The sequence below is a fragment of the Leucopleurus acutus genome, assembly GCF_964270905.1.
Source record: "Leucopleurus acutus genome assembly, chromosome: X".
Taxonomy (NCBI): domain Eukaryota; kingdom Metazoa; phylum Chordata; class Mammalia; order Artiodactyla; family Delphinidae; genus Leucopleurus; species Leucopleurus acutus.
Window position 1 is genome coordinate 127,380,114 of NC_139148.1, and position 142,136 is coordinate 127,522,249.

General features: G+C 52.0%; 2 protein-coding genes across 5 annotated transcripts; both read right to left on the bottom strand.

The window, feature by feature from the left end:
- Positions 1–23,832: 23,832 nt before the first annotated feature.
- TMEM185A (transmembrane protein 185A) lies at positions 23,833–53,560 on the bottom strand (the record flags this gene model as incomplete). 3 transcript variants are annotated; one of them, XM_082865223.1, is made up of 7 exons in its annotated part: positions 23,833–24,315; positions 25,237–25,360; positions 26,210–26,386; positions 29,537–29,620; positions 34,619–34,826; positions 36,993–37,169; positions 53,508–53,560. In XM_082865223.1, the coding sequence occupies 7 exons, from the start codon at positions 53,543–53,545 to the stop codon at positions 24,071–24,073; spliced, it is 1,053 nt and encodes a 350-aa protein (XP_082721349.1). In that variant the 3' UTR covers positions 23,833–24,070. The 3 variants fall into 3 exon arrangements, with proteins under 3 accessions (XP_082721349.1, XP_082721348.1, XP_082721347.1); XM_082865222.1 differs by lacking the exon at positions 36,993–37,169 and having other exon boundaries at positions 53,508–53,545; XM_082865221.1 differs by lacking the exon at positions 29,537–29,620 and having other exon boundaries at positions 53,508–53,545.
- A 31,659-nt stretch (positions 53,561–85,219) lies between these two features.
- Positions 85,220–89,898, bottom strand: LOC309978190 (protein EOLA1-like). 2 transcript variants are annotated; one of them, XM_082864550.1, is made up of 4 exons: positions 89,771–89,898; positions 88,989–89,060; positions 86,449–86,729; positions 85,220–85,690 (listed from the first exon to the last, which is right to left on the bottom strand). In XM_082864550.1, exons 3-4 carry the CDS (start codon positions 86,699–86,701, stop codon positions 85,467–85,469), a joined length of 477 nt encoding a protein of 158 aa, XP_082720676.1. In that variant the 5' UTR covers positions 86,702–86,729; positions 88,989–89,060; positions 89,771–89,898; the 3' UTR covers positions 85,220–85,466. The 2 variants fall into 2 exon arrangements, with proteins under 2 accessions (XP_082720676.1, XP_082720677.1); XM_082864551.1 differs by lacking the exon at positions 89,771–89,898 and having other exon boundaries at positions 88,989–89,236.
- Between the last annotated feature and the right edge of the window lie 52,238 nt (positions 89,899–142,136).

The following is a 142,136-nucleotide window of genomic DNA, read 5'->3' on the forward strand; positions in this document are numbered from 1 at the left end:
TGTGTCCCCTGGCCTTCCGGGCCGTGCACAGCACCCATGATTTCAAGCACGAGCAACGCCCGAGACGCGGCCCACGGTCAAGGGCGCTGAAACTTTACAATTCACCTATGAACTGGAAGAAAAACCCTCACGATGTCTGGGTCTGCAAAGTGCCTACCTTACCCTCTCCCCGGAGAGGTGTCCCATGGGTGCTGAGCAGGAATCGGACTCTGGACCCCCGCCCTCACCCGCAGCAGCCCTTTCCCTCCATTGCCCACAGCAGAGGCCAGACTCAGATGAAACGTTCAGGGAAATTTATTAAAGAGAAACATTGACTGAAACCATTGAACACAGGGCATAACAACACACAGAGGAACTTCTAACGGCCACCGGAGCTCACGGGTCCCGGCCCCACCCAGGGTCCTCGAAAAGGTGCCTCCGCTACACCCCACCCGGCGGCCCTCCATCTCCCCACAGTCTCCCTTCCTGAGGGCCCCGCGGGTGGCCTCTCGCCAGGAAGATGGGCGCCGGCCATGCCCGCTCCCCCCAGGGCAGACCCTCCATTTCTGGCCCACATGCCCGGGGCCTGGCCCTGCCCTATGGCGGGCACAGGACAGTCCCACAGCAGGGCGCACGCCACCGAGCCGGGGACGTGGAGTCCCGAGGAACAACGGGGTGGCCCAGCAGAACACAAGCCCTGGGGGGCCTCCCACAGACCTCCTGCAGCCCCGGTCAAGGTCTTCCTTCCGAAGGTCGCAGGTGGGCTCCCAGGTCCTGGGGTGGGCGCTGGCTGTGACCTCGTCCATCCCGTCCTTCCCGCCGGCTCCTGGGCCTGGGCTCGGGGTCTCCACGCCGCGCAGGGCTTGGGGGAACTGCTCAGAGGAGAACACATGCACATTTCCACAACAACAGGCAGCGCTGGGCCTGAATCTATGCCCAGAAAGCACACGTTGAGCTCACGACACTGGCCCACAGAGACCAGAGCCTTGGCTGGCACGTGGCGCACCTCAGGGCTCTGCGGGGGGACGATGGCTAGGGTGTGTGTGTTGGGGGGAGGGGAGCGGGGGCTGGGGGGTTCCTTGACACCTGGGTCCCTCTGGGGCCTACAGGGACACATTTGGGCTTGCCAGTACAGGGAGCAACCTGCCCCAGGGGATGATGAATAGGGGTCCCCTCTCAGGAGGGAGGCCCAGGCACCTGGAGTGGCCCCTAATATGGGGCCAGTAGGCTGCCAGGCCTGGCCTCCCCCTGCCTCCAAGCGTGGGGGCCCTGGGGCCTGCTGAGCCTACTGGCCCGAGGTGGACCCCGGGGGGCTCATCTCTGCAGCCCCGTCCTCATTTCCCGGCTCTTCTGGGATGGGCTTGAGCCCCTCCTCGGGGGTCTCCTCGGCCTCCTGGCCTCCTGCCTGGGCGAGGCCCTCTGGCTCCCAGCCAGGACCTCCTGGGGCCACCGGGGAAGCACTGCCCATCCGGCCAGGCATGGGGACCCCGGGGGCATCTGAGGGTCCTGCCTGACCTAGGCCCGCAGGGGCGGCAGCACTTCCATCTTCCTGAGTGGCCGTGGACGACTTGCTGGTCTCCCCAGGGCCAGGGGCTGCCCTGGCGGCACCATGGTCTTCAGGGGCCGCCTCGCCAGCCTTGGCAGTGCCGGCAACTGCCGCACTGGCCTCCTCACGTGCCGGGTGGTCCTCGGCGCTCCCTTCCTTGGAACGGGCGGCCTGGGCGGTGCTATCTTCACCGGCCGGGGAGGCCTTGGTGCCATGTGCAGTGGTGCCTGCGGTGATGGCCTCATGGGCCGGGGCAGCCTGGGCGGCTGCTGCCAGGACGGCAACGTCCACACGGGCCTCTTCCTGCCCTGGGAAGTGCTCCCTGCTAGCCGGGTCGGCGTCCCAGGCCTCGGTCTTCTGGATGAGCTGCAGCATCCCCGCAAAGCCGGGAGGCCTCCTCATCAGCCGCCGCCTCCTCAGCGTGTCCCGGAGCGTGTCGTTCAGCCGGGCCCGCGTCAGCACCTGCCGGGCGCGCGCCTGGTCCGCCATGGCCGGGTGGATGGCCCCCTTCTCCAGGGCCGACTGCAGCAGGCCTTCCAGGCGCATCACGTACGCAGAGAGAGTCTCCTGGGGCCGCTGGGCACAGGTCACGAACTTCAGCCGAGCACTCCCCCGGGGGTCCTTGTTCCCAAACACCTGCACCAGCGCGGCCAGGCAGTCCTGGGCAGCCAGCTCGGGATCTTCCGCCAGGAGGCCGCGCAGGAGGTCCAGCGCGGGGCCGCGCAAGCTCTCCACCAGCCTCCTCCTCCTCTCCCTCTCAGACACGTGGCGCCACAGGTGCAGCGTGTGGCTGGCCTGCTCCAGCCAGCTCTCAGAGGACTCTTCCCCGTGGCCCGGCTCTTCCATCCCAGAGAAGGTTCCCAGCTCCTGGTAGCCCATGCTGTCCAGCACGGGCTGCGAGGCCTGCCTCCACTGCTGGGTCCCGGGCCCTGCCTCACCCATGGCGCCTGCCGCTGTCACAACTGCTTCCTCAGGCGCAGCCATTGCCTCGCCCGTGGGTCCTGCCATACTCAGAAGTCCTGCCACGCCTGCAACATTTCTGTAACCTGCAGCTCCTTCCTCATCTGACTCAGCTCCTGCTTCACCTTCAGCTCCTGCTTGACCCTCAGCTCCTGCTTCACCCTCAGTTCCTTCCGCACTTGCAGCTCCTTCCTCATCTGACTCAGCTCCTGCTTCACCTTCAGCTCCTGCTTCACCTGCAGCTCCTTCCTCGCCTGCAGCTCCTGCCTCATCTGAGGCTCCCTCCTCACCTGCGGCTCCTGCCTCACCTGAGGCTCCCTCCTCACCTGCAGCTCCTTCCTCACCTGCAGCTCCTGCCTCACCTGCAACTCCTGCCTCACCTGAGGTTCCGTCGTCACCTGCAGCTCCTTCCTCATCTGACACTCCTGCTTCACCTTCAGCTCCTGCTTGACCCTCAGATCTTTCCCCACCTGCAGCTCCTGCCTCACCTGAGGCTCCCTCCTCACCTGCAGCTCCTTCCTCACCTGCATCTCCTGCCTCACCTGCAGCTCCCTCCTCACCTGCAGCTCCTTCCTCACCTGCATCTCCTGCCTCACCTTCAGCTCCCTCCTCACCTGCAGCTCCCTTCTCACCTGCAGCTCCCTCCTCCCCTTCAGCTCCCTCCTCACCTGCAGCTCCCTCCTCACCTTCAGCTCCCTCCTCACCTTCAGCTCCCTCCTCTCCTGCAGCTCCCTTCCCACCTGCACCTCCCTCCTCACCTTCAGCTCCCTCCTCCCCTTCAGCTCCCTTCTCACCTGCAGCTCCCTCCTCCCCTTCAGCTCCCTCCTCACCTAAGGCTTCCTCCTCACCTGTGTCTCCCTCCATACCTGCGACTCCCGCCTCCCCTGCAGCTTCCTCCTCCCCTGCAGTTCCTGCCTCACCCGCCCTGCCAACCACTGCTTGTCCCTGGGGCTGCGCAGGGCAATTGGGTCTATCCTGTGAATCAGCATCAGGGGCCTGGGGCAGGCAGACCACAGTCCAGGGCCCTCCCTTGCCTGGTATTTGGCGGGGGAGCAGGCTTCGATTTAAACACTCAGCAAACTCGACCAGGGCAACACTCGACCCCAGCTCCTTTCTGTAGACCTTGCCCAGCACTCGGTACCTGCCCAGGGAACGCAGGGCAGCCTGCACAGCCTCCTGGAATTCCTGGTCTTTGCAGTCATCTGGGATTCCCAGGATGAGCAGAGATCGCTGAGCGTTCACGCCCATCGACCTGCACCAGTCCCGCAATACCGCCAGAGCCATCGCCATCTTCGAGGACCTGAGGGTGGGGGGAAGCGATCAAACAGGTGTGCACAGGCTGTTGAAGTGTGGGAACCGGCCTGTGGGTGCAAAGAGGAGAGACTCATGTTTGTGCCACACAGCCCACCCTAGTGCCCCTCACAGCAGCAGCCTGGAGCACCTCCCTGCCCTGTTTGGTTTGTTTGACTTTAGGAAAGTTTTTTTATAAATTACATTTATTTACAAGATAGAAGGCTAGGGACTTCCCTGGTGGCGCAGTGGTTAAGAATCCACCTGCCAGTGCAGGGGACACAGGTTCGATCCCTGGTCCGGGAAGATCCCACAAGCCGCGGAGCAACTAACCCCACGCGCCGCAACCACTGACCCAGCGCTCTGGAGCCCACGAGCCACAACTACTGAGCCCACGTGACACAACCTCTGAAGCCCACATGCCTGGAGCCCGTGCTCCGCAACAAGAGAAGCCACCGTAATGAGAGGCCTGCGCACCGCAACGAAGAGTAGCCCCCGCTCGCTGCACCTAGAGAAAGCCCGCGCGCAGCAACAAAGACCCAACGCAGCCCAAAGTAAAAATAAAATTTAAAAATAATAACAAAAGAGCACTTGTTGCGTACGACTCAAGAAACAATAATAAAATAACTAAAATAATTTTTTTAAAAAGACAGATAGAAGGCTCGTCACCTTTTCTACATTTCTGGCCTCAGTTTTAGGAAGCTGCCTTTTTCCCAAGGAATTTTTCAAGTCTTCCAATTTGTTAGCATAAACATTTCCACAATGTCCCATAATATTCCCCTATACCCCTTTGTTAATGCACCTCTGATCCGTAACGTTGGCCCTCTTTCATTCCTCCTATTGGGGATCAGCGTTCTTTCTGTTTCCGTGATTCATCGTTCTAGGACTTGCTCGGTTTCCTTGCTCTTTTGAAAGAAGCGCATGGCTTCGTTCACCGTGTCCATAATTTGCTTTCTATCACTGATTTCCTCTCTTAGCTCTCTTTTTTTTGATATGCATTTTTTATCATTTTTTAACATCTTTATTGGAGTATAATTGCTTTACAATGGTATGTTAGTTTCAGCTTCACAACAAAATGAATCAGTTATATATATACATATATTCCCATATCTCTTCCCGCTTCATTTTATGTTTCCTTTGCTCTTCTTCTTCTAGCATCTCTCAATGGACTGTTAGCTCACTGATTTTATGTCCTGACTCTTTTCTAACAGAAGCATTTAGAGGAATACAGTTTCCTCCTGTCGCTTTTTGCTGCCTCCCACTAAGTTTGGTAAGTTGTGCTTTTTTAGTATTCACTTGGAAATATTTTCTAAGTCCCTCTGTGATTTTTCTCTTTGATCCATGGGTTTCCCAATATTTGAAGATATATTATCATTAGTACCATCAAATAAAATTCCCCCGTGCTGAGAAAACTTATCATGGAAACTTGCAATACTGCTAAATTTATGGAGACCTTTTTACAACTCTGGTATGGCGTGTCCGGCTGAATGTGCAAAGCACCCTCGTAAAGAATCTGTGTACTGTGTGTGGAGGCCAGGGCCTTGCCCTGCCCACCCACCTCTGCAATTCCTGTGCCACCCGGACAGAGGCGACCTGAAGCTCTCGATGCCTCATGCAGTGGGCCAGAGCCCCTCCCTGGACCCCCACAAATCCATCTGCCATGGCCAACAGCCTCCACCAGATCACAGCAGCCCCAGCGCCTCCCCCTCTCAGCTTCACCTACGCCCCCCCCCCGTGGCCAGGCGGCTCCTCCCCGACCCCTCGCACTACATCCCCTCCATACACCCTCCCCCACCCACCAGCTGGTGGCGCTCCGCTCTGGGCCCTGGAAGCCGGGCGCCCCGCCATGCGTAGAGGTCAGACGGCCTCTCTCACCTCCCCACACCGGGGAGTCCTCCCCCGAGCACACTCAGCGCCAGGGGCTCTCGCTTCTCGTGCCCCAGACGCAGAGCCCACCCGTCTTGCCCCCGCCCACCCGGGAGCCGGAGCCCCCTAACTGCCACGAGCGTCCTCCCCCCCACCCCACGCCCCGCCCCGCCGGGAGCTCCCCTAACGCCTACCGCACCCGCGCCCGGGAGTCCTCCCCATCGACCCCCGCCTCGGCCTTCCTCCCGCCACACGCAGCAGCCGCTAGCCCTCCCCGCCCGTCCCGTCCCGTCCCGTCCCGTCCTCCCCACCCCCGCAGCCGGCCGTCCTCTCCTCTGCCCCCAAGGCCGGCCCCACCCGACCAGCAGGAAGCCCTCCGCTCAGGCCCCCCCACGCTTAGCCATTAGCCCCACCCTCTGCACCCCGACTCCAGAACGCCCCCCACCAGCCACCCCGGAAGCCAGCGGTCCTCCCCTCTGACCCGCTCACTGGGGGACCCTTCCCTCAGCCCCCCTTCAGCCCGCTCCCCTCCGCCGCCGCTCCCCCACTCCCAACCGAGCAGCCCGTAGCCCTCCCCCGACCTCCACTCCTTGCCGGGGCCCCCGGTACCTGCGGAGTCCAGCCCCCGGCAAAGCCCCCGCCTGTCTCCTGACTCGCTCTGACTCTGTGGATGGCTGCGGAGTCCCGCTCACGAGGGGCTGAAGAGCTCGTCTCAGCAGAGCAGCCAGGAACCGTGCCGCCGACTGTCCCAGGCACTCTGTGCGAGCGCCACGTGGGCTTCCGGGTGCTCCCGGAAGCCCCAGGACGATGAGGGAGAAAGTTCTAGACGTCTCTTTACCGAGAAACTGGTTGGATCAGAAGAGCACGTGAGGAGGCGCTCTGCTACGGAAGCAGCAGTAGCCATGCGCACTGAGGGCCTGAGGTCCCAAGGCTTGGCACCTCCGGAAGCAAAAGACACGCCCATTGGCCTTCCACCAATAGGAAGGCCTCCCTGCAAGGCTGCGGAGTTGGGGGAGCGAACTTGGCGATGCAGAGCCCATGGGGGCACATTGGTCAATCTGTCTTTACAGGTGGGTGTCTACTGTGATTGATAATGTCATAAACCTATTCTTATTTCTTTGGTTTGTTTTAACTTGAATTTTATTTTATGTATTTTTTTACACAGCAGGTTCTTATGAGTTACCCATTTTATACATATTAGTGTACATTTGTCAATCCCAATCTCCCAAATCATCACACCCCCCGCCCGCCCCCACCATTTTCTCACCTTGGTGCCCATATGTTTGTGCTCTACATCTGTGTCTCTATTTCTGCCCTGCAAACCGGTTCATCTGTACCATTTATCTAGGTTCCACATATGTGCATTAATACACGATATTTGTTTCTCTCTTTCTGACTTCCTTCACTCTGTATGACAGTCTCTAGATCCATCCACATCTCTACAAATGACCCAATTTCGTTCCTTTGTACGGCTGAGTAATAAATAATAGTAATAAAGCTCTTCTTTATATGGACTGGTTTCTTGTCTAGTTGTATCACCTAGCCATCTTCTCACATGGCACAAGAGGATGAGGCAGCCGTCTGGGGCCTCTTTTATAAGGGAGGTAATTTCATTCATGAGGGCTCCCCCCTCATGGGCTAATCACTTCCCAGGGCCTGAGGGAGGACTGAGGGGAGCCTGGACCCCAGAACAGAGTTGGCCCTGGGAGGCCAAAGGGCGGGATGAGCACGTGTAGCACTTCCTGACATCCGGGTCTCAGAGACGCTGGGGAGGGGAGTACGGGGCGGGGTCTCAGAGAGGCTAGGGAGGGGGTATAAGGGTCGGGGTGTCTGGTGGGCACGGGAGAGAATCCCAGGTCCTGCGTTAAGGTGAGTGCCCTGAGGGAGGACTGAGGGGAGCCTGGACCCCAAACAGAGTTGGCCCTGGGAGGCCATAGGGCGGGATGAGCACGTGCAGCACTTCCTGACATCCGGGTCTCAGAGACGCTGGGGAGGGGAGTATGGGGCGGGGTCTCAGGTGGGCACGGGAGAGAATCCCAGGTCCTATGTGGAGTCAGGGTGAGAGCACGGAGGGAGGACTGAGGGAAAACTAGGCGCAGAACAGAGTTGGCCCTTGGAGGCCATAGGGCGGGATGAGCACGTGCAGCATTTCCTGACATCCGGGTCTCAGAGACGCTGGGGATGGGGAGTACGGGGCGGGGTCTCAGAGAGGCTGGGGAGGCAGTATAAGGGTCGGGGTGTCTGGTGGGCACGGGAGAGAATCCCAGGTCCTCCGTGGAGTCAAGGTGAGGGCCCTGAGGGAGGACTGAGGGGAGCCTGGACCCCAGAACAGAGTTGGCCCTTGGAGGCCATAGGGCGGGATGAGCACATGCAGCACTTCCTGACATCCGGGTCTCAGAGACGCTGGGGAGAGAGTACGGGGCGGGGTCTCAGAGAGGCTGGGAAGGGGGTATAAGGGGCGGGGTGTCTGGTGGGCACGGGAGAGAATCCCAGGTCCTGCTTTGAGTTAAGGTGAGCGCAGTGAGGGTGGACTGAGGGGAGCCTGGATCCCCGAACAGAGTTGGCCCTTGGAGACCATAGGGCGGGATGAACAAGTGCAGCACGTTCAGACATCCGGGTTTCAGAGACGCTGGGGAACGGGTATAAGGGGCGGGCTGTCTGGTGGGCACGGGAGAGAATCCTAGGTCCTGCGTGGAGTCAAGTAGACGGGCCTGAGGGAGGACTGAGGGGAGCCTGGACCCCAGAACAGAGTTGGCCCTGGGAGGCCAAAGGGCGGGATGAGCACGTGCAGCACTTCCTGACATCCGGGTCTCAGAGACGCTGGGGAGGGGAGTACGGGGCGGGGTCTCAGAGAGGCTAGGGAGGGGGTATAAGGGTCGGGGTGTCTGGTGGGCACGGGAGAGAATCCCAGGTCCTGCGTTGAGTTAAGGTGAGTGCCCTGAGGGAGGACTGAGGGGAGCCTGGACCCCAGAACAGAGTTGGCCCTGGGAGGCCATAGGGCGGGATGAGCACGTGCAGCACTTCCTGACATCCGGGTCTCAGAGACGCTGGGGAGGGGAGTATGGGGCGGGGTCTCAGAGAGGCTGGGAAGGGGGTATAAGGGGCGGGCTGTCTGGTGGGCACGGGAGAGAATCCTAGGTCCTGCGTGGAGTCAAGGAGACGGGCCTGAGGGAGGACTGAGGGGAGCCTGGACCCCAGAACAGAGTTGGCCCTGGGAGGCCAAAGGGCGGGATGAGCACGTGCAGCACTTCCTGACATCCGGGTCTCAGAGACGCTGCGTAGGGGGAGCACGGGGCGGGGTCTCAGAGAGGCTAGGGAGGGGGTATAAGGGTCGGGGTGTCTGGTGGGCACGGGAGAGAATCCTAGGTCCTGCGTGGAGTCAAGGAGACGGGCCTGAGGGAGGACTGAGGGGAGCCTGGACCCCAGAACAGAGTTGGCCCTGGGAGGCCAAAGGGCGGGATGAGCACGTGCAGCACTTCCTGACATCCGGGTCTCAGAGACGCTGGGGAGGGGAGTATGGGGCGGGGTCTCAGAGAGGCTAGGGAGGGGGTATAAGGGGCGGGATCCTAGGCGGGCACAGGAGAGAATCCCAGGTCTTATGTAGAGTCAGGGTGAGAGCACTGAGTGTGGACTGAGGGGAACCTGGATCCCAGGACCGAGTTGGCCCTTCAAGCCATAGGGCGGGATGAACAGGTGCAGCACTTCCTAACATCCGGGTCTCAGACACCCTGGAGAGGGGGAGCACGGAGCGGGGTATCAGAGAGGCTGCAGGGGGGTATAAGGGGCGGGGTGTCTGCTGGGCACTGCGGAGAATCCCAGGTCCTGTGTGGAGTCAAAGTGAGGGCCCTGAGGGAGCACTGAGGGCAGCCTGCATCCCAGAACTGAGTTGGCCCTGGGAGGCCGTCACGTGCAGCACTTCCTGACATCCGGTCTCAGAGAAGCTGGGGACCTGGGATAAGGGGCGGGGTCTCATGAGGGCAGAGGGTAAAATGTCAGGTCCCTGGTGGACTAAGGTTAGGGCCCTTAGGCAGGACTGAGGGGACCCTGAGGGAGGACAAAAGGGACCCACCAGATCACCGCCCTTGCAGGTGGCCGTGGGAGGCCCCGGGGCGGGATGAGCACGGTAGGCCTGTCCTGACGTCCTGACGTCAGGGTCTCGGAGAGACTGGAGACCTGGTATAAGGAGCAGGGACTCACACTGGCAGACGGGACAATCCCAGGTCCTGCCCAGAGTCCAGCCTGCACGCGAGGAAGGAAGGACTGAGGACGTTAGACCCCGACACAGGGAGGGATCCTTTGCCCTTCCGCGGGGGCCTTGGAGGCGCCAGAGCACGGTCAGCAGATGAGATGTTTCCTGACCTCTGGGTCGGGGTCCTCAGGAGGTCAGGTGTTTGGTGTGAGGGGTGAGCCTTCAGGTCCGCAGAGGGTGGACTCCCAGGACCCCGAGGGAGGACTGAGCAGACCCCCAGCCCTGGAACAGGGGCCTCAACAGAAACCTGCCCCTGTGGTCAGCGCTGGGAGGCCAGGCAGGATGTGAGGAGGAGGTGAGGACCCAGCATCTCCCCTTCCTAGGACCCTCGGGAGGCCCTGGGCAGGTGCGGCCACCTGTGGGGCCCCCTCACTGCTTTCTGTTCAGATTCGGGGTCCTGTTCTGAGTTTCCCCTCCGGCCTGCAAAGGGGAGGGTCCAGGCCCTTAAGGGGAACAGTGAGCACGACGAGCGACCCCGAGGGGACCACCCACCCCAGAACTCAGCACTGGGGGGACCTCACAGAGTCCGGCCCAATCCTCCTACCAGCACCGAGGCCCAGAGCTGTGCCACAGTGTACACAAGAGGTGCGCCCTCCATTCCTCTTACAGGGGCTCCAGGAACCGGGAGGCGAAGGCCCAGGTCTGAGGACCGTGTCCTCAGGGCACAGAGCAGAGGAGGCCCAGGCAGCGCCAGGAGCCAAGGGGAGGTGCGTGCCCTGAGTGTGTACCCAGGGGCTCCCCCTCCCAGAACAGAGGGGACCCCACAACACCCAAGTCACCCCACCGCCCTGTCAGCCCCAGAACCTGGGGCCGTGCTGGCTGCACCCTGAGGAGCCCCCTCACTTCCTTCTTCAGGTTGGCAGGGGACAGGCCGCCCAGGAGGAGCGCCCCTGTGAGGCCCGAGGGCAGCCCTTAAGACGAGACCTGTAAGTGGCCTTTGTCAGGGCTGCCCAGGGTGCCTTTCTCCGCCGAGGCCGCTCACACCCGCTCTCTTCCCCAGGTACGAGGTCCCCTGCCCACACTCCCGTGGGCGGCCCGACCCCAGTGATCAGGCCCCCGGTCGAGATGAGTGAGCTCCGCCAGCCTGAGGCCGACCTTGAGGCCCCAGTCCCGGCCCAGGGTCCGGTGGAGGCGCCGCTGCTGGGGGCTGCGGGGGAGGAGGCCGCATCCCCCTCGTCCTCCGCCTCCCCTGGTGCCCCTTCCCTCTCCGCCTATGCCGAGCCCTTGTCCCGCGAGGCACTTGTTGTGCTGATGGCTGACCTGGTGGGGTTCCTGCTCCTCAAGTTTCGTACCGGGGAGCCGACCTCCGAGGCGGAGATGCTGAGTACGGTCGTCCGGGAGCATCGGGACCACTTCCCCGTGGTCCTCCGCCTCGTTTGCGAGTGCCTGCAGCTGCTGTTCGGCGTGGACGTGAAGGTGGTGGACCCCCGCCAGCGCACCTACGTCCTGGTCCCCACCCTGGGCCTCACCTGGGGTGCAGTGCTGAGCGACGGGCAGTGCACGCCCGAGGCCAGCCTCCCTCTGCTGGTCCTGACCATGGTCACCCTGTTCGGTGACCGCGTCCCTGAGGAGGAGGTGTGGGGAAAGCTAGGCACCCTGGGGTTTTGTGGCGGGAGGGAGCTGCTCACCGAAGTGTGGGTGCAGACGGGCTACCTGAAGTACCGGAGGGTGCCCCACAGCGACCCTGCCCGCTACGAGTTCCTGTGGGGTCCCCGGGCCTACGCGGAGGCCAGCAAGTGGCAGGTCCTGCAGCATCTGCTCAGGATCAATAGCATGGATCCCAGGTTCTTCCCATCCGTGTCTGCAGGGAGTGTGAGCGATGAGGAAGAGGGAGCCTGAGCCAGTGCAGCAGCCAGTCCCACGTCCAGCAGCTTCTCCCGTGGGGCAGGAAGGGGGGCTGCTCCTTCACTCTGAGTTTGAAGAGGGAGCGGTCAGCCTTCTAAGCAGTGAGAGCCGGGCGAGTTGGGGGAAGCCGGTGTGCAGCATTTTGGGTTCCTGTTGTGTATGTTGACATGGACTTCCATGTCGTTTTCTTTAGGAATTTTTCAAATGTTGGTTCTTTGAATAGAAGACTAAACAAGCTTCAGTGTCTAACTTTGTGTATGACGTTAATCCCACAGGTATTTGCACTAATTCAGTTCAAGAACAAGAGTTTTGCTGTTTTGTAAGAGAGGTTGGGAAATCTCCCAGTTCGTTTTGTGACCGTGTACAAGATAACAGGGAATTGGAATCAGAACTGCTCCTGAAATGTGGAAGTACTTAGCAGTGATATAGATGGGGGAAGAAATAGAAAAATAAAAGCCATTGTTGTTCCAATTCTTGCTTCCCTGTCTTGTCTGTCATTCTGTAAATAAAACGAACTATCTCTGTTGAGTTGGATTTGCACGGGTATTTTAAGAAAGTAGAAGGTTCATCTGCGTCAATAAGCCCCCTGCCCACTGGCTTGTTTATTCCGCAGACCTCCACGGAGCCTCTGCTCTCCGGAAGGGCCTGTGTTAGTAGCGGGAACGCTAGGAAAAGCAGGACACACCCACACCTAGAGTGATGGTCTAGGAGCCACTGTCGCATGAGGAAGGTGGTGAGACGTCCCCTAAGTCCCACAGAATAAGACAACATGGGACGAGGCGGTGGGGCTCCAGGAGCGAGCCCTGGAGTGTTAAGTGCCCCGAGCCAGGGCACTTTGGGCCTTTGGGAAGTGGGGGTTCCTTCTGTGGGAGGTGATGGTGATGAAGCTGGGTGGTGGCAGCAGCCAGACATGCAGAGGGTGTGTCTTGGGTTGCAGGGGAAAGTCTGAAATGGGACATTGCTGTGAGATGTCCTTCTGGGTCGTGGATAAAGCCGAGAGAAATCTCGCCCTGGGGCGGGAGGGAAGGCGTGCTGGCTCTTGTTGCATTGCAGTGGGCCACAGTGAAGAGGCAGGTGTTTCATACCCGCCATCTGCAAGGATTTCCAGAGAAATGAGGGTCTTGCTCTTTGAAGCCCTGCTCGGTATTCCCGGGGCTGGCCCTCCTCTCCCTGCCCTGGGAGAGCCAATTACCAACTGTATGGAAACGACCATTTTAGTCACCTGGAGTTTACTTTGGCCACTTGTGAGCAGGGTCTAGATTTCAGTGGGATGAAATGAATGAAAATAGGGGGTTTGAAAGAAGAGAGGCTGCCGAAGTGGAAAGGAGTCGCCGTGTGACTGGAATCCTGGGAGCTTTGCGTGAGCTGCACCCAGCTGGGGAAATCACCACCCTTCCCTCCATGCCGGCAGACACACACACACACACACATCCAAATTGAATAATATATCCTCCAGGAGTAAAACACACAGAACAGCAATTTTGACTGGTTTTCTATTCCGTTTCCTATGGACCTGCAAATTCTCTGAGATGTCATGAAAAGAAAGCAATTTCCAGAGGGGAGAAGGACAGAGTCTGGGATCAGAATAATACTAGAAATAAGTCCTAGCCACTAAGAAGCAACGTCCACCAGTGTCCCCGCGTTCAGGCAGGTGCAGAAGTATGGCGGCATCAGAGACCCACAGGTTTGGGCTGTGACCTGGCATCGAAAGGAAGGGGCAACTTCTGGGCCTAATGGGATTGGGAGGTCACTGCAGTGGGAGGTGCAGACGGCGCCGGGGGCTAAAGAGGCAGCCCTCCCTGCTGAGCGCCGTACGACAACGTGAACATTACGTGGGATCCTGGGTTTGAAGCACCTGCCATATAGCAGGTGGGCACTTGGAAAAGGTGGAGAATTTCAGGGCCAATGTAACCTGCTCAGACACTCCTGCCGGAAAAGAAGGGGATTTTGTCATCACAAATGGTAAGCGCTGCTTTTGTTGAGCCTCTACTAGGCAGTGTGGCATTGGAGAGCCGTCAGGTGCTCGTCCCCATCTTGTCTTCCTCTCCTCCCCGCACAAGAGGGGACACAGCACTGCCAGAGTCCTCTTCACTTGGGAGGGGTCATGTGATGACCCTTTGCCACTGAATCCTGAGCAGAAGCATTTTTGTCACGGCCATCCTTATCGAAGGCACACCGGGGTCGGGGGTTAGTCCTCAAGCCATGACAACACAGACACAGACCACTGTGTTTCCTCCCCCAGGGTCTTAAGTCCTGCACCTTTGACCCTTAGATGTGAGATGCCAGACTCTGTGCCTTTAAGGCCCTGGGCAGGGTTGGAGGTGTTCCAGAGAGAGGCTGCCCCACAGGGAGCTGGCGGAGGGCATTTCCCTCAAGCAACCCGCGCCCTTAGGTCCCTGAGCTGCACCCATCCGTCCCCGCGGGGCTGTGCTGAGTCTCTGTCAGGAGGGCAGCCGCCAGCTGCCGAGCGGCCCCGTTGGGGGCGGGGGCGTCCTCGTGGGGCCCAGCCCCGAGTCCCCCTCAGGGGTGACCCTGCTGCCCACAGCGCCCACTCTCTCCGGAACCTGGCCTCGGTCTGCACAGCCTGGCTTTTGCCCTGCCTGTCCCCCGACTAGGAGCCGCTTAGGCCCCGGTCCTGATGACCTCGTGCATGTACGTTTATCTGAAAGTCCCAGAGAAGCATCCCCCCACCCCCCGACCAATATCATGGTTCGGGTGGAGCTGGCAGGACGTGATGTAGCCACTCGGCGAGTCTCCTCGTGGTTGGTAAGTGATAATCGTTGCCGCGTGGATGTGGGGCGAATCTCTGTGCTTCCGACTTACTTTGAAATCATTCCCTACGTAATGCCCAAATGTTTGAGTACGCTGATGGCCTTCTGAATGTGACCGTGAGGTTTTGGTTTTTGAGCCTGAGTGTGAGAGGCACAGGCGTGTCCTGTCAGCCACCCGCAGAGCCGGCTAGGACTCTGGTGTCCCCGATCAGGGTGTTTGAGCAGAGGGACAGGCTGTAGCAGATGGCAGGGGTGGTCCCCAGGACGCTCCCCGAGGCCCCAGCCACCCGCAGACCCGCATGAGGGTTTGGAAAGGAGCCAGGCAGGAGAGGGCTTTGGGGTCCCGGTGATGCAGGCTGTGAAGAGGGTCAGCCGCCCCAGAGAGGTGGAAGGAACAGCACCCACTAGATCCCATCTGACCTGCCCTGGGCTGGCCGGGGGAGGCAGGTGGGAGCAGATGCCGCTGCCGGTGAGCTGCAGCCCTGGACCCCAGCAGGAAATGGGTGCTCTTGGGACAACGGGTGCTCCAGGACCCTTCTCCATCCTCACGCCCTCAGTCCTAGACCCTCACCCTCCTCCCTGGCCCTCGTGTCCATTTCACGAGAGATGGTGACCTGATGGGGCTGGGGAGGCCACGTGGGCAGAATCCAGTGTCAGGCTCTCATGGGCACTAATGCCCGGCTTCCCTGTGTTTTCTCCATTATGTGGCCTGAGGCGTCAGGTAGTAGGACCCCGTGGAGGACAGCTGAATCCCCCTTGACTGTTGGGGAGACAGGTCAGGCCAGTGCGGGGATGGGTCTTTGCACGCATATGATGCTTAGCTTGAATAAGAGTCCTTGTAGTGACAAGCTGATCAAATCATGGAGACTCCCTACGCCTCGATTTCTCCATCTGTAAAATGGGCCTCCTAACAGTACCAGGCAAAAGCATTGGTGTGGGTTTCCCCATGATGTGACCTGCTTGTAAAAAGCCTGGGCCAAATGAAGTGGTCGGTGGCTGCAGCTCTTGTTACTGAGTGTGTAAGAAAGATGCGCCCTCCCCCATGTTGTGAGGATTCCCGACCAGTGCACGTCTTGGGATCCCCGCGTGCGTGGATTAGCGCAGTTTTTCTTTTCTCGTGAACATTTGTTGTCAGAATGCTTGGGCTCGCCTTCCTCGTCTTCTCGCTTGTCCCTGTTCGAGATGAGGCGGTTGATCTGAGGTGTCGCCTCCATTGGAACACGGGTGTTTGCAGCTTTAGGTCCCAAGTGCCTCTTTGGCCGCGTGCCATAAGTCCTGGGGGCTTTGGTATGTGTTTTCTTCATTTCAAAGTATTTTCTAGTTTCCCTTGTGATGTCTTGTACGTTCCCTGGGCTATTGTTATGGACTGAACTGCGTCCCCCCAAAATTTGCATGTTGAAGCCCCAATCCCCTAGAACCTCAGAATGTCACTGTGGCTGGAGTTAGTGGTTCTTAGGTTGAAATGAGGCCATCAGGATGAGGTCTAATCCAAGATGGCTGGTGCCCTTGAGGGAAGAGCGGATCAGCACACGCAAGGAGAGAAGGCAGGGGCTGGGGGTGCGTGCACAGAGGGTGACCACGTGAGGGGCGCTAAGAGCACGGCCACCTGCAACCAAGGAGACCGGCCGCAGTACAAGCCACCCCTGCTGGACCCTCCCTCTCGGCCTCCTGGTCGGAACCACCGTGAGAATCTGTGTCTGCTGTTTCAGCCCCTCATCCTGTGCTGTGGGATTTGGCATCGTCCCAGACTAATGCGGTTATTTGGGGACGCACGGCTCAATTTCCCTCTCTTTGCAGATTTCCCACATTTCCTTCTGTTATTGAGGTCTAATTTCACTCTATTTTGGCCAGAGGACATACTTTGTATGATTTCAGCCCTTTTGTTTGTATCCCCTTAAGTTTACTGAGGGATGCTGGGTGGCCTGACGCGTGGAGTACCCTGGAGAACGTTCTAGGTACGCTTGACGAGCACGTGTCTACTCTGTTCTTGGGGCTAATAGTCTACACATGTCATGAGACCTAGTCTTTGTACAGTGCTGTTCAAATCTGTGATTCCCTTACTGCGGTGCTGTCTGGTCGCTGTACCCATAATGAAAGCAGGCTGTGTTAGTCTGCTTAGAGCTGCCATAGCAAAGTCCCACAGAGGGGGTGGCTAAAACTACAGAAATGTACTGGGTGCCAGTCCTGGTGGCTAGAAGTCCAACCTCAACTGGCTGGAAAGTGCAGTCTCAGGTGAGGGAAGGCGTCTCTTCCTGGCTCGCAGACAGCTGGTTTTCTCTTGGTCCCTCACTTGGCTGCTTCTCTGAACAGGTTGGGGGGCGGGTAGGGAGGGAGGGAGGGAGAGCGAGAGAGAAAGAGGGAGGGAGGGAGGGAAAGGGGGAGAGACAAAGGGAGGGAAGGAGGGAGGGAGGGAGGGAGAGAGGTGGAGGGAGGGAGAGAGTGAAAGAGAGAGAGAGGCGATGGAGGGAGAGAAAGGGGCAGAGACAAAGGGAGGAAAGGAGGGAGGGAGGGAGGGAAAGGGGGAGAGACAAAGGGAGGGAAGGAGGGAGGGAGGGAGGGAGAGACGTGGAGGGAGGGAGAGAGTGAAAGGGAGAGAGAGGGAGGGAGAGAGAAAGAGGGAGGGAGGGAGAGAAAGGGGCAGAGACAAAGGGAGGAAAGGAGGGAGGGAGGGAGAGAGAGGGATGGACAGGGCCATAGAAGGGGAGGAGGGAGAAAGAGAGAGAGAAAGAGGGAGGGAGGGAGAGAGGGGGAGGGAGGGAGAGAGTGAAAGGGAGAGAGGAAGGGAGGGAGAGAGAGAAAGGGAGGGGGACGAGGGAGGGAAAGAGAGAGGGGGAGAAAGGTAGGGGGAGAGAGAGAGAGAGAGGGAAGATGGGAGGGAGGAAGAGAGGGCGAGGGAGGGAGAGAGGGAGGGAGATCTTCGGTGTCTCTTCCTCTTTTCCAAAGGACACCGCTCTTGTCGGACGGGGGTTCCACCCTTGTGACCTCATTTAACCTTACTGACTTCCCCAAGGGTGCTATCTCCAAATACATGCACCTTGGGATGAGCACTGCAACAGGTGGACTTAATGGTTGGGGTGGGAGCTGGGGGATCCATTTGAATCCATCACAGGGGGACCGAAGTCTCCCACTTCTACTGTAGACCGGTTTCTTCCGTCCCTTCTGTCCATTCTGGCATCGTTCACTTGGGGCGCTGCTGTTGGGCTGCTCAAGAGACCCCCCTGACGTGCACTAGCTGTTGCATTGTGACAGACGGGAGCGGCAGATGGGACCACCCCTCACCCGGGCAGACCCGGGGCTCCTCTGGCTGCTGGTGCTTGGATCATTCCTGGTACCTTGGGTCTACTTCCCCTCCTCCCCCAACCCACCTTTTTTTTTCTTTTCTGTGTTTCTGGGCACCCCACAAGGCTTGGGGGATCTTAGATCCCCGACCAGGGATTGAACCCGGGCCACCGCAGTGAAAGCATAGAGTCCTAACCCCTGGAACTCCAGGCAATTCCTGCTCTCCGCCCCCTCCTTAGCAGTGTTTGGGAGGGGATGTCGCCCTATCGCTGTGACAGCCACAGAGTCCTGGCCAGGTCCCCCGGCCCATCCCCCACACGTGGAGGCAGCAACTGTGAGCTGGGGGTGCACCCTGGCCTTCAGTGCTCTGTATACATCACTGGGCGCTGACCACAAGGACTCGCGGTATAAGTGCAACACCCCAGTGTCCAGAGGGTGGTGGAGCATGGCGCCCTTGAAGTGTTTAGCTCGAAAGGCAAGGAAAAGAGAACCAGGAAAATGTCTCCAGACGCAGGACCCACAGGGAAAAGCAAACCTCAATCCTGCTGTCCAGACACCAGAGAGCACCCCCAAACTGAACACCCGCAGGCCCCTGCCAGGGACCGTCACCTCCACACCTGTGCGTCTCAGGACAGTAAGGGCTCTTTTCAGGCCTCTGACCAGGGGAGGCCTGAGCTCTTCTCATCTGTCAAATCGAGACCCTGCTGGACACGGTGTCCCCAAGCGTGAACCCGTGGATGCCAGGCCCTTCCTTGTGCTTGTCCAGCCCTTCAAGGGTCTTTCTACTGAGTGGAGGCACGTCGTCTGAGGGGCTTCACTGGCTACCTGCTAGGTGCCCGCACTGTGCCGGGGGTGGGCTGTCACCTGTCATCGTTTCCTGCTGAGGGGACTCAACTGCTCAGCCACGCCCAGGACGGAGGCGCCAAACACGTGTTGGGTGGAACATCGCTCTCATGTCCCCGTGCTCTTTACTGCCCTGCAAGGTTCTGGCCGCGTTACCACCTCCGTGTGTCTGCAGGGTCTGCCTGGTCAGGGTCCTCTGTGGGCCTGCCGGGAGGGGTCGGGTATTCCAGGAAACAGCGGGAGCCCATGCAGCAGCAGCAAAGGGGCTCAGGGGCCGACGGATCAAGGTCAGGGAGGCGGCAGGCCTGGCGGCCACCTCGGGCATCCAGGATGCGCAAGAGGCAGCAGCGCGGCCCCCGGGAGCTGCGCGGGGTGGGGAAGGCTGAGGACTCTGGGGGGTGCGGCGGCCAGGCCCGGCACGGGCCAGGGAGGACTCATCTGGGCGAGAGGCCAGGCGCAGCAGAGCCAGGGGACCTCGGCTGGCTGGGCCACCTCTGCCAGGACAGGGACTAGAGGGACCAGAATCTGCACGTTGGGATCCGGCGCGGGGGGCTCCGCTGCTGTCCAAGGAGGGGCCGGAGCGACAGAGTCAGTCCTGGCCAGGGCGGAGGCATGGTCGAGTTGCGGGTAGCTCGGGGTCCCCTGGATGTGCTCAGGATACGGTGGGAGGCCGTCCTGCGGCTCCGCGGCGCTGGGCGCCGGGAGGTGCCCCGGGGCCACCGGCTCGCCGTCCACCTGCCCGGATGCTGGTTTAGTGTGCACTCTCGGCTTCATCCTCACCAGGAGGTGCGGGCAGTCTCTCTGAAACAGGGGACTGTGGTAGAAGTGTAGCTGAGGTCGCGGTTGAGAGAGAAAAGGAAACCCCGAGTCACAAAAGAGTTGCTCGCAAGCAGCAGCCGCCTGGCTGGGCCCCTGGGCGCCCTCCCCCAGCCGACCCAGGGCCTCTTTGGAGAAAGCGGGACCCGGTCCCAGCAGGACGCTGTGCCCCAGCTTTGACATCCCCGAGACTCGCTCACTCACCATCACCTTTCGCCCTTGGAAAATGACTGAAAATGGCCCCTTAGTACGAGTACAAGGCCCACGAAAGGGGACTTGGCGTTTGCAGGTACGAGACTGCAACAAGGTTCGGTAGCTTTCTAAGGCAGTGTCCGAATAGCCCCCTGGCCAGCACCTCCAGGGGCCAGACCGGGGACGCTGACTGCTTCCCAGGAAAGGACCTGCGCCCCCACTCAAGTGATGCTCTGGAGCTATGGGAGTCAAGGGGGCACACAGACCTCCCCCCTCCCCCCGGCGGGCCACTGTCCCCGAGCAGGAGGACGGGAAGGGCCAGCGTTGCAGCAGTGTCCTCTTGTCCCCCGCTGTGACTGCGTGTCAGGCACGAGCGGCACTGCCCACGTGTCAGGAGTACAGGATGACGCCTTGCCCGCGTGTGCTGTGAAATGATCACCACAGGGGGTCCAGTTCACACGCATCACCTCACACAGACACACCAAAGGGAAAAGGAGGAGGGAGAGAAGTGACGTCCTTGTGCTGAGAACGCTTCGGGTCCCCCCATAGCAACGTCCCAACACAGCGTGTGGCACTGCCAGCTCCGGCCGTCACGCTGGTCCCCAAGTACCATCTTTAAAGGAAGCTCTCCCGACACGCCTGCAGCCGTCCCAGGCGGCCCCTGGGTTGGCACCCACCCCCCACCCCACCCACACCCCCGGGCCCAGCAGCTCAGCCCCTGGAGAGGGCTCCTCCCCCGCCGTCCCCCGCCCTCCTTACCTCGCTCAGGACGTGGGCGGGCCGCTCCTTCGTGGACAGGTTGGTCACGCAGAGGGACGTGTGCATGTCCTGGTACACTTTGCTGAATCCATAGCGGTTAAGCTGGCGGATGAAGCTCTTCATACATTCTGTCTTGAACACCTTGTCTAGGCCGTCCCTGTCCAAAACCTCCTTTTGAAACAGCGGCCTGTTGACGCCTATGCAAGTCCCGTCTTCATTCCACCCAATGGATGCAAAGCGACTGCTGTGGACGATCGTCCACAGCTTCCTGGGAAAGGGGTGGAAGAGCAGGCTGCCTTCCCACACGGCCTCGCAGGCGGTGCGAGGCCTTTTCAACAAAGGCTCTTCCGTCAAATCCTGGAAAGCGGCTTCTCCAGGCAGCAGCCTGAGATCGGGGTGCCCCGCGGGCACGGGCTGGTCCAGGGCGAGGGACTGCGGGGTGCAGCTCCCTGAGCCGAGGGCCGGAGCCGCTGTGTCGGGAGGAAGAGGCGCCTCGCCGAAGCCGGGCGCCCTGCCCGCGGCGGGGCCCTTCTCGTCCGCAGCCATGCGGAGCGCGGCGTGCCCCTCCGCCACGTAAACGGGACAGTGCAGCGCGGCCGGCAGCACCCTGGGCTCACACTCCCGCTCAGCCCCTCACAGAAGTGCTCCGGTTGCTCGGGGGTGACAGCACAGCCCAGCCAGGAAGTGACATCATAAAGGGCAGGCCCGTCAGCATGTCAGCCTCCTGCTTCACGCCCGAAATCGCAGGGGGCACGAAGACACTCGTGCACGGGTGCAGAGCCACAGGCCGAGCGCTCGTGCAAACCGGCCACGGCCTTCTGGTCCCGGAGCCCCCGGGCCAGGCAGACGTGCACGGACCCACGTGTGACCCACGAGGTCAGAAGTCCTCCTGTGTGTCCCCTGGCCTTCCGGGCCGTGCACAGCACCCATGATTTCAAGCACGAGCAACGTCCGGGACAGGGCCCACGATCAAGGGTGCAGGCACCCTGCCGTTTCGGCACCGTCACAGGCCGTGCAGCTGGTCCTCCACAGAGACCCTCTCCAGGCCCTGCCGTCGGTCCACAGGAGGTGCAGGGAGGGGCTGCAGCGGTGATGGGTGAGCTCCTGGGCACAGAGGAGGTCAGGCCGCTGTCCCCTGCGGCTCCTCAGCCTGCACGTGTCCACCCCAGGCTGGTCCCACTCTGCACACCTAGTTTCCCATCACCTGGGACGGGGCGGTCGCCCTGAGCCTTCACCCACGGTGCGGCTCACTTTCTGCCCACCGCTGTCCACGGGACCCCCGTCTGGGTTTGCCCAGGCCGTGAGTGCTGCCATCCTGCTCTGGGACCTGCTGCTCGGACATCAGACAGGTGGCCATGCACAACCGCCCGTCTGGCACGTTCTCCCCACGTGCGCGGCCACCTCCACTGATGCCCCCCACCCTACTCTGGTCACGGGCTCGAGGATCTTCCTGAGATTTCCACGACCCAGAAACGCCTCCAAACCCAATACGTCACCTTCCCACGGCCCAGGCGCCCAGCCCAGTGGGTGAGAGCGAGGGCTCGGCCAGAAGATGCCAAGGCCGGCACCACAGACCTGCTGATCCCCACCTGCCTGGCTCACGCCCTCAGAGCCTCTGCTTCCCCACGAGGATACTCGTAGGAGCACGTGCTTCGTGGGGTCCTGAGGACTCAGGGGGACATACAGCAGGAGGCAAGGTACCTGCCACTTAACTCACAGCTACCGTGGTTACGGAGAAGCGTGCTGTCTCACAGCAGGTTTGAATCTAAGGAGCTTAAGCAATGGTCCATCGGTGGCCCTTGGCTACCTGCAGGAAGCCTTCCATCACCAGCAAAAGGTGGCCTTCCTTGTCGATTCTTGCAAACCGTGGGCTGAAACGCCACCTGAGTTAACTGTCTCTAGAGACAGCTAGGGTGAGCTACCCAGAAATCACAGTGCATTTTGCATAGATGTAAGTGGTACTCGGTGCCCACGTGACCGGGCAATGCCTCAGGACCACTGAAAAGCCGAGTTCCACTTTAGAATGTCTGGGAACTCGCAAACACTCTCGGGCACCTCCTCAGCTGTCAGCATTGTGGCCGTGTGCTCCCCCGCCAACAGCCGAATCCCCGGGCCTCCTGCTTTCCTCTCTGTAGTGCATATTCTGGCTGTCCCTGGAGACTCCTGAGAGATGCTCACCCACCCCTGCTCCCCTCGGCTGCTGGTGGCAGCTCAAGGTTCCCTTTTGTGCTCGCTGACAGGACTTCCAGCATCCTGGACTATATCCAAATTAAGACCCGCACAGTGCACGTGGAAAATGATGAACCAGTTTATTGAACAGCTAAAGGGGAAAAACAGAGTGGATTGGGCTACATTTGCTATACACCAAGCAGGAAAGTTGGCACCATTCCAAGTGTCCCCTTCAGACAGCACAGGCTTCCTACAGGCTGGCACCAGGGTGGAGCGGTGGGCGCGGTAGATGTCAGCGGAGCCCGGTTTAGACAAGGTAGCAGCTGCCCCCTCTCCCCCTCTCCCCTGCTCCCAGGTGACAATGCCAGGGCTCCTTTTACCTTCTTTTACTCACGGCCTGCTTGTTCCCATCGCATCTGCTTTCTTCCCTCTGACTTGTGGCTGTACCCCCAGCTCCTGGAGTCGTGGTCCTCCTAGCTAAAAGCATGGGCCCAGCTTGGGGGCAGACACAAAGCCCCAGACCTCAACGCGCACACTCTGATGGCCACGCTTAGTCTCGGCACCCTTCTCCAGTGCTCCAGCTTCCAGTCGTGCTGTATGGCTTTCTGCAAGTCAGTGTTCCCAGCATGTTAGCAAAAAGCACAGTTTCTTGCTTATTGCGGCCGTTCTGGCAGTAGCAGCTACTGTGTTTGTGGAGAAATTGAAGGGGAAATGGCAATGTCCCATGAAGGGGTGGCACCCCGATGGGCAGGACAGGGGTGCCACTGGCCTCTACTTCTGCAACAGAACACGTATGTCTTCAGTACAAGCTTGTAAAAAAATACTTTAACAGAATATACTGTACAGAACTAGGATTTAACACGGTATATTACAACGCTAAAATATTTGTATAAATACTATACAGGCACGGAGTCACTCCATTAGAAAGGGCTCACCAATGGGGCCAGTAAAAACCCAGAGAGAAACGACGTCCACGGCAGGAGCAAGGCCAGCTGAGGCAGCATGGGTGCACACGGGGCCCGAGGCGTATTCACAGTCCCCTAACTACGCCACAACAGGGGCATCTGAGCTACGCGGCCAGGCCGGCCTGGTTCAAAAATACATTTTTCAATAACGCTTTTGATGGGAATTTTCACACTTTGAAAACCAGCTGTGTAGCCATTCCTGCTCAGGCCTAATCAGCCACCCAGGATGGCTCCAAGCCAGCTCCACAGGCACCTTCCCGGGGGAAATCACTTCTTCCCTCTCCACAGGCTCCCTCCATCAGATCCACAGCCGCTGACACGCACCCCACACCATGCTGCGTGTTCCAGGCCCCTGTCACCTGCGTGTCCTGTTGCGGTGAGTCATTGGTAGGCATTGAGTGCAAACAAGGCATGAGATGAAGTCCCCGGAGACCCAGCTCCAGCTCCAGTTCTGGGGGTGGGGGAGGTGAACGGAGAGGCAGAGGAAGGCGGAAGAGAGTGCGGGCCAGGTCCTCTCACGATCTGCCCTGGAAGGGGCTGTCTAATCTGGCATTTCGATATTTAATTTGGGAGGTGGGAGGACATACTTCCCAGGGCTCTGGGTGATAACCACCCTGGTCTTCTTTCGAAACATAGGAGCAATCTTAGGAGGCTCTGGAACTGGCGTTTCTTCAGTTTCCTCATTACCTTCACGGTGGAGGTCGTAGGAAATGTTTCCGTATTCTCTCAAAAATGGGCAGATTTCAAGCAGAAACTGACAGAAATCCTTGCGAATCCCAAACCACCCTGAAAAGGAAGAAATGTACTTTCTCAAACACTAGTCTCCATTGAATTTCAGGTTACTTTTCTTTCATGAATGAGAACTTTTCCTTGTACGCTGTAGTGCTTTATCCTGATGTCTTGGGAATGAAGCCTGAGCAAGGCCTCAATACCAACTAAGGGTAAGAAGGAAGCCCTGCAGCTCTGCAGCTCTGCAGGTGGCATTCCTGGACTGGCAGCTACCAGATGTCTCCCTGGGGCCTGTTAGGGATGTGATCTTGGGCCCCAGCCCACACCTCCTAAACCAGAAACTGTGGCGGGGTGGCGGGGGACAGTCCTGGGATTCTGATGGGTCCTCCAGTATGCGAACTACTGCTCTCACGAGCCTCAAATATCTGCGGTGTCTGGACTATGTCAACATCCTCCAGAAGAAACACATGTGTGACAAAGAATGCCACCCAAGAAAAGGATCTCCATCACCCTCTGGAGTCCGGGAAGATGGCAGGCAGAAGCCGGGCACCACTGACAAGACTTGGAGACCTCAGGAATGACGCTGGCAAGAGCGAGGACAAAACAGACACTGGGAGGACGCTCAGGGTTTGGTAGATGATGTGGATTTTCATCTCATCCTCAGGAGCCCCTGGGAAAAAGGAATCTTGGTCCCGGTGTTGCAGCAGAGGGGATGGGCCCAGAGAGGCTGCCTGCCGCGCTCAGGCCCCCCTCCGGTCGTAGGGCCACGAAAGCAAGGCTGACGGCACGCCCTTCCCCTGGAAGATTCCAGGCCTTCTTCAGTCCTACCTTTCCCAGGGAAACTCCCTGATTGGGGTCCTTAGGTTCGTCTTTTCATAAAGCGGGGCCACATACACACACACACACAGCCACGCATCAGGCACACAGACACACACGCACACACACAGTTCAAGCGCTTCGGAAATGCTGCGTACATACAGTGGTTTCCGCCTTTCTGCCCGAATGTGGTTGCCATGAGAGTGATCAAGGAAAGCCAGAGCGGGACAAATATCGGGACACAAGAGAACGCGTTGTGGCCGTCTAGCTTGTGAACCAGCAGGATCTAAAGAAAGAGAAACAGTTGAGGTTCTGTCGATGGAGCATCGGAAAACAGACCCTCTCTGAAGCCAGACTGCACTGCCCCTCCCTCGTCAGGTCTCATAAGGGGGACGTTCGTTCCACAGGAGGCAACGGTAACCCTCCATTCTGGGGGAAAGGACAGGAAGAGCTTTCATATGGCTCTTCAGGACTAAGCAAAATCCATCCACCTACAACATTTCCAACATCAGGACTGTTCTGGGAAACTCTTGCAGCTGTTTGGTTGGAGGAGTCAACAGTGCCCACTCGATAATTCTCCACAGGGCTCAAATACAAAAATATCACATCCAACTTTCTCTTTCTAGAAGACGACAAATCGGGGCTTCCCTGGTGGCGCAGTGGTTGAGAGTCTGCCTGCTGACGCAGGGGACACGGGTTCGTGCCCTGGTCTGGGAGGATCCCACATGCCGCGGAGCAACTAGGCCCGTGGGCCACAACTGCTGAGCCTGCGCGTCTGGAGCCTGTGCTCCGCAACAAGAGAGGCCGCGATAGTGAGAGGCCCGTGCACCGCAATGAAGAGTGGTCCCCGCTTGCCACAACTAGAGAAAGCCCTCGCACAGAAATGAAGACCCAACACAGCCCAAAATAAATAAATAAATAAATAAATAAATTCAAAAAAAAAAAGAAGACGACAAATCAATACATTCAGATGCGTGGTGGCTAGAAAGGTACACTTCTCACTGCCAGCCCCCAGGCCCCCAAAGAAAGGCCGCTCTGACTGTCCTGTGGTCCTCTGTTGGCAGGCTCGCCCGGGGAGCTGCTGTGCTGGGGAAGCGCAGGCTGCTGGGCCTCAAGAGTTCTGCCGAAAGCTTACCTCAAAAGTAAGGAGTGGCACGACAATGGTCATCCAGCTCAGCGCCATGGTGATGTGTGTCCTCCGCTGCTCCGCGATCACATCCATGGAGCGCAGGAACAGCACGGACCACACGATGTAGTAGAGGACCACCAGGCACAGAAAAGACATGAGAATCCACAGGGGGACACACACGACCTGAAGGGAGGAGGAGAGAAGAAAGGTCTTTAGGGTAGGCAGAGCCAACTCCTTCCTGGATCTCTGCACTTAAGACGGTGCCAGGCCTGGATGGGGCCAGCGTGGGAAGAGGACCCGCTGCTCACTGTTGGGGTTGCTGTTGCCCCGGCAGCCCTCAGGGTGACGGGACTCGCAGCCACTGCCCTGAGGCGTGAGCTCGCTCAGCGGGCCCCGGGCTCTGCCCGCCTCCCCTCCACCTGCGCCCTGGCTCACCCGGACATCCCCTCTTCCCAGTCATTTCCCATCCTGCCAGAGGCACTGTGGCCAAAGGCTCCTTGGCAACCCGGGCTGCGCAGGGGGCCCAGGCCCTCCATGAACTTGCAAGTCAAGGCTGGGAGGCTTCCGCCACTCGGTCTCCGCTGCCTCGCCCAGGTGTGTTCTGTGTCAGTTGCTGTCATACCAGAAAGAGCTTGTTTCACCCTCACACACAAGCCCACACGATGAGTCCTGGGGGCCTCAGCAGGCTCCTCCCGTGTGACCTTTTCTCCCTTCTGCATGGCCCCCTTGGGTACATCTGTTGTCCCTTTGTCTTCTCTTACAAAACAGTAAAATTGACTGTTATCCTTTGGTGTCCAGTTCTATGACTTTTCACGCACACACGTATAGATCTGTGGAGCCTCGGGCAGGACACAGGACAGCTCCTTCACCCTGCCAGACTCCCTCGTGCTCTCCCATCACTGTGTCACCCCCTCGCCCCACCCATAACCCCCGGCAGCTGCTGCTCTGTCCTCTATCACGACACTTTTGTCTCTTCAAGAACGTGATGGAGATGGACTCATACAGCATGTAACCTGAGGCTCCCTTCTCCCAATCAGCACATCTCTGAGATGCCTGCAGGTCGTTGCGTGTATCTACACGTCACTGCTTTTCACTGCTGAGCGCTGCTCCACTGGGTGGACGCACCCCAGCCTGCTCTCCAGTCACCCTGGGAACGAGACGCTGGTGCTTTCCCGCTTTGGGCAATTGCAAATAAGGCTGCTATAAACATGTGTGCCCAGGTTTCTGTGTGGCTGTACGTTTACATTTCTCCAGGGGAAACACCCAGGATTGGCACTCCTAGGTCACATGGTAACTCCATGTTTAATTTATAAGAAATTGCCGAGCCGTTTTCCAGAGCATCCACCCAGTTTGGCATTTTTACCAGCGACGGGCGAGGGTCCGGGTCCCTCGGGTCTGCCCCAGCACTTGGTATTGTGGTTCTTATCTTTGCCATTTTGATGAGTGTGCTGTGGTACCTCATCCTGGTTTTTATTTGCTTTTCCCGAATGGGTAATGATGTCCTTTTCATGGGCTTATTCACCATATGTCTATCTTCTTTGTGAATAGTCGGTTCAAGTCTTTTGTCAATCTTAAAATTAGGTTGTTGAGCTTTTAGAGTTTTGAGAGTTCTTTAGATGTTTTGGATACATGTCCTTGGTTAGACATCTGCTTTGCAAATATTTTCTCCTGGTCTGTGACCTGTCTTTTCATTAATTGCATTTTAATTTTGAGCTTCTTTTATAGACCATGTTGTTGGTGCCATTTCCGGGAACTCTTCACCTAACTCCAGATCCCTAAGATTTTTCTCCTATGTTTTCTTCTAACACTTCTTTAGTTTTTACCTTTCATTTTTAGACCCAGGACTTGAGTTGGTATATGAGTTTTAATCCTTCTGAGGAGCTCAGAGCTCCTGACTGGATGTTTGCTGTGCACAGCTTCCCCTTATGTCCCTCCTCCTAAAGCACGTCTGGGAACAGACTCACTTAGAGGCCTGGTCCTCGTGGGTGGAATGTTAGCGACCAGCCTCACTTGGTTTCTCTTGAACACTGTGGGAAACCTGCAATCTGGCTGCTTCATCTGCTGGGACTTGCACAGGATTGGGGCTGGAAAAATTCCTCTGTTCATCTTTAGAAAACATGCACAATTCCTAATCTTTTTTTTTTTTCTGATTTCACCTTACACTAAAATTTTGGTCTTACCCAGATTTGTTTCCTCCATGGCACAACAGAAAGCTCTGAACCCAATTACTGTTCTCTAGACACAGCACCCTGAAGATGGAAGATGGGCGCCTGAACAGTATGTTTTATTATGAATGTTTTATCAGAGATTTTAGGCAGAAGGGATGGATCTTGTCTTTATTCACTAGAGAGGTAACTTATGTTCCCATATTTTCTTCCTTGTCGCCAAATGAATATTTTCTTTTTTTTAACTATATTTTTTACCTTTGTTCTTTTTTCTTTTAAAGGTAAACCACGTTAATCACAGACAATGTCTTATGTACAAAAGTACACATCAAGCAGGGTGGGGCCGGGGAGAAAACCCCAAACCCTGGCAAGACCTCGCCTCCCAGAGGCAAGATAATTCTTCTACCTTTTGTCTCATCTTCTTTCTATGCGTTACTAGTTGAAACTGTACTGTTTTCTCTAATTTGCAGCTTGCCATATATATATCTCTCTCCATCCATTCTTCTATCTATGCACAATCAGTTTTAACCGAACACCCATTAACGGAAGCAAGAGGTCACTCGCATGACTCAGACTTCACCCCTGGCAGGAGTGTAAACTGGCATAGCTTTTTGGAAAAGGGAGTTGGCAGTGCAGTTTGTATTTCAAAATCTCAAAAAGTTCCCACCCTCTGGCCCAGTAATACTGTTTCTGTAGTCCTTCCTAGGAAAACAATGAAAAAAAAAAAAACAGGCAAAGATTTTTATGCACAAAATTATATGCTGCAGCATGATTTATAATTATAAAACACCGGTAACAACTTCAATATTCGGAAATGAGGGGACAGTCTCATAAATGTATTTGAAGAATATTTTGCATCAATTAAACTTGAAAAGTCATGCTTATAAGAACCTTTTATTGACATGTAAAAATGCTTATAATACAACATTAGAACAACAAAGCAGGATACCAAATTATACATGCAGTATGATCTCAATTATCTTTATGAAACAATAAACCCCCAAACAAGGAAACAAAAAACACTAACCATGTTATCTCCCAGTGGATTATGGGTGATTATTATCCTATTACCTTCGCTTGCCTGTCTTTTCCGACATTTCTACAATAAACACGAATGACTTTTATAATAAAAAGAAAAGTTTATTTAAGGATTTAAAAAGTTACATACAAGCCACGGCCAGTGGATGATCTTGTCCAGTCTTAACGCAATGAATATGAACTGGAGAATGTTGACAGAGCACAGGATTTCTAACTAAAAATGAAGAGAAGAATCAGTTAAACAAAATAACGGTTGCATTCAATACCACAATTGTTTGGTTAACACACTAAAAGGCAATGCAAATTATAATGCAGCAAAAGTTTTATTATGTCAAGTTGCAACCTCCTGATTCTCAGCACCGGAGGAGCAAAGCAGCGCTGTGTCAAGGAGCAACCTGGCCCTGGCCTTGGGCCTCGTCCTCTGCTCAGTGGCTGCTCGGCCCTTTATGCTCATCCAGGCAATGGCCTGTCTCCAGGCTCACGATCTGCAGAGACGCAATCTCTGGTGGTCTCCCCCAGCGTCCTTTCTGCGCCTACCCACAAACATCTCTGTTCTTAATCATCCCTGTACTGCTTTCTTCTTGTACCTGGAACTCAGCCTGCATCCCACCCCTTCCTTTCTGGCTCCTCGAGGACCCTGTCACATCAAGACATCAATTATGGATTCTTTATTGCATCTTTAACCCCCCCACTCCACGATCCTTCCCAGAAGCACAGAAACATGTTCAACTCATTCCCATTCAACACAAAATAACCCCAAACCATCAAGCTCTGTGAGACACCATGGACACTCGAGTCCCTACGGCCACCCCTGCCACTCCAAGCTCCACCCACTGTGGCCCGGCCTCCACCCTCAGGACCACCGGGAAACTGCTTTCATCAAGGTCACCTGATCAGCTCTGCAGCATCGGACCACTTCAGCTGGCATCCTATTGGGCGTCTCTGCAGCGTGGGAGATTGCCCACCACTCCTCCCTCCTCCGAGGATCCCAGCGTGCAGTCTCGCCATCCTCCTGGTCTCTGACACTTCCCTTTCATGTGCCTTTTCCTCTCCTTACATGGTGATGCCCCCCAAAGCCTTAAACTCAGCCTCTCTCCCCACTGTAGAGACTCAGACACAAACACACGTGCTTTCACTCCCTCACCCTGCCCTGGGGTGGGGAGCAGAGCCAGCCTCCACATCCCTGGCCTGCGCGACCTCCTACTGCTCGCTTCTCCAACCTGTCTCCACCTTGGCCTTCCTGCTGTGGCCCAGAGCCGCCTCTCCCTGAGGCACTTCAGCGGAAGCCCTTCTCCCCCGAGCTCATTACCCCACCTCCCGCGCCTTGCCGCCTTCACCCTGTCTCACCGGGAGCTACCGCTGCGGCCTGATTCCCCAAATCAGGACACAGGAGGGCAGCCCGCATTCTGTTTCCCACACCCTCGGGCTCAGGCACTTGGCCCTGTCCTCCACCGTGCAGACTTCTCTAGCATCCCTAGCCCGGCCCCCATCCCGACTACTCCTGCTTCCTCGGGCCCTCGTGCTCCCGAATGCCCCGCAGGCGGCCCTCCTTCTGGCTGCAGTGCTCACTGCTCTTCAAGGGCTCATCACTGCCCACAGGATGAAAGTCACAGGACGCCACGTGACCTGGCCCAGAGCTGCCCCAAAGTTCCCAGTTCCCAGGGCATTTAGCGACTCAGCAATTCTTTCTGAGGCCTCTGGGCCAAAAGAAACACCTAACAGTTCCACTGATTTAAGTCATTAGATCTAAACTGAGTGCTTATCCTAAGTAGCCATCTAAAAAAAAAATTACCTCACGTTAATTGAAAGAAAAATATTATGTGTGTCCCATTCTTAACTAACGACAAGTAATTCCTGGTGGGACGTGTGTGCCTGTTGGCACTGCACCATTCCTCAAGACACTGCCACCCTCATCACCTGCTCTCCGTATGCATTTTTGCACAGCATTGCCTTCTCATCCCAGCGACTGCCAACAACTTAGACTCTGCCATGACACTATCGAAATGAATGTAGTGTGACCTCATAGTGAAGCCCTAAACTACATGGAGCTAGTAGTCCGTAGGGTGTCCCTACAGATGCCAGGGATCACTGCTTTTCCCTCAGAAATGCCTGGTATCCCATGGTGCCCCTGTGAGCTCATTATGGTGTCCTGGGAAGCTCAGCAACGCCTTGAGGACTGAGGACTGGCCCTTACTCAGCCCAATCCCTCTATGCAGACCCCCTCCTCCCCGGCTCCCTCCTTTGTACTTCATGCTCCAGGCATTTTTTTTCTTTTTACTGTGGAAAAATACACGTAATGTAAAACTTACCCTCTTTGTCTTGACCGTCTTTCAGGGTACAGTTTAATGGTGTTAAGTACGTTCATTCATATTACACCATATGACTGTGGCTGTGACACCATCACCATGTTCCACCTCTAGGACTCTCTGCATCTTACAAAACTGTGCTCCAGTCATATCTGAGTCACTGGTCCACTCAACATGACAGACTTTCTTCTGCATCTACGGCTTCTTATGTGTTATTTCCTCTGCCTGAAAAATACCATCCCCTTCCTACCTGCACAGGGCACCCTGGCTCACCCGGACTCCTCCTTCAGGGCTCTGGGGGAACCTAGCCCCAGTCACCCCCTAGCCAACGTAGGTACTCCTCCTGGGACACAAGAACCAGGAGGGAGCTCAACTCTTGGCATGTGCTTTCTTCTCGTAGGTAGATTGCCAAGAGTGTGACCACACTGCATTAGGAAAATACGGTTTCGTGCCCAGTATAGTCCCAGCCCTTGTATATGCTTTTACTTTCTAAGAAACAAAGTTCCAAATTTTCAGTTTTCTTAAACCTCCTCCTCAGCCCCCATCCAACAGTATTTATAGAACTTTCTGAGTGCTTTCCAACCTGGGTAATGCCGCTCACCTGCGGAAGAGCTAGGAAATGTGCAGGGGCCCTAATGGCTGTCACAATGACTTGAGGGAGCACCTCCGCTATGTTTAGTGGGCAGAGGTCAGGGACAAGTGTCCTGAAATGCAGGGCACAGTCCTGTTCAACAAAACATTTCCTATCCAAAACGCCAAGAGCATACCCAGCCCCACTGAGAAACACGGCCCCAAATAGGTGAAATCGAGCAGCTTTGGCCTCAGTGATTTTGTTTAATGTGAGCTTTTATAGTTTTACTTCATTTTGCTCAGACAATAGAGAAAAATGCAAAGCAACAGAGGCACGAAGTAGACAGGTAAGTGTGACTGGGTGGAAATGGTGCCTCGAACTAATACAGGGAATACAGATTCAGGGGAAGCTGGATGAGTCTGGAGCTCGTGTAGAAATCGGAGTTTACAAATGCGAATTTAGGAAGTGAGAGCACGTACGTGGCAGCGGAGGCAGGAAGTGTGAACAAGATCATTCAGAGGAAGTGCACGCAGTGAGGACAGAAAACACCCAGGACTAGAATCCTATGCAACAGCAACGTGCAAGGAGCGGACGGAGGAAGAATACTTCAGAGAAGGAGCTGAACGCAGGCAGAGGTGGCCAGACTGGTCGAGGGACCAGGGGTGTCAGGAGCTACAGCGCGGCCAGCGGCCAGACAAGATGGGGGCTCAAGAGGCCCCCGGATGAGGCCACAGGCCACAGGGAGCACGTGCCGGAGCAGGCAATGCGGGGTCCCTGCCGCACTGCTTCCCAGAGCCTTTCTGTGAGGAAGGAAGACGCACGAGAGGCAAACGGAGGCCTGAGGGGGTATTGCTGCTGTTTTCTGTTTTCCCTTTCAGATGAGAGAGCGAGGTCGCTGGAGAGTGGACCAGTTCAAGAGCAAATTCTTGGAGGACCTGGCGGGGCAGAGGCTCTGAAGCGGGAGGGCAAGCGCAGGGAGGCTGAGAGCAGGCCCCCAGGGCTCCCTTCCCTCCATGGCCGCCCGGACCAGGGCTGAGGGGTCGCTCTCCCCGTGCCAGGCACAGCCGCTCCTGTCACTCGGGGCCCTGTTCCCAGTGGTGCCCCGGGGCCTGGCTCCATCACTCTCCCACTGTGGGTACCTCCCTCGCCAGGTTCAAGTACCCTGAGCTGCCACCCACCAGCTCCCACTCTCCCTTCTGACCAACTGCGGTCTTCTTCCTCCGCTCTCGACCCGCGCAGCTCAACACGGCATCCACAGTGTCCAGTTTCCCCCCTCGAGCCATTCTGGACCCGGCTGTGGGCCCTCAGCTTCTGGGCAGTTCGGCGCACGGGCTTTGGAGTCGGGCTGCCTGCAATGGAATCCTGGCCCTGCCCCTGGATAAGCGGCCAGGAACAAATTCCCTACCCTTTCTGGAAACCAGGGGTGGCAAGTGCAGCCACGTCACGGGGTTGCTGCAGATCTTCAACGAGATCCTACTGCATGGAAGCGTCCAGCCCCAGGCCTGGTACACAGCAAGTGGTCAATAAATATTATCTGCTATTATTTTCATTACTACTATTAGCATTGCTAGTATTGCTTTTTCATTCGTGTGTGTATCCCTTACATTTAGGCCAAGAGGGCTTGGCGTATAGTAAATACTTGATAAATGCTTACTAAATGAACATATAGGCCCATCAGGATAAGCTAGCCAGGGAGCAGACAAAGTGCTGGTCATGGGGTCTGAGGTGCTGTGCTGGTTAGTTTTACACGTCAGCTTGGCTGGGCTGTAGTACCCGGTCGTTTAACCGAACTATAATCTAGGTATTGCTGTAAGGGTACTGACTTTAAGAAAAGGAGATTTCCCTCCATGATGTGGGTAGGTCTCATCCAATCAGTTAAAAGGCCTGAAGAGCAAAAACTGAGGTTTCCTGGAGAGGGAGATATCCTGCTGAGTCTCCAGCCTGCCAGCCTGCGCCATCAACTTCAGACTTGCCGGCTCCTTCAAATAAACCTCCCCATGTGTATATCTAGCTGCACATCTACATCTGTATCTACATCTACATCTATCCACATCTACATCTATCCTACTGGTTCTGTTTCTCTGGAGAAGCTGGCTGATCCAGGTGGGCAGGGAAAGACGTGAAGCTGGAAGAAGCCTGATGGCCTCAGTGAAAAACCAGCGTTCTAAGTCAAGAAAGAGAAACATGATTATTTCCATCATCTTTCGTTTCCTTACGTACCATGATCTAGCGTTAGTGATCAACCTCTTCCTAACCAAGGACAAGAAGTCTCCATCACAATAACTGACCAAACGATTTTGCATTTTAAAACCTGCTTAAATATACGAAAGCTCACCTCCAGTGACCTGTCATGTCGAAAGCCCCAAACACAGGCTGCCACAGACACTGGGGAAACGAAGAAGAGCGGCATGAAGACCAGGAGCCAGAAGTGGCTGCCTCGCTCGATCCTGTCGCAGACCAGCACTTCAAACATCAGCAGCAGCAAGTGGATGCCCACCGCGATCAGCATCGCCTTGAACTCCACACACGTTTCCCCTTCTGCTCTGGAAAGGGACAGAAGGCGAAGAAAAACACCCTCAGCTCGGAGTCTCCATGACAAGCAGGCAGCTCAGGGCAAATGCCAGCTTACGTGGGTACTAAGGACCGTATTTGTAAATTTAACAAAAGGCTCAGGAAAATCAGGTAGAAAGCTAAATCAACATTCCTCCTTAACAGGCAATCTTTCAAACATCAAAGAACTACTACAGGACGAGAAATGAACATTTACAACCAAACCAGACTTAGACTTTGAACGGAATAAAGATATTCTCAGAAGCAAGAGCCACAGTTATTACTTCCTGACAGTGCACATAAACACTCTGGTTCATAACTTTAAGTTCAACTACTTCCAAGATTATTTAAGCTGATTGCTTCTACTGCTAAAATCTGAAATATCCCTTAAATCTCACGATCCCTGTCTCTCAATGAATTAAAAACCATGTAAATCACATTTCATGCAATACTATCAAAATAGCTCTAGTTTTATGAATAAGTGTGTGCTATTTCAAGAAAATACAGCAACTGTTGTTAGGTGCTATTTTAAAATGCAGATAAAATTGTGAATGCCTTTTTATTTTCCTTTCTATTCCATTAGGATGAATTGACACCTGCAGATGATAAAGAAGAGCCATTAAAACTGTTCTTTAAATCAGTTAAAGCTGCTTAAGGATCATGCTTGGACTTAATAGGTTAACAATTAAAAAAATAATAAGGCCACTAATCAGGAAAATGCTTAACAATGCATTTGCAAGGCTGACTGTGCTTCATTCAAAATATAGATGAACATTTGTGATGTGTCATGTTGGTGATAAATGCTTGTAAATTTAGGACACAGAGAAAATGAGGTCAGTGGTTATTTCTATAGGACCCAACAATGTTCCATTGGACAGTACTGACACTAGAATGACCATGTCTGTACATTCAGGACATTCAACTACGCACATACAATTCCTTTTCTTAAGGGAATCTTGAAAGGAATCTTAAATGTAACCAACAGAGAAAAGTTCAGATAGCTTCTAAATAACTAGTGGAACTTAAAATGTTTAGCTATGTAACTTTTCATTCTTTGAGTAGCAAACATTAGATATCTGAAAATACCTCATAAAAAATAAAAGATTTATGGCCACACAGGTAATCTTAAAAAAGAAAAACCTAAGAACTTAAAAAATCTAAGCTACACATGAATGTCCCCCATCTGCCAGGGCTCTTTGTGTAGCTATTTTCAAGTTCTTAGATACGTATGCGGTAACATATTTTACTTGATCTAAATCTCATTTTTAAAATTCATAACAAAGATTTAAACAAGTTGAGATGGTCCCCACTTCTACACTTTTCTCACATGAGCAGCTGCACTGTCCCCCTCTTCTCTCCCCAGCTGCCTACCCGGCATTTCTTCACTCCTCATCTTCCTGGTGATGGTTTAGAACAGCCCCTCACTCTCAAGTCCCCCTTTTTCCTTTCCAAAGTTCCAAACTTTGTGAGGGAGAGCAGAGAGACTCTTGTGGGCCCCAGCAGCACCAGGCTGCACACTGGAGTGAGCTCACGACAGGAACTTGGACCAGAAGAACACCGTCCAAGAAGAAAGGCGTGAGGGGAGGTGGGGGTGAAGGTAAAGGGTACGCCTCTGCCCGGCCCCCAAGGCTCTGCTCTCCTTCACGGCATCTGGGTCTCACCTTTTCCTGTCTCAGGACCTAACTGCTTCCTGGCCAAGCTGCCTCCTCCACACTAACAGTCCTAAAACCCCAGGACTAGGAGATTGGGACAAGGGGAGACCCAGTTCCAGGACTGAGTGGAGAAGGATATATCCCTGATGGCCAAAGCTAGACCTGTGGTTTGTAGAACTGCTCCTACAAACATGATGGTTTTATACATCCTTGTCTAGCATGGTATAACAGTTCTATACTTTGGATGCATGTTAGATTACTTAAGCTTTTGTAGGCTGGCTAGGAACTTAAGCACCTAAAATAACAGTGCATTTGTTAAAAAGTGGATAGCAAACACTTAATTTTTAAAAACTTAAAACAGAACTCAGCTTGCCTATATTATAGTTCTTAGAAAACCTCAGAGAGGTAGAAAAGAAAATAGTCCTGACTTTTGATAAAGTGAAAAACAAGATACTGCCCCCCCTCGGCTCAGAGTAGAGACCAAAAGGTTTTATAAAGCAGTATTACCGATATTGGGGATTTCGTGCCCAGACTCCAGTTCCAACCGAGGCTCCAACAATGACCATTAACTTCCACAGCCATATTGGAGCAAAGACAGCCCAGTAACTCCACTGAATGATGCCATCCAGACGAAGGGCCAGCAACACAGAGAACAGCAGCAGACAGGCATAGATGAGGAATTTACTGGGAGAAAAGCAAAATGATTAAAGAGGATTCACACTTACAAATATGTGATATTAAAATGAGGAGTAATGACAACATTGCTTTCTAGCACACGAAAAGAGTCACTAATTCAATAATCATATATCAAAAATTCTATGTAGAAGACATACTGTTGTTAGAGGATAAGACAAATATAAAGAAGACTAAAATAAGTTTCCTGCTTCCCAGGGCTTCCTGGTAGGAGGGAGTCCACACAGAAACATATACTTACAGCACAGCATGGCCTGTGCCATAATGGTTCTATGGGTGGAGTGTGACGGCAGCCCAGAAGAAGAAATACGGATTCTGTCTGGGGGGACTGGGAAGCAGAGAGGTGATGACCCTGGAGCTGGTTCTGGAGGATACATGGAAAGCTGCCAGGCAGGAAAGGATAGGAGCTGAGGAAGCACTCCAAGCAGAAGGAACTAGCCATCAAGACATGGAGACTGAAAACAGTGGACAGGTTCAGGATATGGTCAAGTTCTGTCACTGACTAATTATTTGATTCTATTTTTAAACAGGTAGCCATCTGCCATATTCATATATAGTAATATTTTAGTATATGTATTATCCTTTTTGTGACTGGATTATACATATAAACATACACTCATATTTCACATAAAAGGGACTTCATGAAGAGGATTTTTTAAAATATTAATTAGAAATTACATAGTTGAGGACTTCTACTTCCAGCTTTGATACCGTAAGAGGGATGGAGTTTTCCTTCCCACCTTAAACAAGAAACTGGACAAAATATATGAAACAACAGTTTTCAGACAGTGAACAACAGGCAGTGAAGGACCGTGATGGCAGAAAGAAAGAAAACAAAGGAGATAAACTCTATCAATGCCCCAGCTTACTGCCTGGAGGCAATTTCCAGACTGCAGTAAGAAGGCAGTTAAAACCCAACCCCATTGACAATTACATGAAATATAAATGGTCTAAATACCAATTAAAAGACAAAGATTGTCAGGCTGGATTTAAAACAGCAAGAGAACTATATGCTATCTATAAGAAACCTACTTTATCTATCTACAAAGTGACAGATAGATAATAAGGACAGAAAAAGTTATACCAGGCAAACACTAACCAGAAGAAAGAGTGACTTTACTAATATCTGTTTTAGTCTTCTATTGCTGCTATAACAAATTACCACAAACTTAGCAGCTTAAAAGAACGCAAATTTATTATCTCACAGCTGTGTGTGTCAGAAGTCCAGACAGGCTTAGTTGGTTTCTCTGCTCAGAGTCTCATAAATTAAATCAAGATGTCAGTTGACTGGGCTCTTCTCGGGTGACTCTGGGAAGAATCTGTTTCCAAGTTCATTCAGGTTGTTGGCAATCCTGTTTCTTGTGGTTGTAGGGCTAAGATCTTAGTTTCTTTGCTGGCTGTCAGCTGGAGGCTGCCCTTAGGTCCTAGGGTTCTCTCTCTGACAAGAACATAGGCCTCTACATTCAAAGCCAGCAGCAGCATATCGAATCTTTCTCATGCTTCTGACTTCTTTTGCCATATGGCTCCTGCTTCCAGAGAAAGTGCTATGCTTTTAAGACCTCATGTGATTAGATTGGGTCCACCTGGATAATCCAGGATACTCTTCCTATCTTAAAGTCCACAACTGTGGTAGGCAGAATTCTAAACATGTTCCCCAAGATTCCTGTCCTCAGTTATTCAGTCAAGCACTAATCTACGTACTACCATGAAAGGACTCTGCAGATGGAATTAAGGGTACTAATCAGCCAACTTTAAAATATGGAGATTATCCCAGATTATCCAGTTGTGTCCAATGTAATCACATGAGCCCTTAAAAGCAGAAGAGGAAGGCATACAAGTAAGTCAGAGAGATGTGGCAGAAGAGGAGAGATAAGGCAGAAGGGGAAGTCAGTGAGATTCCAAAAGTGAGAAGGACTCCACCTGCCTTTGCTGGCTTTGAAGATGGAGGACGGGAGTCATGAGCCAAGGAATGCAAGCCGACTCTAGAAGGTGAGAATAACTCCTAGCTGACAGCCAGCAAGGAAATGGGGTCGTTAGCCCTACAACCATGAGGAACTAAATTCTGACAACAACCCAAATGAGTTTGGAAGCAGATTAATCTCCAGAGCCTCAAGAAAGGTACAGAGCCCTGCTGACACCTTGATTCCAGCCTTGTGAGACTCTAAGCAGAAGATCCAACTGAGCCATGCTGTACCTGTACTTCTGACCTACAGAACTATGAGATAATAAGTTTGTGTAGTTTTAAGACACTAAATCTGTGGTAATTTGTCACAGATGCAATAAAAACTAATACTGTAACCTTAAAGACATCTGCAAAATCCCCTTTACCGTGTAACATAACATATTCATAGGTTCCAGGGCTTAATGGCCTGGATGTCTCTGGGGGAACCATTCTGCCTACCACAATATAAGGTTTATATATATATATATATATATATATTTTTTTTTTTTTTTTTCCGGTATGCGGGCCTCTCACTGTTGTGGCCTCTCCCGTTGCGGAGCACAGGCTCCGGACGCGCAGGCCCAGCGGCCATGGCCCACGGGCCCAGCCGCTCCGTGACACACAGGATCCTCCCGGACCAGGGCACGAACCCGCGCCCCCTGCATCAGCAGGCGGACTCCCAACCACTGTGCCACCAGGGAAGCCCTAAGATATATTTTTGAACAAGGAATATTACCAGGGACAAACAGGAGCATACATAATGATAAAGAGGTGATTTGTGTTGGAGGAGGATCTAGCAACTGTAAATATTTATGTACCTAATAGCAAAGCTTCAAAATACACGTAGAAAACATTAATAATTAAAACATTAAGGAGAAACAGAAAAATCCACAACTATTACTGGAAATTAACACTTCTCTCTCAGTAACTGATAGAACACATAGAGAATTACTAAGGATATACAAGTTTGTAATAACACTATCAACCAACGTGACCTAATTGATATTGATAAAGCACTCCTCCCAACAACAGCAGAATACAAATTCAAGTGCAAATTCGGGTGCACATGGAACATTCACAAAGACAGATTGAATTCTGGGCCATAAAACAATCCTCAACAAATGTAAAAGGACTGAAATCATACAAAGTAAATCTCTAAGCACAATGAGATTAAACTAAAAGTCAATAACTTAAAGATATTTGAAAAATTCTCAAAATACTTACAAATTAAACAATACTCTTCTAAATAATCCATAGGTAAAAGAAAAAAAAACACAAGGAACATTTTTAAAATTCTGGACTAAATGAAAGTGAAAACACAACATACCAAAATATGTGAGATATAGCTAAAGCAATACTTAAGGGGAATTTACAGCATCAAACGCTAAGTAGAAAAGTTCTCAAGTCAACGATCTATGATTCACCTTAAAAAACTAGGAAGAGAAGGAAATTTTTAAAAAAATGAATGGAAGTAAATAATAAATATACACACAAATATCAATGAACTAAGTAAGAAACATGTTAGAGAAAAATCAATGAAACTAGGGACTTCCCTGGCAGTCCAGTGATTAAAACGTCGCCTTCCATTGCAGGGGGTGCAGGTTCGATCCCTGGTCGGGGAGCTAAGATCCCATATGCCTTGCAGCCAAAAAGCCAAAACATAAAACAGAAACAATATTGTAACAAATTCAATAAAGACTGTAAAAATGGTCCACATAAGAAAAAAGAAATCAATGAAACTAAAAGCTGGTTCTCTGAAAAGATCAAGAAAATTGGTAAACCTATACCTAGAGTTATCAGAAAAGAAACAGTAGACACAAATTACCAATACAAAGAATGAAAGCGGGGACATCACTACAAATCCTACAAACATTACAGGGATTAGAAGTGGATATTATGAACAATTTTATGCACATACATTTCTTGAAATAAAGATATTATTAAAGTTCACACAAAAAGAAGTATTTATATTCCTATATCTATTTAAAAAACTGAAATTGCAGTTGGACTCCTTCTCACAAAGAAAATGTCAGGGCCAGACAAAATCTACCAAACACATAAGGAAGAAATAGTACCAATTTTTCACAAACTCTTGCAGAAAAAGATGAGAGGGGAACATTTCCCAGTATTTTATGAAGCCAGCATTACCCTGATACCCAAACCTGACCAAGAAAGAAAACTACATACCAGTATCCTTCATGAAGACAGATGTAAAACCCCTAAAAAACAGGATATTGAATCCAGCAATATATAAAAAGGATATTACATTATGATTAAGTGTGCTTTAGCCAGGACTGCAAGTTTCACTTAACATTGGAAATCAGTTAATGTAACTCACTGTATTAATAGAATGAAAAAGAGAAGCCATATGATTATTCAATAGTTCCAGAAAAAACATTTGACATAATTCACTACTCACTCAAGATAAAAGCTCTAAACTAATTAGGGCTAGAAGGGTATCTAGAAAAAAACCTAGTTAAAAATGCTTAATGGTTAAAGACTAAATACCTTCCCCCTAAGACTGGAAACCAGGCAAGTATGTCCACTTCAATACATCTATTCAACACTGTACTGGAGGTTCTAGCCACAAATATAATACAAGAAAAAGAAATAAAGGGGATAAAGATTCAAAAGGAAGGAGTAAATCTGATATTTGCAGACAACATGATGTCTCTGTAGAAAATCTTAAGTACTCTACCAAAGAAGCTACTAAATCCAACAAGTGAATTTAGCAAAAGTTGCAGGATACAAGGTAAATATACAAAAAAATGTACTGCATTTCTATATGCTAGCAATGAGAAAATGGACACTTTTTAAAAAAGAAACTATCATTTACTGCAACTTTCCTATAAACCTAATAATATTTAAAATTAAAAGTTTATGAAAAACTACCATTGACAACAGTATCAAAATATGAAATACTTAGAGATAAATTTAACAAAATATGTGCAAGACATACTCTGAAACCTAACACTACCAAAAAATTAAAGATCTAAATAAATGGAGAGATACACCATTTTTATAGATTAAAAAAATCAATATTGTTAAAATTTACATCCTCTATTAGTTTCCTATGGTTGCTATAACAAATTACTATGAACTTGATGGTTTAAAACAATACACATTTATTCTCTTATAGTTCTGGAGGCTAAAGGCCCACAATGGGGTTCACTACATTAAAACTAAGGTGTCAGCAGAGCCATGTCTCCAGAGACTAGGAGAGAATCCATTCCTTGCCTTTTCAAGTTTCTAGAGCTGCATTCCTTGCACTACCTTGGGCCCCTTCCTCCATCATCAAAATCAGAAGGGCAGCATCTTCAAATCTCTTTCTCTGCCTCAATCGCATTGCCTTCTCCTCCTAATAGTATCTCCTTCTGCCTCCCTCTTATATGGAAACCCATGAATGCATTTAGGGCCTGCCTGGATAATCCAGAATACTCTCCCCAGCTCAAGATCTTTAACTTAATTACATCTTTTGCCATATAAGATAATATTCACCTTTTTGCCACAGAAGGTAATATACACAGGTTCCATGGATTAGGAAGTAGGTATCTTTGAGGGACATTATTTAGCCTACCATACTCATCAGATTATTCAAAAGATTCAATGCATGTAGTCCCATTTTTGCTTTTGTTTCTCCTGCCTGAGGAGACATATCCAAAAAAATATTGCTAAGACTGATGTCAAAGAGCATACTGCCTATGTCTTCTTCTAGGATTTTTATGGTTTCAGGTCTTACATTTAAGTCTTTAATCCATTTAAGTCTTTAATCATTTCTGTATATGGTATGAGAAAGTAGTCTAGTTTGATAACATCTTACACTGTCAGAATGGCTATTATTAAAAAAAAGACAACAGATAACAAGTGTTGGTGAGGATGTGAAGAAAAGGGAACCCCTGTGCACTGTTGGCAGGAACATAAATTGGTGCAACCACTATGGAAAATGGTATAGAGGTTTCTCAAAAAATGAAAAATAGAACTACCATGTGATCCAGCAATTCCACTCCTGGAGATTTATCTGAAGAAAACAAAAACACTAATTCAAAAAGATATATGTACCCCTATGTTCACTGCAGCCTTATTTACAGTAGCCAAGATATAGAGGCACCCTAAGTGCCCATTGATAGATGAATGTTTAAAAAAGATGTGGAGTGTGTGTGTGTGTGCGTGTGTGTGTGTGTGTGTAATGAAATATTACTCAGCCACAAAAAAGAATGAAATCTTGTCATTTGTGACAACATGGATGAACCTACATGGTATTATGCTAAGTGAAATAAGTCAGACAGAGAAGGACAAATACTGTATAAGTGCATTTATATGTGGACTCTAAAAAAGCAAATTAACAAACATAACAAAACAGAGTCATAGATACAGAAAATAAACAGGTGGTTGCCATAGGGGAGGAGAGGAAAGGAGGAGAGAAATAAGTGAGGGAGATTAAGAAGTACAACTTCCAGCTACAAAATAAATGAGTCATGGGAATGAAATGTACAGTGTGGGGAATATAGTCAAAAATAATATAATATCTTTGAATAGTGACAGATGGTAACTAGACTTATTGTGGTGATCATTTAAGAATGTATAGAAATATAGAATCACTATGTTGTACACCAGGAACTAACATAATCTTGTAGGTCAATTATACCTCAAAAACAAACAAACCGATAGAAAAAGAGATTAGATTTGTGGTTACCAGAGGTCGGGGTTAGGGGAGGGGGAATTGGATGAAGTCAGTCAAAAGGTAGAAACTTCCTGTTATAAGATAAATAAGTATTAGACAGGTATTTTACAACATGATAAATGTAATTAACACTGCCATATGTTACACATGAAAGTTGTTAAGAGAGTACATCCTAAGAGTCCTCACCGCAATGAAAAATATATTTTTTCTTTTTCTTTTCTTTTGTATCTATATGAGATGATTAATGGTCACTAAACTTACTGTGGTAATAATTTCATGATGTATGTAAGTCAAATCGATATGCTGTATCTAAGCTTACACAGTGCTGTATGTCACCTATATTCCAATGAAACTGGAAGAAAAAAAACACAATAAAGCAAGGTGCCATAAAGTAAAGCGCAATAAGACGAGGTGTGCCTGTATGCATTTAAGGTTCCACCACGTCTTTTTATGGCTTGATAGCTCATTTCCTTTTAGTGTTAAACAAGATTCCACTGGAATAAATAATAAACCACAGTTTATTTATCCATTCACCCTTTGAGGGACATCTTGGTTACTTCCAAGTTTTGGCAACTATGAATAAAGCTGCTATAAATATATATACATAAAAAGATTCAGTGCAATGCCAATGAAAATCCAAGCAGCCTCTTCTGCAGAAATTGACATACTCGCTCTAAAAATTATATGAAAATGCAAAAGACCTCAAATGGGCAGAACAATTGTGAGAAAGAACAAAGTTGGAGAAACTATACTTATACTGCATGTTTTCATGGCTTACTATAGAGCTACAGTAATCAAGACAATGTAGGATTAGCATCAGGAGAGACACAGAGAACAGAATAGAGTCCAAAAACATGCCTGTACATACATGGTAAAAGGTGCCAAGGCAATTCAATAGAGAAACAATTGGGCTTCTATAAATGGTGCTGAAACAACTGGATAGATGGGAAAAATGAACCTAGACTCTTAACCTCACAGCATATGACAATCATTGCTAAGGAGGTAGAGCAAATGGAACCCTCATATATTGCTGGTAGGAATGCAGTGTAGCCACTTTAGAAAGCACTTTGGTAGTTTCTCATAAAGTTAAGTATACCCTTACTCTACAGCCCAGCAATCCCATACCTAGGTATTTACTTAAGAAAAAGGAAAACATATGTCCACACAAAGACTTGTGTTCAAATGTTCAAAGCAGCTTTATTTATAATAGCCACTGGAAACAACCCAAGTGTCCAAAAACTGCTGAATGGTTAAACCAACTGAGGTATGTCTATTCAAATGGAATACTAATCAGCAGGAAAAAGGAACAAACTAGGGATGCATGCAACAACATGGATAACCTCAAATGCACTATACTAAGTAAAATAACTCAGACTGAAAACACAACACACTGTATGAGTCCACTTATTTGACATTGTGGAAAAGGCAAAAGTATAGATACAGAAAACAGATCACCCGTGATTACCCGTGGCTGTGTTGGGGGAAAGGATGACTACAAAAGCACACGAGGGAAGATTTTGCAGTGACAGAACTTTTCTATATCTCTGTCTTTGGGTGGTGCTTACACAAGTGAATGGGTTTATCAAAACTCATAGGACTGTGCACTAAAAAACGGTAAAAGTTACTGCATGTTAAACATACTCCAATAAACCTGGCCTATCTATTAATCTATCTAATGTAAATTGACAGAGCCACTTTGTGGAACAGTATGGAAGCTCTTTAAAAAACTAGAAATAGGGCTTCCCTGGTGGTGCAGTGGTTGAGAGGCCACCTGCTGATGCTGGGGACACGGGTTCTTGCCCCGGTCCGGGAAGATCCCACATGCCACGGAGCGGCTGGGCCCGTGAGCCATGGCCGCTGAGCCTGCGCGTCCGGAGCCTGTGCTCCGCAACGGGAGAGGCCACAACAGTGAGAGGCCCGCGTACCGCAAAAAAAAAAAAAAAAAGTCAAACCAATTAGAAGAAAGGAGATGACACAGGTTTATTGTGACTGAGTAAGGACAAGAGAAGCAGTTTACTAGGACAGTAATTTGATCAATTAGACTTCAAAACAAAAAGCATTAAAATGACTAATAAAGAAGATCTAAATAATGAAAATCTAACAACATGACCATAGAATATGGAAATAATCTGACAATATTTCTTGTACAAATATACCAATATACATTGTGGGCTTCTACATGCTACTGTTAAATCATGACAGATAAAACAGACAAAGTTCCTAAGGAAATTACGGAAATGAACGCTAGAGTAGATAAAAATAGCATGGTTCTATCAAAGCAAACAAAAGATGCTTTCTTTACATGTGTACAGAATTTTTCCAGAGGGAAAAAAAGGATCATGGGCCACCAATACAAAATACACACAAATCTAACTTAAAACTTTAAAAACTGTTTGAGCGTGTGGGAAAGAAACAGTCTCTGCCCCGAAGATGCTCAAAGACTAAGAGGAGGAGAGGGGGATCAAGCAACTATATATCATGGCAAACTGGGACATGGAAGGTTCATTTCCCTGGGAGAGCTGGGAAAGGAGGTGGGGTCTGGGGATAGGGAATTCCAGAAAAAGGGAAGACGATTCTTTAAAGCATGAGACAGTATTTTGTACCCCAGGAGACTAGAACACGTGGAGTATGTTCTGTAAATCTTGGGGTGGGGAGTGCTGGGGAGACAGGAGAAAAGGCACCAGAGGAAACAAGGGAAAGGTAGAATGGGGGATTTGAATATCAAGGTAAAGTCCTTAGAATTTATTACTAGGCAATAGGGGGCCACTGAAGATTTTCTGAGCAAAAGAGTGACAGAAGGTAGAGAAGAGTGTGTAAGGTAGATTGTAGTTGGTAGAGACTGGAGGCAGAAATTCTACACAAGTCATAATAAACTGACAAAATAGACTGAAAATTGCCTAACCTGGGACTTCCCTGGTGGTGCAGTGGTTAAGAACCCACCTGCCAATGCAGGGGACACGGGTTCGAGCCCTGGTCCGGGAAGATCCCACGTGCCATGGAGCAAATAAGCCTGTGCGCCGCAACTACTGAGCCTGCACTCTAGAGCCCGCGAGCCACAACTACTGAAGCCTGCGAGCCACAACTACTGAAGCCCGCGTGCTGCAACTAGTGAAGCCCACGCACCTAGAGCCCATGCTCCGCAACGAGAAGCCACCACAATGAGAAGCCCTCGCACCGCAAAGGAGAGTAGCCCCCGCTCGCCACAACTAGAGAAAGCCCGCACACAGCAATGAAGACCCAGTGCAACCCAAAAACATAAATAAAATAAAATAAACCATGATAACCGTAGAGAAAAAAAAAGAGTGATAAAAAGCTCCAAATATAAAAAAAAAATTTAAAATAAAAAAAGCCTAAACTACTATGAGTTACTTTTCAAGAAACATTCAGACCAGAATCCAAGTATAGAAACAGACTGCTCAATTCTCCACAAATCAGCAAATGGAGGTTCCAATGGATATTCTGGCGTCAAACCACTACTTCCTTAATTTCACTTTTCCAATTACACCTTAAAAGGGAATGTACCCCACTTTCATCTGAGTCTGTAATGCCAGTACAAGATCACTGAGTAGTGTCACGTGGGTCAAACTACAAAGCTAGTATCCTCTCTGAAATGTACACAGAGCTTTCTGCTGGAGCCTCAAATTCCCTCTCTCCACCTTGGGGGGAAGGGAAAAAGGATTTAGGGAGGGAGGGAATATACCTAGTAAAGAGATGACACTGTGCGTATAAACGTTCTATTATCTTGTTTTCCGCAAGTCAAAAGAATGCAGCTGGACTCTTTTTAGACCCATCAGTTTTCTCCAGTGAAAGCCGCTGGCTTTAACTGGAGCAGGCACACATGCACACACACATGGTCTGGGTGACCATCCCTGTGAGCGCCTCTCTGTCTACAACTTTAGAGAATAGCTCCAACTGACAAACTGCTAATTGACACTCTCCCAACGTTTCAAAGGAACTGCACCTCTTACACTGAGCAGAACCTTATGAACAAAATTTAAACTCATTTACTGACAAGAAAGTACAAAAGCCAAATAAAAACAAATCACTCTTGAGGAGGACTAGACAGAGCCCAGGCCTGTGGGAACCGTTTCCCAGCTGTGTGGTTGTGCGTGGGTCACTCTCTCCTCATCGGGTTGCTCCTATATCCACTCATGGAGATAAGGGGATATGAGAGCCCTGTGTAAATGATGGATTTTACCCATTTTAGCTGCTACTGGTATTACAAAAGAGAAAAGTTATGACAATCTCATTTAGCCATCATTTTTCTCACTATTAGGTCATAGGTGACAAACTACGAATTGTCAGTTATAAAGAGCCTGTCTCCAGAGTTGAAGGCTTTCATCTTCAATTCTAGTCTCCTCGCACAGGCATGGCCTATGATGAGGCAAGGCAATTAGAAACCCCAGGCTCAATACTGGGAAGCTTCACTCCCGAAGTCCTAGGAAACTACCTAAAATCCCTCAGCCCACTGTCTCTCCCCTACAACAGAGTTCCCCAATGGCTCACGTCTATCTGTACTCAACATCCACTCACTCAGCACATTTCTCGAACACCTCACCATTCTGGCCTCCAAAGAACTCACAGCCAAGAAAAACATGCGTGTAATTAGCCAGTAATGGGAATGACATTTTTGAAACCAGAAACTCTGCATTCAAATGAGACGTGTAAGTAAGTAATGGGAATGATAGTTTTGAAACCAGAAATTCTGCATTCAAATGAGACATGTCTCCTTTAAACAGTCCCCCTGGGAGGCAATGCACTAATTCCACTTCCTTGCTCAAACCATCTTTGGAGCTTTCCTCCTGGAATCGCCTTGAGAGCCTGCGGTCCGTTCTTTTGAATACCCCCAGTGGTGCCAAATCTTCACTGAGAGTGGATTTTTGGAAACGGCCAAAAGTCAGTCAGAGCCAAGTTTAGTGGATACGATGTGTGATCAAACTAGGCAGCACTATTTTGGTTAAAAAATGATATATGATTATAAAGCAATGAGACGGATTTTCTGACAGGATTTGCTTCCAAGGAAATTTCAAATGAGTAACAAGGGGTATGAGCAATGGAGTAGGTATATATTTACCTTTTCCCTAAGTAACTTCTTTGAAAGATAATACTCATTTAGATGCGTAAGCTCGAACACAAGGTTTGCTTTGCTTGATCACAACTCATAAACAGAAGGCTCCTTAGTATGTCGGACCTCCTATGCCACGGCTGGGGTGGGCAGATGCTACTAAATCAGAAGGGGGGCACATGAATACCGGAAAGAGCACAGGTTTCAGAAGGAAACCAACTTGTTCGACTCCTGACTTGGCCCCTCACCGCCTGTGTGACTTCAGGGAATTCACAAGCTAAGACTCTGCAAAACAAGGCTGATATCGAACTCAGAGGGCTGTTGTGAAGGTTCAAGATAATGGGTGCAGAGCAGTGATACTGTGCCTGGCACGTGGTAGGTGTCCCAGAAGTCATAGCTATTATTAATAACCTCAGTATAATCAACAAGCTTTTCTTACTATAGGTAGTTTGAGGTGACAGAATGACAGATAAACAGACAGTTGGGTGGTGAAGAGTTCATTAACAGTACCAACATACACTCACTATTGATGGGTCTGGAGCCTGCTTTAAAAAAAAAACCAGTAATGTGTCAAAAACATTTACAGTAATTGTTAACACTACGCGTAGTATTTTTAAGTCACGTGACAAGCGTTGCCCGCAATGCCCCTACCACACTGACCTTGCAGCACTGTCTTAACACACCAGGCCCTCCCATGACCCCGCGCCTCTGCATACTTTGTCCCTTCTAAGATGCCTTTCCTGCCCTCTTGTCTGACAAAAGCCTGTAACTATATGCTTCAGAATCGAGCTGTGGAACCTTCCCTGTCCACGCTAGACAGAATTAGTGGCTCTGCCCCTTGTGTTCCCGCAGCATTTGGTTCTTTGGTTCTTGTGCCTGGAACGCCTTGTCCCGTGTTGAATTTTAATGTTTCCATTTCTGCTTCGTCCGCCGGGCTCGAGCGGGCAGGGACCACGTCCCATTCACTCTTGTACTTTGGGCACCCGGCACATCTCTGGCACACAGTAGGAACCAGGGAGATGTGTGATGAAGTAATGCTTTACATATACTTTACAAACGCCTCTTAAAGGTCAGGTAGCTGCCTGTTGTTAATTACCCGCAATCACATTCATGTTTCCAGACTTCAAATGAGAGACAAGATCACTCACACAGACTCCAGAATGGCTTTAGATGTTGCAGCATATGGAAGCTTCTAAATGCTACTGACCTCAGGACTCCATCCCCACACGACGGAATGCTCAGAGCAGCGCTCCTCAGCCTTTGTCCCTGTCCAGGACACCTGCGGGATGCACCACACTCCATCTGGAGCTCACTGCGGCTGACTCAGAAGTTCTAGCAGAGTTCTCACAGCCTTCGAGCACTGCCTGGCTATCAGGGCTGAAGGGCCTCTGAGCCAGCAACTGCACAAGGCAGCAGAGACTCCCAAGGCTCCGTGGTGCGGACAGGGTGCCGGCTTAATGCCACCTACTCCCAGATCTCTAGCTCCCAGGAACATCTCACGATCCAAGTTTGTCAATTCCGTATACTTCTAGGAGTTTGCCTATTCAATAGGTAGGGCTCCCTAGCTGTTAGGAAGCCTTGGGCATTCAGGGAAGGACTTGGTGGGTCCGGGGTGTCTGTTTCAGCAAGCCTTAACCTATGTAACTAAAAAGCAGCTCATGATCAACCAGTTCTGAGCCAGATGGAAATAGGCATCTGAGCGTTGACAGCTGTGAATCATTCTCTGTCAGTGTAGTTTTCCAGAGCCTTGGCAATACAGCAGCGGATTCAGACTCCCAAGATCAAAAGGTTGGAAAGGAGATCTGGAGCCATGGCCCATGCCTTGGGGCCCACCAAACCGTGACAGTGACTATTCCTGTGACATACACAAGCCACAGAGTCAAGGCAGCCATGGTCTGCTTAGTGTCGTGGTGTTCCCAGCTCGTCAATGGAATGGCTGCATCCTGAAGGAGGGAAGAAGGTGAGAGGAAAGAGAACCAGGCCGCAGACCACGAGGAAGGCAGTGACTCTGGAGAGTGAGTCGTTCGTTCATTCATTCATTCATCCATCCATCCCACAAATACTTTTTGAGCCAGGTACTACTCCAGATATGCAGGGTACCATAACACGCAGAGTCATGGCCCTGCCCCCATGGAGCTTAGAGTTTCATAGGGGAGACAGGCATTAGTCAAACAAGGGTACAGATGAGTGTAAGATGGAGGAACACAGCACACTACGCAGACTGTACAAACAGGGCGCAGTGCGCTGGGCGGGGAAGTCAGAAAAGCTGCCCTCGGCAAGCAACAAGTGAGCTGAGATCTCAAGGAGAAACAGAAGCTAACAAGGTAAGGAGGAGAGGAGAGAGAGGGAAACACTCCCGGCAAAGAGAACAGTATGTGCTAAGGTGCTGGGCTAGGAGGGAGGTGTTGAACTGGCTCTGAATTCCAGGCGGGGAGCGAGGAAGCAGCACCAGGGTTTGAGGCCCTGGCACAAGGTTTCCTCCTGTCTCCAGCCCTCGGTTTGCTCTTCGAGCTGTCTGGAAGGTCCTCCTCAGCATGGAGCAAAAACTAAAGAACAATGTCGAAAACGAGGTGTGCCCACAAGACATGACACACCACCAGCTGAGAACTGGCACCTGCCGACATCAGCTGGCCACCGTCTCAGGAGTCCCCACTGTGAGGAAACACGGCTCTCTCCCACTGACTCAACACGGCATCAGGAAAATGAAAGTGAAAATGGCATCCTATAAAAGACCTTCAAACTTTTCAGGGAGATGTGCATCTCAATCCCAACAGAATTAAAGGGTTGATAAGTACGTTGATGTTGACTATAAACCTGTTTAGATACCTGGTATTTAATTGTCATTTTCCTGTGCCAATTTCCGGGGGCGGGGCGGCGGGGGGGGGGCAGAAAGAAGCTACTACAGGAAAAAACGGTTAAGGATGCTATCCGGGCAGCACTATTTTGTTTCAGCAAGTGCTCTTTGTGGCTTCCGAATGATCTGTCACCTTGCAAAGTTGTCCTGGAACTTTCTACTTGTAAAGCGCTTTGCAATCAATCATTAATTTGGCCTCTCTATCCTGCTGAGAGATTATACTCATTCTGCCTATAAAACAGACAGATAAGTGAGTGGCCCAAGGACACAAAACAATTCAGCTTTTACTTATCTTTCTTATCACCATCGTCAAACAATGTAGATACACAAGGCCGATCCAACTCCGGCACCAGCCCTGCTACCCTGGAGACCAATCCTAACCCCTAGGAACAGCAGAGGAAGGCGCTGCAGTCAGTTCTCAGTTACCTGCTCTCAACAAGCTCCTCTATGCAGAGCGCCTTCAAGGCCAACAGTGATAACGACTGCACTGTGATGGGGACACTGGCCCTCCAGACTAAACAGAACATGAACTCGGTAGTGCACCCAGTAAGTCACAACGGCTCGAACCTTAAAATGTCAGCGTCCCTAAGGAGGCTGCACTCCCAACACACACACACACACACACACACACACACACACTCATCCTCTCTCTCTCCCAAGACACGCCCCACAAGCAGCCTGGAAGGTGGTCTCCACTGGGCTCCCACAGCACAACACTGCACTGTGCTGTCAATCATCTATTGGCCTGCCCTTCTCCACCCTCACGCTGGGCCCTCTCAGCAGCTGAAGCAGACGGCATGGGACCTGGCATAGGAAAGGTTTATTGAGTGCGTGCCTTCCACCACCAAATAAGGGAGGTAGGCACTCCCTTCACAGAGCAGTGGACTTCGGAGATCAGCTAGGCCAACTCCTTATTTTTCAGATGAGCAGAGGATCCCCCAGTTACATACGGCCTGCTCTCCAATCCAGGTCTTTAGGTTCAGTTTAGTTCCACAAACATTTGATAAGTGCCTACTATGTGGCAGATACAGTGGGAGCTGCGGGGAATAGAGATTTGAGCAGGAGACGGTCTCTGCTTTAGGGAGTTCACAGCCTGGGGAGGTAAGAGAGTTACAGAACACTTGGTCAAGTCCAAGGACAGACGCTCGATTCCTTAGCCAGTGTTCCTTCCCTCCAGTCCACTGGCTAGTCCCCATCTGGGAAACAGGACAGCAATATCTGCTTCCTGCAAATAAACTTACAGTCAAGACTGATGAGAAAACGTGTACGGAAAATTGTCAGGTTTACCCCCCAAAAGCGTTATGTAAGGTCCTGCCATACCCTGACACGGACTCCAAGGATTCAACAGTGTTTCAGACATCAGTTCCACAAAGAAGCAAACAAGCGAGGGATGGGCATACGTCCAAGGGAAACCTCAAGGGCTTGGAGGAACTGTAGGAAACAGCTGGGGTGGTGGGTAGGGGTGTCGAGTCAAGTGAACCGGCCCTGGCGCGCGGAACGCATGGCAGGCAGCGGGTGCCAGAAGATGGAGCGGAGAGAGGGAAGTTGGGACAGCGACGAGGGAGGGAGGGCAAGCGGAGAGGCGCGGGGTTCCCGCGGGGCGGGGACCGCGGCCGGGAGGTTCTAGATGGGGCGGCGGGCCGGGGGCTGAAGGCAGCGGGCGCGGGAGGAGGCAGCGGGCCGGCGCCGAGGCCGATCGGTTTTCCGGGGAGGCTCGGGCAGGCCCCGCCGCCCGCCACAGCATCCCGGACGCCGTGCCTCCCCGAGCCGTGCGGGCGACGCCTCACCTCGGGTTGAAGTCCTGGAAGAGGCCCCTCAGGTTCATGGCGGAGAACTTCACCGCGCCGTCCTCCTCCTCCTCCTCCCCCCGCCCCCCGCGCCGCGCAGCCTGCACGTTACAGCGGGTTCATGGTGCCAGCGCGAGCCGCGTCCCAGTTGCCGACGCCGCCGCCGCCGCCGCCGCCCTGAGAAACCTGAGCCGCACCTCCCCCCCTCCTTCCGGGCTTCCGTAGGCCGCCGCGCATGCGCCCCGAGCCCCGCCCGGCAGGCCCGAGCAGTGCCGCGAGCGGCGCGCGACGCCGCTTTCCCGGCTCACAGTGCGCGGAGGCCCCGGCCCTCGGCTCCGCGCCCGGAGGAGGAGACGGCGGGGGCGACGGAGGCTGGAGGGACCGGGAAGCCGGGGTAGGGCGCGGAGAGCCGAGCGGGATCGCTGACTCGGCGCAGGCCTGCGGGGAGCGAGCGCGTCGCCGGCGAGTCCCGCTAGGAGGTCTTCACGGACACCTGTCACCTTGGCCCGCGCTGCCTTCTGGAGGTTCTCCAGCGAGAACTGAGCCTTGGGGCTAGTGGCCCCGGGTGACACGTTGCATTTTGGCCATCTCCTCCCAGGCCTTCACCTGTCAAATCTGTCAGTGACTGCGTCTCAACTTCCCTCCCAAGGCCCAGGCCAGCGCGTGGAGATATGCTGGCAGTCCCAAGCTCAGGCTACCCTGCACCAGTCATCTGCCCTCCCTACCGCCTTCCCCTCCTCGGTTGCCTCTCTCCGTTGGCAGCGGACCTGTTCACTGGGTTGGCGGGGGTGAGGATAGGGGTGCCCAAACTGGAAATGTGGAAGCCATCCTCGCTTTGCTAACCTAGTTCAGAGACTCCTTGCCTCCTGCCCAGACTCTCTGGTCACCTCCCACCCGGCCCAGCTCTTTCTCCACTCTAAGCCATGCTATTTATAACTGCCAGGTTCATTTTCTGTGGGCAAGTCAACACCTTTGAGCCTCATTTTTTCTCCTCTGCAAAATGGAGATGATAAAGTCTACTTCCTAAACTTGTTGGGAAGATTCAATGAGCTAGCGTGCATAACACACTGCCTGGTGCACGCTAGGTGCTCAGAGAATGCTGTTGCTATCTGGTGCTTCTTCAGGGGCCTACCTCCTCAAGGATTCTGTTTACTTTTGGAATTAGAGAGCAGGACAAGCTCACGGCAGGTGGCCTGGTCTACCTTCTTCACTTCGCCTGATTTAAGAGTTTTCCATGAGCACAGCAATACCTTAGACATTAGTCTGTATCATTATGGATAATAGCTGCACTTTGTAACAATAGCAGAATTTCACAAACGGCAATTTTATAGGACTTAACCCTGGGGGCAGCTTGAGAAGATCAGGATTATGGTAGTCATACTTTGCCATGATGGTATCACCTTTCTTCTGTGAACTTGCAAACATTTCACAAGTAGTAATTAGGTTTCCCAAACCCACCGGGGAGTGGGTATTATTATATGAGCTGTTTCTAAGGATGAGTAACCTGAATCAAGTTTGTTAGCTGCTGAAGCACCAGAACCCTGTCCCAGAGTTTTGGTCTAGCTCCCCTGCCCATCCTCCAAGTGGAGTCTGGTGTGTACCCCTGAGGAGGTTCCCAATGAACATATAAATACAGAAGAGAAAGCTGAGGCATAGAGAAGCTTGTATAATGTGCCCTGAGCTGCCCAGCTACTAAGGATGTAGGACTTGGCGTCCTGCCGAACCTGCAGCCCATACTCTGCAAAATAGAGGTACTTGCCAGTGACCAGATTGGCCAGCACCACCTTAATTACTGGTGGCCTCACCCCAAATAGGCATTAAGAGTGAGATTGTTTGTCGGTTCAGACACTTGAATAACAGACACTGTTGCCCTTTCAAGAGCTTCACAGACAGAGACCAGGCGGGCTGCTCAGGGTCCGGAGCCTCAAGGGCAGGCACTACTTTGGTGAGGTCCCAGGGGGTCCCAGAGCTGACCCACTGCTCTGCAAGCCCGCAGTACCCCCTCAACCTGAGATGACCAGGCCAACTGTCAATGTATTGTTTTGCTCTGACAAGCCAAATTGCCAAGGGAGCATAGAGGCCTGTCCACGAGGACATATGGGAAGAATTGGACGACCCAAGTCTTCCCATCCTCAACCTTCGAGAAGTGGATGAACCTAGACTGCCTCAGCTTTACTGGCGGCCCAGCCATGTCCTCTCCTGGTGCTCCCATGGAAATAAGAATCAGAACATCCAGGCTTCCCTCTTGTCCTCTCTCCAACAAGTACAAAAGACCCCGCTGCCCATCTGCTGCCCACCTCAGACCACTTGCTCAATGTACCACCCTGGGCAGTGGCCCAAAGCTTCCCTGGCCTGTGTGGACAGACCCATGAGGGACCTGAACATTGAGGAAAGACCCTGAGCCATGCATAGGATGACACCCTCATCATCTCTAGCTAACCCGGACTGGCCACCAAATTTCAGGGCCACCTTACTTAGAGATTCCCAACAATCTTCATACAAAGGCATGAAATGGCTCTGGATTGAAAAGGCATGAGCCCCAGATAAGCCAGAAAGCAGTTGGTGGCTCGTCCAATTCAACACTCATATTGACTCCAATGTGATGGGGTGGAGGGTGGGCTTCTGAAGAGCAGGGCCCTGAAAGGAGAGAATTCTGCTGCCTTCAGACAGTCTGGTCATGGAGGAACTGGGTCAGGGGAGGAAGTGGCTGGGGCCCAGGGCTCCGCGCTGCCAGGGCTCCGCCCCCGGGCCACTGCAGCAGCAGAGTGGAGGGGGCATGGAATTAGAGGACTTAGACCAGCTTCACCGCCGCTCCACTGGAGGGAGGGACAGCTGGGAGCCAATCCCTGGCCATGCCGGGGGGCCTACCCCAGGGTTCCTGGGGGACCAGCTTGACAGCTTCTTCAGCCGGGAGCCTGTGGCTACAGGCTGACCCTCTCTGGACCTGAAAGTCTCCACTCTGAGCTCCTGAAAGGCTACACCTTTAATGCCACCAATGAGAAAATCCCTGGAGTCCCTGGAGTTCCCAAGACTCCACTTACAAGGTGCCTCCCCCCAGAGCTTCCTCAGAGGGCCCTTGTTTCTGGCTACTTTAGCTTCACTTGCTAAGTGTGCCGTCTTTCTGGTACTGAAAGCTCCCTGGCAGGTGGTTGGAGCCTGGCAGGGGGTGTGGCAGAACACAGGGGCTGTGTCTGGGGGCCCAAGGAGCTGGGGGAGGGGCTGGGGTGCAGTGGAAGGGACTGAGGCAGTAGGATCTTTGGTTCTGCTTGGATTGCAGCTGCCCCCGTCTTCCTCCAGAGCCCAGAAGGGGCCACCCCTCACTGGGGAGGCTTCCCTCGGGACTTGCAAACTGCAGCTGCCGAGACAAGAGGGAGACAGGGGCGTCTCAAGGCCCCACTGGCCGTCTTGTCACTGGGGCCTGGGAGCGGGTGGATGAGCGCCTCTCCTGGAGCAAGCTTCCCAGGAGGAAGGGAACACGGGCCACTTCCTGTTGGCAGGCCGATGGGCAGGCGGTGTCTGTCTGGGAGTCTAGAGCCACCAGGATGTCCCTGTGCTTCCACCCTGGACCTCTCTTGCCGCCATGGGCTCCAGGAAGGCTTCCCAGGTGGAGAGGGAGGCTCTGGGCCTCTGCGAAGCGACATCTCAGTGAGGCAGCTCCGTACATTCCTCAGACAGCTACATTGCTTTGTCACAGTCTCCGGTCTACACTGGGATCCTTCCACCTCCTCAAATGTTTGCTCCAGCCCCATGGACTGCACCCCATCCTGCCCTGGCCTCCCTGCAGTCAGCAGGAGGGGGCTTTCCCGGGCCTCTGTGTCCTGCAGGCTCAGCTCAGGAGGCCCTTGGGCTTCCTGCTACTGCCTGCACCCCTGCAGCGCGGTATGCCATAGGTGCTCAGCAAGTGTCCAGGAAATGAATTCGGGAGCCCGACACACCCAAGAGCCCCGCTACCAAGCAGTTGCCCCTCCTCCCAGGCCTCACTCTGGGTCCACCACCTCTGCCGGAATCATGATCTCCGCTTCCTAAGATTCCAGAAGCTGCAGGCAAGATCTGTGGGCAGCCGCACCATATTCTCGCAGGGCATGGACACGCTGAGGCTTCTTGAACAAGTTATACCATGTTTGCACAGATGTGAGATAGATCATACATTTCATAACATTTTAAACGGAAAAAGAAAAAAATCCGTCAAGCAACGTACAAGTAGATAATAAGACATACACAGATTCCGGAATATTAAAATGTGGGGGAAGGTAGATCTTGGATACACAGTAATAATAACCCCTTGGCATTGAGCACCTACACTGGGTCAGGCATTTCATATGCAGGTGACACCTCGTGTCATATTTCCTAGGGGCTAAATTATGCCCCCCAAAAGATATGCTGAAACCCTCATCCCCAGTACCTGCGAGGGGAACTTATTGGGAAATAGGGCCTTTGCAGATGTAGTCGAGTTAAGATGAGGTCATTACAACAATCCCACTACTGGGCATATACCCTGAGAAAACCATAATTCAGAAAGAGACATGTACCACAATGTTCATTGCAGCTCTACTTACAATAGCCAGGAGATGGAAACAACCTAAGTGTCCATCAACAGATGAATGGATAAAGAAGATGTGGCACATATATACAATGGAATATTACTCAGCCATAAAAAGAAACGAAACTGTGTCATTTGTTGAGACGTGGATGGATCTAGAGACTGTCAAACAGAGTGAAGTAAGTCAGAAAGAGAAAAACAAATACCGTACGCTAACACATATATATGGAATAAAAAAAAATGGTTCTGAAGAACCTAGAGGGCAGGACAGGAAGAAAGATGCAGACGTAGAGAATGGACGTGAGGACACAGGGAGAGGGAAGGGTAAGCTGGAATGAAGTGAGAGAGTGGCATGGACATATATACACTACCAAATGTAAAACAGATAGCTAGTGGAAAGCAGCTGCATAGCACAGGGAGATCAGCTCGGTGCTTTGTGAGAACCTAGAGGGGTGGCTCGGGAGGGTGGGAGGGAGAAGCAAGAGGGCGGGGATATGGGGATATATGTATACGTATAGCTGATTCACTTTGTCATACAGCAGAAACTAACACACCACTGTAAAGCAATTATACTCCAATAAAGATGTTAAAAACAAAACAAAACAAAAAAGGAGGTCATTAGACTGGGCCTAATCCCATATGACAGGTATCCTTAAAAGAAGAGGGCAAATTGGCCGTAGGCATGACCAGAGGGGAGACAGCCATGTGAAAATGAAGACAGAGACTGGAGTAATCCAGCCATAAACCACGGAACACTTGGGAACATCACAAGATGGAAGAAAGAAGAAAAACCCTCCTCCAGAGCCATCAGAGGAAGCATGGCCCTGCCAGCACCGTGATGTTTTTCACTTGAGCCTTCAGAAAAGGGAGAGAAGTTGCAACCCCACTGGTGACTTCAATTTGTGGTACCTTGTTGGGCGGCCCCAGGAACCGAACACAATCTCATATCAAGGCTCAGAAGTTGTACTGTTACACTCTCCATCCTACAGATGAGGACACCGAGAGCCTGACGCCGGACCCTGCCCAAGGGGACTCTCCTAAACCCTGTCAAGACCCCACCTCCCCTGAAATGAAGAGGAGACCCTGGAGGAGAGGTGGGGTCTAGCACAGAGGGCGTGAGGATGGAGAAGGGTCCCGGACGAGGGGGTCCGAGGCACGGCCCTCTGAAGGCGGCTCCTATGCTCAGGCTCGGGCCCTGCTCTCTCCTTCCACTGCCCACTCTGCTCCCTTCTGTCCCAGCGGCGTGGTGGCCCCACGTTCCCCTGCAGGCTCACTTCCCCGGGCACACTGGCTGTCAGGCAGGCGGCAGGCCTGCATTCAAAGCACGGGGACCGCCGGGCTGGAGGACTCTCCGCATCCCCACGGGGCGTGAGTGTCTGTGCCCTTCAGGGCCCCGCGGAGGCCCCTCCTCCTGGCTTGCTCACACGTGGCTTCACACCCTGCATCCCGCCACCACCCCAGCCTATGCTGTGCCCAGCCCCAGCCCAGGGACCACGGACAGGCACAGGCCCGGGCCCCGCACTTGCTCACAAAGGGCCCTAAAGCAGCAGCCGGCGATATTGGCCACAGACGAGGAGAGGCGAGAGCCAGGCAGGAGGCCAGCCCTTCGCCAAGGAGGCTGGAGCTCAGAGCGGACTTTAGCTGGGGCTGGGGAAGGGGGCTTCTCGGGAAACAGGGCCACGGCTGAGACAGCTCACACCAGCCCCTCAGGGGGCAGGCTCAGCGCACGTAGAGAACGTCAGAGCTTCCCGCTGATGGGCAGCAGCTCCCGTGTGCCCTGCCCCGCCCTGGTCAGGACTGGCTGTGTGCCGGGGTGGTGCGTGCTCGTCCAGAGTCTACTGGGGAGGGCGCTGCTGCCCCCCTGAAAAGTGTCTCCCTGAATGTCCCTGGGGCGCTCTTGGCGTGTCCCGGCCGCTGCTGCGCTGCCTGCCACGGCCGTCCCTGGGCTAGCACTGTCCCCCATCAGTCAGTTCACTGCACGAACGGGCACTAGGAATCCCTGCTTTCCCCCGGGAGTGCTTACCATTTGTGATGACAAAATCCCCTTCTTTTCCGGCAGGAGTGTCTGAGCAGGTTACATTGGCCCTGAAATTCTCCACCTTTTCCAAGTGCCCACCTGCTATATGGCAGGTGCTTCAAACCCAGGATCCCACGTAATGTTCACGTTGTCGTACGGCGCTCAGCAGGGAGGGCTGCCTCTTTAGCCCCCGGCGCCGTCTGCACCTCCCACTGCAGTGACCTCCCAATCCCATTAGGCCCAGAAGTTGCCCCTTCCTTTCGATGCCAGGTCACAGCCCAAACCTGTGGGTCTCTGATGCCGCCATACTTCTGCACCTGCCTGAACGCGGGGACACTGGTGGACGTTGCTTCTTAGTGGCTAGGACTTATTTCTAGTATTATTCTGATCCCAGACTCTGTCCTTCTCCCCTCTGGAAATTGCTTTCTTTTCATGACATCTCAGAGAATTTGCAGCTCCATAGGAAACGGAATAGAAAACCAGTCAAAATTGCTGTTCTGTGTGTTTTACTCCTGGAGGATATATTATTCAATTTGGATGTGTGTGTCTGCCGGCATGGAGGGAAGGGTGGTGATTTCCCCAGCTGGGTGCAGCTCACGCAAAGCTCCCAGGATTCCAGTCACACGGCGACTCCTTTCCACTTCGGCAGCCTCTCTTCTTTCAAACCCCCTATTTTCATTCATTTCATCCCACTGAAATCTAGACCCTGCTCACAAGTGGCCAAAGTAAACTCCAGGTGACTAAAATGGTCGTTTCCATACAGTTGGTAATTGGCTCTCCCAGGGCAGGGAGAGGAGGGCCAGCCCCGGGAATACCGAGCAGGGCTTCAAAGAGCAAGACCCTCATTTCTCTGGAAATCCTTGCAGATGGCGGGTATGAAACACCTGCCTCTTCACTGTGGCCCACTGCAATGCAACAAGAGCCAGCACGCCTTCCCTCCCGCCCCAGGGCGAGATTTCTCTCGGCTTTATCCACGACCCAGAAGGACATCTCACAGCAATGTCCCATTTCAGACTTTCCCCTCCAACCCAAGACACACCCTCTGCGTGTCTGGCTGCTGCCACCACCCAGCTTCATCACCATCACCTCCCACAGAAGGAACCCCCACTTCCCAAAGGCCCAAAGTGCCCTGGCTCGGGGCACTTAACACTCCAGGGCTCGCTCCTGGAGCCCCACCGCCTCGTCCCATGTTGTCTTATTCTGTGGGACTTAGGGGACGTCTCACCACCTTCCTCATGCGACAGTGGCTCCTAGACCATCACTCTAGGTGTGGGTGTGTCCTGCTTTTCCTAGCGTTCCCGCTACTAACACAGGCCCTTCCGGAGAGCAGAGGCTCCGTGGAGGTCTGCGGAATAAACAAGCCAGTGGGCAGGGGGCTTATTGACGCAGATGAACCTTCTACTTTCTTAAAATACCCGTGCAAATCCAACTCAACAGAGATAGTTCGTTTTATTTACAGAATGACAGACAAGACAGGGAAGCAAGAATTGGAACAACAATGGCTTTTATTTTTCTATTTCTTCCCCCATCTATATCACTGCTAAGTACTTCCACATTTCAGGAGCAGTTCTGATTCCAATTCCCTGTTATCTTGTACACGGTCACAAAACGAACTGGGAGATTTCCCAACCTCTCTTACAAAACAGCAAAACTCTTGTTCTTGAACTGAATTAGTGCAAATACCTGTGGGATTAACGTCATACACAAAGTTAGACACTGAAGCTTGTTTAGTCTTCTATTCAAAGAACCAACATTTGAAAAATTCCTAAAGAAAACGACATGGAAGTCCATGTCAACATACACAACAGGAACCCAAAATGCTGCACACCGGCTTCCCCCAACTCGCCCGGCTCTCACTGCTTAGAAGGCTGACCGCTCCCTCTTCAAACTCAGAGTGAAGGAGCAGCCCCCCTTCCTGCCCCACGGGAGAAGCTGCTGGACGTGGGACTGGCTGCTGCACTGGCTCAGGCTCCCTCTTCCTCATCGCTCACACTCCCTGCAGACACGGATGGGAAGAACCTGGGATCCATGCTATTGATCCTGAGCAGATGCTGCAGGACCTGCCACTTGCTGGCCTCCGCGTAGGCCCGGGGACCCCACAGGAACTCGTAGCGGGCAGGGTCGCTGTGGGGCACCCTCCGGTACTTCAGGTAGCCCGTCTGCACCCACACTTCGGTGAGCAGCTCCCTCCCGCCACAAAACCCCAGGGTGCCTAGCTTTCCCCACACCTCCTCCTCAGGGACGCGGTCACCGAACAGGGTGACCATGGTCAGGACCAGCAGAGGGAGGCTGGCCTCGGGCGTGCACTGCCCGTCGCTCAGCACTGCACCCCAGGTGAGGCCCAGGGTGGGGACCAGGACGTAGGTGCGCTGGCGGGGGTCCACCACCTTCACGTCCACGCCGAACAGCAGCTGCAGGCACTCGCAAACGAGGCGGAGGACCACGGGGAAGTGGTCCCGATGCTCCCGGACGACCGTACTCAGCATCTCCGCCTCGGAGGTCGGCTCCCCGGTACGAAACTTGAGGAGCAGGAACCCCACCAGGTCAGCCATCAGCACAACAAGTGCCTCGCGGGACAAGGGCTCGGCATAGGCGGAGAGGGAAGGGGCACCAGGGGAGGCGGAGGACGAGGGGGATGCGGCCTCCTCCCCCGCAGCCCCCAGCAGCGGCGCCTCCACCGGACCCTGGGCCGGGACTGGGGCCTCAAGGTCGGCCTCAGGCTGGCGGAGCTCACTCATCTCGACCGGGGGCCTGATCACTGGGGTCGGGCCGCCCACGGGAGTGTGGGCAGGGGACCTCGTACCTGGGGAAGAGAGCGGGTGTGAGCGGCCTCGGCGGAGAAAGGCACCCTGGGCAGCCCTGACAAAGGCCACTTACAGGTCTCGTCTTAAGGGCTGCCCTCGGGCCTCACAGGGGCGCTCCTCCTGGGCGGCCTGTCCCCTGCCAACCTGAAGAAGGAAGTGAGGGGGCTCCTCAGGGTGCAGCCAGCACGGCCCCAGGTTCTGGGGCTGACAGGGCGGTGGGGTGACTTGGGTGTTGTGGGGTCCCCTCTGTTCTGGGAGGGGGAGCCCCTGGGTACACACTCAGGGCACGCACCTCCCCTTGGCTCCTGGCGCTGCCTGGGCCTCCTCTGCTCTGTGCCCTGAGGACACGGTCCTCAGACCTGGGCCTTCGCCTCCCGGTTCCTGGAGCCCCTGTAAGAGGAATGGAGGGCGCACCTCTTGTGTACACTGTGGCACAGCTCTGGGCCTCGGTGCTGGTAGGAGGATTGGGCCGGACTCTGTGAGGTCCCCCCAGTGCTGAGTTCTGGGGTGGGTGGTCCCCTCGGGGTCGCTCGTCGTGCTCACTGTTCCCCTTAAGGGCCTGGACCCTCCCCTTTGCAGGCCGGAGGGGAAACTCAGAACAGGACCCCGAATCTGAACAGAAAGCAGTGAGGGGGCCCCACAGGTGGCCGCACCTGCCCAGGGCCTCCCGAGGGTCCTAGGAAGGGGAGATGCTGGGTCCTCACCTCCTCCTCACATCCTGCCTGGCCTCCCAGCGCTGACCACAGGGGCAGGTTTCTGTTGAGGCCCCTGTTCCAGGGCTGGGGGTCTGCTCAGTCCTCCCTCGGGGTCCTGGGAGTCCACCCTCTGCGGACCTGAAGGCTCACCCCTCACACCAAACACCTGACCTCCTGAGGACCCCGACCCAGAGGTCAGGAAACATCTCATCTGCTGACCGTGCTCTGGCGCCTCCAAGGCCCCCGCGGAAGGGCAAAGGATCCCTCCCTGTGTCGGGGTCTAACGTCCTCAGTCCTTCCTTCCTCGCGTGCAGGCTGGACTCTGGGCAGGACCTGGGATTGTCCCGTCTGCCAGTGTGAGTCCCTGCTCCTTATACCAGGTCTCCAGTCTCTCCGAGACCCTGACGTCAGGACGTCAGGACAGGCCTACCGTGCTCATCCCGCCCCGGGGCCTCCCACGGCCACCTGCAAGGGCGGTGATCTGGTGGGTCCCTTTTGTCCTCCCTCAGGGTCCCCTCAGTCCTGCCTAAGGGCCCTAACCTTAGTCCACCAGGGACCTGACATTTTACCCTCTGCCCTCATGAGACCCCGCCCCTTATCCCAGGTCCCCAGCTTCTCTGAGACCGGATGTCAGGAAGTGCTGCACGTGACGGCCTCCCAGGGCCAACTCAGTTCTGGGATGCAGGCTGCCCTCAGTGCTCCCTCAGGGCCCTCACTTTGACTCCACACAGGACCTGGGATTCTCCGCAGTGCCCAGCAGACACCCCGCCCCTTATACCCCCCTGCAGCCTCTCTGATACCCCGCTCCGTGCTCCCCCTCTCCAGGGTGTCTGAGACCCGGATGTTAGGAAGTGCTGCACCTGTTCATCCCGCCCTATGGCTTGAAGGGCCAACTCGGTCCTGGGATCCAGGTTCCCCTCAGTCCACACTCAGTGCTCTCACCCTGACTCTACATAAGACCTGGGATTCTCTCCTGTGCCCGCCTAGGATCCCGCCCCTTATACCCCCTCCCTAGCCTCTCTGAGACCCCGCCCCATACTCCCCTCCCCAGCGTCTCTGAGACCCGGATGTCAGGAAGTGCTGCACGTGCTCATCCCGCCCTTTGGCCTCCCAGGGCCAACTCTGTTCTGGGGTCCAGGCTCCCCTCAGTCCTCCCTCAGGCCCGTCTCCTTGACTCCACGCAGGACCTAGGATTCTCTCCCGTGCCCACCAGACACCCCGACCCTTATACCCCCTCCCTAGCCTCTCTGAGACCCCGCCCCGTGCTCCCCCTACGCAGCGTCTCTGAGACCCGGATGTCAGGAAGTGCTGCACGTGCTCATCCCGCCCTTTGGCCTCCCAGGGCCAACTCTGTTCTGGGGTCCAGGCTCCCCTCAGTCCTCCCTCAGGGCACTCACCTTAACTCAACGCAGGACCTGGGATTCTCTCCCGTGCCCACCAGACACCCCGACCCTTATACCCCCTCCCTAGCCTCTCTGAGACCCCGCCCCGTACTCCCCTCCCCAGCGTCTCTGAGACCCGGATGTCAGGAAGTGCTGCACGTGCTCATCCCGCCCTTTGGCCTCCCAGGGCCAACTCTGTTCTGGGGTCCAGGCTCCCCTCAGTCCTCCCTCAGGCCCGTCTACTTGACTCCACGCAGGACCTAGGATTCTCTCCCGTGCCCACCAGACAGCCCGCCCCTTATACCCGTTCCCCAGCGTCTCTGAAACCCGGATGTCTGAACGTGCTGCACTTGTTCATCCCGCCCTATGGTCTCCAAGGGCCAACTCTGTTCGGGGATCCAGGCTCCCCTCAGTCCACCCTCACTGCGCTCACCTTAACTCAAAGCAGGACCTGGGATTCTCTCCCGTGCCCACCAGACACCCCGCCCCTTATACCCCCTTCCCAGCCTCTCTGAGACCCCGCCCCGTACTCTCTCCCCAGCGTCTCTGAGACCCGGATGTCAGGAAGTGCTGCATGTGCTCATCCCGCCCTATGGCCTCCAAGGGCCAACTCTGTTCTGGGGTCCAGGCTCCCCTCAGTCCTCCCTCAGGGCCCTCACCTTGACTCCACGGAGGACCTGGGATTCTCTCCCGTGCCCACCAGACACCCCGACCCTTATACTGCCTCCCCAGCCTCTCTGAGACCCCGCCCCGTACTCCCCATCCCCAGCGTCTCTGAGACCCGGATGTCAGGAAATGCTGCACGTGCTCATCCCGCCCTATGGCCTCCAAGGGCCAACTCTGTTCTGCGCCTAGTTTTCCCTCAGTCCTCCCTCCGTGCTCTCACCCTGACTCCACATAGGACCTGGGATTCTCTCCCGTGCCCACCTGAGACCCCGCCCCATACTCCCCTCCCCAGCGTCTCTGAGACCCGGATGTCAGGAAGTGCTGCACGTGCTCATCCCGCCCTATGGCCTCCCAGGGCCAACTCTGTTTGGGGTCCAGGCTCCCCTCAGTCCTCCCTCAGGGCACTCACCTTAACGCAGGACCTGGGATTCTCTCCCGTGCCCACCAGACACCCCGACCCTTATACCCCCTCCCTAGCCTCTCTGAGACCCCGCCCCGTACTCCCCTCCCCAGCGTCTCTGAGACCCGTATGTCAGGAAGTGCTACACGTGCTCATCCCGCCCTTTGGCCTCCCAGGGCCAACTCTGTTCTGGGGTCCAGGCTCCCCTCAGTCCTCCCTCAGGCCCTGGGAAGTGATTAGCCCATGAGGGGGGAGCCCTCATGAATGAAATTACCTCCCTTATAAAAGAGGCCCCAGACGGCTGCCTCATCCTCTTGTGCCATGTGAGAAGATGGCTAGGTGATACAACTAGACAAGAAACCAGTCCATATAAAGAAGAGCTTTATTACTATTATTTATTACTCAGCCGTACAAAGGAACGAAATTGGGTCATTTGTAGAGATGTGGATGGATCTAGAGACTGTCATACAGAGTGAAGGAAGTCAGAAAGAGAGAAACAAATATCGTGTATTAATGCACATATGTGGAACCTAGATAAATGGTACAGATGAACCGGTTTGCAGGGCAGAAATAGAGACACAGATGTAGAGCACAAACATATGGGCACCAAGGTGAGAAAATGGTGGGGGCGGGCGGGGGGTGTGATGATTTGGGAGATTGGGATTGACAAATGTACACTAATATGTATAAAATGGGTAACTCATAGGAACCTGCTGTATAAAAAAATACATAAAATAAAATTCAAAAATTAAAACAAACCAAAGAAATAAGAATAGGTTTATGACATTATCAATCACAGTAGACACCCACCTGTAAAGACAGATTGACCAATGTGCCCCCATGGGCTCTGCATCGCCAAGTTCGCTCCCCCAACTCCGCAGCCTTGCAGGGAGGCCTTCCTATTGGTGGAGGGCCAATGGGCGTGTCTTTTGCTTCCGGAGGCGCCAAGCCTTGGGACCTCAGGCCCTCAGTGCGCATGGCTACTGCTGCTTCCGTAGCAGAGCGCCTCCTCACGTGCTCTTCTGATCCAACCAGTTTCTCGGTAAAGAGACGTCTAGAACTTTCTCCCTCATCGTCCTGGGGCTTCCGGGAGCACCCGGAAGCCCACGTGGCGCTCGCACAGAGTGCCTGGGACAGTCGGCGGCACGGTTCCTGGCTGCTCTGCTGAGACGAGCTCTTCAGCCCCTCGTGAGCGGGACTCCGCAGCCATCCACAGAGTCAGAGCGAGTCAGGAGACAGGCGGGGGCTTTGCCGGGGGCTGGACTCCGCAGGTACCGGGGGCCCCGGCAAGGAGTGGAGGTCGGGGGAGGGCTACGGGCTGCTCGGTTGGGAGTGGGGGAGCGGCGGCGGAGGGGAGCGGGCTGAAGGGGGGCTGAGGGAAGGGTCCCCCAGTGAGCGGGTCAGAGGGGAGGACCGCTGGCTTCCGGGGTGGCTGGTGGGGGGCGTTCTGGAGTCGGGGTGCAGAGGGTGGGGCTAATGGCTAAGCGTGGGGGGGGCCTGAGCGGAGGGCTTCCTGCTGGTCGGGTGGGGCCGGCCTTGGGGGCAGAGGAGAGGACGGCCGGCTGCGGGGGTGGGGAGGACGGGACGGGACGGGACGGGACGGGCGGGGAGGGCTAGCGGCTGCTGCGTGTGGCGGGAGGAAGGCCGAGGCGGGGGTCGATGGGGAGGACTCCCGGGCGCGGGTGCGGTAGGCGTTAGGGGAGCTCCCGGCGGGGCGGGGCGTGGGGTGGGGGGGAGGACGCTCGTGGCAGTTAGGGGGCTCCGGCTCCCGGGTGGGCGGGGGCAAGACGGGTGGGCTCTGCGTCTGGGGCACGAGAAGCGAGAGCCCCTGGCGCTGAGTGTGCTCGGGGGAGGACTCCCCGGTGTGGGGAGGTGAGAGAGGCCGTCTGACCTCTACGCATGGCGGGGCGCCCGGCTTCCAGGGCCCAGAGCGGAGCGCCACCAGCTGGTGGGTGGGGGAGGGTGTATGGAGGGGATGTAGTGCGAGGGGTCGGGGAGGAGCCGCCTGGCCACGGGGGGGGGCGTAGGTGAAGCTGAGAGGGGGAGGCGCTGGGGCTGCTGTGATCTGGTGGAGGCTGTTGGCCATGGCAGATGGATTTGTGGGGGTCCAGGGAGGGGCTCTGGCCCACTGCATGAGGCATCGAGAGCTTCAGGTCGCCTCTGTCCGGGTGGCACAGGAATTGCAGAGGTGGGTGGGCAGGGCAAGGCCCTGGCCTCCACACACAGTACACAGATTCTTTACGAGGGTGCTTTGCACATTCAGCCGGACACGCCATACCAGAGTTGTAAAAAGGTCTCCATAAATTTAGCAGTATTGCAAGTTTCCATGATAAGTTTTCTCAGCACGGGGGAATTTTATTTGATGGTACTAATGATAATATATCTTCAAATATTGGGAAACCCATGGATCAAAGAGAAAAATCACAGAGGGACTTAGAAAATATTTCCAAGTGAATACTAAAAAAGCACAACTTACCAAACTTAGTGGGAGGCAGCAAAAAGCGACAGGAGGAAACTGTATTCCTCTAAATGCTTCTGTTAGAAAAGAGTCAGGACATAAAATCAGTGAGCTAACAGTCCATTGAGAGATGCTAGAAGAAGAAGAGCAAAGGAAACATAAAATGAAGCGGGAAGAGATATGGGAATATATGTATATATATAACTGATTCATTTTGTTGTGAAGCTGAAACTAACATACCATTGTAAAGCAATTATACTCCAATAAAGATGTTAAAAAAATGATAAAAAAATGCATATCAAAAAAAAAAAGAGAGCTAAGAGAGGAAATCAGTGATAGAAAGCAAATTATGGACACGGTGAACGAAGCCATGCGCTTCTTTCAAAAGAGCAAGGAAACCGAGCAAGTCCTAGAACGATGAATCACGGAAACAGAAAGAACGCTGATCCCCAATAGGAGGAATGAAAGAGGGCCAACGTTACGGATCAGAGGTGCATTAACAAAGGGGTATAGGGGAATATTATGGGACATTGTGGAAATGTTTATGCTAACAAATTGGAAGACTTGAAAAATTCCTTGGGAAAAAGGCAGCTTCCTAAAACTGAGGCCAGAAATGTAGAAAAGGTGACGAGCCTTCTATCTGTCTTTTTAAAAAAATTATTTTAGTTATTTTATTATTGTTTCTTGAGTCGTACGCAACAAGTGCTCTTTTGTTATTATTTTTAAATTTTATTTTTACTTTGGGCTGCGTTGGGTCTTTGTTGCTGCGCGCGGGCTTTCTCTAGGTGCAGCGAGCGGGGGCTACTCTTCGTTGCGGTGCGCAGGCCTCTCATTACGGTGGCTTCTCTTGTTGCAGAGCACGGGCTCCAGGCATGTGGGCTTCAGAGGTTGTGTCACGTGGGCTCAGTAGTTGTGGCTCGTGGGCTCCAGAGCGCTGGGTCAGTGGTTGTGGCGCGTGGGGTTAGTTGCTCCGCGGCTTGTGGGATCTTCCCGGACCAGGGATCGAACCTGTGTCCCCTGCACTGGCAGGTGGATTCTTAACCACTGCGCCACCAGGGAAGTCCCTAGCCTTCTATCTTGTAAATAAATGTAATTTATAAAAAAACTTTCCTAAAGTCAAACAAACCAAACAGGGCAGGGAGGTGCTCCAGGCTGCTGCTGTGAGGGGCACTAGGGTGGGCTGTGTGGCACAAACATGAGTCTCTCCTCTTTGCACCCACAGGCCGATTCCCACACTTCAACAGCCTGTGCACACCTGTTTGATCGCTTCCCCCCACCCTCAGGTCCTCGAAGATGGCGATGGCTCTGGCGGTATTGCGGGACTGGTGCAGGTCGATGGGCGTGAACGCTCAGCGATCTCTGCTCATCCTGGGAATCCCAGATGACTGCAAAGACCAGGAATTCCAGGAGTCTGTGCAGGCTGCCCTGCGTTCCCTGGGCAGGTACCGAGTGCTGGGCAAGGTCTACAGAAAGGAGCTGGGGTCGAGTGTTGCCCTGGTCGAGTTTGCTGAGTGTTTAAATCGAAGCCTGCTCCCCCGCCAAATACCAGGCAAGGGAGGGCCCTGGACTGTGGTCTGCCTGCCCCAGGCCCCTGATGCTGATTCACAGGATAGACCCAATTGCCCTGCGCAGCCCCAGGGACAAGCAGTGGTTGGCAGGGCGGGTGAGGCAGGAACTGCAGGGGAGGCGGGAGTCGCAGGTATGGAGGGAGACACAGGTGAGGAGGAAGCCTTAGGTGAGGAGGGAGCTGAAGGGGAGGAGGGAGCTGCAGGTGAGGCAGGAGATGCAGGTGAGGAAGGAGCTGAAGGTGAGGCGGGAGCTGAAGGTGAGGAGGGAGCTGAAGGGGAGGAGGGAGCTGCAGGTGAGGAGGGAGCTGAAGGTGAGGAGGGAGCTGCAGGTGAGGAGGGAGCCTCAGGTGAGGCAGGAGCTGCAGGTGGGGAAAGATCTGAGGGTCAAGCAGGAGCTGAAGGTGAAGCAGGAGTGTCAGATGAGGAAGGAGCTGCAGGTGACGACGGAACCTCAGGTGAGGCAGGAGTTGCAGGTGAGGCAGGAGCTGCAGGTGAGGAGGGAGCCTCAGGTGAGGCAGGAGCCGCAGGTGAGGAGGGAGCCTCAGATGAGGCAGGAGCTGCAGGCGAGGAAGGAGCTGCAGGTGAAGCAGGAGCTGAAGGTGAAGCAGGAGCTGAGTCAGATGAGGAAGGAGCTGCAAGTGCGGAAGGAACTGAGGGTGAAGCAGGAGCTGAGGGTCAAGCAGGAGCTGAAGGTGAAGCAGGAGCTGAGTCAGATGAGGAAGGAGCTGCAGGTTACAGAAATGTTGCAGGCGTGGCAGGACTTCTGAGTATGGCAGGACCCACGGGCGAGGCAATGGCTGCGCCTGAGGAAGCAGTTGTGACAGCGGCAGGCGCCATGGGTGAGGCAGGGCCCGGGACCCAGCAGTGGAGGCAGGCCTCGCAGCCCGTGCTGGACAGCATGGGCTACCAGGAGCTGGGAACCTTCTCTGGGATGGAAGAGCCGGGCCACGGGGAGGAGTCCTCTGAGAGCTGGCTGGAGCAGGCCAGCCACACGCTGCACCTGTGGCGCCACGTGTCTGAGAGGGAGAGGAGGAGGAGGCTGGTGGAGAGCTTGCGCGGCCCCGCGCTGGACCTCCTGCGCGGCCTCCTGGCGGAAGATCCCGAGCTGGCTGCCCAGGACTGCCTGGCCGCGCTGGTGCAGGTGTTTGGGAACAAGGACCCCCGGGGGAGTGCTCGGCTGAAGTTCGTGACCTGTGCCCAGCGGCCCCAGGAGACTCTCTCTGCGTACGTGATGCGCCTGGAAGGCCTGCTGCAGTCGGCCCTGGAGAAGGGGGCCATCCACCCGGCCATGGCGGACCAGGCGCGCGCCCGGCAGGTGCTGACGCGGGCCCGGCTGAACGACACGCTCCGGGACACGCTGAGGAGGCGGCGGCTGATGAGGAGGCCTCCCGGCTTTGCAGGGATGCTGCAGCTCATCCAGAAGACCGAGGCCTGGGACGCCGACCCGGCTAGCAGGGAGCACTTCCCAGGGCAGGAAGAGGCCCGTGTGGACGTTGCCGTCCTGGCAGCAGCCGCCCAGGCTGCCCCGGCCCATGAGGCCATCACCGCAGGCACCACTGCACATGGCACCAAGGCCTCCCCGGCCGGTGAAGATAGCACCGCCCAGGCCGCCCGTTCCAAGGAAGGGAGCGCCGAGGACCACCCGGCACGTGAGGAGGCCAGTGCGGCAGTTGCCGGCACTGCCAAGGCTGGCGAGGCGGCCCCTGAAGACCATGGTGCCGCCAGGGCAGCCCCTGGCCCTGGGGAGACCAGCAAGTCGTCCACGGCCACTCAGGAAGATGGAAGTGCTGCCGCCCCTGCGGGCCTAGGTCAGGCAGGACCCTCAGATGCCCCCGGGGTCCCCATGCCTGGCCGGATGGGCAGTGCTTCCCCGGTGGCCCCAGGAGGTCCTGGCTGGGAGCCAGAGGGCCTCGCCCAGGCAGGAGGCCAGGAGGCCGAGGAGACCCCCGAGGAGGGGCTCAAGCCCATCCCAGAAGAGCCGGGAAATGAGGACGGGGCTGCAGAGATGAGCCCCCCGGGGTCCACCTCGGGCCAGTAGGCTCAGCAGGCCCCAGGGCCCCCACGCTTGGAGGCAGGGGGAGGCCAGGCCTGGCAGCCTACTGGCCCCATATTAGGGGCCACTCCAGGTGCCTGGGCCTCCCTCCTGAGAGGGGACCCCTATTCATCATCCCCTGGGGCAGGTTGCTCCCTGTACTGGCAAGCCCAAATGTGTCCCTGTAGGCCCCAGAGGGACCCAGGTGTCAAGGAACCCCCCAGCCCCCGCTCCCCTCCCCCCAACACACACACCCTAGCCATCGTCCCCCCGCAGAGCCCTGAGGTGCGCCACGTGCCAGCCAAGGCTCTGGTCTCTGTGGGCCAGTGTCGTGAGCTCAACGTGTGCTTTCTGGGCATAGATTCAGGCCCAGCGCTGCCTGTTGTTGTGGAAATGTGCATGTGTTCTCCTCTGAGCAGTTCCCCCAAGCCCTGCGCGGCGTGGAGACCCCGAGCCCAGGCCCAGGAGCCGGCGGGAAGGACGGGATGGACGAGGTCACAGCCAGCGCCCACCCCAGGACCTGGGAGCCCACCTGCGACCTTCGGAAGGAAGACCTTGACCGGGGCTGCAGGAGGTCTGTGGGAGGCCCCCCAGGGCTTGTGTTCTGCTGGGCCACCCCGTTGTTCCTCGGGACTCCACGTCCCCGGCTCGGTGGCGTGCGCCCTGCTGTGGGACTGTCCTGTGCCCGCCATAGGGCAGGGCCAGGCCCCGGGCATGTGGGCCAGAAATGGAGGGTCTGCCCTGGGGGGAGCGGGCATGGCCGGCGCCCATCTTCCTGGCGAGAGGCCACCCGCGGGGCCCTCAGGAAGGGAGACTGTGGGGAGATGGAGGGCCGCCGGGTGGGGTGTAGCGGAGGCACCTTTTCGAGGACCCTGGGTGGGGCCGGGACCCGTGAGCTCCGGTGGCCGTTAGAAGTTCCTCTGTGTGTTGTTATGCCCTGTGTTCAATGGTTTCAGTCAATGTTTCTCTTTAATAAATTTCCCTGAACGTTTCATCTGAGTCTGGCCTCTGCTGTGGGCAATGGAGGGAAAGGGCTGCTGCGGGTGAGGGCGGGGGTCCAGAGTCCGATTCCTGCTCAGCACCCATGGGACACCTCTCCGGGGAGAGGGTAAGGTAGGCACTTTGCAGACCCAGACATCGTGAGGGTTTTTCTTCCAGTTCATAGGTGAATTGTAAAGTTTCAGCGCCCTTGACCGTGGGCCGCGTCTCGGGCGTTGCTCGTGCTTGAAATCATGGGTGCTGTGCACGGCCCGGAAGGCCAGGGGACACACAGGAGGACTTCTGACCTCGTGGGTCACACGTGGGTCCGTGCACGTCTGCCTGGCCCGGGGGCTCCGGGACCAGAAGGCCGTGGCCGGTTTGCACGAGCGCTCGGCCTGTGGCTCTGCACCCGTGCACGAGTGTCTTCGTGCCCCCTGCGATTTCGGGCGTGAAGCAGGAGGCTGACATGCTGACGGGCCTGCCCTTTAGGATGTCACTTCCTGGCTGGGCTGTGCTGTCACCCCCGAGCAACCGGAGCACTTCTGTGAGGGGCTGAGCGGGAGTGTGAGCCCAGGGTGCTGCCGGCCGCGCTGCACTGTCCCGTTTACGTGGCGGAGGGGCACGCCGCGCTCCGCATGGCTGCGGACGAGAAGGGCCCCGCCGCGGGCAGGGCGCCCGGCTTCGGCGAGGCGCCTCTTCCTCCCGACACAGCGGCTCCGGCCCTCGGCTCAGGGAGCTGCACCCCCCAGTCCCTCGCCCTGGACCAGCCCGTGCCCGCGGGGCACCCCGACCTCAGGCTGCTGCCTGGAGAAGCCGCTTTCCAGGATTTGACGGAAGAGCCTTTGTTGAAAAGGCCTCGCACCGCCTGCGAGGCCGTGTGGGAAGGCAGCCTGCTCTTCCACCCCTTTCCCAGGAAGCTGTGGACGATCGTCCACAGCAGTCGCTTTGCATCCATTGGGTGGAATGAAGACGGGACTTGCATAGGCGTCAACAGGCCGCTGTTTCAAAAGGAGGTTTTGGACAGGGACGGCCTAGACAAGGTGTTCAAGACAGAACGTGTGGAGAGCTTCATCCGCCAGCTTAACCGCTATGGATTCAGCAAAGTGTACCAGGACATGCACACGTCCCTCTGCGTGACCAACCTGTCCACGAAGGAGCGGCCCGCCCACGTCCTGAGCGAGGTAAGGAGGGCGGGGGACGGCGGGGGAGGAGCCCTCTCCAGGGGCTGAGCCGCTGGGCCCCGGGGTGGGGGTGGGGTGGGGGGTGGGTGCCAACCCCGGGGCCGCCTGGGACGGCTGCAGGCGTGTCGGGAGAGCTTCCTTTAAAGGTGGTACTTGGGCACCGGCGTGACGGCCGGAGCTGGCAGTGCCGCGCGCTGTGTTGGGACGTTGTTATGGGGGGACCCGAAGCGTTCTCAGCACAAGGACGTCACTTCTCTCCCTCCTCCTTTTCCCTTTGCTGTGTCTGTGTGAGGTGATGCGTGTGAACTGGACCCCCTGTGGTGATCATTTCACAGCACACGCGGGCAAGGCGTCATCCTGTACTCCTGACACGTGGGCAGTGCCGCTCGTGCCTGACATGCAGTCACAGCGGGGGACAAGAGGACACTGCTGCAACGCTGGCCCTTCCCGTCCTCCTGCTCGGGGACAGTGGCCCGCCGGGGGGAGGGGGGAGGTCTGTGTGCCCCCTTGACTCCCATAGCTCCAGAGCATCACTTGAGTGGGGGCGCAGGTCCTTTCCTGGGAAGCAGTCAGCGTCCCCGGTCTGGCCCCCGGAGGTGCTGGCCAGGGGGCGATTCGGACACTGCCTTAGAAAGCTACCGAACCTTGTTGCAGTCTCGTACCTGCAAACGCCAAGTCCCCTTTCGTGGGCCTTGTACTCGTACTAAGGGGCCATTTTCAGTCATTTTCCAAGGGCGAAAGGTGATGGTGAGTGAGCGAGTCTCGGGGATGTCAAAGCTGGGGCACAGCGTCCTGCTGGGACCGGGTCCCGCTTTCTCCAAAGAGGCCCTGGGTCGGCTGGGGGAGGGCGCCCAGGGGCCCAGCCAGGCGGCTGCTGCTTGCGAGCAACTCTTTTGTGACTCGGGGTTTCCTTTTCTCTCTCAACCGCGACCTCAGCTACACTTCTACCACAGTCCCCTGTTTCAGAGAGACTGCCCGCACCTCCTGGTGAGGATGAAGCCGAGAGTATACACTAAACCAGCATCCGGGCAGGTGGACGGCGAGCCGGCGGCCCCGGGGCACCTCCCGGCGCCCAGCGCCGCGGAGCCGCAGGACGGCCTCCCACCGTATCCTGAGCACATCCAGGGGACCCCGAGCTACCCGCAACTCGACCATGCCTCCGCCCTGGCCAGGACTGACTCTGTCGCTCCGGCCCCTCCTTGGACAGCAGCGGAGCCCCCCGCGCCGGATCCCAACGTGCAGATTCTGGTCCCTCTAGTTCCTGTCCTGGCAGAGGTGGCCCAGCCAGCCGAGGTCCCCTGGCTCTGCTGCGCCTGGCCTCCCGCCCAGATGAGTCCTCCCCGGCCCGTGCCGGGCCTGGCGGCCACGCCCTCCCAACTCCTCAGCCTGCCCCCCGCGCAGCTCCCGGGGGCCGCGCTGCTGCCTCTTGCGCATCCTGGATGCCCAAGGTGGCCGCCAGGCCTGCTGCCTCCCTGACCTTGATCCGTCGGCCCCTGAGCCCCTTTGCTGCTGCTGCATGGGCTCCCGCTGTTTCCTGGAATACCCGACCCCTCCCGGCAGGCCCACAGAGGACCCTGACCAGGCAGACCCTGCAGACACACGGAGGTGGTAACGCGGCCAGAACCTTGCAGGGCAGTAAAGAGCACGGGGACATGAGAGCGATGTTCCACCCAACACGTGTTTGGCGCCTCCGTCCTGGGCGTGGCTGAGCAGTTGAGTCCCCTCAGCAGGAAACGATGACAGGTGACAGCCCACCCCCGGCACAGTGCGGGCACCTAGCAGGTAGCCAGTGAAGCCCCTCAGACGACGTGCCTCCACTCAGTAGAAAGACCCTTGAAGGGCTGGACAAGCACAAGGAAGGGCCTGGCACCCGCGGCTTCACGGTTGCGGGGACACCGTGTCCAGCAGGGTCTCGATTTGACAGATGAGAAGAGCTCAGGCCTCCCCTGGTCAGAGGCCTGAAAAGAGCCCTTACTGTCCTGAGACGCACACGTGTGGAGGTGACGGTCCCTGGCAGGGGCCTGCGGGTGTTCAGTTTGGGGGTGCTCTCTGGTGTCTGGACAGCAGGATTGAGGTTTGCTTTTCCCTGTGGGTCCTGCGTCTGGAGACATTTTCCTGGTTCTCTTTTCCTTGCCTTTCGAGCTAAACACTTCAAGGGCGCCATGCTCCACCACCCTCTGGGCGCTGGGGTGTCGCGCTTATACCGCGAGTCCTTGTGGTCAGCGCCCAGTGATGTGTACAGAGCACTGAAGGCCAGGGCGCACCCCCAGCTCACAGTTGCTGCCTCCACGTGTGGGGGATGGGCCGGGGGACCTGGCCAGGACTCTGTGGCTGTCACAGCGATAGGGCGACATCCCCTCCCAAACACTGCTAAGGAGGGGGTGGGGAGCGGGAATTGCCTGGAGTTCCAGGGGTTAGGACTCTATGCTTTCACTGCGGTGGCCCGGGTTCAATCTCTGGTCGGGGATCTAAGATCCCCCAAGCCTTGTGGGGTGGCCAGAAACACAGAAAAGAAAAAAAAAAGGTGGGTTGGGGGAGGAGGGGAAGTAGACCCAAGGTACCAGGAATGATCCAAGCACCAGCAGCCAGAGGAGCCCCGGGTCTGCCCGGGTGAGGGGTGGTCCCATCTGCCGCTCCCGTCTGTCACAATGCAACAGCTAGTGCACGTCAGGGGGGTCTCTTGAGCAGCCCAACAGCAGCGCCCCAAGTGAACGATGCCAAAATGGACAGAAGGGACGGAAGAAACCGGTCTACAGTAGAAGTGGGAGACTTCGGTCCCCCCTGTGATGGATTCAAATGGATCCCCCAGCTCCCACCCCAACCATTAAGTCCACCTGTTGCAGTGCTCATCCCAAGGTGCATGTATTTGGAGATAGCACCCTTGGGGAAGTCAGTAAGGTTAAATGAGGTCACAAGGGTGGAACCCCCGTCCGACAAGAGCGGTGTCCTTTGGAAAAGAGGAAGAGACACTGAAGATCTCCCTCCCTCTCTCCCTCCCTCGCCCTCTCTTCCTCCCTCCCATCCTCCCTCTCTCTCTCTCCCCCCCTACCTTTCTCCCCCTCTCTCTTTCCCTCCCTCGCCCCCCTCCCTTTCTCTCTCTCCCTCCCTCCCTCTCTCCCTTTCACTCTCTCCCTCCCTCCCCCTCTCTCCCTCCCTCCCTCTTTCTCTCTCTCTTTCTCCCTCCTCCCCTTCTATGGCCCTGTCCATCCCTCTCTCTCCCTCCCTCCCTCCTTTCCTCCCTTTGTCTCTGCCCCTTTCTCTCCCTCCCTCCCTCTTTCTCTCTCTCCCTCCCTCCCTCTCTCTCCCTTTCACTCTCTCCCTCCCTCCACCTCTCTCCTACCCTCCCTCCTTCCCTCCCTTTGTCTCTCCCCCTTTCCCTCCCTCCCTCCCTTTTTCTCTCTCGCTCTCCCTCCCTCCCTACCCCCCCCCCAACCTGTGCTGATGGCTGACCTGGTGGGGTTCCTGCTCGTCAAGTTTCGTACCGGGGAGCCAACCTCCGAGGCGGAGATACTGAGTACGGTCCTCCGGGAGCATCGGGACCACTTCCCCGTGGTCTTCAGCCACGCTTGCGAGTGCATGCAGCTGGTGTTTGGCTTGGACGTGAAGGACGTGGAACCCCGCGAGCGCACCTACGTCCTGGTCCCCACCCTGGGCCTCACCTGGGATGCAGTGCTGAGGGCCAGGCAGCGCACGCCCAAGGCCGGCCTCCTGGTGCCGGTCCTGGGCGTGATCACCCTGTTCGGTGACCGCGCCCCTGAGGAGGAGGTGTGGGGAATGCTCGGCAACATGGGGGTGTGTGCCGGGAGGGAGTCCTGCATCTATGGGGAGCCCAGGGAGCTGCTCACCAAAGTGTGGGTGCAGGAGGGCTACCTGGAGTAACGGCAGGTGCCCCACAGCGACCCTGCCCGCTACGAGTTCCTGTGGGGTGCCCGGGCCTACGTGGAGACCAGCAAGTGGCAGGTCCTGGAGCATCTGCTCAGGGTCAGTAGCTTGGATCCCAGGTCCTTCCCATCCCTGTGTGCAGGGGGTGTGAGCGACGAGGAAGAGGGAGCCTGAGCCAGAGCAGCAGCCAGGCTCCTTCCAGGCCCAAGTTCACTGGTAGCAAGTGACGCTGGTCCTTCACTCTGAGTTTGAAGAGAGAGCGGTCGAGTTTCCAAGTAGCGAGGGCCCCTGCGAGTGGGGGGAACATGGTGTGTAGCATCTTTGGGTTCCTCTTGTGTAAGATGACATGGAATATCATCTGTGTTTTCTTTAGGAGTTTTTTAAATGTTATTCCGTTTAATGGAAGACTAAACAAGCTTCAGTGTCTAACTTTGTGAATGACATTGATTAGAATGTGTTTATAATTACCCAGTTTAAGAACAAGAGTTTTGCTCTTTTGTAAAAGAGACTGGGAAATCTCCCATTTCATTTTGTGACCCTGAAGCAGATAACACGGAATTGGAATCAGAACTGCTCTGGACATGTGAAAGTACTTAGCAGTAATGTAGATGGGGGAAGAATTAGAAAAATAAAAGTAATCGTAGTGAGTTTTTGCTTCTTATCCTGCTTGTCTGTCATTCTGTAAAACTAAGCTATCTCTGTTTAGCTGGATTTGCACGGTGATTTACGAAAGTATGAAAAAACTGATTTGAGTAAGTAAGGCCCCTGCTCTCCGGCTTATTTATTCGGCAGACTTCCACGGAGCCTCTGCTCTCCGGAAGGCCCTGTGTTAGTAGCGGGGACGCTAGGAAAAGCAGGACACACTCACACGTAGAGTGATGGTCTAGGAGCCGCTGTCACATGAGGAAGGTGGTGAGACGTCCCCTAAGTCCCACAGAACAAGTCCACATGGGACGAGGCGGTGGGGCTCCAGGAGCGAGCCCTGGAGTGTTAAGTGCCCCGAGCCAGGGCAGTTTGCGGCTTTGGGAAGCGGGGCTTCCTTCTGTGGGGAGGTGATGGTGATGAAGCTGGGTGGTGGCAGCAGCCAGACCTGCAGGCGGTGTGACTGGGGTTTGGGGGGAAAGTCTGAAATGCGACATTACTGTGAGGTGTCCTTCTGGATCACGGATGAACCCGAGAGAAATCTCATACTCGGGCAGGAAGGGAGGGGTCCCGGCTCTTGTTGCATTGCAGTTGACCATAGTGAAGAAGTAGGTGTTATATATGCAACAGCTGGAGAAACGCGGTCATACTCCCTTGACGTGATGCCCAGAAGTCCGTGGACAGGCCCTCTTTTCCCTGTTCTTGGGGGAACCAGAACCCAAGGTGCTAATTAGCTTTAATCATTATCGTGACTGTACTTTGGCAATTGTAATCAAGGACTCGATGTCTGGTGGGGCTGAAATGAAGCAAAGGAACGGGTTGGATGGAAGAGCATCTGGGAGGGATGCAAAGCCTTGTTCCTTGATTCTATTTCCTGGAGCTTCGTGTCGTATCTCGCTGGGAACACCCCTCCGCACCCGAATTTAACACACCCTCTAACTGGGAAAATTTCCTTGGTTTTATTGATGAAACATCTTGTTTGGCTAATTAGCTTTTCCACATCCTATTGAGCTGCATATTCTCTGACACGACCGGGACAAGAAACCGCCCAACCAAATGCCAGAGGAGAGAGGGGAAGGGTCTGAGGCCGAACAATATGAGAAATACCTGCCAATCATCGAAGTTCCAACAGACGCCAGGCCCTGTGAGCTGCTCTACGTAGCTCACACACATCCCTGCAGCCCGAGACAGGGCTCATCACACCCATGCGCTTCACGGGTGAGGAACCTGAGGCCACGGGGCTTGAGAATCTTCCCAGGATCACGTGCCGGTAAGTGACGGCGTGGGGACCAGAGCCCTGGTCTGAATTCCTCTCGAGCCCACGCTGTTCCCACCCACCCCAGCCCGTGGCTGACCTTCTGACTGGCGATTCACTGCTCTTCTCAGTGTCACACGGTGTCTTTCAGTTGACAAAAAGCAGGCCCAAGAAAGGACGGTGCCAAGGAGAAGCAGAGACAGTGTGGGGCTCGACTGTGGCTTGTTGAGAGCTGACACCGCCAGGGGCCGGCATTTCTGGCCAGTCCCGGCACCTTCCCGTGTGACGGCGCCCTGTCCCTGCTCCTGCCCTGGGGCCCTCCTGTCCAACGGGAACCTGGCCTGCTGAGCTGCTCATGGCTGAGCCACGGGGAGGGAGGGACTGAGACTGCCTGGGACTGACTGTACGGCCCCAGTGCCTACTGGGATAAGGCCCCTGCAGGAGCCTCCTCAGATACTGGAGGGAAGTTAACGCTGGCAGACACCCCGAGACCCTGGCGGCAGCGAGGGAGGGGAGCGGCTGGGGGGCCTCTGGGCTGGGGGCATCAGGGCGCGGAAGCCAAGGGCAGGGGCTGGAGGGCGAGGCTGGCAAAGGCAGGCCTTGGACGTCGCCAGGGCTTGTGCCTGCCCAGCTGAAGGGTCCCGAGACCCGGCTGAGGAAGACCCCACGGTGCCACACAAACCCACTGCCGGGGCCCGGCTGGCACCTGGCAGGGAGGGGGACCAGGAAGGAGGCAGTTCCTACGGGACCCAGGCGGCGAGGGAGGGCCCGAGGAGGGGGGCAGCAGGCAAGGCCACACAGGCAGGCTCGGCCCAAGGAGGCCCCAGCCTTTGGGCCCCTTCTGAGGAGCCACCGACGGCCTCCACCACAATTCGCAGCCTCCGAGGTCATGTCCCTACAGGAGGAACTGACCTGAAGAATGCTTTGTAAACCAGTTTAGAAGCATAAAGACCAGGGAGCAGGCCCGAATCTAGGCCCGGGAGCTCCATCCAGGATGCCAGTCCTTAGGCTGAAAGGCACCTCGGGCGATCCTCCTGCACACCCTCTTAGCTCTCCCCTTTCAGAAATAGGGCAGTGGCGCTCACAGAGGGCAGATGACCCTGCTTAGTGGCAGAGCTGGGACAGGGACCTAGGATCCTCGCAGACGGGCCTTTCCAAGGTGCCACTCTGTCCGCTACACAGTGACTATGAAGGACAAAGTCGCCCACAACGGCCAGAGAACGCGCATCGCCAAACCCACCGTCCTATCCTCCCACCTGCGGTGAAGACGGACGACTCTCACTCGGGTTTCGGCGCGTCCGACACCCAGACCCTCATCTACTTCCAAATGCACGTGGACGGGGGCTTCCCCCGGTCACGTCTAGGTCGGCAAGTAGGAAATTTCCTTGGGACTGAGTCCGTGTCACGCAGGCCCGTTCAAAAGCGTCGAAGCTGAAAGCAAACAAAATCATTCCATGTATCCTCAAGGTAACAGCAGGGACAGGGCCCCGGGGGTGGGGGGGAGGGGGAGGCAGGGGCGGGCGTGGGGAAGGAGAGCAGGGCTGGCCTGGGAGCGCACCAGTGAAATGCCTGCTTTCAATGGGACAGGCTACACGCCGAAGCCCCAGATCAAGTCCTTCAAAGGGCAAGTACCCACGGAGACCCAAGGTGGACGTGGGAGGCCAGGATCGGGGGGAGCAGAAGCCAAACCACCCCACTGCGGAAAGGAAACAGGGCTTTCGAGGCAGCCTCCAGGGAGGCTGAATCCGACGGTCTGGGAAGGCGATGGGAAAAGGACGCACGCAGGTGTTCCAAAAGTGAGCGCTCTTGGGCCATGAGAAGGGCTTCTACGGGAAGAAATGGACGCTGAAGACAAGCCCTCTGTGATCCGCACAGGGATGGGGTCTGGGGGCAGGCAGAGCCCAAAAGGAGGCTCGATGCCCAGCGGAGGGCACGTGGCTATGCCCTCCCACGCGGCATCGTGGGCAGGGCTGTGTCTGAGGTGCTTGGGGAACACTCGAGTTGAATGTGAGGTCGCGCACAGCCCTACTCTGGGGACAGCTTGACCTGGGAGGCAGGAAATCAGGACCCTTTGTTTGGGCCCATCTGAGCGGGACCGGCCAGCTGGCAGGAACAGCTGCAAGCGACCAGAGCCGGAAGGGGGATGGGGGTGGGGGGGTGGGCACCGACTCAGGCTAGGCCAACCAGCCCGCTAGGGAGCCCCATCTTCTGGGAGGGACAGTCGCCAGGGGCCCACGTGATCCCTGTGGTCTCAGTGGCAGCCAAGCTACGCCTCGCCAGGGCCTGGCCCTTGAGCACATCGGAAGCCAGCATGAAGGGATGGGAGTGGAGACAGGATCACGTTTCTCAACCCATCCGGGGCCTGGCCCCTTGAAACAAGGTGCCTGGCGGCAGACGGAAGTCTTTCCCGGGAACTTGAACCACACTTTTCGAGGCTTTTAGAAAAAAAGACAGGCGCCTGGGACCCCGTCCCCATCCCCTCCCCCACACTTGGCCAGGGCTCCCTCTCCAGACCGCCTCGGTGACATCACGTGACAATAAAGAAGACTGCGACTTGAGCGGCTGGCTGCCCCACTACCGAGATTCCAGAATCTTGCGGACAGTATTTACCGGGCATCCCCGCTCTGGTCCAAGGCATTTCTGCCCTGAGAGTTCAGTGATACGGTCTCGGGTGGAGAATGCTCCCAATCCAGACTGGCTCCATGGCTAGTCAGAGCAGCGATGAGCTGTGTACAGCCATGCTGGGCCCATCGGCTGACGCAGAGCCAGCAACGTGGGTCCCCTCTCGTGCGTCCCCGCATCCCAATGTGGATTCACGGGAGAGTTCAGAGAAGCAGGGCGACCAAGCCGAGAGCCCAGATCCCGGCTCCCAAGACAACCCGCCACCACAGGGTGCAGACTACGGTGTGGCCAACCAGAGTATTCTTCAGCTCTCCCTCCCAAGAAAGCTCTGGACGATGGCGGAGGAGCCCGCCTTCACCTCTGTGCGCTGGAATGACAAGGGAGATATGGTGATCGTCGAGGAAGACCTCTTCCAGAGGGAGGTTCTTCACCGCAGAGGCGCAGACAGGATTTTCAACACAGACAGCTTGACGACTTTCATCCGCCAAATGAACCGGCACGGATTCAGCAAAATATGCCTGACCAGCCACTCTCCAGGGAAGAAGAGGCTGATGGTAAAGTAGAAAGCCCTTCTGCTGCCCACGTTCTCTTGTTATTCGAACACCTCCCGGGGAGGCCAGATGGGCCACGTGCTGAACGGGTTTCATTTCCGAGAATAACTTTCCTCACGTGAGAAGGTAGTTAAGGAAAGATGAGAAAGTAGAGCCTGTGGTATTCGGCCACAGCCCCTTAGAGGGGACCTGCAGGTGCGCCTACAGACCCCCTCGAGAGGCCACGAGATGTCAGGTAGCGACAGTAACACCTCGACCGAGGCTCGCCTCGGGGAGCTCTAGGGAGCGCACACTCCAGGGCGGAATAACCTGCCAGGAACTTAAAGAGACCTTTTCTCCACAGTCAGATAAGACCATTATGAGGGACGGGGGTGGGTGGGGAGGAGTGGGTATTTTCTCCCAGAATGGCTAAAGTGATTCGTTTCATTTCAGATCTTCTGCAACTCCAACTTTCAGAGAGACAAGCCTCTGCTCATCGAGAACATTCAGAGAAAATGCAACCTGGGAGCAACTGATCAGCCCGGGACCAGCACAACAGCCCCGAAGGGAAAGAAGCCGGTGGCTGCCACTAGACGCTCCCCACAAATCCCTTACAACGATTCCACCACCCAGAAGAAAGCCCCAGGTGCTCAGGGGCCCAGCGCTACCCAGCCTCTCCTGTCCTCTAGCACGTGCTCTATGAGCGGTGGAGCGGGATGGGCCAGGGAACACCATGCCCCCAGTGAGCAGGGCGGCCTGAGCAGGCAGGGCACTCCCTGGAACGTCACTTCTGTGCCCCCGCTATGGCGCCAGGGAACTGCCCGCCAGCCCCACGGTTTACCCGGCTTATGGCTCGGAGATGTCTCTGTACAACAGCTGTCTCTCCCTCCTGCCGGGGGCCCTTTTAGCTACGTCCCCAAACAAGGTCCCTGAGGTGGACGAGGAGTAGGGGGGCTCCTCAGACTGCAGGCGTGCTCTCCGCCAACAGTGCAAGGACCACTGCGATCCCTGAGCTCGCAGGCCCCTGGGGACACACAAAAAGCCCCATCTCATAACCAAGAACCTACTTTTGTCTCTAATAAAGAAAAGCCAAAGTCCACGGGAGCAAATGAAGAATCGAACGAGAAGTGCGAGTCTTGTGTCCTTTCTAACTGTCCGTACTAGTCACACATCTCAGTGGACGGGCCCGACGAGGCTGGAAACCCACAGCCCCGGCAGGCTTTGGTCCCCGCCGCCCCCTTTCGTTTGAAGCCGCAGCATTTCCCACGCTCAGCCACGGACGTGGCTCGGGAGCGCTGAGGCCAGCCCAGGACAGGCTGGTCCCTGGGCCTTGCCTGCTAGTCAGGAGGCAGCACAGCCTGGCTCCTGACCTCAGGGGTGTCACCTTCCATTAGTCATGCATCCTGAAGCAGAAGGAGCCTCCTCCTGGGTCCCCCTACGATGCCAGAAGTTTCTGACCCGCAGCTGAGCGTGTGTCCAGCCCACCATCCAGGGGCCTCCCAAAGAGGCCCGCCGGAAAGGAGGGCCATCCCACCCATCAAGGTAGGCGTGCACACTGCCGTCTGCCTCAGAAGAGACGGGCCCTTCCCAGCCGACACCTGGGGGAAAGCCCAGCACCTTCAGAGGTGACAACCCCTAGAAAGCTTGCTGACAAATGGCCCCAAACCCCACAGAGAAGTAAGAGGTTTCCACAAAGCGAGCGCCAGCCCTTTTCACTTTGCCGTCAGAGCTGTATTTAGGAGCCTGTCTTCGGACGTGAAGTGGCCGGGCAGCACGTCTAACACACACGCTTCGTGAGCCAAGGGACGCTTTACAACAGGGCCAGGGTCACCTGCAAGGACAGACCGCGCCCTCTTTCTGGGCCTGTGGTCCTCTCCCGCGTGCACGAGGCCCGCCACCGGCCTTCCCCCATCGTTCGTTCCCCAGACGCGGTCCAAACATCTGGGAGTTCTGACCAGGCCAAAGAGGGCAAAACGCTAACCGGTCCCCTCAAAACACACCTCTCTCAACCACCCAGAACCAGTAGGGCCAAAACGAGTGGCACTGCCATCTTTTCCTAAAGGTCAAAGTCCTCGAGACTCTGTCGCTGAGCCCAGAGCGGCATCGCACGAGGAGAGTCCCAACCCCTGTCCCTGCACCAGGTGGGCACGTCTGCTTCCGTGAACAGCACGGAGCGGGCAGCGCTCCCCGGGGCAGGGCCGATTCAGACCGAACCAGACGTGCACGTCCAGGGCGTGAAGGCGAGTGGACGGTGGCACAATGAGCCGGTCTCTCGGTCACCTTCCTCTCGAGAGCCCAGTCTGGTCAGGCCTCCTGCCCAAAGGGGATCAGGTGCTCGGGGATGTCCACCTGGAAGACGTCCTTCCCGCCTCTCCCGGGGACAGGCTGCAGCAGCCAGCGGGGGTTGGCAAGCGCAGTCAGGTACTTCTGCTGCAGGTTGGGCAGCAGGGCTTGATTCTCCAGCTCCGCAACCTCGTTGGGACCTAAGTTTTCCGGGCACAGCGAAGTGTCCCCAATGTCAACCAGCCCTGTGCACAAAGACACAAGCACACAGATGGAGAACAAGGTGATTCAAAGTCACGACCGCTAGAGACCAAGACCACGTCATCGAGGGGACCCGGGGTGAACTGGGTCCCTCTGGCCGAGCACTTCCCACCCGCCAACCTCGGTTCAGGGAATTGGGGGCGAGGCCGAGGGAGGGAGGGAGGGAGGGAGGGAGGGAGGGAGAGCAATGAAAAGGAGAGGCCTGGTCCCCCACGACCCCACCAAGGCCCGACCGCTGCAGGCAGCAGGTACAGATCAGGAGGGCCCCGGGCCGCCGCTGCGGGGGGCCTACGGGCAATCAGGTCCCTGAGCGATCCACCGGGGGCCAGCGGTTGATGCGGGACCTGCCCCCGCCGGGGGCTTTAGGGGACTTCCTCAGGATGCCGCGGGCAGCGGGGGTGAGGCGGGCGCGTGAAGGCGGGCGGGCAGCCCGAGTCCCCAGGTCCCCCTCACACGCAGCTCTGGCTGCCGTGCTGCCTCCCGCGGGCTCTGCCACGGCGCGCACACGGACACACACGGAGGCGAGCGCCACGGGCAGAGCCGGACCCGCCTCTGCCTCTCAGAGCACAAAGGGGGACTGAGGCCCAGAGTGGCGGGGAGGGGACCTTCCCGGCCCCTCCGAAGGCGAGGTGCCTCAGGAAAACGAACCCTAACCCCACACCGACCGGTTCAAAAGAAAACGAGACGCCAAAGCCCCGGGTGAGACCCTGGGGGGCAGCCCCGGGAGGCGATCGTCACTTGCCGGCTATCACTCCGCGGCCGAACTTCTCCCCGTCCCGCAGCAAGGCCTGGATCTGCGCGGGGCTCATCCCCAGCCTCCCGGCCAGCAGCTCCCTCCAGGCCGCGTCCTCCCAGTCCCTGTGCGCGATGTGGACGGCCAGGGTGCGGTGCCGCTGGCCGCTCAGCACGGGCCGCCACCGCGTCTCCAGGGTCTTCACCCCATTTAAGACGAAACCCGCATAAGGCTGCCGGAAGGACAGGCAGCCGAACTTCATCTCCCAGAGCCCCCAGGGCCTCACGCGCCTGTGGAAACACAGAACCGGAACGGTCAAGCAGCCTGACGTGCCGGCCTCCGAGCTCATGACCCGTGGGCCTGACCTCAGCCCCGTGGGCCCCCCGGGCGCCAGCCCCTTCCATCCGTCTCCGTGCCCGGCAGCTGACAGGGGGTGCCGACCGGGGGGATCCGTCCATCAGATGGAGTCCGCAGGGACCTCACAAGGGAGGCCGGGACAGCGAGAGAGAGGCGTGTGGGCAATTCCACGACAGAGGGCACTGGGCCCCGGGCGGCAGAGAGGAGGGAGGGAGGGCCCCTTGGCTTCACAGCCCAGTGGCCGGGCTCTGGCCCTCTCCCGGCACAGACAGGGACAGTCCTGGGCCTGGCTTCTCCCCTGCCCCCGGCCCCGCAGCTCCCTGGCCCTGCCGCTGCCCATGCTCTGCGGATCCCCCATCTTACCCAGGGCTGCTGAGTGCAAATCCTTGGCAACCAACCTTGGCTCGGCCCTGGGGACGGCCTGGCTCTCACATGGCCCTGCCAGGTGTCTCTTCCCCGCGCGCCTTGGGAGCCACCCTCCTCCCACCCCTTCCCGCACCACCGCTTCCACCCCGGCCCGGAGCCCGAGAAAGGATACGTGACGGCAGGAACTACCGGCACTGGTGCGCGTTCCGTCTCCACGCCAGGACCTGGGACGGGCACCATCCAGGGATCACAGAATTCAATCCTCAAATAACCCGGGAGGTTACCGTCACCCCGCTCTGCAGCTGAGGAGGCGCCGAAGGACAGAGAGACAGCGCATGGTTCCAGGGGACCTGACTCCACGCGCCCCCGTCCTCGCCTGCTTTCCTTGTACCTGGGTGCTGGGGGGAGGGTCCCTGCTCGCTGAGGACAGAGGAGCAGGGGAGCCGCGGGCCTGAAAGTCAGCCGGGTCACGGCACCGCACGGAGCCTCCACTTCCACGTGGCTGTGAGGACGGGGGACAAGGCCGCAAAGGCAGCCAGTCCAGGACCTTCCAGGGCTTTCCTTCCCCGAGCAGAGCGGAGACACATTTCTCTCCAGGGCCCATGAGGCCCCACATGGTCTGGCTCCTCCCCCTGGCTGCCTGCTCTCCTCGCCCCTGGATTCACCCCCTGCAGCCATGAAGGCCTTCCTTCCATCCCTGGAACGTTCCACGTGTGCTCCTACCTCAGAGCCTTTGGAGAGTGGTAGGGGTCACACCGTGCCCCTGAAATTCACGTGCTGGAATCTCAACCCCAAGTTCCTCAGAGTGTGACCCTACCTACAAAGCAAAGGTCTTCACAGGGGTGATCAAGGTCCGATGAGCTCATTAGGGTCGACCCTCCTCTAACAGGACTGATGTCCCCATAAAAAGGGGCCAGTTAGAGACAGAGCGGCACACAGGAGAGCCAGCGGAGCCCCGGGAGTGAGGGGGGCGGGATGGGACAGATTCCCTCCACAGCCCCCACAAGAGCCACCACCGGCGGCACCTAGATCTCGGGCTTCCGGCCTCCAGAACCGCAAGGCAATACGTTCTGTAGTTCAAGCCACCCAGACCGTGGGACTCTGACACGACTGCCCGGGCGAGCGATCACAGAGGGTCAGCCCTGTCCTGGACACCTCTCCACGCGGGGGTGGGGGATGACTTCTCCGCTCACAGCACCTCGGGAACACTGCTTCACGTCTGGACGTCTCCATCTGCCCTATTTTCACCGCCCACACGGTACCCCGTCGTCGGCTGTCCCACAGGTTACTGACTCTTCCCCCGCCGATGGGGACTCCCAGACTGCTTGGCACTTTCTGCCCCTCTAGACACTCAACACGACCACACACTCGCTAACTGAAGCCCCGGGCCGGAGGAGGCCCGCGTCACACGGCACACATCCCGAGATGCTGACACACGCCAGCAAACGGCCTTCCGCAAAGGCTCCCCCACGTACACTCTGCCAGCCACGGGCGAGGCTGCCGTGCCCTCACGCACTGGCGGGCCCCCGAGCACCATCACCCCGCTTAACCTCTGCCAACCTGATGGGTGACAAAGGGTCGCCCTCCTCACTGCGTTTGGGTTAGTTACGAGGGAGGCTGGCCAGTCCCTGGGGCCTGGCCGTTTCTCCGGCTCCTACTGGGGTGTGTGACTGGATCCCAGGCTCGCCCGCGGTTTCCACCACGCAGCTTCTCAGCCAGCCCCTTCCTCACGGGCGCCACCAGATCACAACCACGGGACCCGAACCGTGCGGGCGGAATCCCTGGGGAGAGTCCCTCGGGAAGAAGGCGGCTGAGTGCCCGCCTACCTCTCGACGCAGAGGGTGCCTGCTTGGTGGCCAGAGGAGAAAACACTCTTCCACTTGTCTGGGCGTCTTCACCTGCACGAGAACCAGAGGGACAAGGAGAAAAGTCATCAGCCACAAGACAGCAATGCCGGCCAAGGAACCACAACGGTCTTCTTCTCGGCAGGGACCGGAGACCACCAGGACCCAGGAGGGCCCAACCGATGAGAAACACACGTGCCGCCTCCCTCAGGGTTGGTCCTGCTCATCAAGGCAACGGCTCCGTCCCCGCCCGGCTGGGTCGGGGGCCCCACGATGCCTCAGCCCGCAGCACAGAAGCCCATCCCACAGGAGTGACGGTGACCTTACAGCCCAGCAGCTCCCGCATCCAACAGGAGAAAACGACACCTCTCCTCACAGTGCCACGCGGGAAGGATCTGGAGAGCCCCACAGTCCGTGACCCTCAATGGACTCCTGGCTGGGCCCCACCGAGAGGGGAGCTGTGGACAGTCAGCTGAGCCCCGCAGGGCAGGGAGGTGGGTGGGGTGTGGGGTGGGGTGGGGGTTGTGGGGGGTGGGGTGGGGGTTGTGGGGGCTGGGGGGTGGGGGCGGTGCCCGCGGGAGGCGGGGGGGGGGGGCGGCAGGACTGCGGGCGGCTGGTGCGTGTGGACCAGCGCATCGCGGGACACACACGTGGAAGGATGGCGGGCGGGGACGGTGGCGGTGGAGGGGACAGGGAGGTGCAGCCTCGGCCGCCCCGCGCGCGCTCCCCGACGCAGATCCCGGGAAACTCCCGCCCGGAGGTACCGTCCGCGGGCGCGGCGGGTCCTGGCTCCTTGTGGGCGGGGCGAGTCGCGGGCGCGGTGGGACGGCCCGGCTGCGGCCACCGGGAAGGACGGTCGTCCGCCTCGGGGAACCGGGACCGGTGACAGGTAGCCGCGCCCGCAAGCGCTGACGCTCCTTATTTCCGGGGTGAACGCATGCACGTCCACACGTACGCACGCACGTACGCACGCACGCAGGCACGTAGACACGCACTTACGAACAATCGCGCATTTGCCGCAGGCTCCGGCCGCTAGGAGACAGAGTAGGAGCCGCTAGGCCATGCGGCGCGCGGAAGGCCAGGCCGCTCGGAGGTTCGAGACCGGCGGCGTGGAGCGGCAGCCAGAGGAGGACCAGGACGTGGGCGGGGGAGCGGGTCGGAAGAGAAGGGGCGGGGCTGTGGCGAATAGCTGGGGAGGAGCTGGGGGAGGGGCAGGGCGGAGGTGGGAGGAACGGGGGGAGGAGTATTTGGGGCGGAAGTGTGGGAAAGAGCTGGGTGAGGAGGAGCTTCTGGAGAAGGAGGCAGAACTGAGGAGGAGTGGGGCCGAGCTGGGGAAAAAGCCGGGCAGGTGCGGGGCGGGGGCGGAGCTGACCGGGATGGAGCTTGGGCCCCTGGGAACCCATGGAGGGTGGGCGAGGCCAGCTCAGTGGCGGAGGCCAGGCAGTGCCCTTTTGAGTCCCTTGCCTTAGGCGTCCAGTCCGCGCCGCAACAGTCGGCAAGGGTCAAAGTGGAAGCGACCCAGGGTCCTTAGCGACCGAATCCGAGCCTCAGAATGGACCCCAGGGGACAGGGATGCGGGGTGGGGGGGGAGGGGCAGGGGGTCAGAGGGGAGGGGGAGGGGAGGGATGGGGAGAGGGCGGGGCCTCTGGGCTGAGTCTTGCACCTCTGGGCTGAATGCCCAGGCCACCTCCCGTCCAAGCCACCCTGCGACTGCTGGCCGAGTCCTGAGGGACAGTCTTTACCTGGCCTTTTCTGAGGTGAGAAGAAAATTTCTCAGTCGGTTTCCTGTCGCGCCTGGGACCTGGCATGTCCCAAACAAAGCCAAGTTCCCCTTCAGAGCTGTTTCCTGTCCTCTTCCTCCCAGTGGGGGGACGGGGGGCGGGGCCTCAGCCCACTCAGTGCCGCCCACCTGGCTCTGCTCCTCCTTGCTTTGCTTAGGCAGCCCTCCCTCCCATTTCCTTGGAGACCAAGTCCGGTGTCCCTGCCTCCCAAGTGCCTGATGAGAATAAATGCTCCTCTTTCTGTCCCCACTGCTACTGGCTGACTTCAGGCCTCATGACCTAGGGCCGGTGCTGCTGTCACCTGAGTCTCCCCAGGGGCCGGGACGCCTCGTGTCTGTCCTCCTCCAGTGGGTGCCCCCCAGGCCATCGGTTCCGTGTCACACCGCACATCTGTCCTCATCGACCCCGGGCTGAAGACCCTGCCGAGCCTTCTCCTGTTTAAGCCCCAACACCTCCTTGGTGCCCTGGGAGGGCCTTCGGGCGGCCCCAGCTCTCCGTCCTTGTCGCCCAACACCCTGGGTGCCTGTGCTGTCCGTGCACGCTGCGCGCACGCGCTCTGCGGGTCTCCACACTTCGGCACGTGCGGTTCCCGCTCCTGGAGGCCTGGTTCCTCTTGTTCTGGCGAGCTCCTGTCCTCCTCCAGGCACAGCTGTAACGTCCCCTTCTCCGCCCGCCGCGAGCGTCCGGAGCTCCCGTCTGGGGTTCTGGCAGCGCCCTGTGCCTTCCTGCTGCCTGCCTTCGCTGGGCTCTTCTTCCCGGGCTGGAGCTGCTCTCCAGGAGTCCCGGGAAGACAAGGACAGGCTCTTACTCGTTCCTGTAAGCCGGGCGCCTGCCACAGCTGCTGCTGAGGGGACGTTGGCTCAACAGAGCACTGCTTTCTCTTCCAGCGAGCTGGCCTCCTCTCTCCTTGCGGAAGCCTGAGGAAACAGGAATGCCGGCCCCGAGGTGAGGAGCAGAGGGTGCCTTCGTGGATGTGAGGCCTCGGGGCTGCGGGGCACCTGAGCGATCAGCAGGTCCAACTCCCTCCATGCCGGTGTCCCCTCCTCGGCTCGTCGCCCCAGGAGTGGTTGCGAGCTGCGTCCAGACACCCCAGAACCTCGTCGGAGTGGTTTCAAATCATGAGGGAGGGTCCCGGGAATGGTGGGTGGGCTGCTGGCGTTCCTCCCGAATCCCGGTTTTGAAGAACTGGAACTTGCCCAGTGAGCTAGAGGCACGTGATCGGTGGCTGCTGGTTGGGGGACAGGTGTGACGGCGCTCCGTAAGGACTCCCTTCTCTGACCCTCCCGTGTGTGCTGAGAGGCGGGGAGCCCCAGGTCCCCCGGGGCGGGGGAGGTCCGGGGTAGTGGCTGCCAGGCCAGTTCGCTGCCGGATGGGCGGGCGCAGGAGGAATGGCCTGGCCGTGTTGCAGGTGGGCGTGGGACGGTGTGTGGCTGCCCCTGGGAGAGGGACCCCTCTGCAGCTCAGCCTTGATCTTCAGTACAGCTAAGTCAGCGCCGAGCCTTCAAACCATCTGATTTCTGACTTCCCGGTGACGCTTTCTCCACCTGCTGCTTCCCACACGCTCCAGGAGCAAGGTCCCGGCAGGAACAGGCCTTCTGTCCCTCCTGTCTGCTCACTTGGGGGTCAGCCGGGCCTCCAGCCTGGCCGCTCCCGCCTTCCGCTGCTCGGGCTGCTGCTTCCTCCCAGCCCCTGTGACTGGGCCGCAGCCCACATCCCAGGAGGGAGTCTCCTCCTCAAGCTCCGCTTCCTCCCCCGACACGCTTCTGTCCCCGTGAGGCACCCCATCTTCCTTCTAGGAAGTCCTCGTCATTTGCGCCACTGCTCTTTGGGGGGCGGTGCCCCCAGGACATCGTCTCCTCTCGGAGCCCAGGGCACCTGCTCTGAGTGCACTTCCCCTTCTGACCCCCGCCCGTGGCACCAGCAGACCTCACTGTCCCTGCGACCCATCTGGGCACTTGCCTCGGCGGCTGCGTCCCCTTCTCGGCCCCAGTGGCCTGGATCCCTCCAGCCCCCCACCCCAACTGCGTCTTTGAGGCCCGGAGAGGGTTCCAGTTTGCTCCTGCCGCACGTTTGGGGGTACCACCGGTGTGGGACGGGCTCGACCCAAAGTCTCAGTTTCCCTAGTGTCCTCCTTGGTAGGGCTGGTTTCCTCTCTGCAACGCCTTTTGCCCATCTTTCCACTGAGCTGCGTGTCCTTTTTGTGCCGAGTCGTGGGAGCTCCTTTCGGGGTCCGGGTACTAATCCCGCCCTGGTTGTTTGTGTTTCAGATGCCTCCTCCTGCCCCTTGGGGGCTGGTTTCCTCCTCTCTTTGAAGGCCAGCTTTGGACTCGGCATGCGCCTACACCCTCTCCGACCTGTAAGTGCCCCACACGTCAGGGCGTGTCCGCCGGCCCACTCCCAGGCCCGCCCCCTGGGGCTGGTGGTCCCCGAGGAGACGGTGCCCTGGCGTCCAGCGCTCTGCCCGTGAGAAAGGGCTCCTTCTTGACTGGTTAAGTCACTCGGTCAGTGCCTGGCTTTAGTCCCTGCCCTGGACTCACGCAGGGCAAGCCCCGGGGCAGCCGTGCAGCTGCAGGAAGACGGCCGGCCTTGTTTTCTCTGCCCCAGCTCCCGGTTTACCTCCTGCCGCCCCACATCTGGCCTGTTTCTAAGACGTGCTCCCCTGCCCCCTCCTTCCCCTCTGTCCCCTGGGCAGCTCCTGTTGGCCGTGTCCCTCTCCACACGGCCCAGATCGAGGGGTCCAGCCTGAGAACCGCAGGTGTTTCTGATTCTGTCTCAGTGACTGGCGCTGCAGGACCTCGGGAAGAAGCTGCACACAGGGGACCTGCAGACGTGAGCAGCCACTTGGCCGCCACTGCTCGGGTTGGCGCCTGCGCAGGGAGCGTGGCACAGCACAGGGGGCCTCCTGTGCGCTTCTGGCGATGCCCCCACTTGCATTCACGTTACAGACGGTTATATCGCCTTTGGCTGGGGGCGGGAGATGCTCGTCTCCAGGTCTGCGGCGCTCCTGAGCTCTGGGTCTACGTGCTCTTCAGTGTCCTCAGTCTCTGGGCAACGACCCGGGCCCCAGGCCCTCCGCAGCTGGAGGGGGCCTTCCCGACATCAGGCCGTGGCCCAGTGAATGGGGCCAGCTTCCTTGTTTGAGAGATTCAGGAGTGGGGCCGGGGTGCGGGGGTGGGGGTCTGGAGCGAGTGTTGCCATCCCGTAACCGTGGTCACAGGGCTTGGAAGACAGGACTGCTGTGCTCTGTGCCTGTAGGGCCCGTTCAGCCGCCTCCTGAGTATCCGTGTGCTCTCCGTGGCGACTTTACAAAGGACAGAGAGGATGTGAAGAGCCAGGAGCAAGGGACGCCCATAAGGCATCGCCTGGAGGCAGGAAGGTTCACGAGTTCACGACTGGGCCGTGTTTCCCCTGCCCTTTCTCTACACGTTTCTCCTTTACTCGCTGGAGTGCGTGCAGGGTTACCATTGGGCCTTACCTCTTCTCACTCCCGTTAAGGGTCATCCCAGGTTCTGAAGGATTCCTCGGCAGACATCTCACTAAGCCCTGCGCCTGGTTCCGGAGGATACTGGATTGCAGCCTCTCCCTGCTGAAGACCAACTGACAAACCCTCGGGAACGGCCCTGCGTACCTGGGACCAGTGACAGCCTCTGCTCAGAAACCCCGGCCCAGGGGTCCTCCTGAAGCGGCCGCAGAGACAGAGTTTATCGCGTCTCCCACATCAGGGTCAAGCTGGGCCCGGTGTCCACCAGCCTCCAGCTGTCTGGTTGTCCCACTTCCCGGTGTTGGGTCACCCAGCGCAGAGCCCGAGGTCCCTTTGGGAGGGGCTGGGGGGTCATTCCAGTGCCTGCTTGCCGTGGTGCTGCAGCGTCCTTCCCCCTGGGGACCCGCCACGTCCCTGGTCCGCGGTTCCACGTCTGAGAACTGGCTCGGGGGCAGAACCTGGGCGAGGGATCGTGACTTGTTCACTGGGACGGCTGCCCTCGGCCTCCTGCCGTCCGTCCTTGCTCTTTTGAGTGTCCGTCTTAGACTGTATCTTGGTTGGTTGCCCATCCATCGAGCCCCCGGGAAGCCGTGTTGTACTGACCACCTGCCCCGCTCGGTGGGTCAGGCCTCCTGGTCAGTGGCGGCCATCGTCATAGCCCCTGGTTTCTGGCCGCTCAGTGGCGCCCCGCGACCTCTGCTGCGGTCCCTGGGCGGCGGGGGAGGGCAGGGGCTCGTCCCTTTCCTCCCTCACCTGGCCTGGCGCGCCCGGCCTGTGTTGTGAGGTGACTTCGCTCTGCTTGGGGGCCTGGCAGTGGGCTGACCACCTCTCCCCATTTTTCCTGCACTCTCCTGCTTGTAGCACTTCAGGTCCCACAGCAAATCGGGGCGGCTGGCTACCCTGTCTCCTGGGACGGAGGGCACCTGTGGGGAAGGACACGGGTCATGTTTGCTCCCTCGGGGGTGAGTTGGGGACGCCAGCTCTTTAGGGGGAGGGGTGTGCCGCTGCCTCAGGCTCAGAAGCTCAGAGACATCTGGGGAGCCCCGCTCTTCTGGGGCTTCCTCCCAGTCTCCCTGGTCCTCGTGTCAAGGATGCAGGTTTGCCCAGGTGGGCTTCCGATGCTGGCGGGACGGGCGTGCCTTGGTTGAACATTCAGCGTCTTTGAGGTTCAGCCACTTCTGTCGAATCCTGGGTTGGACGATTGTCCGCTGCCTGAGATGGGGGCTCCTTTGTAAGGTACTGGGGAGACCCTGGGGCCCCCTTTTTTCTCACTTTGCTCTTCACCCTAAGCTGCTCATCCCCTATGGTCGGCAAAGCAAAGAAGTCACCTCCCCCTGTGCCCCCCGCGTTCCGCACGCTTGGATCTTCTCACCTGCCAGCCCAGCGAAACTTCTAGCATGAAAGTTCTAGCAACTGGGCTGCGGCCTTGCGGCCGGGGCTGTCCGCCCGCACACCACCCATCCCCGGGGTGGGGTCCTCATTGCCAGTGAGGCAGGTGATGACAATCCCGTACCAAGACCGCATCTCATCACCTGCTCCTTGGACCACTCCAGGGCCGGCCGGCTCGGGTTGCGTCCCTCGGGAAGCTGATCCCGGGAGAGAGTTAGTGCCAAAGGCTGGCTGGGGACTCACACGCACTAAGGGGACAGGGAGCAAGCAGGGTTGGGCAGGGTGTCCCTTCAACCTGCGATGTCGACCTGACAGTTTCTGCCAGCCCGTCGGGGAGCTGCAGAGCACGGACGGGCATCAGAGGTCCCCGCAGTGGGCCCCCGTGGTCAGGCCCTCGCAGCGCCCGAGGCCTTGCGATCCACATCGACTGACCGGGAGAACCAACACCCAGAAGTGGTGCCCGAGGGGTGGCTGCGTGCGCGCACGGGGCGCCAGCTGCCTTTGCCCGGGCAGCACCTTGCTCTGCCCTGCGGCCGGGCTGGTGGGAGGTGCTTTGGCTTCTTGTGCATCAGACAACCGCTGGGTTGGGCAGGGGATGTGCTTCCAGGGCGTTGGCTGACTGGCCATCTGTCAGCCTCATCGGTGTCAGCGCAGCTTGATGGGAGAGGGCAGATCTGGGTACCAGGCGTCAGAAGGCAAAGCCCATTTAAGTCCGCAGACGTCCGTCCTGTGAGAGGGTCCTGGACTGTGCAGGGACACAGGTGTCCACTCGCCCTTGGGTTACTCAGGGCTGGTGGGGGAGGGGCATCTTCCAGGCAGACCTGTAAAGCACAGAGTCTGAACCGAGGCGGAAGGAGGGCAACGTGAAGAGCGGAGAAGCCCTGACTCAGAGCCAGGGGCTGCGGAGGGCTTCAGAGACGAGGGCCGTCTGGGCTGGGTCTTGAAGTGAGAAGGGTCTCCTTAGCTGGGAGATGGGGGACGGGCCCCCTGGAAGGGCCAGACACGTTCAGGGGACTGAGTCCAGGTGCTTGTGGAGCCAGTTCATGGGAGAGGAAGCTGGGAAAGCAGACTGGGTTCAACTCAGAGGCCACCCTAAGGAGTCAGACCTGTGCCCTGCGTACAGTAGATCAATGCCCTCACTTGCGCTTTTAAAGACAAACCACTGTTTCTCTCCCTGAGCAGAATTCATCGATTCACTCATTTGGTTAGTCGGTGATCTGACAAACCTCTGTGTGCCTCCCAGGCCAGGCAGCAGTTAGAGAAGAGGGGCACACGGGTGAGTAAGGTGTCGCTCCGTGTGCAGGCGCTTGTCCTTGCCGATCTGTACACGTGCGCCTTTCTCTGCAGGCGGCCTCCTTTTCCTGGCTTGTGATGAGGTTTCCAATTCTTGTTCCTGACTTCAGAAAGAAGATTAGAGAGACGCCGGTAGGTCTTTATGTTCTGAGGGTTATTGCTTGGGTGGGGGTGCAGGCTTTGGGGCCAGATTCTCCTGGCTCGCACCAGAAGGTTGATTTGCCCCATGTGGCACCCGGAGTTGCCCAGGCTGAGCGGAGTTGCTGCTGCTGCTGACCCAGAGAAAGAAGACGTGGTGTGGGTTTGCCCAGAGCAGCTCACCGATGGCCTGAGCTGTGGCAGCCTCCAGTGCCAGGAGGAAGTAGCCATGTGGGCCCCTCGCTTACTGCCTCTGGACCTACTGCATTTGAAGGAGGAGGGCAGGCGGTGAAGACAAGACAGTGTGGGAGGGTGGCCTTGGTGTGTTGCATCGCCCAACTAGAATGGTCCCAGATGATACTCCGAGGAGGCTTTGGGAAGGGCCAGCTTTCTGGCTGAAATAACAGGAGGGCTTGACGCTAGTAATGGGCTGCTTTGCTCATTGTGCCATCTGCTGGCCAGCTCTTCCAACGTCACCTTTCTTTTGAAGTATAGTTGATTTGCAATGTGTTAGTTTCTGGTGTACAGCAACTATTCTTTTTCAGAATCTTTTCCGTTGTAGTTTATTACAAGATAATGAATATAGTTCCCTGTGCTATACGGTAGGACTTCGTTTATATATTTTATACATAGTAGGGTGTATCTGTTAATCCCAAGCTCCTAATTTATCCCTCCCCAAGCTTTTCCCCTTTGGTAACTGTAAGTTTGTTCTCTATGTCTGTGAGTCTGTTTCTGTTTTGTAAATAATTTCATTTGTGTCATCTTTTAAGTGATATCTTAGAATATTTGTCTTTCTCTTTCTGACTTACTTCACTTGGTATGATAATCTCTAGGTCCATCCATGTTGCTGCCAATGGTATTATTTCATTCTTTTCTCATGGCTGAGTAGTACTCCATTGTGTATATGCACCGCACCTTCTTTATCCATCCGTCTGTCGATGGGCGTTCAGGTGGCTTCCGTGTCCTGGCTATTGTCCGTCGTGCTGCAGTGCACATTGGGGTGCTTGGATCTTTTCAAAATAGAGTTTTTGTCTTTTACAGATATATACCCAGTAGTGGGGTTGCTGGGTCGTATGGTAGCTCTATTTTTAGTTTTTTGAGGACCCTCCATACTGTCCTCCATAGCGGCTGCAGCAATTTACATTCCCACCAACAGTGCAAGAGGGTTCCCTTTTCTCCGCACCCTCTCCAGCGTTTATTGTTTGTAGACTTTTTGATGATGGCCATTCTGACCTTTGTGAGGTGGTACCTCATTGTAGTTTTGATTTGCATTTCTCTAATAATTAGCAACATTGAGCATCTTTTCATGTGCCTGTTGGCCATCTGTATGTCTTCTTTGGAGAAATGTCTATTCAGGTCTTCTGGCCATTTTTTGGTTGGGTGGTTTGTTTTTTTTGCAACTTCAGTTTTAATTAAAGATGGTCGGTAATAAGAGCTCCTATGGCAGAAAGCTCTATGCAGTGCTTGGGGGGTATGAATGTAAAAACGAGGTGCTGAAACTAATATGTCAGTACGTTGTAAAGTATTTCTTCTCCTATTCCCCCTCTGACCATTTCTGCCTTCTTGATCTTTCTACCTTTCCCAAGGCATAGAGATGTCAGATACATAACAATGTATATTAAAACAGATTCTTAATGCTTGTTACCATGAAGATATAGCAACTGAGTTTGCATTTTCCGTATGTAGGGCTTATGCTGGGAGCCCAGGCATTGGCAAGGGAGCCCATTGTGTGTATCCTCTGGGTCCGTGAGGATGGATTGCCCTCTTTTTGAGTGGATGTGTGTCCATGTAGCTCATAGGCTGGGCCAGTGCATGGGGCACACAGAGGGGCTGCCAGTGTGTGCTCACAATGTGAATGATGCAATCCAGAGCCTGGGCTTTGGGGCCCGGGGACCTGCGTTGGGGTGTCAGCTCTTCTTTTCCTGTGTAGCCTTGGCACTTACTATCTCTGTGCGTCTCTCTCCTCTCCTGAAAACCGGGTGGCGCAAAATGCCACTAATGTCACAGGGCTTTTCCAGGGCACAGCCTTGGACGTCATGTCCTCTTCCACTGGGGCTTGGGGTCTGTCTTTGCTTCTACTTTTGCAGGTTAGAGGTTATTCCAGCAACAATGACTATGAAGATTTTGCTTGATTCCCAGGCTTGGTAAATTTCAGAGTTCTCTAACAGTGTTCAAGGGACTATGATGTGTCTTGGTAAAATTCCCTTATGCTCTTTGGAAGATCTCAGTTGTGCCATGTAGAAAATGAGATGATTGGTCTAGAATAGGGATTCTCCAACCTTTGTGCCCATGGAATATCTTAGTCTGGCTGGGGGTTCAACCTCCCAAAGAGATCAGAGGCAGGCTGCTCAGCCGAAGTAAGGCCTGCTCCCCACACCCCTTCTTCTTCCCAATCTCTTCCTGGCCCACTCCTCTTAAAGGCCCATGAAGCATTCCACAGAACCGAGTTTGAAACCCAGTGATCTAGATCTCAAACTTCAGTGTGCTTTCAAATCCCTCGGTGATCTTGTCAAATGTGGCTTCTGATTCAGAAGTTCTGGCGTGGACCTGAGATTCTGCACTTCTCAGCAGATCCCAGCTGATGCCTAAGTTGTTGGTTCATGGATATCATTTTGAAAAGCAAGGCTCTGATCACAGAATGCCTTTGATGTTTCACATCCTTTGATTCTGAGTTCTTTACTTACTGATACTCTGATTATATTACAAATTGAAAATTTGTGTAGAATGAGTGGTTTCCGTTGAGGGCAAAATTCTCAATTATACAGATGTGGAAACTGACCTGGGATGGAGGAGGAGAAGGATGAAGTAGACAGAATGTGTTTGTTTCCCAACTTTGAGTGCCGGCAGCCTCTGTAAACTATTTTGTAAAGAGCACTGTGTGGGTTAAGAAGCCGTCGCACTTTGTTGAGAAGAGTTGCACTTTGGTTTGGTTGCAGTCTGGATCATAAGGAAGTCTCATTCTGAGAGTTAATGGACACTTGTCTAAGGGAACTTCTGGCAGAAACAAATGACCTGCTTTCAGACCCTGGCCGAGGCCTGTCTCCACGCTCCAGGTCTGAGTGAAGGTTTAGAACTGTGGACAGCTGTCGGTGTGTCTGGCATCCATGTGCTTTCTTGGTAATCTTAATGACGTGGCACCTAGAAAGAAGCCTTCGTGTAAATGGCCTCCATCCCTTCTATCCAGTGCTGTGTTGAGTGCCCCAGGTTCAGTGTTGGTAGAGTGCTCTGTCTTCTGCACTCCTTGCTGGGGCTCCTCCTGTGTGTGTCCAGTAGACCAGCTGCTTTACCAGACTATAGAGCTTTGCTTGTCAGCCTTTGTTTCAATTCAGTAATGTCATGGCTAAGGTGGGGAACCCACTTTAGCAAGGAGACGAAAGCTCAACTGCTAGAGTCGCCAGTGCGTTTAAATGTCACATGTCCTATGTGGAATATGGCAGAAGACCAGAATGTTCTTTGTGGCTTTGCCCAAGCCCTTCATTAAGAAGGATGAAAGCTTTCCCATGGGGGCAGAGGTGGCACGTGCACCGTCTGAGGAAGCGAGGGGAGACTGAACGCCAGGGAGGCTGGATCCCAACACAGAGGTGTTCTTTTTGTGCTCAGTTGGTGAGGTGAACAGTCTAGTAGATGTGTGTTCCAAGGGTTTGTCAAGGAGCTTCTTTAGCATCAGGCGGGTGGGAAACAAAGAGGGAGTGTGCCCACCTTCCCCTCCTCCAGAAGCTGACCGTGTGGTGACTCGTCCATCAATAGCTCCGTCAGTGGCCATCGGACACCCTCATTCCTTCCTTCCTTCCTTCCTTGCTCCCCTCACTCTCTGGTGTGTGAGCACCTCCTTGGCGCCAGGCATTGGGTCTACAGAGATGGAGAAGACAGGGAACTTGCTGACAAGCCACAGACAGACAGGTGGAAAGCAGAAGGGGCCTTAAGAAAGGTGCATCTCATAGGTTCTGGAATCTCCGAGGAGGGAGGCATAACTTGTGGCCGGGCATGGTGAGGCTGGGGCTGTGGACTCTTCCCCAGAATATTCAGTTCACCATGGTTACCTCTGGAGGGTCTGTGCCTGAGCCTTCCTCGGGCACCTTTTACAAAGCACAAGAACGTCTTTTCCCCGTCACCCCTCTCCCACTCAGTTTCCCACCCCTACCCCCGTTACAAAAGTAGCAGTGAGGAGTAGAGGAGCCACAGATAGAATCCTCAAGGAGAAGAAGTTTCTGGAAGAACATCCTGTTCTTCTGGTGTTTCCTGAGCTCTCTTAAAGCTGGGGCCTTTGCTCACGTGACACAAGCAGATTTCTAATCCCTCTCCGGCCCCCTGTCACCCCAGCCTCTCCTGTAGCATAACCAGGCTTCCTAAAACACAGCTTTGCCCGGGGCAACCCCTGGCTCCCAGAGCTTGGCTTTCAAATGCCTGCACCTATCTGGCCTCAGCTTGCCATCTGTCAGATGAGGACAATAAAAATAGTCCTCAACTCGTGGGGTGACGATGAGCCCTCAGTGGGCCCGGGCTCAGCCATTGCTCTGTACACTTCACGAGGCTGTGACCCTAACGTGGCCTTCCTCACGGCGGCCCTCTCCTGCATCCTTGGTAGTGGCCGCACTGTCCACTCCCGCAGCCTGACTCTCCCGGTCCCCAGTCCTCCACGCTGCTCACTCACGGCAGGTGCCCTCCCTCCTCACTTTCTGTGTCCTCCTGAAGCCTCTGAGGCTGGCTTCAGGACCGTTCCTTCTCTACAACCTTCCAGAACCCTGTCTGTTGTACTCTTTTTGTGCAAGGTTACCTTGGGCGGTTTCTGTTTTGTGTGTGTGTGTGTGTGTGTGTGTGTGTGTGTGTGTGCGCCCTGTTACCCCAGCTGGACTGCAATCCCTCTGAGGATAACGATCCCACCCAGGTCACCTTGGTACCGTCCCCAGAGCCTGCCCCTGCCCGAGGAGACACTGACTAGATGCTGACAGATGGTGGCGATGAACAGTTCTGTTCATCGCCACGCGGCGCTCGTAGGCTTGATGCCACGACACGCTGCTGTGCTGCTCTGGACTCAGCAGGTGATGAGATCGGCCCTGCCCTGGGGGTCAGCATGTGCGAGGTGGGTCAGCAAGGCGGGTGTGTCAGTAATCTCATTGCAGGCAGGACCAGACCCTCTCCACAGAACCATCTGAAGTGCTGTGAGGCCTCAGGAGAGTCCGGGATGAATCTCCCTGGCAGATGAGGAAGGCTCCAGAGGGAGGTGGGCTCTGAGCTGTGCACCGAGGAGTGGGCAGGGTTTGGAAGGCGGTGATATAGGAGTCCACTCCAGAGAGGTGAGCTTTCGGTTGGGAGGACAGGAGATCAGAGGCGGTGAGGAGGAAGAGCCCAGGCAGAGGAGTTGGGGCCAAGGTGCCGCCCACATCTCACCTCCTTCAGTCCTGGAATCAGCCTGGCAAGACCAGTGCTGTTAGACCCACCGGGCAGATGAGGAAACCGAGAGCGCAGACGCCGAGGGACTCGGCTGAGCTCTCCCAGTTGGCCCAGGGAGAGTTGGGATTCAAACACAGGTTCAGCCAACCCAGGGTCTGTGTGGCCACCAAGCAGGGTGGGGACACAGGATAGACACTCCGAGCCTGGTGCCCAGGCTGTTGGCTGCTGCCCTGAGTTATGCTTCTGAAGTGCGGGGCCGTCCCTGTGCCCTGCATGTGTTCTTGGCCAAGTCCCTTTGCTACACATCTCCAAGGCAAGGGGCTCAGCCTCACTGCTTTGACCACTTCACCTCCTTCCAGCTCCCATGCAGTGTGGCTTAGGAACTTGGAATCGTGTTGTTCGTGAGCAGGTCCACAGCTTCCTTCAGGCTGCGGGGCGGGGAGCTGTTGCGCGTGAGTCAGGAGTATGCGTTTCACAGGGTATATATACTTCCTGATGGTACCCAAAGGGTCAGCTCACTCACCTGTGGCTGGTGCTCTCTTGAATGTAAGGGGAGGCCGACTCAGAGGGGAGATTAAGGGCCTGCTGTGTGCCGCAGCTGTCCAGAAGCAGCATCCTTAAATTTTAATCCCTGGTACTGCAGTTGAGTGCTGCCAAATCCAGCGGCTATATGTGTCCTCACACTTGAGGGTCCCACTGATGGATTCTCCAGAATAACCAGGGTACCAGAGTTTTCATCAAGTCTGTCACTTGTTCCTGTGTGTAGTCCAAAGCCGTGTGACTTCGAAAAAGGCATACTTTGCTGCCAATCCCTTCCATATACATCTTCCTGCCAGGATAGAGTAGGGCTTGGACCAGGGTTGGTGGGGACATAAGGGAGTGAAAGTGTCGTCTGCCATCACAGCAAATCTGCCCTTGCTTTCCTCCCTCTCTTTCAGACATTTCGATGCTTCTCCCTCCTTCTTTCTCCCTTCTTGGCAAAACTACTTCTCAGAATACATCCTATTTGGAAAATGACTGTTATTCATATCAAGTTAATCCCAAAGAAGTACTGTCAAGTTCCCACTAAATAGCACCAAGATCGCAGTTTAAATTGCTTATCCGTTCAGGAGAGGGAAGGGTCAGCGAGAGTCGGCGTGTTCTGAGCCACCCAGCTGTCTGCAGAGAGGTGGGCGGGCACAGCTCCTGTGCTGCTGTCTGCACTGGGGTAATGGCGAAGCTAACGGTCCTGCAAAGCTCTGCACTGCACAGCAGGCTTGCCTGCCGGTCCTTGTGTTCCAGTTCAGGAAAATGCCTCCAGATCCTTTTCCTCATCCCAGTATCACACTGGATTCTCCCTGGGCTCCTGGGAAGGCGTTATCATTCTCTTCGTTTTAGAGATGAGGCAGCTGAGAATCAGAGAGGGGACGTGATTTACCTCAGCTGGCACAGTAAGCGACCGAGGCAGGACTCAACCAGTCCTTCTGACTCCTACACCGCTGGCCTGCTCCCTGTCCCCACGGGGTGGGGGGTGGGGATGGAACATGGGACCTAGAAGGCCCTTTCAAGCTCGGGAAACATTGGATGCTGTGACTGTTCCATCTGGAAATTCAGTCTTGACCTATTCACAAGGTTGTCTTTCTCAGCCATCTTGTTGGTTTCCGCGTTGCTCAATTCGATTGTGTGCTGGCCCAGCACAGTTCTTCTCTGCTGGTGGTTCAAGAAGCCTGCCTCCCCTGAACTGCTTCCTCGTCCTGCCCACTCGGTGTCTACCAAACCTCATGCTAGATTTCTTGCCTCAGCCGTGGAGGAAAGACAGCTCTGTAGTTTGGGTTCCTTGTGTTGTGTCCCAGTTCAGGCTGTCTTTCCATCCCTTAGGTCACATGCTAATCACTCGTTCCCAGGTGCTTTTGCACTCTGTTTATCTGGAATTCATCCTGATTGCCTTATCTTTGCCTCTGGTTAGGTACCCTCCTCCCTTCTGCCTTATTATCTGGGTCCCAAGCCTTTTCTCAGTGTTGGTTCCCCTTCTGTAACTCTCTGGACCAGAGATGCACAGCGAAGCTAATGAAGTTCAAGATCAAGCTTCAGAGTCACTGGCATTGACAGGCCTGGAAGGGGCCCTAGCATTGTGGTATGCGCTAGTCGTATGGTTTGTAAAATCTACAAAAGGTATTTTAGCCACAGTTGGTTCAGAGCATCTCTGTTTCCATTCTGCTGTCTCCATCACTCCTGCTCTTATGTTGGGTGACAATACAGTGGCCATGGGCATATTGGGAATCTGGCTAAGGGGACATTAAATTGGGATACACTTAGTTTGGATTTGGAGAGACATATTTAAGGGGCTCCCAACCAATTCTGTACATGTTCCAAGTTATTGCTAGCCATCTTGTATTGAACTTGCTTCTAGGAATACTCCTGCTTACCGTGCCAATGCGCACGGTACCAGGACAAGAGGTGTGAGGCTGGAGGGAACGTTGTGATGTCACTGTGCTTTACAGCACTAGGTACCAGAAGTATGTTGACAGTGGAAGAGCATCAAGGTTCACAATATATGGAGCCAGAAGCTAGCCTGTGGGAAAGTCTTCCAGTCATGAATCAGATATGTAAACTCAACGAACACAAGTTCTGTCCTGTCAGGAATATACGCAGTGTGCAGTGTATGCAATTAGAAACACAAGATATGTTTATATTCCTGTTTGGATGGGGGTTGTGTGAAATGGCATTCTTCAGAATTCCTGAGGTTGTGAGCACAGACACGAAACAAGAGTCCAAACATTGAGTGGTGTGCAGAAGTTAATGTAGCAGGCCTGAGACTGCTGTGCTTAGGAAGACCTGCTTGTAAGGGTGGCCTTCTGCTGGCATCTGGCATCGTGGCTCTCAGAGTGTCCCCAGTTAATGGAGAACTGATGAGAATGGCTCACTGTGCTTAGACTGTTTATACATACAGTGCGCTTTATGCTGGACCCCTGCTTTCCTTCCGGCAGTCTGGAATTCTCCCAGAAGGTGCACGCTAGGCAGACGCTGTCTATGTGGACAGCCTCGAAGAAAAGCCGTGGGCACTGAATCTGGGCTGCCCCGGGCAGCAACATCACACACGTCGCCGCATGTTCTCTGCTGAGGGAAGAGTGTCCTCTGTGTGGTTCCACATGGGAAGGAGAGAGCATAAGGAAGTCTGCACGTGGATTCTTCCAGGCTCTGCCTGTATCTTTCCCCCTTGTGATCCACCTTTGTGATCTTGCTGCATTGCTGTACTAAATCTTAGCTGTGAGGAAAACTATGTGCTGAGTCCTGTGAGTCTCCGACTATAACAGAAAAGTGGGAATAATGTATTACAGAGGCTTATCAGGCAATTAATAAACATATGCTTTAGTTTATTGTCATTTTTCCTGAATTTTGAGATATGTCTAGCATTCGTCGACTTTTTCAAATGTGTACTCTATTGTATTTCTTTTCTCATTTTAAATATTTGCTTTTGTTCCTGATTTTGTATTGGTAATTTTGTATTCTTATCCTTAACGAGGGCCTCAAGTGTTATGAAGCTTCAGGTCCCACAAAACCTGGATCTACCTCTGTCATGGATCCAGGACTTGCTATCTCTTGCTGATTTTGTATTGTCACCTCGTATTTCACGGGTGGGGAAATTAAAACCCAAAGGGGGAAGTCAAGCTTACTTGGCAAAACTGGGATAGGATCCAGATCTTTCAACTCCCAATTTAATGCTTTTCTCCCTCCATTCCTTAAAGGGTTTTGATGATTTGTCTGTAAACGATGGCCATGATGCATTGGACATACACTGGATGGCACTTAGGAGACTGAAGCTCTAGTCCCTTCTCTTTCAGTAGATGGATAACCTTGAATGACCCCTTTCTCTTCTGGAGCACATTTTCTCCTTTCGTAAAATAAAGAGGCTGGACTAGATGCTCTTTACAGGCCTTTCTCTCTCTGATGTTCCCAAAGATCATCATTCTAGAAATGCTGAATCACAAATCATAGTTGAAACCACTCATCTTCTTGTCCTTGGGTCTTCTCCATCTCTAAAAATGGAAATAAAATTCCCACCTCTACTGGTTGTTGTGAAGCCCCTGGCACCATTCATGATAGAGCAAGTAATCAAAAGTTGCTTCCATCCTTCTGTCCAATCAGGAACAAAGGTTTTCTTGTTTGATTTTTGGTCCTTGCCTTTGGAATCAAAGAATGTTTGACCAGCAAACCTAAATTTTAAAAAGGAAAGAAAATGAAATATACATACTCTGCTTTTAAACCTTTTTAAATGGAAGTATAGTATACTTTGCAAACAGGGAAAATGCACAAATATTAAGTGAACAGATTAACGAATATTCACAAAGTTAACACACCAATAAGCAGCATTTATATTAAGTAATAGAACATTGCTAGAACTCCCTTGTGATCCCTTCCAAGTCACTACTTCTGCCCAAGAGTAACCACTATTCTGACTTGTAACATCTTTGATTACATAAATGGAATCCTACATTACGTACTCTTATTATTGTCTGGATTCTCATACTTAATATTGCTTGAGATCCATTCAGGTTGTCACGTGAGCAGCCTTTCCTTTCTTCTCATTGCCATACAGTATTCCATTTTATGACTGGACTATGATTGATTGATCTATTCCACTGTTTGCGGATATTGGCGTAGTGTCCAGGTTTTTGCTAATACAGATAAAGCTGCTATGAATAGCCTGGTATTTAGTTTCTTTGGTAAATATATGCCTCTCTTGCATATATGTCTAGAGGTGGAATTGATGATTTGCAGGATGTACGTGTTTAATTTTAGCAGATGGTGCCAAGTAGCTTTCCGTAGTGGCTGTAACAATTTACACTACCACCAGCAGTGTGTGAGTTCCCGTTACATCCTTGGTAGCACATGCTCTCACTTAGGTGGGTGTGCAGGGGGATCTTATTTTGGTTTATTTGGTTACATAGAGCAAACTTCTATGGCATACTTTTTTATGACTTCAGACTGAAGCACAGAGCCATGTACCCATCACCACAATCAAGGTACAGAAAGTTCCATCACCCCCCCCCCCAAATTGCCTGGTGCTGCCTCTTTGTATTCCACCCCTCGCTCATTCCTAAACCCTGGCAGCCACTGGTCTGATATCTATCCCTATAGTTTTACCTTTTCCAGATTGTCAATTACATGGAATCATGTGGTATGTAGTCCTTTGGGTCTGGCTTCTGTCACTTAGCAAAATGCCTTTGAGATTCATCCCTGTGGTTGTGTGTATCAGCAGGTCACTCCTTTTAATTGTTGGATAGTGGTCCACTGTATAGATGTACCACATTTTGTTTATCCATTCACCAATTGAGGGGCATTTGGTTTGTTTCCAGTTTTTGTCTCTTATGAATTAAGTTGTTATACATATGTGTATACAGGTTTTTTGTTTTCATTTCTCTTGAGTAACTATCTAGGAGCAGGATTGCTGGGTTACATGGTAAGTGGATGTTTACCTTTATAAGAACCTGACAAACTCTTGCAGAGTGGCGATACCATTTTGCATTCCCACCAGCAGGCTGTGAGAGTGCCAGTTGTTCCACATCCTGCTGATGCCAGTTGCTCCAGCAGTTGGTATTGCTAATTTTTTTTTTTTTTAGCCATTCTGAGGTGTGTAGTGGTATGTCATTGTAGGTTTTTTTTTTCTTTTTTTTTTTGCGGGGTCCTCTCACTGTTGTGGGCTCTCCCATTGTGGAGCACAGGCTCCGGACGCGGAGGCTCAGCGGCCATGGCTCACGGGCCTAGCTGCTCCGCGGCATATGGGATCTTCCCGGACCGGGGCACGAACCCGTGTCCCCTGCATCTGCAGGTGGCCTCTCAACCACTGCGCCACCAGGGAAGCCCTCATTGTGGTTTTTAATTTGCATTTCTCTGATGATTACTTATGTTGGCCATCTTTCCATGTGCTTATTTGCCATCCATATAACTTCTTTGGTGACTTTTCTGTTCAGATCTTTTGCCCATTTACAAAATAGTGGTCCTTTCCTTTCCTTTTTTCTTTTCAGCAGCCATGAATGGGCATGGCTGTGTTCCAATAATACTTTGCTTACAAAAGCAAGCAGTGGGTCATATTTGGTCTGCAGAAGAACATAGTTTCCTGTTCCCTGCTCTGCACCCAGTGCTTCTCAAACTTGAATCTAAAGGTGCTTATTTTCTTATTGTTAAATTTATAAACTTTATTGTGAAATAATTATAGATTTAGTGGAAGTTGCAAAGAAACCTACAGGGACGTTCCTTCACTCAGCCTCCCCCAGTGTGAACATCTTGCATAACTAGAATATAATGTTAGACCAGGAAATTGACATTGGTGTAGTTCACAGAGCTTATTCAGATTTTATGAGTTACACATGCAAGTGTGTGTTTCTATACAATTGTATCACACGTGACTTTGTGTAACTTCCACCACAATCAAGGTACAAAACTGAGACATCATTACCATCACTATATGATCATCACTCCTCATACGCACCCCTTTATAGCCTCCAGCACTTCCTACCTCACATCCCTTACCTTTGGAATCCACTGTTTTGTTCTCTGTCCGTATAATTCTGTTTTTCCAAGAATGTTGTATGCATGGAATCGTACTATAGTGTGCAACTTTTTGATATTGGATTTTTTTTTACTCAGCATAATTCCCTGGAAGTTCATTCAAGTTGTTGCCTGTATCAATAGTTCATTCCTTTTTATTGCTAGATACTATTTCATAGTACGGATGTACCACAATTTAACCATTCACACATTTTAATAGTTTCTAGTTTTTGGCTCTTACGAACAAAGTGGCTATGAACATTCATGTACAGGTTTCTGCACTAACGTAACTTTTGATTTCCCTGTGATAAATGCCCCAAAGTGCAATTGCTGGGACATCTGATAAGTTCATTTTTAGTTTTTAAAGAAACTGCCAAACTATTTTCCAGAGTGGCCGCACAATTTTGTATTTCAACCATCAGCGTATGTAAGTGATCCATTTTCCCGGCATCCTCTCTGGCATTTGGTGTTGCCACAATTCTTTATTTTAGCCACTTTGAGACTTGTAGTAATATCTCATTGTGGTTTTCATTTGCATTTGCTGGACGGCTAACAATGTTGAAGATCTTTTCATGTCCTTATTTGTGCTTTGTATATCCTCTTTGGTTAAATGTCTCTTCATGTCTTTTGCCCATGTTCTAATGGAATTGTTTTTTCGATGTTGAGTTTTGAGAGTTCTTTATATAATCTGGATACATATCTTTTGTGGGATATATAATCTGCAGAATTTTCTCCCAGTCTATAATTTGTCCTTACATCTCCTCTACAGGGTCTACAGAGCAAAATTTTCTAGATTTGATGAGGTATAATTTATCAATTTTTACTTTTTTTGGGTAAAAAGTCAATTGAGCATCTTTGTGTGGATCTATTTCTATGTTCTCTATTCTATTCTACTCATCTGTGTGTCTATACCTCCTCTACTGCCACACGTCTTGATTATTGTATTGTTGATTTTTGAGAGTTCTTTATCTATTTTGGATACAAGTCCTTCTTCAGGTATGTGATTTGCAGAGATTTTTACCCCGCCCCCCAGTCTGTGTCTTTTCATTCTCTTAACAGTGACCTTTATTTTGTTTAATATCTTTATTGGAGTATAATTGCTTCACAACGCTGTGTTAGTTTCTGCTGTAAAACAAAGTGAATCAGCTATATGTATACATATACCTCATATCCCCTCCCTCTTGAGCCTCCCTCCCGTCCTCTCTATCCCACCCCTCTAGGTGGTCACAAAGCACCGAGCTGATCTCCCTGTGCTATGCAGCTGCTTCCCACTAGCTATCTATTTTACATTTGGTAATGTACATATGTCAATGCTACTCTTTCACTTTGTCCCAGCTTCCCCTTACCCTGCTGTGTCCTCAAGTTTGTTCTCTACATCTGTGTCTTTATTCCTGCCCTGCCACTAGGTTCATCAGTACCGTTTTTTTAGATTCCATATATATGTGTTAGCATACGGTATTTGTTTTTCTCTTTCTGACTTACTTCACTCTGTATGACAGACTCTAGGTCCATCCACCTCATTACAAACAACTCAATTTCGTTCCTTTTTAATGGCTGAGCAATATTCTATTGTATATATATGCCACATCTTCTTTATCCATTCATCTCTCAGTGGACACTTAGGTTGCTTCCATGTCCTGGCTATTGTAAATAGTGCTGCAATGAACATTGTGGTGCATGTATCTTGTTTTTTGAATTTTATTTACTTTTTATACAGCAGGTTCTTATTAGTTATCTACTTTATACATATTAGTGTATATATGTCAATCCCAATCTCCCAATTCATCCCACCACCCCCCCCACAACCCTGCTTTCCCCCGCTTGGTGTCCATACATTTGTTCTCTATATCTGTGTCTCTATTTCTGCCTTGCAAACCTGTTCATCTGTACCATTTTTCTAGGTTCCACATATGTGCATTAATATATGATATTTGTTTCTCTCTTTCTGACTTACTTCACTCTGTATGACAGTCTCTAGATCCACCCACGTCTCTACAAATGACCCAATTTCGTTCCTTTCTATGGCTGAGTAATATTCCATTGTATATATATGCCACATCTTCTTTATCCATTCATCTGTCGATGGACACTTAGGTTGCTTCCATGTCCTGGCTATTGTAAGTAGTGCTGCAGTGAACATTGTGGTGCATGTATCTTTTTTAAAAAAATAAATTTATTTATTTATTTTTGGCTGCGTTGGGTCTTCGTTGCTGTGCCCGGGCTTTCTCTAGTTGCGGTGAGCGGGGGCTACTCTTCGTTGCCATGCACGGGCTTCTCATTGCGGTGGCTTCTCTTGTTGTGGAGCACAAGCTCTAGGCATGTGGGTTTCAGTAGTTGTGGCACACAGGCTCAGTAGTTGTGACTCACAGGCTCTAGGGCGCAGGCCCAGTAGTTGTGGTGCACGGGCTTAGTTGCTCCGCGGCATGTGGGATCTTCCCAGACCAGGGCTCAAATCCGTGTCCCCTGCATTGGCAGGCGGATTCTTAACCACTGTGCCACCAGGGAAGCCCACATGTATCCTTTTGAATTATGGTTTTCTCAGGGTATATGCCCAGTAGTGGGATTGCTGGGTCATATGGTAGTTCTATTTTTAGCAGTATCCTTTATAGATATCTTTTATTGATTTCCAGTATGTTCTGAAAACATACTTTTAATGATCACTATTCTTTAAAATCCATTGAGGTTTTTTTCTTTTAGTGGCCCATAATATGATTTATCTTTATGAATGTTCCATGTGCAATTGAGAATAATGTGTTGAGTGGCGTTTATACACACACACACACACACACACACACACACACACACACACACACACACACACACACCAATTAAGTCAGATTGGTTGATAGTGCTGTTCAGGTAACCTATAGCTTTACTAATCTTCTGCCTACATGTTCTGTCAGTTGCCGAGAGAGGAGTGTTGAAATCTCTGATTGTAATTGTGTATTTGTCCTTTTCTCCTTTCAGTAGTATCAGTTTTTTCCAATTTTTTTTTTTTGTCTGTGTTGGGTCTTCATTGCTGTACACAGGCTTTCTGTAGTTGCAGCGAGCGGGGGCTGCTCTTTGTTGAGGTGTGCGGGCTTCTCATTGTGGTGGGTTCTCTTGTTGCAGAGCACAGACTCTAGGCACATGGGCTTCAGTAGTTGCAGCACACGGGCTTCAGTAGTTGTGGTGCTCAGGCTCAGTAGTTGTGGCGCATGGGCTTAGTTGCTCCACAGTATGTGGGATCTTCCTGGACCAGGGATCGAATCCATGTTCCCTGCATTGGCAGGCGCGCCACCAGGGAAGTCCCTGTCCAATGTATTTTTAAGCTCTGTTATATATCTTATTTGAGAATTGACCTCTTTATTATGTAATGATCCTCTTTATTTCTAATAGTGTTCTTTGTCCTGAAGTTTTTGCTGGTGTTATTATAGCTACTCTGGCACAATATTTTACTACTATTTTTTCTTTAAACACCCAGTTATCTTTCTTTCCTTCTTTAATTTATTTATTTTTCACTGCATTTGGTCTTCATTGCTGCGCGCGGGCTTTCTCCATTTGCGGTGAGCGGGGGCTACTCTTTGTTGCGGTGCACGGGCTTCTCATTGTGGTGGCTTCTCTTGTTGTGGAGCACGGGCTCTAGGCCTGTGGGCTTCAGTGGTTGTAGCACACAGGCTCTAGAGCGCAGGCTCAGTAGTTGTGGCGCACAGGCTTAGTTGCTCTGTGGCATGTGGGATCTTCACGGACCAGGGCTTGAACCCATGTCCCCTGCATTGGCAGGCAGATTCTTAACTACTGCGCTGCCAGGGAAGCCCCCAGTTATCTTTTAGGTCAATTAAATATAGGAAAAATCAATGTATTTTACCTTCATTTATTTCTTTTTAGCATTCTTGATTTATTTGTGGAGATCCATGTTTCACCCTAATATATTTCTTCAGCCTGAGGAACTTCTTTAAGATTTCTTGTAGAGTAAGACTTCTGGCTATGATTTCCATCATTATTTTTGTTTTTCTGAGAAAGTCTTTATTTCTTTTTCATTTTAAAAGTTAGCCTTATGGAGATAAAATTTACATACTGTAAAATTGACCTTTTTTAAGTGTACACTTCAGTGATTTTTAGTGAATTTACAGAATCATACAACCATCACCCAAATCCACTTTTAGAATTCTGTCATCACCCCCAAAGATCCCCATACCATAGGTCAGTCACCTTTCCGCCCCCAACCCCAGGCAACCAGTAATATTCTTTCTATGCCAATAGATTTGCCCTCTTTGGAATTTCACGTAAATTGAATTGTACAATATTGAGTGTTTTGCGTCTGGCTTCTCTCACTTAGAATAATGTTTTTGAGGTTCATCCATTTTGTAGCATGTATCGGTTTTTTGTTCCAGTATTCCACTGCATGGATATAGCATAGTTCATTTATCTGTTTACTAGTTGATGAACACTTGAATTGTTTTCACTTTTTGGCTTTTATAAGTAATGCTTTTATGAACATTTGCTTACAAGTCTTTGTGTGGACATATGTTTTCTTTTTACTTCATACCTAGGAGTAAAATTTCTGGTTTGCATGATAAACTTATATGTAACATTTAAAAAATGTTTCTTTCAGTAAATTAAACTATTTTTTGAAGAGATTGAATAAACTATTTAAGGTACAATGTTTATATAATACTAGTCATTCTCTATTTTGTTCCAGGTGATGATTTTTTAAATGTGAAACCACTCCTGTGTCATCAGACTATTATCCCTTTTACAGCAGAAGCAGAGTGCACTATGTTTTACCTTTTAAGGAGCTAACTGCCAAGCTGTTTTCCAAAGTGGCTCTACCAGTTTACATTGGCACCAGCAATGGCACCTTGCATTTTTTTAAAGATATTTTCTGGGTATAGACTTCTGAGTTGCATGGTTTCTGATGAGAAATTTGATGTAATTCTTATTTTTCTCTCTCTATGTAAAGTTTCTTTTTTCTCTGGCTGCTTTCAAGATTTTCTCTTTTGTTTTCAGTAGTTTGAATATATGCCAAGAGGTGGTTTACTGGGGGCTCTGAACCTCTTGCATTTGTGGTTTGGTGTGTGTCATTTAATTTTGGGAAATTCTCACCCATTATGTTGTCATAAAATAAAAAATAAAAATAAAATAATCTCTCATCCCTCTGTCTTCTGGGATTCCAATTAGACTCATACTAGACTGTTTTATATTATCTTGGATATTCTTCTAAATTTTCTTTGTGTTTCAATTTGGGTAATTTTTGTTGACTGATCTTCAAGTTCACTGATTCTTTCTTTGGCTGTGTTGAGATTACTGGTGAGCCCATTGAAGGTATTCTTTATCTCTGCTACTGTGCTTTTCATTTCTAGCATTTCTATTTTGTTCTTTCTTAGTGTGTGTTTTTCTACTGCAGTTACCTGCTTATCTTGCATAATGTCCACCATTTCCATTTGAGCCTTTAACATGTTAACCATAATTATTTAAAATTCCTTGTCTGATAGCTCCAGTGTCTGTGTCATATCAGATTCTGGTTCTGATGATCACTTTGTTTCTTGGGAATGTGATTTTTCTTACCTTTTTGTGTGTTTTTATTTGTTTGTTTGAAGCCAAACATATCGTGTAGGCCAGTAGAGAATGAGGTGTGAAGATTTTATGCCTGGAAATGGGCACATGTTTCCTTCTGCTGGGTCTTTAGAACAGAGTTTTGAGTTAACCTGGTTAGGAGTTGGATTGGGTTTGAGGTTGTTGTTGCTATGTCCACCCTCCGTGTACGACAGACTTCAAATTCCTATAGTGATTCCTTGTGCTTAACATGAGAGTTGGTTTTCCAGAGCAATGTCTTTTCGACACTGAACTTTAGGTCTTCCCTTTACACTGTGCCTCAGATGGTATCTTTGCATACTCGGTTTCCTCTTCTGTCCCTTTCCCAGTACTATTATGCTGTTACTAGTTACGTGAATTTATTTAGTTAGTGATGTGGGGAACTGGGAGGTGGGCATTTTCTGTTGTTCTGCCCAAATCTCAGTCTTAGGTGCTAAGTCCACGGTATGGCCTCAGGAGTATGTGGTTCTGTGCCCAGTGTATATTTCTGCCCTTCCCCCAGGAGTAGTTTTTTTTCCCCATTTCCTTCTCCCAGCTGCAATGAATTTCCATCATTGCCCTAGAGTGTGTTGTCCTTTCCCCACAGAGAAAGGCATTGTTTTCCCTGGGGGAGATAGAGGAAATGCATGGGGTTGAGATTCGTATTCCTCCTGCATGGCTAATGCTCCTCTCTTCAAGGACCGCATCGCAGTGGTCCGTTCTTAGGGCTCTTTCTGCGCTTTTCTGAAAGCCCCCAGCAGGATTCGTGGAGAAAGCGCTTGCAACAGAGTGCAGACCCCCCAGTCTCTGAGGCCCTCAGAGCCTTCCTACTATCCTGCCAGTCCATAACCTGCCTTCACCAGTTCATTAGTGTTTGTTTCTAGCGGAACTCTTCTTACTGGTTTCTGGTAAGCTTACCCCAGATCAGTGAGTGCTCACGTCTCCTCTCCTCTGGTAGGGACTGTATCTCCTCAGATTTTGGGCAAGTGTGCTGCTCTGCAAACTCAGCTCTCCAATGCAGTAGAAAAATTCATGAATTTGAAGTTAATCTGGCTTATTTTTTGTCTTAACCGTGGGAGTGACGTTTCTTCCACCTCACTTCATCCCAGAGTAGAAGATGAAGTTTTAGATTTTCTCAAGCCCACGTTGCTCAGCCTCTCAAACGCCTTGTAGTTACTCCTCCATTGGCGTGTACAGAACCCTTCTTTCCTGTGACTTTTGTTCCTAAAATGTTCTGCTGTGCTTTGCAGTAAATACATGTTGACTATTTTGGGGTATTCCTATTTTCAGGTATTTCAGATGCCATTTTTTTTTTTTTTTTGCGCTACACGGGCCTCTCACTGTTGTGGCCTCTCCCGTTGTGGAGCACAGGCTCCGGACGCGCAGGCTCAGCGGCCATGGCTCACGGGCCCAGCCGCTCCGCGGCATGTGGGATCCTCCTGGACCGGGGCACGAACCCGTGTCCCCTGCCTCGGCAGGCGGACTCTCAACCACTGCGCCACCAGGGAAGCCCGCAGGTGCCATTTTTATCCCTTCCTCCTCTCAGCAGATGCTGATACTTTACTGTTTCATGGCTGTTAGTGGATGATCTCTACCTGGTCATATTTTGGGTTTCATTGGGGTATGTTTTACCTAGTTTTGTTGTAGATGTTGTTTATGGGTTTTTGTTCTATTATTCTAGCACTTTATCTGTTTTATGTGAGAGATTCAAATTTAGGGAGATTCAGACCCATGATGCCACGCTGCTTAAAATCTTGCCTTCCTTTTTGGAAAGACACTTCTCCTGGGTTTAAAATTCTAGTTTGACAGTCTCTTTCTTTTTCTTTAGTTTTTCAGTTAATGCAGTTTCAGAGTTTGGTAAATATCTTGAGGGGAAAACTGGCAGAATATTGGGCTCAGTTTCCCCTCTTTCTTTCTACCCAGTGCTCTGCTGGTTTCTCTCCTCTTAGTAGAGGTCCTCAGTTCATGTTCTCACTCATATCCCCACCCGTTTACCTCATGCCCAGAATCAGCAAACATTCTGAGGAAAAAAATGGCTGCAGAGTGTCATTGCCTCTCTTTTCCAAAGTCCTGGCTGCCTCGTCATGCTCTAGTGCCTTTAAACAGACATTTTAAAATTTTATCTGGATTTCTTAGTTATTCTCGGTGAAAGTATTAGTCTACTACAAGTTACTCCATCACATTCATAATCAGAAGTCCACCTGTTTTCTAAGTATTTGCAAACTAAATTTCTTCATGAACTGCAATAATTGCTGAAGGGAGACATTTTAGGAGATTCCTTTTCATATAGATTCATCACTGCTTTTCAAGAAGAAAGACTCTTAAAGATGAACAAATATGACTGAGACTGAGGGAGACTGTTACATTAGTACATCATTTCCCTGACCTCTGTTTTAGCATGAAAAAGGTAAGGAGTTATTTAAGTTAGTACCAGATTAATTAGGTTAGAAACTAGTTTTTCATAGATATCAGTCCTAACTTCCGTACTGTTGGGGTCTGAATGCATGAGGCAGTGCTACTTTCCGGTCATTAGAAGCCCACAGTAGTGCTTCTACTCAAAATTCTTTCCCCTTGGTGTATTAATTCTTCTAGTAAAACACAAATAATACTCGGTTTTCTTCTCAAGGACTCAGACATAGGCACTTGCAGTAAATCACAGGGGCCATGTCCTGCTTTGGAGATAGAGGGCTTCATGCTGAGGAATCTACCAGGGAAGAGGAACTCCCTCAAGAATAGAATTTACTCTGCTAATTATTATGCTTCCTACCACAGTGCCACAGATACCCTTGACTGTATGTTCCACAGCTGTGAAGAATGTTTCAAGAGAAAATTAGATTGTGTCTTCTGCAAGGTCTTCATCCTGGAGGCTCTCCAGAAAGGGTGATAGGGCTTCAGAAAAACAGAAAAATATCTTCTGTTCACAGGTGTTGTGTTTCCATAAAAGGAGTGTTTGGATCTTAGCTCTACTATTCACCAGCTGCATGACCTTGGGCCACTGACTCACCTCTGCATAAATTTCCTCATCTCTGAAGTCATTCTAACTACATTGGCTTCACAAAGCTGTTGTGAAGATCAACTGTAATAGTGGGAGGGAAAGTCATCTGTAGATTTCAAAGTGCAGCATACCAGAGATTGGGGTGAGCCCTATTGTTTCACCCCCCCCCTTTAGTATTCCTCGAGTCCTGGGGCTGGAAGAGATCAATCCCACATTTCATCTAATACAGTAATCTTTGCAATGTCCCAGACAGATAGCCTTTTAGCTTCTGCATTCAGAACTCTTTCAGAGATGGGATAGCTTTCCCTTATGCTTGTCTGCTAGCCCATACGCTGAGTCCCGGGATACCTGGAACTTCTGATCTCCTGTGACTGAGGAGGGAAGAGCAATGAAGACTTCAGAAGCCCAGAGCTATGCTGTGTGTTGAGTTTTGCCCTGCTTCTGATCTGGGACACTTGCAGTTTCCTGTTGGGATGTCTAGTCAGCTCTGAAAATGGGTTTGGTTTAATCTAGACCCCCTTCTCTAAACACATGGCAATTCCTAAGGGAAGGCAAGGGCTCGTCCACCCCTCCACGGCTTCTGTGGGTCTTTGGGATGGTTCTTCCCCTGAAAGGTCAAAATCACTTGTGTTTCTGGTAAGAACTGGAAGCATCTAGTGACCTAAGTAGTCACTCTACAGGATGGGGAAGAAGAACTACTTAAGAAGCAGGAGGAACTGTTTAGCACCTATCAGATGAGCTAACTGACTAATTTATGCTGGCCTTTTTTTTTTTTTTTTTTTTTTGCGATACGCGGGCCTCTCACTGTTGTGGCCTCTCCCGTTGCGGAGCACAGGCTCCAGACGCGCAGGCTCAGCGGCCATGGCTCACGGGCCCAGCCGCTCCGCGGCATGTGGGATCCTCCCGGACCGGGGCACGAACCCGCGTCCCCTGCATCGGCAGGTGGACTCTCAACCACTGCGCCACCAGGGAAGCCCCGTGTTGAGATTTTGATTAGTTTGTTTGGTTGGTGGCTTATTATTATTACCTGCAAAGAATGTTATTTACAAGTTTATTCATTACTTAGATATATCTGTGTTCCTAAACTATCATTTCTAACCTTCTCTCATCCCATTTGCATTTTCCTGAGAATGCCTTCAGTTAATCTTTTTTTTTAACATCTTTATTGGAGTATAATTGCTTTACAATGGTGTGTTAGTTTCTACTTTATAACTAAGTTAATCAGTTATACATATACATATGTTCCCATATCTCTTCCCTGTTGCGTCTCCCTCCCTCTCACCCTCCCAGCATCATTACTTCTCATTCTGTAGGTGGAAATAATAAAGCATGGAGAGGCAAACATATTTGCCGAGACAGTGATTCTCAACTCCATTTTGGGGGCATTCCAGGGTGTCTCATAGGATCTCACAAAATTGCTCTAAAATTCTCAAAACCAAATTCATCTTAATTGGCTTTAATGTTTTAGAAAAAATTTCCAGCATTTTAGGGTAGGGTCAGTGAGTTTTACAAAAAAAATTTTTTTAAGTAAGACCAATGAAACGTCAAAATTACAAAAACGTTTGGGAAGCAGTGGACTAGTGAGTACCAGAACAAGCATTAAAATAATCCAGGTCAGGTACTGAGATGTATAAACTCGTGACTCATCCTCCATGGATCTGTATTTCCAAAGGCAGTGCGTTATGTGATGGCACAGCTAAAGATGCTTCTCTTCTGGGCAAGCTTTGCACAGCACTTGGGAAGGATCCTAATGGCCTTTTGTGATGACCTGATTTTTTTCACTGCTAGAGAGGTGAGAAAATATATGTACACTTGAACAGTGAGAATTTTAATTTGGCTGGACCACAGGCTCATTATGGGGGAATTATGTCAAATATGCTTGGAAAGGTAGGTTGGGGCCACATTTTGAGGGACCTTGAATACTAAACTGAGGTGTTTCAACATTTTTGATAGGCACTTTGGAAGCAGTGAAGATTTTTAAGCACGGGTTGGAGGAGAAAAGGCCGTATGAAATGGCCAGAGTTAGACTCCAAGGCTATTAATATGGCTAGAATGTGTAGGTTTGGCCAAATTGAGACAGTGAAGATGGAGAGATCCCTCAGAAACTTGCAGTGATCTGGATGAAAGGTGTTATGGAGGTTGTCCACCTTTATTATGAGCTTTGTCACTGTGCTGGTGTTTAAAAGCAGGTGGTGGGAATTCCATGGTGGTCCAGTGGTTAGGACTCCACACTTTCACTGCCAGGCCCAGGTTCAATCCCTGGTCAGGGAACTAAGATCCTGTAAGCCCTGTGGCACGGCCTAAATAAATAAATAAAAACAGGTGAGGTGTCGCCTCTTGAATTCCACAGACTTTCTTATTATGCTGGCTAAGATTTTGCCTAAAATCTTAAAAAAAAAACTAAAAAAAAAAAAAAGCTTTGCCTTGCCTTTCAGAGGTTCAAAGGCACTTACTTGTTCAGAATGTGCTTCTCAAGCTGTGTATAGTACTCTTGGCATCATGAAGTGTATGTAGTTCCGTGGAGCTCCGCATCCAGTTTGACCATCTCCAGTTTACTGCATTGGAAGAGAGGGCATCACTTCACACAGACCAACTCTGGTCAGTCTCACCCATGCATGCTCTCAGATGTGCTGTGTGTGAGCTTGAACAGCGGGGCCTCAGTCCATTCTGACGCGGGAAATGGAGCATTTCCCTGTGATGTTTGACAGCCACTATTTGGCTTATAGTTGAAGAGGAAAATAAAATAATTTTTTTGGAAAATATACTAATTTTGACCTCAGTTTTTCTACCCCTGAAAGCTTTTTTCTAAGAACACTAGTCAGTGGCTTGGGATACCCAGCAAATATTTACAGGATTAATTTGTTTCAATGAAACAAAGTTATTTTTCCATACCTTTCATTATATGGACTTTTGGCAAAGGAAATTTCTCACCTTACATACTTCTTATAATAGACAAATTCCATCATCTCTCCACTAAGGGAAACAATGCTGAAAATAGTAGAATAATTCTAAAGTTATGGGAGTAACATAGTATCCACAGAAACCTTGAGTAAGTACCATGAACCTTGACCCTTATGATTAATTTGTAAGTCCTTGGCAGTGAGATGAGATGTGCTTTTTCACTGTGAAGCAAAGGAAACCTATCGTGTAACAAGTAAGTTTGTATACTGATGCTATATTGACTTTGTTGCTACCATGTCCTTACACAGACAGTTCATCTGGTCCCCACTGCTCCAGTTATTGTGATGAGTTGTGTATTTTTATTTCAAAGAAGATCTGTTTGAATTATTTTATTTCTATTTTGACCTACTTTAATCACTGCCCAGGTCTGCCCCATTCCACTAGGTGACACTCTTACCCATGAAACGACTTTAGTCATGTCATCACCAGTAGTGGGCTGGGTTGTGCTTTTCTGTGAGGATGAAACCCTTCTGGGTTGCTGGTATCCTTGCTCTCTACTCCTGAACTAGGCATCAAGATTCTGTTTCATACCTGCCTGCAAAGTCTCGTAAATGTTAATTGGTGCTGTGGTAGGCACAGGGGCAAGATTTGAGCTAAGCCACGGTCCCAGCCCTCCAGAAGCTCGCAGTGTAGTGGCAGGGGGCAGATTGCTGAAGAGCTAGAGGAGGGGGCCATGGCAGGGAAGGAAATGCTTTTGACTGGAAGCTCTGCATGACTAGAGGTTGTGAAGGCCTGGAGGCCCGAGACTCTGAATTGGGCGGCTGTTGGCATAGGGTGAGGGGCTCCCTGGCATGCAATGGAATGGAGAGACTAGCATCATTGCATTATTTCACTGGTAGTGCCTCTGGGTTCAACCCTGGAGGCCATAGAGGAAGGCAATGGCTGTGGCTGCTTCCTCCCATCCCAGAACTAACTAGGCTCTCCCACAGTCTCAGAGACAGACGATCAGAGGTTTCCCCACTGTTCCTGAACCAATGCCTGGAAATATCTATAGCTCTCTCATTTGGTTTTATTTATCTTATTTTTTGTTTTTGGAAAATTTTAAAAAAAATATAGAAAATCACACCCACGAAAGTAACCACCACCTATGTTCCTACCAACAAGAATTAATCATTTTTATCATCTTGATATATTGGTTTCCGAAGTTTTCTGTTTATCCGTGATATTAATATATTGCCCCTATTCTCACTTATTTTAATCTATATTCTTCCCATTCATAACAGGACCAGTTCTTGGATTCAGTTATGGAATGCCAACATGCTTAGATATAAATGCCTCACAGCATGATGGCAGCAGAGAGTTGCTCCTCAAATGCAAACTTAAATTTTTTCTGGAGTTTAAAATTACATTGTAGAAAAAGTGCGAAATGCAGAAAGATGAAAATAAATTACCTGTAGCCCTACCACTTGGAGAGAACCAGAGTTGACGTTCATTTTGGTATATTTCCTTCCATTCTTTTTTCTATTTATACATAGTTTAAAAAAAATTAGCTTTGTGTTGTATTTAATATTTTATAATCTACCTTTTCACTGAATGTTTTATGATTTAAATGTTCTTCTACCTCATGATTTTTAATAGTTGCCCAGTATTCCATCCTATAGCTATAGCTAGAGTTATGTCATACTTTATAATTACTATTGCTAGACATTAAATTGGTCTCCCTTTTTGGTTATTATAGTAATGTATGTTCTTGTGTGAATGTATGACTATCAGAATAAATTTCTAGAAGTAGAACTTCTCAAAGAGTATGAACATTAAGAGGAACTCTTTTATTGAATTTTTCTTTATCAAAGTAATATATGTTTACTATAGACCATGTAGAAATCACAGATATACAAAAAAGAGAATGAAAAAGGATGTAAACGTCACCCATATTTTTACCACTCAGGGGTAATCACTATTAACATCTTATTATAATCCTTCAGTCTTCTTTTCTCTATATTCTGCGTCCTCTTTCATGAGCTTTTTACTTAATATATTCTGAACATTCTTTCAAGTTCATTATTCTACACTTTCAGTGGTTAACTAGCATTTCATTGTATGAAAGTACAATTTATTTGACCAACTCGCTACTGTTAGACATTTAGGTTATTTTTTTCCCTACTGCAAACAATGTAGAGATGAGTATTCTGTTGCTAAGTCTTTGCAAAAACCCCGATTGCTTCTTTTAAATAAATTCTTAGATGTGCAGTTATTGGTTCCACATGTAGGCACATTTTTCAGGCTTTCAATGAGTATTGCTAAACCACCCTATAATAATTGTCATGTTAGAGGTAGAGTATGGGCATGCCCCTTTTGTCTGAATTCTTGAAATCACTGAATTTTTGGCCGATTTGACTGCAAAGAATTAATATACTATTTTTTTTTACTTTTATTTTATTTTTTTAACATCTTCATTGGAGTATAATTGCTTTACAATGGTGTGTTAGTTTCTGCTGTATAACAAAGTGAATCAGCTATATGTATACATATATCCCCATATCCCCTCCCTCTTGCATCTCCCTCCCACCCTCCCTATCCCACCCCTCTAGGTGGTCACAAAGCACTGAGCTGACCTCCCTGTGCTATGCGGCTGCTTCCTACTAGCTAGCTATTTTATATTTGGTAGTGTATATATGTCCATGCCACTCTCTCCCTTTGTCCCAGCTTACCCTTCCCCCTCCGCATATCCTGAAGTCCATTCTCTACGTTTGCCTCTTTCTTCCTGTCCTGCCCCCTAGGTTCTTCAGAACCTTTTTTTTTTTTTTTTTACATTCCATATATATGTGTTAGTGTACGGTATTTGTTTTTCTTTTTCTGACTTACTTCACTCTGTATGGCAGACTCTATGTCCATCTACGTCACTACGAATAACTCAATTTCGTTTCTTTTTATGGCTGAGTAATATTCCATTGTATATATGTGCCACATCTTCTTTATCCATTCAGCTGTCGATGGACACTTAGGTTGCTTCCATGTCCTGGCTCTTGTAAATACAGCTGCAATGAACATTGTGGTACATGACTCTTTTTGAACTATGGTTTTCTCAGTGTATATGCCCAGTAGTGGGATTGCTGGGTCATATGGTAGTTCTATTTTTAGTTTTTTAAGGAACCTCCATACTGTTCTCCATAGTGGCTGTATCAATTTACATTCCCACCAACAGTGCAAGAGGCTTCCATTTTCTTCACACCCTCTCCAGCATTTATTGTTTGTAGATTTTTTGATGATGGCCATGCTGACGGTGTGAAGTGATACCTCATTGTAGTTTTGATTTGCATTTTTCTAATTATTAGGGATGTTGAGCATCCTTTCATGTGTTCGTTGGAAATCTGTATAATTTCATCGGAGAAATGTCTATTTAGGGCTATTGCCTATTTTTTGATTGGGTTGTTTGTTTTTATGATATTGAGCTACATGAGCTGCTTGTATATTTTGGAGATCAATCCTTTGTCTGTTGTTTCATTTGCAAATATTTTCTCCCATTCTGAGGGTTGTCTTTTCACCTTCTTTATAGTTTCCTTTGCTGTGCAAAAGCTTTTAAGTTTAATTAGGTTCCATTTGTTTATTTTTGTTTTTATTTCTATTTCTCTAGGAGGTGTGTCAAAAAGGATCTTGCTGTGGTTTATATCATAGAGTGTTCTGGCTAGGTTTTCCTCTGAGAGTTTTATAATGTATTTAATACATTTTGAGTTTATTTTTGTGTATGGTATTAGGGAGTGTTCTAATTTCATTCTTTTACATGTAGCTCTCCAGTTTTCCCAGCAACACTTATTGAAGAGGCTGTCTTTTCTCCATTGTATATTCTTGCCTCCTTTATCAAAGATATGTGCGTGGGTTTATCTCTGGGCTTTCTATCCTGTTCCATTGATCTATATTTCTGTTTTTGTGCCAGGACCATACTGTCTTTTTTTTTTTTTTTTTTTTTTTGCGGTACGCGGGCCTCTCACTGTTGTGGCCTCTCCCGATGCAGAGCACAGGCTCCGGACGCGCAGGCTCCGTGGCATATGGGATCTTCCCACACCGGGGCACGAACCCGCGTTCCCTGCATCGGCAGGCGGACTCTCAACCACTGCGCCACCAGGGAAGTCCCATACTGTCTTGATTACTGTAGCTTTATAGTATAGTCTGAAGTCAGGGAGCCTGATTCCTCCAGCTCCGTTCTTCTTTCTCAAGACTGCTTTGGCTATTCGTGGTCTTTTGTGTTTCCATACGAACTGTGAAATTTTCTGTTCTAGTTCTGTGAAAAATTCCATTGGTAGTCTGATAGGGATTGTGTTGAATCTATAGATTGTTTTGGGTAGTATAGTCATTTTCACAATGTTGATTCTTCCAATCCAAGAACATGGTCTATCTCTCCATCTGTTTGTATCAACTTTAATTTCTTTCATCAGTGTCTCATAGTTTTCTGCATACAGATCTTTTGTCTCCTTGGGTAGGTTTATTCCTAGGTATTTTATTATTTTTGTTGCAGTGGTTAATGGGAGTGTTTTCTTAATTTCTCTTTCAGATTTTTCATCATTAGTTTATAGGAATGCGAGAGATTTCTGTGCATTAATTTTGTATCCTGCTACTTTACCAGATTCATTGATTAGCTCTTGTAGTTTTCTGGTGGCATCTTTAGGATTCTCTATGTATAGTATCATGTCATCTGCAAGCAGTGACAGTTTTACTTCTTCTTTTCCAATTTGGATTCCTTTTATTTTTTTTTTCTTCTCTGATTGCTGTGGCGAAAACTTCCAAAACTATGTTGAATAAGAGTGGTGAGGGCTTCCCTGGTGGCACAGTGGTTGAGAGTCCGCCTGCTGATGCAGGGGACACGGGTTTGTGCCCCGGTCTGGGAAGATCCCACATGCCGCAGAGCGGCTAGGTCCATGAGCCATGGCCGCTGAGCCTGCGCATCCGGAGCCTGTGCTCTGCAATGGGAGAGGCCACAGCAGTGAGAGGCCCGTGTACCGCAAAAAAAAGAAAAAGAGTGGTGAGAGTGGGCAACCTTGTCTTGTTCCTGATCTTAGTGGAAATGGTTTCAGTTTTTCACCATTGAGAACGATGTTGGCTGTGGGTTTGTCATATATGGCCTTTATTATATTGAGGTAAGTTCCCTCTGTGCCTACTTTGTGTAGGGTTTTTATCATAAATGGGTGTTGAATTTTGTCAAAAGCTTTTTCTGCATCTATTATGATGATCATATGGTTTTTATCCTTCAGTTTGTTAATATGGTGTATCACATTGATTGATTTGCATATATTGAAGAATCCCTGCATTTCTGGGATGAACCCCACTTGATCATGGTGTATGATCCTTTTAATGTGCTGTTGGATTCTGTTTGCTAGTATTTTTGTTGAGGATTTTTGCATCTATGTTCATCAGTGATATCGGCCTGTAGTTTTCTTTTTTTGTGACGTCTGGTTTTGGTATCAGGGTGATGGTGGCCTCGTAGAATGAGTTTGGGGGTGTTCATCCTTCTGCTATATTTTGGAAGAGTTTGAGAAGGATAGGTGTTAGCTCTTCTCTAAATGTTTGATACAATTAACCTGTGAAGCCATCTGATCCTGGGCTTTTGTTTGTTGGAAGATTTTTAATCACAGTTTCAATTTCAGTGCTTGTGGTTGGTCTGTTTATGTTTTCTATTTCTTCCTGGTTCAGTCTCGGAAGGTGGTGCTTTTCTAATTTGTACACTTCTTCCAGGTTGTCCATTTTATTGGCATAGAGTTACTTGTAGTAATCTCTCATGATCCTTTGTATTTGTGCAGTGTCAATTGTTAACATCTCCTTTTTCATTTCTAATTCTATTGATTTGAGTCTTCTCCCTTTTTTTCTTGATGAGTCTGGCTAATGGTTTATCAATTTTGTTTATCTTCTCAAAGAACCAGTTTTTAGTTTTATTGATCTTTGGTATTGTTTCCTTCATTTCTTTTTCATTTATTTCTGATCTGATCTTTATGATTTCTCTCCTGCTCACTTTGGGGTATTTTTGTTTTGTTTTGTTCTTCTTTGTCTAATTGCTTTAGGTGTTAAGTTAGGTTGTTTATTTGAGAGTTTTTTGTTTCTTGAGGTAAGATTTTATTGCTATAACCTTTCCTCTTAGAACTGCTTTTGCTGCATCCCATAGGTTTTGGGTCATTGTGTTTTCATTGTCATTTGTTTCTAGGTATTTTTTGATTTCCTCTTTGATTTCCTCAGTGATCTCTTGGTTATTTAGTAGCTTATTGTTTAGTCTCCATGTGTTTGTATTTTTTACAGATTTTTTCCTGTAATTGATATCTAGTCTCATAGGGTTGTGGTTGGAAAAGATACATGATATGATTTCAGTTTTCTTAAATTTACCAAGGCCTGATTTGTGACCCAAGATATGGTCTGTCCTGGAGAATGTCCCATGAGCACCTGAGAAGAAAGTGTATTCTGTTGATTTTGTCTGTTCTTCTGCGTCAGTTATTCTGCTATTGATTCCTTGTAGAGAATTTTTAATGTCATTTATTGTGTTGTTCATCATTGTTTGTTTGCTCTTTAGTTCTTCTAGGTCCTTGTTAAACATTTCTTGTGTTTTCTCCATTCTGTTTCTAAGATTTTGGATCATCTTTACTATCATTATTCTGAATTCCTTTTCAGGTAGACTGCCTATTTCCTCCTCATTTGTTTGGTCTGGTGGGTTTTTACTTTGCTCCTTCATCTGCTGTGTCTTTCTCTGCCTTATCATTTTGCTTAACTTACTGTGTTTGGGGTGTCCTTTTCACAGACTGCAGGTTCATAGTTCCTGTTGTTATTGGCGTCTGCCCCCCATGGGTAAGGTTGGTTCAGTGCGTTGTGTAGACTTCCTGGTGGAGGGGACTGGTGCCTGTGTTCTGGTAGATGAGGCTGGATCTTGTCTTTCTGGTGAGTAGGACCATGTCTGGTGGTGTGTTTTGGGGTGTCTGTGAACTTATTAGGATTGTAGGCAGCCTCTCTGCAAATGGGTGGGGTTATGTTCCTGTCTTGATAGTTGTTTGGCATGGGGTGTCCAGCACTGTGGCTTGCTGGCCGTTGAGTGGAGCTGGGTCTTAGCGTTGAGACGGAGATCTCTGGGAGAGCTTTCGCCGACTGATATTTCATGGAGCCGGGAGGTCTCTGGTGGACCAATGTCCTGAACTCGGCTCTCCCACCTCAGAAGTTCAGGCCTGACACCCGGCCGGAGCACCAAGACCCTGTCAGCCACACGGCTCAGAAGAAAAGGGAGAAAAAAGAAGAAATGAAATAAAATACAAGTTATTAAAATAAAAAATTTAAATAATTATTAAAATAAAAATGATAAAAATAAGAAAGAAGAGAGCAACCAAACCAATAAACAAATCCACCCATGATAACATGCGCTAAAAATTATACTAAAAAAACCAAAAAAACGGGCAGACAGAACCCTAGCACAAATGGTGGAAGCAAAGCTATACAGACAAAATCTCACACAGAAGCATACACATACACACTCGCAAAAAGCGGAAAAGGGGAAAAAATCATACATCTTGCCCTCGAAGCCCACCTCCTCAATTTGGGATGATTGGTTGTCTATTCATGTATTCCACAGATGCAGGGTATATCAAGTTGATTGTGGAGCTTTAATCCGCTGCTCCTGAGGCTGCTGGGAGAGATTTCCCTTTCTCTTCTTTATTCGCACAGCTCCTGGGGTTCAGCTTTGGATTTGGCCCAGCCTCTGCATGTAGGTCGCCCTCTGGTGTCTGTTCTTCGCCCAGACAGGAGGGGGTTAATGGAGCAGCTGATTAGGGGGCTCTGGCTCGCCCAGGCCGGGGGTGAGGGAGGGAGGGGTGTGGAAAGTGGAGCGAGCCTGCGGTGGCAGACACTGGCATGACGTTGCACCAGCTTGAGGGGCGCCATGTGTTCTCCTGGGGAAGTTGTCCCTGGATCATGGGACCCTGGCAGTGGCGGGCTGCACAGGCTCCCTGGAGGGGAGGTGTGGACAGTGACCTGTGCTCGCACACAGGCTTCTTGGTGGCTACAGAAGCATTTCATGCCCGTCTCTGGTGTTCACGCTGATAGCCGTGGCTCGCGCTCGCCTCTGGAGCTTGTTTAGGCGGTGCTCTTAATCCCCTCTCCTCGCGCACCCAGAAACAACGGTCTCTTGCCTCTTAGGCAGGTCCAGACTTTTTCCCGGACTCCCTCCCAGCTAGCTGTGGCGCACTAGCCCCCTTCAGGCTGTGTTCACGCAGCCAACCCCAGTCCTCTCCCTGGGATATCACCTCCAAAGCCCGAGCCTCAGCCCCGGCGGGTGAGCAGACAAGCCTCTCGGCCTGGTGAGTGCCGGTCGGCACCGATCCTCTGTGCGGGAATCTCCCCGCTTTGCCCTCCGCACCCCTGTGGCTGTGCTCTCCTCCGCGGCTTCGAAGCTCCCCCCTCCGCCTCCCGCAGTCTCCGCCCGCGAAGGGGCTTCCTAGTGTGTGGAAACTTTTCCTCCTTCACAGCTCCCTCCCACTGGTGCAGGTGCCTTCCCTATTCTTTTGTCTCTGTTTATTCTTTTTTTCTTTTGCCCTACCCAGCTACGTGGGGAGTTTCTTGCCTTTTGGGAGGTCTGAGGTCTTCTGCCAGCCTTCAGTAGGTGTTCTGTAGGAGTTGTTCCACGTGTAGATGTATTTTTGATGTATCTGTGGGGGGAAGGTAATCTCCACATCTTACTCCTCCGCCATCTTGAAGGTCCCCTAATATCCTATTTTAAAATTTACATTTATTTGGTTACCAGTGAAGCTGCTTTTTTTTTTTCTATTCTTTACTCTTTTGCCCAATTTTCTGTTCTGCTGTAGATATTTTTTCTTAAGAAATTTAAGAACTTCTTTGTCATTCATGCAGGTTTTCTCCTTTGGCTAGTTATTGTGATATACTGTGTGCCTAGATTTACTAATATTAAATTGTACTCCTGAAATAATTCCTCTTTCCTTATGGTGTAGTATTCTTTTTTAAAAATTAATTAATTTATTTTATTTATTTATTTTTGGCTGTGTTGGGTCTTCATTGCTGCACGTGGGCTTTCTCTAGCTGTGGCGAGTGGGGGCTACTCTTCGTTTCAGTGTGAGGGTTTCTCATTGTGGTGGCTTCTCTTGTTGCAGAGCACGGGCTCTAGGCACGCAGGCTTCAGTAGTTATGGCACAGGGGCTCAGTAGTTGTGGCTCGCGGGCTCTAGAGCGCAGGCTCAGTAGTTGTGGCGAACGAGCTCTGTTGCTCCACGGCATGTGGGATCTTCCCAGACCAGGGTTCGAACCTGTGTCTCCTGCATTTGCAGGCGGACTCCTAACCACTGTGCCACCAGAGAAGTCCTGGTGTAGTATTCTTTTTGTCTTGCTGAGTTTGGTTTGCTGGTATTTTATTTAGGATTTTTGCATCTATGTTCGTAAGTGACATTAATCTTCACAGTCTTCTCTCTCTCAGTGTTTTGCGCATGTGTTTACCAGGTTTTGTGGGTAGGATAACTTTAGTTTATAACATAATGGGGCTTAGTTCCTTCTTTTCCTCTATACTGGAAGCTATAGTTAGAGGATGGAAATTATCTTTTCCTTGTAAATTATAAAGAACTTACTCATAAAACTGTCTGGACACTATTATATTCATTGGAGGAAATATTTTTAAACAGCACAGGTTTCTTTCCCCATATTTTGTACATCTTTGTGATTCTAATTGGCTAAGTTTCCTAGAAAATCATCCATTTTTGAGATTTTCAAATTCATTAGCAATATCAAGATTTATTGAAATATAATGCACATACCATACAATTCATCCATTTAAAGTGGTTTTTAGTGTATTCACAGAGCTATAGATTCACAACCATCACCACAATCATCACAATAAATTTTATAACAGTTTTAAAACCCCCGAAAGAAACCCTATAGCCATTAGCACTCACTCTGTTTCCCCTTAATTCTCCCTAGCCCTAGGCAACTACTAATCTGCTTTCCGTCTCCATAGATTTGCCTCCTCTAGACCTTTCATATAAATGGAATCATATATTGTAATCTGTAGTCTTTTGTGTGACTGGATTCTCTCACTTAAGGTAATGTTTCCAAGGCTCACCCATGTATTAACATGGACTAGTACTTCGTTCTTTCTTTAATTTTTTTAAATTAATAGACTTTTATTTTTAGAAGTTTTAGTTTTACAGACAGTGAGCAGATATTACAGAGTTCCCACATACTCCCCTCTTCCCACTCCTCTGACCATAGTTTTTCCCACCAACATCTTGCATTGGTGTGGTTCATTTGTTACAAGTGATGAACCAATATTGAAACATTATTATTAACTAAAGTTCATAATTGACATTAGGGTCCGCTCTTTGTGTTGTACAGTTCTGTTGGTTTTGACAAATGCGTAATGTCATGTATCCGCCACTGCAGTATCGTATAGAATAGTTTTGATGAATAGTTGGAGCACAGGGGATTTTGGGTGCAGTGCAGTCCTTCCCTCCCCCAGAACCTCTAGCAAACCACTGCTTCTATGGCTTCATCTTTTCCAGAATGTCATGTAGTTGGAATCATACAGTATGTAGCCTTTTCAGATTGTCTTCTCTTAGTAATATGCATCTGAGGTTCCTCCATGTCTTTTCAAGGTTTGATAGTTCATTTCTTTTTAGCACTGAATAATATTCCTTTGTCTGGATGGACAACAGTTTATTTATCCATACACTAACCAAAGGACATTTTGCTTGCTTCCAAGTCTTGGCAATTATGAATAAAGCTGCTGTACATGTCTGTATAGAGGTTTTTGTGTGGACATAAGTTTTCAGCATGTTTGGGTAAATACCAAGGAGCATGATTGCTGGATCAAATAGTAGGAGTATGCTTGGTTTTGTAAGAAAGTGCCAAACTGTCCTCCAAATTGGCTGTACCATTTTGCATTCCCATCAGTGATGAACAAGAGCTCTAGCTGCTCTCCAGCCTTCCTAACATTTGGTGTTGTCAGCTGTTTAGATTTTAGCCATCCTAGTAGTGCATGGTAATATTTCATTATTGTTTTAATTTGTTATTCCTTAATTATATTTGATGTGGAGCATCTTTTCATATGCTTATTTGCCATCCATATGTCTTTTTTTGTGAAGTGTCCAGATCCTTTGCCCATTTTTTAAATTGGATTGTTTGTTTTCTTACTGTTGAGTTTTAAGGATTCTTTGTATATTTTAGGTACAAGTCCTTTATCCTACATATTTTGCAAATATTTCTCCCAATCTGTGATTTCTCTTTTCATTCTTTTAACAATGTCCTTCACAAAGCATAATTTTTGTGTGTGTGTGTGTGTGTGTGTGTGTGTGTGTGGTACGTGAGCCTCTCACTGTTGTGGCCTCTCCCGTTGCGGAGCACAGGCTCCGGACGCACAGGCTCAGTAGTTGTGGCTCACGGGCCCAGCTGCTCCGCGGCACGTGGGCTCTTCCCGGACCGGGGCACGAACCCGTGTCCCCTGCATCGGCAGGTGGACTCTCAACCACTGCGCCACCAGGGAAGCCCCCAAAGCATAATTTTTTAAAATAAAGTATAATTCTTTTTTTACAGCTAAATGATATTCCATTGTATGGATATACCAGATTTTCTTTATGCATTTACTAGTTGGTGGACACTTGGGTTGTTCCCTTTTGGCTATTATAAATAGTGCTACTATGAATATTTGTGTACAAAATTTTGTTTGGGCATAACATTTTTCATTTCTCTTGGATAGATATCTAGGAGTGGAATTGCTGGATCATATGGCTACTCTATGTTTAGCTTTTTGAGGAACTGCCAGACTTTTCCATAGAAACTGCCTGACTTCTCCAAAGCAACTGCACCACTTTACATTCCCACTAGCAATGTAGGAGGGGTTCCATTTTCTCCATATCCTCACCAACACTTGTTATTGTCAGTCTTTTTGATTACAGCCATAGTAGTGGGTATGAAGTAGTATCTCTTTGTGTTTTGATTTGCATTTCCCTAATGACTCGATGCTGAGCATATTTTCATGTGCTTCTTGGCCATTTGCATACTTTCTTTTCCTCTTCACTTTGATATTCTCTTCCATGAGAATTTCCCTGATTCCACTGATACCTTCATACACGTGTTTTTCAAATATTAACTTCCACATCTGAGCTTTCTCCTGAGATTGTCTCGGATTCCCATCTGCTTACTAGAGATTAATGTCCCGATTGCATCTCAGAATTAGTATATCCCAACTGAAACTCATCAGCTTTCCTCCCAAGCTATTTATTCTTTCTGCGTTTCTAATTCTGTTATTTATACCATTATTCTTCTAATCACCCGAACTTGAAACTTGTCATCATATCTGGATGTAAGGGAAATGGGATAGGGAAGAGCCGATTCATTACCAAGTTCTATGTTACTTTCATAATGTTTTGCATCTGTTTTCTCTTTATTCTCTCCTTCTTCATCTCTAACCTCTTTTGACTTTCTCAGTCTCTTATTCTCCTGGTTCTCTTACGTCTGATTATTTTATCTCAGGTTATTTTTACCTTAAATGACCTTAATTTTTACCTTAAATGTTATTTTTACCTTAAATGATCTGCCCGTTTCTTGACCATCTTCTGTGATCATTATAAATCTTCTGCCTTGGTTATTTTTACGTAATCCCAAGATGTGAACTATCATTTACACACTTATAACTCCCAAATATATATTTCTAGCTCTGAAATATCTTGAGAACTTCAGACACATGTATCCAACCATCTGCAGGACATCTCTATTTCACAGACTTCTCAAACTCAGAACAGTAATCCTTTGGTATCCACGGGGGATTGGTTCCTGCACTCCCGTGGATACCAAAATCTGAGGATGCTGAAGTACCTTATATAAAATGACACAGTATTTGCGTATAACCTACGCACATCCTCCTGTGTCCTTTAAGTAATCTCTAGATTACTTATAATACCTAATACACTGTAAACGCTATGTAAATACTTGTAAATACCATGTAAATGCTATGTAAATGTTTACCGAAGCATGGAAAATTCAAGTTTTGCTTTGGGGAACTTTCTGAAATTTATTTTTCAAATATTGTTGACATGTACTTTGTTGAATCCGTGGCTGTGGAACCTGTGGCTCTGCCAGCTGTATGGTTAAACTGAACTAGTCCCATCCCCGCTGCCCCCAAACTTGCTCTGCCTCTCAGTCGATGGCAATGCCATTGATCTGGGGTCCTTTAGGAAAATTGCCCTGAATCCGCTGTTTGTACCCCCATGCTGCTTCTTTGTTCTAGCTTTTATCGGCTCTCATGTAGACGGTTTCAGTGACCTGTAATCTGGTCTCTCACCGTGCTCCACAACCCCTTCCACCAACGCAAAGTTATTTTCCAAACTGAAAATTTAGTCATGGCCATTTCACGGCAAAGAACAAACAGAAACAAGAACACCAATAGTAACAACAAAATAAAAGCATGAAAATATTTAGAGTCGCCCTGGTGGCTCCTCAGTCTCCTGAAGCAGATAGTTCAAGCTCTCAGCCGGGCGTATTGATGTGCCTCCTGCCTACTTCTTTAGCTTCATTTCTCATGATGCCCCTCCCCCATCTCATCTCAGGCTCCAGCAATATTCTTCTGGGATGTTTAACAAGTTCCCTCTGCTCAGACTCTTCTTCCTGCCTTGTCTGCCTTCTTCATCCTTCAAAAGCCCTGTCTGGGTGTCCCCTCTTCTGGAGAGCCTTTTCTGAGGCTTCCAGCTCTGGGATTCTTCTGGACTTCATACAGTGTCATATTGCAACTCTTTTGTTTATATGTCTGTCTTCCCTACTAGGCTGTGAGCTCTGCAGGGACAGATTTTGGCTGATTTTCCAGCTATGGAGTAGATGCTCAGTAAATATTTATTGAATGAGTGATTGAGACGGTCCACGGGCCGAATGTTATCCTGGAAGTCTAACTCCATATGTCTAGTGTGCAATAACATGATAGCACAGGTCTCATCTTTTATTTTCTCTTAGTCAAAGAGCTCAAAACTTGCACTTTCTTGGAGGTAGGCATGATCACCTGGCTGGTATCCAGAAGGAATGCTTGATAAGAACCTGCTTCAGTGAAAGTGGACTTATGCTTTCCGGGGGTCTGTACATAAAGGAAATGCTTCTGTCTCCTCTTTGCCTGGCTCTTGGCATAACTTCTGATAGCTCCCCCATGCTAGGAGTTACTTCTGAGCCAATGAGACATCAGATTGCATTAAGGGATTGGGCATTATATCACATGCTGTCATTGCTAGATGCCTGCAGAGTTTTGGGTTCTAAGAAGCAATTGTTGACTGGAATTTCCCCGTAGAGGATGAACAACTGTATGGGAGAGAGTGGGAGATTAGAACAGGTCCAAGAATCTTTAGTCCGAGGATTTTAGTGAGTTTGTGATCCCCTCTGGGCATGCAGGATACAAGCCCTCAAGAACAGCAGTGTAATTTGGTAGAGAATAGCCCAGAGCTGCTCTAGGATCAAATTCTTCAGGTCCAGCAAATCAATTTGGTTTCCCTGGGCTTTGTGGGACTGAACTTTAAGACTGTTGCCTCTGGCAGTGACATCGCCAGAAATATCTCAGGGGACCCAGTACTCATCTGAGTAGACAAGCTTCAGGAAGTCCTGGATAAGCCTCAGGAAGTCAGGTTGTTGAGCCCAGTGTAAACTGCTGCATCAGGCTCCACACCCTTTCCCATGGAAACCTGAGCACAGGTCAGGCAGAGGTCAGTAGGGAGAAGGATTGGGGCTCAGTGACCTTTCTTCAGTGGTGCTCAGCTGTGACTCCTGTGTCCCTGGAGGATTAGCACCGCCCCTGCCAGAGCAGGTTCTCTGTATGTTATGCTTTCCCGGGCTGCACCTCCAATCCCAGTTAGGCCAGTGCCCTTCCCTCTGGGCAGAGTGACTTTACCCTGACACCTTGGTGAGCCTAATGGAAACTACAGCTTAGTAGACTTTGGTTTTATGGAATGAAATTGTTATTTCTGGTCCAGAGAGACCAAGCAAAAGCTAAAATTGCAGAAAAATTTTTGCAATACTGTGTAACAGTTTACAAAAATCTAACTGATTGGTTCAACCTTCACATAACCCAGTACCTGGCACTAGTGGACATTCACATGTTTGGCGTATGAATGAAACTGGGGATTTATTATCTTATTTTATGGATGTGGGAACTGAGGCCCAAGCAGGTGAACTGAGTTTCCCAAAATCCAAATTTCCAGTTAGTCAGTGTAGAGCCTCGCTTGAAATCAAGTTCATTTCAGGTTGACATTTACTGAGTACCTCTCACATTACAGGCATTTGCCAGTGATGGATAAACGTGGTCCTTGGTTTTGAGGAGCTTTTAGGCTTGCCAGGGAGTCAGACACATAGGAAATAATTTCAACACAGTGTGCTAAGTGCTATGATAGAGAACTCTGTGCAGTGTGATGGGGGTTACAGAGGAGGCATGGCTGATCCACTCTGATGAGGTCACGAAAGACTTCTTGAAGAATTGACGCCTCAGTTCAGTTTTGAAGGTTCAGTAGAGGTTGGCCAAAGGTAGAAAGAACATCATAGGCTGAGAGATCAGTTTGATGGGGGACAGAGGTGTGAGCCAGCATGGTATGTTTCTGAGATCACTGGAATGTTCATTGCTGAGGGTAAAGTGGCAGGAATGATGACTAGAGAGGTAGGCAGGAATCAGATCACTGAGGGTGTCAACTTTGCCTCTCACGCCATTACTTCCCAACTTCGCTGACTCATTCAAATCACCTGGGGAACTTAAAAAATATAAAGGTGTTCCATCTACATTCCCAGTGATCTTCTTGATCAGCTGGGTTTGACAGTCCCTTCTGGAAGCAACAGGAAGCCATTGGCAGGTTGGTAGCAGGGGAGGGACGTAGATCGTCATATTGGATCCCTCTGGTGGTGATCTACCTGGAGGCGGGTGGATTTGAGAGGGCTGCAACTGGAAGCACAGAGACCGTTAGGAGTCTGTTGAATTTGTCGAAGTGAAATTTCATGGTGAATGCAATAGGGCAGTAGCAGTGGGGATAGGGAGGAAGAGGCAGATCAAAAGAGATTTCAAAGTCTTGGAATCCTTATGATGTTGGGGCAAGGGTGCTGGCGAGGGAGAAAGAAGTGTCTAGTATAATTCTCCAGGTTTCTGGCATGGCTGCCTGGGTAGAGTGTGCTATTTCTGACCAAGATCAGGAGTGGAGGGTGGAGAGACAATGAGGAGCAATTGATCAGTTCAGCCTGGAACCTGCTGAATTTGAGGTACTGTGAGACATCCAGAAGGGAGGGCCGCTACTGTGTCCTGGAACTCAGGGCTAGAAACAGATACGGGCCCCTCTGTATGGGGGATTTAAAGCCACGTGAGTAGCAGAGATCTCTCAGGGAGACTGCATGGAGAGTACACCTTCAATTATTCTACCCCTTTCTGCCTTCAAGGGTTGTTCTCATGGGGAAGCAGAAGCTTTTTTTTTTTAACTGTTTCAGCAAGACAAGGCAGAGTAATAAAAGTGGCATAAAAGGTGGATTTAGGGAAGCTGAGTTGAAGCCCTGCCCCTGCCACTTCGCCACTTTGTGCAGAATTGAGTCTCTCTTAGCCTCTAGGTCTTCACCTATAAGACAAGAGTCGTAGGGACTTCCCTGGTGGTCCAGTGGTTAAGACTTCATGCTCCCAGCACAGGGGGCCCAGGTTCGATCCCTGGTTGGGGAACTAGATCCCGCATGCCACAACGAAGATCCCGCACGCCGCAATGAAGACCCAGCGCAGCCAAAAAAATAAAGGAATAAATATTTTTTAAAAAAACACGAAAAACAAACAAAAAAACCCAAAACACTGCTATGCATCACATAGTTTAGAAAAAAAGATAAAAGTCGTAGGAATGTCTGCCTCACAGGATTATTGAGAAGGTCCACTGAGAACATGTATGTGAAAAATGCCATGTAAAGAACCATAGAAAACATTAGTCGTCCCCCCCCAAGATATTTGGACCAATGTGTAGGAATTACAGGGAGGCAGGCTTTGGCCCCATGTAAAGAAAGGCGGTCTAACGCCTTGAGCCTTTGGCTGATGGGAAGAGCTTTGGGGGTGGGAAGCTCTGAGGCTCTGGAGGTCTTTAAAGAGAAGCTGGGTCCCTAGGGCTTCCCTTGAGAGTTTTGTCGCCAGGGGTGCTGTTGCTCAGATAGTGTTTGAGTTACGAATATGCTTCTTTATCCTTCCTCTGAAAACTTTTACACGACTAGATTGTTTTCTAATTGTAAGAGTAACACAGGCACATGGCTGTTTCTTTTTCTTTAAAATCTCTTAACGCCCTGGGCGTTTTGGCTCCTAAGTGGAGTCTTACCCCTAATAACCAGGTAAACTGCTTCAGGTCTTATCGCATGGGGGCATTTATAGGCATTTGTATTCTAATGCTCTTTAATGAGGGTTTGGTGGACGCTGAAGTGTGTCTGTGTAGTGTAGCTGGGCCTCCCTAACATAGACAGGGCGGGCGAGGGGCGGAGGGAGGAGGGGGAGGGGTGGGCATTCTGATGTCGAGACGATTCCGAATTAGACGTTCCTTTAAAATGATTGATCTTTATTACTTGCAAGCAGAAATGATATTACAAACAGCAAGCCAATATTGCCAAGTAGAGGTCTTGATGGAGTATGTTCCAATGAATAGGTAAAGATCATTTGAAATCAGCACACTAATTATTTCTATGCAAATGAATGTTGTCAGAGAGCTTGGAAACAAGTTGTTCTCTGAACCGGGTTAAACATCCCCTAAGAGCTCATGTTTATACTCCTAATTTACTCAGAAACCCATTGCTGCTGTTTTTTTTAATAGATAGAGGAAAGGTAAAATATGCCAACCCATGATTAGATTATCACAAGTTTAGTAGTAGTTTGAATTGAATTATAGTTTTATGTATTTATTTTAATGCCAGTCACTAGTGTAACGCACATTTGCTAATGAGGCTGAATTTTCTTGCTAACTTTCTCTACACAGCGATTATTGCTCTAAATGAAAGGTCTCCACCCAAGCTGTTTGATGAGGAGTTATCTTTCTGACAGTTTAGGTGACTTCCTGGCTCTTTTAAAAACATCACCGAAACAATTGTCCCAAATAATAGTCATTTCATACCTAGCAAATATTCTAGCTAGGAAAATGCTACTATAAACCATATAGAGGTGAACAGTTTTAAAAAGCCAGGAATGTAAGAAAATGCATTCAGTCCTAATTGTGGGTGGATCCTAATTTCATCTTTTCATTCGGCAGGGCCTTCATGATCTTTGCAAGGCCCTGGGTCAGCTTTCGATTATCCTTTTTCGTTGCACTGTAGCTATGCCAAGGGGTGGTGGAGAGAAGCTTCTAGCTGATCTTTTGAAAAAGCGAGTGGTCAAATAACCCTTGCCTCCGCCACCTCACTCCCTGCCCCCACTGCTCATCCATGGGGACTGGTGGGCCAAGAGGGAGGGAGGACTCTGTCTACGATGGCCTGGACTTCAAATCCTGATAGGGCCAGGTGGGGCAGCAGTAGGGGTGGAAGACTGAAGAACGGAATATGGTGGGATGGAAGTTGGGGGGAAGGCAGTATTAGGTCACAAGCCAAGCCACAAGAAGATGGGTCAGAGTTAGGGGTAACAGATACGAGGAACGGTGGAGCATAGTTCAAGTCTAAGCCAGTCAAACCCTGCTTGGGCCATGGTGACCCAGCAAGGTGTTAAGCTTTGGCCTGACCACAGATGGAAGCTGGGCAGCTCAATAACCAGGCTGTTCTGTAAGAGGCTTAGAGTTTACATTCGCTTACCCCTCACAGATAGCCCTCTATACCAGTAAATTACTCCACGTGACACACTGCCTGGACATTTTCTAGCAGGCTGGCTTTAGCGGGTGATGAAGTGTGTTGGAAAGAGGCCCGCCGGGAGAGGACAAAACTCAGGTTTTAGCCAGTCCTCTGCCGCTAATTGGCCAGGAAACCTTAGGCGAGTCATCTAATCGTTCAGAGCCTCAGTTTCCCTGTGTATAAAGTGAGGCTCGAGGAGGTAGAGACGTACAGTTCATCCGTCACTTGTGAGTTCTAAAGCACGGAAGACAATTCTGTGGCCTTTGGCATTCAGCTTGTTTGACTTGAGGGAAAGAAACACACCCTCAGCACTACATTTGAGCTGAACCTCTGGAAACCCCAAGAGTCAAAATTGAACTCTATATAGTCAAATCCTTTCCCCAGCTTGGTTGCCGGAGCCAGGAGTGTTGAAGAAAGTCTGTGTTCTGTTGGGCTATTTAGCATTTGTGGAAATAGCACAAAGCAAGCTGCACAGAGTTCTGCAGATGCAATAGCTTATGTACTGTGTTACAGCAGAGGGCCGCTGTGTTCCAGGGACTCCGATGGGGCTGATAGCCCCCTAGTGACGCAAACACCACCAGCAAGCTGGAGCCCTTTAGTCCTTTGCCAGAATCACACATGGCTCCTTTGCTGAGGGCTGGGCTTAGATTGAGGGCTTTTCTGAACGGCCCACCCTGTCGGTTCCACCCTCCTGAGACAAAAGACAGAAGGGCTTTAAAATGTAAATTTAAAAATAGCCCCTAATTACAAAGAATAGCTTTAGGTATAGCTTTCTGCAGGCAGACCACACATTCCTGAATGGTTTTACAAAGGAGGGAATGGTGAGTAGTTGACGAGCACCGGTGAGTTCTTCACTGGCTGCTGGTCCGCACCTAAATTGTGATACTGAAGCACCGCAGTTTTCGGCCAAATCACAAGCAAAACACATTAACACAATTCGTTTCCCTTTTAATTGCGCTACAAAGAGGAGTCTGTCTTTTGCCTTTTTCGACGTCTCATCTTAAAAGCAAAAAGACTTGAGCTAAATCTGTGTCTATGCCCAATAAAGCTTGTTTTCATTTTCTTACCCAGCCAGCTAAGATTTATACATTAATTATTCAACTGATGCATCTTAAACATCCTAGTTAAAACACACACTGCTGGCCAGGCACTGTTCACCCCCCAGCAGACTTTTGCTTGCCTGCAAGGAATGAATACTTGAACTGTAAATGGGTAAACTCAGACTTTCCATATGGCGAGGTCAACAGAACTCACGGCGAACATACAAAGGATAGAAAACTAATTATTACTGAGGTTCAGGTAAGCGATTTCTTAGGCATTTTAGCTGTCATGCTGTGGAATAATTGTAAACCCACCAGGAAGGAATTGCAAAACACAACCTACTTATCCCTTCCCCAGTGGCTATATCGAATCTTTTTTTTTTTTCTGTTCTGTAGTTTGTGCCAACCCTCTATTTAATCATTAAAAGGAACGTTATTTTAAGTATTGCTTCCTCAATGACAGTGTTTGACTGAAATCGTACAGAATGGTGACTTTGCCCAGAGCGCGACTTCCACATTCTGGCATGATTTGAGGCAATCAGAGCTATTAGTAATGGAATGCAGAGTTCCGTGGCAATTTTATTTAAAGTTTTGTTTAAGTTAATATTACATCTGACTAATGTAACCATCTGTATCCAGCCAGTCCCATCAGTGACAACATAAAATCGTTAACCACCATGTCACAGGCATCAAGTGCTTTGGCTTTGGTATAATTTTATGAGCATGCCTTCTTGTACTACTTTATTACTATCACTGAGACATCAGTAACAGCAGCAACTTTTCCAGGCACACCACAGAACCCAAGCTAGGGGTGTCCTAGCTTTGTGACTAAATTCTTGCTGCTTCTAGGTCTTGGCATGTGCTATTACCTTGTCCAGGAATGTCCTTCAAGTGTTGGTTTAAAGACCTTCTCGAGAGGTCCCCCCTCTTCCCTCTGGTACTCTTGATCACTGTACCCATTTGTTTCCTTCATAATATTTCTCATAACTTAAAATGATAACTATATATTTTTTCTTGTTAATTGTCTCTACTGCGAGACTACAAGCTAGATGAGAGCAGAGAGCACGTCTGTTTTTGTTCACCCATATATCCCCTTGCCTAGCGAAGTAAGGAGGGACTCTGGACATTTGGGGGAGGGAACTCTAAACGGTTTAATGAATAAACGAGACAATGTGGCAAAATTACAAGGAGGCAGGGACCCCGTATGTTGAGGACTTCCAGAACGATCTCGTGGTTGCGTTCGGTCCTGCGGAGACCTGTAGGACTTTACAACAGTATACTCACGGGCATACTGGACGTTTCCACCTGATGATCCACAGACATTTCACAGTCAACGTTCCAACCTTTAACTCATCAGCTTGCGTCTCAAATCTCTTTTTCCTTCTCGGCGTCACAGCTTGGATAATGGCACTGTCATGCGTGTCATCACCCAAGTAAAATGCTTGGCATTCATTCTCCCTCTCTCTCCTCAACCCCAGCACCCAGTCCTGTGAGTGTATCCTCCTGAATGCCACTTGGACCTGTCCTGTCCTTTCCACCTCCATTGACATGACTTTTTGGTTCGGGTCCTCTCTATCGCTTATTTAGACTCCTGCAAATGCTTCCTGATGGGCTCGCTGCCTCCCTGGTCTTATACCCTAAAGACCACCTCCCTCCCTGCAAAGACTCAAACACTATCTTCTGTCCCTCCTTCCAGAATTCAGTGAGGACTGGCAATGTGCAGAAGTAGCTGGAGCCTTACTAAGAGATAGTAGAAGATTGCAGATATATGACTTCTTCAAGATTAATTTCCTTTTTGTTTTTCTGCTACGGTTCCAACAGAATAAGCTATTAAAATGCTTTGAGCTTC

Bases quoted from the DNA above. Each gene is read 5' to 3' on its own strand.
- LOC309978190 (XM_082864550.1), bottom strand. From the start codon at position 86,701: ATGAAGTTCGGCTGCCTGTCCTTCCGGCAGCCTTATGCGGGTTTCGTC. The intron at 85,691-86,448 runs GCAAGTGACGAT...CTTTGTGCACAG, and splicing joins CGGCCGCGGAGTGATAGCCG to GGCTGGTTGACATTGGGGAC.